At 47.8% G+C, this 117,201-nt stretch overlaps 11 protein-coding genes, 2 long non-coding RNA genes and 1 other non-coding gene across 19 annotated transcripts; 8 read left to right on the forward strand and 6 right to left on the reverse strand.

The window, feature by feature from the left end:
- The first annotated feature begins 4,104 nt into the window (after positions 1–4,104).
- LOC120642453 lies at positions 4,105–20,017 on the forward strand. 5 transcript variants are annotated; one of them, XM_039918977.1, is made up of 12 exons: positions 4,116–4,402; positions 4,998–5,116; positions 5,352–5,637; positions 5,751–5,822; positions 5,917–5,978; positions 6,064–6,199; positions 6,376–6,472; positions 6,570–6,636; positions 18,693–18,881; positions 19,059–19,213; positions 19,395–19,496; positions 19,572–20,017. In XM_039918977.1, exons 3-12 carry the CDS (start codon positions 5,379–5,381, stop codon positions 19,681–19,683), a joined length of 1,251 nt encoding a protein of 416 aa, XP_039774911.1. In that variant the 5' UTR covers positions 4,116–4,402; positions 4,998–5,116; positions 5,352–5,378; the 3' UTR covers positions 19,684–20,017. The 5 variants fall into 5 exon arrangements, with proteins under 5 accessions (XP_039774916.1, XP_039774915.1, XP_039774911.1 ...); XM_039918980.1 differs by having other exon boundaries at positions 4,116–4,547; positions 19,572–19,966; XM_039918981.1 differs by lacking the exon at positions 4,998–5,116 and having other exon boundaries at positions 4,114–4,402; positions 19,572–19,966.
- Positions 20,018–20,113: 96 nt separating this feature from the next.
- Positions 20,114–23,043, reverse strand: LOC120642469. Its single transcript, XM_039919011.1, has 6 exons — positions 22,802–23,043; positions 22,622–22,700; positions 21,957–22,052; positions 20,865–21,381; positions 20,613–20,748; positions 20,114–20,489 (listed from the first exon to the last, which is right to left on the reverse strand). The coding sequence occupies exons 1-6, from the start codon at positions 22,928–22,930 to the stop codon at positions 20,301–20,303; spliced, it is 1,146 nt and encodes a 381-aa protein (XP_039774945.1). The 5' UTR covers positions 22,931–23,043; the 3' UTR covers positions 20,114–20,300.
- Positions 23,044–23,212: 169 nt separating this feature from the next.
- On the forward strand, positions 23,213–25,908 carry LOC120642572 (mitochondrial intermembrane space import and assembly protein 40 homolog). Its single transcript, XM_039919156.1, has 4 exons — positions 23,213–23,468; positions 24,304–24,338; positions 24,439–24,564; positions 25,387–25,908. The coding sequence occupies exons 1-4, from the start codon at positions 23,351–23,353 to the stop codon at positions 25,555–25,557; spliced, it is 450 nt and encodes a 149-aa protein (XP_039775090.1). The 5' UTR covers positions 23,213–23,350; the 3' UTR covers positions 25,558–25,908.
- Positions 25,909–26,178: 270 nt separating this feature from the next.
- LOC120642496 lies at positions 26,179–35,089 on the forward strand. The gene is made up of 6 exons (XM_039919055.1): positions 26,179–26,704; positions 27,301–27,399; positions 27,725–27,902; positions 28,510–28,607; positions 34,439–34,500; positions 34,593–35,089. The coding sequence occupies exons 1-6, from the start codon at positions 26,255–26,257 to the stop codon at positions 34,705–34,707; spliced, it is 1,002 nt and encodes a 333-aa protein (XP_039774989.1). The 5' UTR covers positions 26,179–26,254; the 3' UTR covers positions 34,708–35,089.
- Positions 35,090–37,775: 2,686 nt separating this feature from the next.
- On the reverse strand, positions 37,776–40,043 carry LOC120642617. Its single transcript, XR_005662653.1, has 2 exons — positions 39,230–40,043; positions 37,776–39,133 (listed from the first exon to the last, which is right to left on the reverse strand). It is a non-coding gene; the product is annotated as an uncharacterized LOC120642617 (long non-coding RNA).
- Positions 40,044–40,820: 777 nt separating this feature from the next.
- Positions 40,821–42,429, forward strand: LOC120642535 (probable aquaporin TIP3-2). The gene is made up of 3 exons (XM_039919108.1): positions 40,821–40,998; positions 41,165–41,412; positions 41,940–42,429. Exons 1-3 carry the CDS (start codon positions 40,848–40,850, stop codon positions 42,360–42,362), a joined length of 822 nt encoding a protein of 273 aa, XP_039775042.1. The 5' UTR covers positions 40,821–40,847; the 3' UTR covers positions 42,363–42,429.
- Positions 42,430–48,936: 6,507 nt separating this feature from the next.
- Positions 48,937–52,306, forward strand: LOC120642627. Its single transcript, XR_005662663.1, has 4 exons — positions 48,937–49,109; positions 49,798–50,237; positions 50,353–50,472; positions 50,824–52,306. It is a non-coding gene; the product is annotated as an uncharacterized LOC120642627 (long non-coding RNA).
- Positions 52,307–53,249: 943 nt separating this feature from the next.
- On the forward strand, positions 53,250–57,315 carry LOC120642520 (UPF0426 protein At1g28150, chloroplastic-like). 2 transcript variants are annotated; one of them, XM_039919083.1, is made up of 4 exons: positions 53,250–53,409; positions 53,497–53,625; positions 54,295–54,478; positions 57,024–57,315. In XM_039919083.1, exons 1-3 carry the CDS (start codon positions 53,347–53,349, stop codon positions 54,475–54,477), a joined length of 375 nt encoding a protein of 124 aa, XP_039775017.1. In that variant the 5' UTR covers positions 53,250–53,346; the 3' UTR covers position 54,478; positions 57,024–57,315. The 2 variants fall into 2 exon arrangements, with proteins under 2 accessions (XP_039775017.1, XP_039775016.1); XM_039919082.1 differs by having other exon boundaries at positions 57,060–57,315.
- Positions 57,316–58,005: 690 nt separating this feature from the next.
- LOC120642573 lies at positions 58,006–59,107 on the forward strand. Its single transcript, XM_039919158.1, has one exon. The coding sequence runs from the start codon at positions 58,381–58,383 to the stop codon at positions 58,825–58,827; it is 447 nt and encodes a 148-aa protein (XP_039775092.1). The 5' UTR covers positions 58,006–58,380; the 3' UTR covers positions 58,828–59,107.
- A 5,553-nt stretch (positions 59,108–64,660) lies between these two features.
- LOC120642387 (ABC transporter G family member 11-like) lies at positions 64,661–69,891 on the forward strand. Its single transcript, XM_039918894.1, has 10 exons — positions 64,661–65,364; positions 66,468–66,757; positions 66,849–67,020; positions 67,155–67,277; positions 67,390–67,518; positions 67,629–67,823; positions 67,954–68,040; positions 68,126–68,398; positions 69,077–69,184; positions 69,271–69,891. Exons 1-10 carry the CDS (start codon positions 64,894–64,896, stop codon positions 69,601–69,603), a joined length of 2,181 nt encoding a protein of 726 aa, XP_039774828.1. The 5' UTR covers positions 64,661–64,893; the 3' UTR covers positions 69,604–69,891.
- Positions 69,892–89,669: 19,778 nt separating this feature from the next.
- LOC120642499 lies at positions 89,670–91,881 on the reverse strand. The gene is made up of 6 exons (XM_039919058.1): positions 91,830–91,881; positions 91,236–91,717; positions 90,470–90,647; positions 90,290–90,372; positions 90,128–90,197; positions 89,670–90,046 (listed from the first exon to the last, which is right to left on the reverse strand). Exons 1-6 carry the CDS (start codon positions 91,879–91,881, stop codon positions 89,922–89,924), a joined length of 990 nt encoding a protein of 329 aa, XP_039774992.1. The 3' UTR covers positions 89,670–89,921.
- A 491-nt stretch (positions 91,882–92,372) lies between these two features.
- On the reverse strand, positions 92,373–92,446 carry TRNAT-AGU. Its single transcript has one exon. It is a non-coding gene; the product is annotated as a tRNA-Thr (tRNA).
- Positions 92,447–92,596: 150 nt separating this feature from the next.
- Positions 92,597–95,122, reverse strand: LOC120642397 (uncharacterized protein At1g65710-like). Its single transcript, XM_039918905.1, has 2 exons — positions 93,740–95,122; positions 92,597–93,650 (listed from the first exon to the last, which is right to left on the reverse strand). The coding sequence occupies exons 1-2, from the start codon at positions 94,790–94,792 to the stop codon at positions 92,772–92,774; spliced, it is 1,932 nt and encodes a 643-aa protein (XP_039774839.1). The 5' UTR covers positions 94,793–95,122; the 3' UTR covers positions 92,597–92,771.
- A 4,789-nt stretch (positions 95,123–99,911) lies between these two features.
- On the reverse strand, positions 99,912–100,956 carry LOC120642563 (ferredoxin-thioredoxin reductase, variable chain-like). Its single transcript, XM_039919142.1, has one exon. It carries the CDS (start codon positions 100,878–100,880, stop codon positions 100,353–100,355), a length of 528 nt encoding a protein of 175 aa, XP_039775076.1. The 5' UTR covers positions 100,881–100,956; the 3' UTR covers positions 99,912–100,352.
- Between the last annotated feature and the right edge of the window lie 16,245 nt (positions 100,957–117,201).

The raw sequence follows: 117,201 nt of genomic DNA on the forward strand, positions 1-117,201 counted from the left end.
ATTTGGATTATCACGGCTACCTACCATATGGAGCTCCACAGTTGCAATATCGCCCACCTACGTACGTGTATTTGCCACCAACAGACGAGCCGTATGAGGGACCACCGGGAGAGAGATTTGAGGACTGAAGAATGCAGGTACTTATCCTATCAACAGAACTTATCTATACGTTTTGCTTCCTCTACTTATTCAATTTATTTCACATAAATATTTAAATGCAGAGAATATGCTACATGGATTATTCTGGACTATGTCTTTGCCTCTGTTGTATCTTTGGATTGTAATAATTCTAAGGGACTTTGGATGTATTGCGTTCTATGTGTGGACTTTGGACATGAGTTATGTGTAATAATTCTAATGGACTTTGGATGTATTACGTTGTATGTGTGGACTTTGGACATGAGTTATGTGTTAAATGGTGTATTTGTCATTGTTTTGTGGAGTTATATATATGTTATGCATTATGAACTGTCAATATACACATAATCAGGGGAAATTTTGCCAAAATTTTTAATTTTTCCATATATACACATCATTTTCTGTTAATTTGCATCATTTTACGGTGACAAAACCGAAATTTCGGTCGAAATCACCGAAATTTCGGTCGGAATTCACCGAAATTTTGTTTTTTGAATTTGAATTCACTTTCCGTTCGGAATTAGCGAATTTCGGCGAAATTTCGACCGAAATTTCGTTTCCAGCAAACGGCGGGATTCGGAAAAAAAACGAAAAAGTAAACCCTGGAGCTCGGTCTGGGGTTTTGACTGCAGGTGTAGTAGGGTGGTAGCCCCTGCTGACGCGGCGCGCTGCGGCTCCTCCGGCGGCGGCCCGCTTGGAAGTTTGACGTCGCGCCTTCTCACGGAAATTTCCAGAATCTTCGTGCATGATGCTCGTGCAGCTGTACGACAGTGAAATGAAACTCAAGGAGTAGTCCCTGGTGAAAGGAAACTCGTGGCTCTCCGCTCTCGTCGTCGTGGGTTTAGCTGGGAGAAGATGGCATTCTGATTTGCCTTGCCGAACAGCATGTCAACATGGCGAGGTCTTTCGATCGACGAGGCACTCCTGTTGGGTTTAGGAGTTCTCAAACTTGGTTACTGCTGAAAACGAGACCTGCTGGTCACGAAGCCGCACACGCGTGGAGACGGACGGACGCGGACCCCGGCAACAGCCCGACCTACTACTGTACCAACCAAAGACCGGATTCACGTTACGCATTGACTAGCATCCACCCCAGCCCCCTACCTGTCGCTGGCAGCTGGCGTGGCAGCCCTGGCATCCACACCCGCGCCGGAGATATTTCCCGGCCGGTGTGGTGTCCATATCAGGCCCCGCCACTTGGGCCCGGGCCACCGGTGTAGCTTGCAAGTCAGCATACGGCCCGGCCGCCGCCCGGAGAGGCGGAGACACTTGTCCGGCCAGAAACCCGCCCCGCCCCCGGCTCCGGCTCCGCCATTGTTTACGCGCCCATTCTCACCTGAAAGCGCGCGGCACTCGCCGGCTGGGATCGCGCCACCTGTCCATCGGCTCCCGTCCGTGGAGGCAACTCCGACCCACAATGCAATCATGCAAGCAACTGGTCATACCTGACGCACTGTTGGCTCCCAATTATTGGCCCAATGGAAATTCTAGGCCCGTGCTGTTGCTTTTCTTTTTCTTTCTGAAAGTGCTGGAGTAGAACAGAGAAAGAACAGCAGGAGTGGAAAAAGGCCCGGGCTGAAGCGACTAACCGCGAGAGGAAAGGATGCGATGTCATCCACAATCTTGGTTGCTTTTCGTATCGCGCGCATCTCCGGCGATCGAAAAAGCCATGGAAAAGAAAAACTATCGGAGCACGCGGAGATCACTGCTTTTTTTTTCTGCGCTTTAAGCGAGGGTTTTGGCAGCCGACGTGAGGTATCGCCGTATCAGGCGTACCTTATTTTATGTCTAAATAGCTCTGTTGGGCCTAATATGGTTACTTTTGTAATACTAAGTAGTAGTAGAGTAAGGTTTATGGTTTCACCGGCTGCCCGTGATAAGAAAACGGGAGGAACGGTGGTGATGGGCCTGCCATCTTTTAATGCTTTGTGAGCGGCCGCCAACAACAGCCTGGTGAATGGTGGGGGCAGCTGCAACATAGTGCACGTCGCCCGCTTGAGCATCTCGCAACTTGCTCCTTTTTTCTCTGTCTTCCACGTTGGATTTAGTGAGCTCTTCACCATTTATAATACTTGCTCGTAGTGTTGGCACTGTTCACTAGTCTGCCAATCTCACCAAAACTTCTGGCTTAATCCGCAGAACAGTTCAGGCTTTACTAGGCCTTAACCATTTCCGGCATGCTTAGCTAGAAAGACAGTTAAGGGTGACAAGTTCAGAAAAAGGGTCACTGGCTGAAGCAGCACACCAAAGATCAAATACCCTCGTGCGAAATGTGAAGACATCCTTTCCCTGTTTGTCCTTCATGCCATGTTACTCTAGAGATCATGAGGCAGGCCCAGACTTTGTTTTCAAGCGAAGGGTGGTGGTGGTGCAGGCGATGCTTATCCAGAAGAGAGAGGGGAAGGCCGCCTGAGCACTCAAGCGGCACCGGCTCCTTTCCCCTTTCGGCACGAAAATGACACACATGTTGATGTCTGCCGCAGACAAATAATGAGCGGTAGCAGTGTGGTGTGGGGTTGCCCATGTTCGATCAGATCCCTAATGCTTCTTCCACATTGCAACAAAAAAGCCTCCTGCCACACATCTTGCTTGGACACGGGCTAGAGTGTGAGCACAGCATCTGCCGCCGATACGCATGGGATCCGCAGCACATCAGCAGCGCATGCGTCCAGATTTTGCTGAATACCATACTGTTTATCCTGAAGAATCCGTGTAGAAAAGCTGGTCACCATGTTAGCTGTGGGGGAAAAAAAAGAACAAATCTGTTCAAAAAAAAAGGACAAGAAACAAAACGCCATTACCTCATCATCAGGACCAAAGAGAATTAGAGGCCACTAGCTGTGGTGATTAAGTTTAGCCCATGATTAAGAGAGGTTAAGCACAGCTCCATCAGGAGCCTTTGCTTCAACCTCTGATATTTAGTAAGACCACCAAAACACTCCAAATGCGTAGCGATCTGAACCTAGCTATACTATGATGAGCGGTGGCAGCTAGCCGCGCTTATTTAATCTGATCCGGTGTGCTTAAACAAGCGGTGTTTATGTCACGCTGTGATCCAGCGCTGGAGTTAGTTATGTCGTGACGTCGGGTAGGCCTGCAAGTGCAACGCAGAGACTTAAATATCAGGATTCTTATTCAGGAGCAGCGTATTATACACACACACCTAACACTGCATTTTTTTTAAAACATGGTACAAACGGAGATGCTAAATATGTATGCACGTCATCCATATGAATATAAATATGCACACGCCACCCTACAAGCACTTTCGAGAGGATGCGACAGTGGAGCTTAAGATTGACGAAGTCAACAGTATGTTGTTAACGAGTATGTCGCGTACAACGGAGAGAATATCGATGTCGTCGCTAGCTATTTATATAATTAATAATTTAGAAAAAATACAAACTTCTTGAATCCGAGGGTTAGGAGTTAAGTAACCAACTTAGCTTCCGCACAACAATCGTTATCTATTTATCTATGTTCATTCAAACTTGAAACCCACAAGTTATAACACGTCGCCACTCTTAGTTCCAGATGTGCATAACGAATCCTCCATTTCACAAAGAGAATCAGATTATGCTTTGAATTCAGTTTGAACCTGGTCTAGACGTCTGCTCAGCTGCTCCAAAATTCTCAGAGCGAAGGACCAAAAGGGGTTTAAGTTCAAAAGAAGGACCAAAAGGGAAAACGTGGACGGAATGCCCGCCTACCTTGACACTCGGGTCAAGTTTTTTCTGTCTGCTTGACACGAAAGTTCAGCACGTACAATCAGCTGATAAATCAGATACAGTAGTAGTATTCGCAGCTGCAGGACCGACATCTTTTCTTGTTATTCTATTCCGGACAGTCGAGGCAGCCATACAGGTGTCTCGATACACTATTATTTCATTTTCGATCCCCTGGTAGTTCACGTGATAATCCCCCTCGGCCGGCCGGGAGATCACAGGCCCGTCTGGCCGGCGCCGGTACCAGCAGGAGACTCCCGGCTCGCCGCAGCCGCCATGACTCGCCGCGAGATCTTTTCTCCGCGGGTTTCCGTGCAGGCTGACCAGCTGTGCGTTTCATAATTGAGAGGGCCAGATTGCGTTCGCATCTGCTCAAAACCTTGCCCTTTAAATTGACACAGGTCATCTCATTCCCAGCCCTGTAGGCTGCCTCTCTTTTCTCTTCTCTTGTCTGACTTCCTCCTCCGGGAGTCCAGCTCACCAGGAAGGAGAAGTTCCATAGCCTTCTTGGCTCATCCGCCCGCGTCCACGCTCGAACAGTTGAGTCGCTCTTCCTCTCCCAATTTCCCCCATTGTTCCATCGATCTCCCTCCTGGAGTTGTAGAAGTAGAACCGGATGTACCCGCGCTCGGCAGCAAGAAGCAGCAAGCGCGGGACGTTTCTCCCCCGGCGTCAGAGGATTAGGTGGCTCCTCGTTTTCCCCCTGGATTTCGCGGCTCGATTCACGATCTTGGAAAACAGCTTTGTTTTTTGTTTCAATGTACTTTTATCATTTCAATACTGTGGCAGAGGCATCCCCGGCTAGGAATCCGGTGGCGATGCTGATGCAATGCTCGATCGCCTAGCAGCACTAGCGCGACCAGCAGCTAGCGTTTTTTCTTTAGTTTTTTGTTTCGTTCCGACGGCACAACTTGCTGCTGATCCACCAGAAAAACAACGCCTTTTCGGTCTCGGGGGCGAAAAGTATGACAGTTTGGCCGTACATTACGCCAAGTTGCACTCCTGTTCCGATGTTGATTACTGGTCCCCGGTCCCCCATTTCTTCCCTTCCCCTGCCAACGTTTTTGAGAGGATAAGACCTGCTTCGTTTCGCTCACTTGTGTTCGTCGTGGTTTGCGTTGTGCGCGCGTGCAGAGGCGGCCGGGGAGCGTAGGTAGTGGTGGTGGTGGCCCTTGCTGGGTGGAGGCTTCGATTCGGGCGGTGGATTGTGGCCTGACGAATCCCGGAAAGGCCGCCGGAAAGGGAGAAGAAAGGTGAGAGGGCTTTTATTGGTTTCTTTCCGGTTCTTCTCCGATGGAGTTCTCTCTGATTGGTTTGTGTTCGCGTACAAGTTACAATCTTGCTTGCGCGGTATCCTTTTTGCCCGAGCATTTCTTTGATGCCTCGTTTCTGTTTCTGCCGTGGATTCTTCGTGCCGTAAATTTCTTTCGACCTTTTGAATTCGCGATGTGGTTTGTTGCTGAGTCTCTGATGTCGTGTTTGTTGCAGGTAAGCTAAGCAGGCCGCCGTAGAGCCATGGGGTGCGGGGCGTCGAGCCAGAAGGACGCCGTCGGCGGGCCCCGGAGACGGCCGGGGAGCGTCGGCGACGTGGTCGTGTTCCTCCCGGGGCTCCGGGTGCCGAGGAGCATCGACCTCGCCCAGGCGCTCGGCGGGCGCCTGGACAGCAGCATCGTGGAGCGGCTGTCGGCTCTGAGAGCGCGCGTCGTCGAGATGGCAAGGCAAGAGTCGGCGGCGGCGCTGAAGCCGAGGCGGAAGACGGCGGCGGCACGGCACGGTGTGTAGAGATGGGGGGTGGTGGTACAGCGCCTGAATTGGTAGCTAAATCTGTCTGCAAGCTGAGAGAACTTCCAGAGAGCTGACCTCGACTGCCGGTTTTCTTCTGTGCAGGGTCTAGTACAGCCAGTCTCCTACAGGCCCTCGAAGACTACTTGCCAGTTCTTCTAGGATTGGTAAAAGAAGGTGAGGAGCTGCTTCAGTAATCTGGTGGTCTGTTCTTGTTTTGGTAACTTTTGCTGTTCTGAATTCTGATTCATCCAGCATGCAAAATGTGCAGGTAGTACGTTGAGGCACACAGTGCAATTCACCTGGACTAACCAAGAGGATAATGCCGCCGAGGTATGTCCTCCAGCCCTGAATGTTCCGAGCTCATTGCTGTCTTGTTGCTCCTAAGCAATATGTAAAATCACCTTTCCAATCTCAGGAGACGACCATGGCAGATGCCTGGTACGAGGTGCTGTCCGTGCTGCATTTGATGGCCATGGTCTGCTTGCTTCAGGCCAACACCCTGCTTCTCCCCAGGTCATACGGCGATGGCTATGCACCAAGAGTTTCCGAAGGTGCTTCAGCTGTTAACTGTACATCCGAGTGTCCTTGTCTTACAGGCTGTTGCTCCAAGTTTGTGCATTTTAATTAGATTTATAGAAAAATACTAAAATGATCTGGTGTGCATTGAAGTATTTCTGTCTGTAGTGTTCATATGCTGATATGGTGACATATTTCCAATGTACAACAGAGAGCAGACGGGCCACTGTCGATGTTTTCTTGAAGGCAGCGGGATACTTAGACTGCGCAATTCGGCATGTAATTCCACAGATTCCACCCGAACTAAGGTTCTGTACACCTCGGGAAGCTTGCTAGTAGTGTTAGGCTTCAACTTAAATTTAAAAACATCTGCTGAAACATCCTCCTTCGACATGTGGATTACAGGAGGCAACTTCCAGTAGACCTGGTTGAAGGAAATCTCAAAGCTATAAGCCTGCAAGCTCTGGGTCAGGTAGTGTCTTCTCAACCTGGCAAATTGGATTATATTTCTTCGAGAACAGCTTATCAAGTGCTCCCACAATATAAATCCATCCACAGTCCATTTGATTTCTTCAACTTTTTCTGAATAGAATGAACATATGCTTCAAAAATAGACAGAAGAAAACACTGAAGATATTATGGCTGCATGTATTTTTGGACAATGCATTTTCTATTACTGCTGAAGCAGCATAGGTTGTGATATTGAATAGCACTATTTTATACTTCTGTAGTTGCAATTTTTTGCTGGGAACAGTGAAGCGCCCTGACCCGAAGATCAAGGCTAAACCATGTATTAAGTACCGAATAAGGTCTCCGGCATAATACATGTTACATCAAGTGGAGTCTAGAGTCATACAGAGCTTTATTTAACACGTACATGAGGAGTAAAGTGACAACACAAAGCTACACAGAACAACCATAGGATAACAACTAGCATAGCGACATGCAGGACTAGCTCTTCATTCATCACGGCTCCACTCGATCAGCTTGGGTGCGGACACGATCTACTCGTAGTCTTCTGGCACAAAGTCAGGATCCTCTGGGGAAAAATCAACAGGGGTGAGTACAAAAGTACTCAGCAAGCTCCACCTCACCCTACGGGAGGGGAAATGACATGCACGACGCATAATAAGCACATTCTACTAATAATGCAGCTAATGGTATGCAACTCTTTCCGACACAACACACAATAGGTAGCTCACTAGTTGTCAGGACCACACCGTAGCCTGTCCATACCGTGGACACGGACCATTCGAATGGATTATACACTCTGCAGAGGTCGTACACTGTACCCACACGCTCGGCTGCCCGAACGGACAACCGACATAGCCGACACCCAGCCGTGGCTCAACCCCGACTAGTCGCCCCCAAACCCTCGGGTCTGGACCAATCCAGGTCTTACCCCAAAACATATCCACCTCGGACGACTACTAGGTTAGCCAGTGGGATTAGGCTAGGGTTTGCCCATACAAACTCATGTGGTCGTACTGAAAGTAAGCTAGGTGAGATGTCAAAACAACTCGGTCCTTATGGTTCACCAGGGCAGCAATCATCCCTCAACATATCAACTCGAGCCTACCACCACGGTAGCACTCACCTGCCAGTCTACCACCACGGTAGCGCCGGCTCCAGCATACCCAGCTGCCCTGGTCTCAGCCAGATCCCTTCTTATCCTATTCTCAGCTCTGGATATGCATGACTACTCAGATGCATGCATGAGCACACTCAATCACTCAAGTACTAGTATATGTAATCGATCCTAGACCCAGGCTACAGCAAAACGTCCTCACATGGATGCAACCGCTCACGTAGGGATCGATGAAACTTGCCTTCGCTTGCGTACGCGTCGTCGGCGGCGGCTTCCTGCTCGTGGTACGGGTCTTCTGGCTCCTTGGCGGGCTCCTCCTCAGTCACTCCGTGATCTATGAGCGAAAATGGCACAACCGGCAAACAAACACAAGCAAGCAATAAGCTCAAATGGAGATGAAAATAGGAGGAATAGATAATATATGATTTGAGGAGAGTTTAGGAAAAAGAGCTACGTAAAAAGGAGTTGATATGAAGGAGATATTGAGTTTTTGGTTGGTAGAATGATTTGGATTAGGTGCTCACGGCTGGTGGGTGTTTTGGGCTTTTGTTGTGGAGTTAATGGTCGGGAGAGCTGCCTGCCATCTCACCTTGGCGCGGAACAGCTCGAGGAAGAGGATCAATTGTTGGAGCCTCGTCTCGTGAGTGAGCTGGGCTCGGAAGGAGTGGTTCAGCTGGTGGAGCGAAGCGGCTCGGTGTGCTTGGGCTGGTGACGGGGCTCGTCACGGCCTTGCTCCTTTTATAGGCGGGGAGAGCAGCAGCGGCGTCGCGCAAGGACGGGCGACGGCGTGGGCTGCGGCAGCTCGTCGTCAACGCGAACAGTGGCAGCGCTGAAGGCGCGAGCGCCGAGGCGGCAAAGCCGGCGAGGGCGCTGCAGCGGCGTGGGCGAGGTAGGGACGCGGGAGTGGGCGGCACGGCATGATGCCGGCGGCAGCGCACGGTCCCGTCGTGGGGCCGGCGTGTCGCACGTGCGCGAGCGAGAACGAACGGGTGAGGCGGTTCGGCGGAAAAAATCTCGGCCGGCACTGTGCGTGGCGACCCCGATTTTTAGCGAGGTGGGTGCTGCCATGACGGGTCTTTTCAAGGTCAATGGTGTGGGTACTCTGTGGCTTCCAAGGAATGATGAAGTTATGGCAAAGGAGGTAGGCGCTGTCATGATTGTCTGAGAATTATGGCATGGTACGGTGATTTGAGAGGCTTTTATGGAAAGAGACGAGATGATTTTTGTCGTAGGTGCAAGCATGCGTACGCTGGTTACTGGAGGGAACGAATGTACTAACGCAAGGCAAGAGTATAAAATAGTTTACCTAGTAGTTATGTAACACCTCACGTTAGTATTATTTTACGTTACTAGTTTAATTGCAACATAAGTTTTATTTTAGTGATTGCTGGAATTTGAGGTGGCCCTACTAAGTTAAGGGTCTACACCAACTCAATTCAGAGTCGGTCAGCTTCTAGTTACTTAGTGTACCGGGTCCTTTTTACGGCAGAGCCGCCTTTTGCTTCCGGGAGGCAGAGCCTACCAACAGATGAAGCTGGCTTCCGGGTGGCAGAGCCAACCTTCGATGAAGCCCAGACCCTTTTGTGATCCCGGGTGGCAGAGCCAACCTTCGATGGATCACAACTTATACACTAAGTACTTAAACTTAACCGGGAGACTAACACTTATAAAGACACTTACCTTATTGAAGCAACAAAGGAACACACCTAGCACACTCTACCCAAGCTCACTTCTACCATGCCTTTGAATGTGTGTGGGATGGAGTGGAGTTGTATGGCATGGCAAGGGGTGGCACCCTCCTTATATAGGCACCCATACCCTCTTGGATGAGTGACACTTGTCACAATCTAGGAAGCTCCCTACAAATATCTAAGTTCCCTACAAATATCTAATTCTAGAAAATTCTAAATTTTACCATGGCAAGAAAATATCCAAGCTTCTTGTCTTCTTATGATTCTTGTGGAACATTCTAGAACCTTGTCATGGTGAACAAAATTACGCCATGGTTTATTCATATTTTTATAGAACCTTATAGAAGTTTGCATTATAAATTTCAACACTCCCCCCTTAATCGTGATGAGTGGGATGTTACAAACCTACCCCACTTAGGTTGAATCTCGTCCCCGAGATTCAGCTTCACCACTAAAGAGACTGGAAAACTCGGCTCGGAGCGCATCTTCTCTCTCCCAAGTTGCTTCTGCTTCCGAATGCCTGCTCCACTGAACTCGGCAAATCCTGACTTCTGAGTTGCGGGTTCTTCGCGTCACAGTGTCCAGAATTTTTACTGGTACCTCTTGATATCTGAGATCATCCTGCAGGTCGATTGTCTCTGGGGCCACTTGTTCTTCTGGTACTCGCAGGCACTTTCTGAGTTGGGACACATGGAATACATCGTGTACATCTGACATCTCTGCTGGCAACTGTAGCTTATAGGCTACCGCTCCCACTTTCTTGATAATTGGGAAAGGTCCAATGTAACGTGGAGCCAACTTTCCTCATACCTGGAATCTGCGTGTGCCGCGAATTGGGGAAACTTTAAGGTACACATAGTCTCCAACTTCGAAGCTGAGAGTACGTCTTCTTTTATCGGCATAACTTTTCTGGCGAGATTGTGCTGCCTTTAGATTCTCTCTGATTTCTGCTATCTTGTCTTCTGCTTCTTTAATAAAATCTGGGCCCTCAATAATGCGGTCACCGACTTCGGTCCACATGAGAGGTGTGCGACACTTCCTCCCGTAGAGGGCTTCAAATGGCGACGTCTTTAAGCTTGACTGGTAGCTGTTGTTGTAAGAGAACTCTGCATATGGCAAACTATCTTCCCAATTTTTGCCATAAGTAAGAACACAGGCTCTTAGCATGTCTTCAAGGATCTGATTAACTCTTTCGGTCTGGCCATCAGTCTGAGGATGATAGGCTGAACTGAAGTCCAACTTTGTACCAAGTGCTTCATGTAACCTGCTCCAGAATCTCGAAGTGAACTGGGTGCCTCTATCTGACACAATCCTCTTAGGTACTCCATGCAACTTCACAATACGCTCAATATATAATTTGGCTAATCTATCACCTCCATAAGTGGTACGCACTGGGATGAAGTGTGCCACTTTAGTGAGTCGGTCAACAATCACCCAAACTGAGTCATGACCGCTCTGGGTTCTTGGTAGACCGGTGATAAAATCCATACTAACTTCATCCCACTTCCATACTGGGATCGGCAATGGCTGGAGTAATCCACTGGGCTTCTGATGCTCTGCCTTAACTCTTTTGCACACATCACAATGAGCGACGAATCGAGCGATATCCCCCTTCATTCCATTCCACCAATACTTCTCCTTAAGGTCCAGGTACATTTTCGTAGTGCCAGGGTGAATGGAATAGCCTGAGTTATGGGCTTCATCCAAGATGGTCCTGCGGAAATGGCCTTGCTTAGGCACACATAATCTCTTCTTGAACCACAAGACTCCGTCTTTATCTACTCTGAAATCTGGGGCTTTGCCTTCACTATTGCGACCTTTAATCCATACCAATCTTTTATCCTCCATCTGAGCCTCCTTTATCTGGTCATCCAGGACGGGATGGACACTAAGGTTATAGTTGCAAGAGCGGCGTACAACCCTTAGGTTCAACTTCCTCATTTCTTCACTCAGCTCTGGGCTTGTGTGACTAAGTGATGGCAATATGCTTTACGACTGAGCGCATCAGCCACCACATTAGCATTTCCAGGGTGGTAATGAATTTCCAAATCATAGTCTTTGATCAACTCCAACCATCTTCTCTGTCTAAGATTGAGGTCTGACTGGGTGAAAATGTACTTCAGGCTCTTGTGATCCGTGTAGATTTCACACTTGTTCCCGATCAGATAATGTCTCCAAATCTTGAGGGCATGCACAACTGCGGCTAATTACAAGTCATGGGTGGGGTAGTTCTGCTCATGTGTTCTCAACTATCTTGAGGCATAAGCTACAACTCTTCCTTCTTGCATAAGCACACAACCCAATCCTTGTCGGGATGCGTCGCAATAAACGACAAAGCTCTTTTGATTATCTGGCAAAACTAGCACTGGGGCAGAAGTTAGTCGCCTCTTCAACTCTTGAAAGCTTCTCTCGCAAGCTTCAGACCAAACAAACTTCGTGTCCTTCCGGAGTAACTCAGTCATAGGCCGGGCTATCTTAGAGAAACCTTCGATGAATCTCCGGTAATAGCCAGCTAATCCCAAGAAACTCCTAATCTCCGAGGCTGAGGTTGGTTGCTTCCATTCTGATACTGCCTTGACCTTTTCTGGGTCCACTTCAACACCTTCAGCTGTTAAGACATGACCCAGAAAACTGACTCTCTGCAGCCAGAATTCACACTTGCTAAACTTGGCATACAACTGGTGTTTTCTGAGCTTTCCCAGCACAATTCTAAGATGTTGTCCATGCTCCTCAGCACTCTTAGAGTAGACCAGTATGTCATCTATGAATACCACGACAAACCGATCTAACTCTTCCATAAACACCTTATTCATGAGGGTCATGAAAAAGGCAGGGGCATTAGTCAGACCAAAAGGCATCACTGTGAACTCATACTGGCCATAACGGGTCCTGAAGGCTGTCTTGGAGATGTCCTCTTGTCGCACTCTGAGCTGATGATAACCTGACCTTAGATCTATCTTGGAGAAGAACTTAGCTCCCTTCAGCTGATCAAACAGGTCATCAATCCGAGGCAAAGGGTACTTGTTCTTGATGGTGACTGCATTCAGATCACGATAGTCCACACAAAGTCTCAAGCTTCCATCTTTCTTCTTCACAAAGAGCACTGGGGCTCCCCAAGGAGAAGCAGCGGGTCTAATAAATCCCTTTTGTTGAAGCTCTTCAAGCTGTTTCTTCAACTCGGCAAGCTCTGGGGCTGCTAACCGATAGGCATTCTTTGCTATAGGCTTGGTTCCAGAGACTAAGTCAATAGTGAACTCTACATCTCTTTCTGGAGGCATACCGGGTAATTCATCTGGGAACACATCTGCGAACTCCCGAACTACTGGCACCTCTTCTGGGGATTCTGCTTGGATGTGGTTCACCATGGAGTCTGACAGGCTAGGCTGGATTTGGCATGTGACTGTTAACCCTTGGCGGTTGGTGACTGTCACTGCTCTCTCAGCACAGGCTATGTTTCCGCGGTGCTTGGTGAGCCAGTCCATACCGAGTATGACATCTATCCCTAAGGACTACTAAGTCGGCAAGGAATACTACCCCACTTAGGTTTATAGGGATATCTAAGACACCTAAGTGGCAAGGTATATGACCTCCAGGGGAACGGGTTATTAGTGGCCTCTTAAGGGCTATAGTAGGTATATCATGCTTTTCCACAAAGTGAGAGGAGATAAAGGAATGCGATGCTCCAGAATCAAAAAGCACTGAGGCTAGAGCTGATTGGACCAGAAACTCACCGAGAATCACTCCTGGTGCATCCTCTGCTTCTTCAGCATTCACATGATTCACTTTTGCCTTGCCGAAGGACTGTTGCTGGCTCTTAGCTGGTGTTGCATGGTTGGCTCCAGTCGGCTGCTTTGGTCCTTGAACAGAGTTGGAGAAAATAGAAGGGGCGGGCTGATTGAGATACGGACAGTTGGCCTTGTAGTGTCCGGCTTCGCGGCAGTGGAAACAGGTCTTCACATTGGTTACTTGACTTCCGCCAGTCTGTTGGGTGTGGAAGGTACTCTGGGTCTTCATAACAGGAGCTGACTGAGTGGGCTTCTGGAAAGAACCGGGCTGCGCTTTGAATGAAAAGGCACCCTGGCTCCTTGGGCCTGAGTGAGCCGGATACTGGGTCCTTTGGAACTTCTCCAACTGCTGGGGCTTCTTGCTTTCAAACCGACGTTTGCGCTCACTGAGTTCTGCCTTCCTGTTTCTCTCAGTGGTGATGGCCCTGTTGACCATAGCATTAAAGTCACTGTGGGTGGTGACTTCAACCAAGGTCCTGATTTCAGGGTTAAGCCCACCAAGAAAAGCTTCTTGCTTCTTCTCGTCATCATTGATATCCTCTGGTGCATAACGAGACAATTTTGTGAACTTATGAAGATACTCTGTCACAGTCATACCACCTTGACGAAGCTTTCTGAACTCATCCCTCTTGAGCTTCATAACACTGCTGGGAATGTGATGTTCTCTGAAGATCTTGACAAAGTCAGCCCATACCATCTCATTAGCGTTTTCATTTATTTCCCGGTAACTCTGCCACCAAGCAAGGGCTGGTCCCTTTAACTGCTGTACTGCGAGCAAAACCTTGTCTCTATCATCTGCATGTACCACTTCAAGCTTCATTTCAATTTCTCGCAGCCAATCATCTGCCTCAATAGGGTTATCAGATCCTCCAAACTTAGGTGGCTGCAGGCGGTTGAAATCTGCAATTCTACTGCCATTGCCATTATGTTGCATTGCAGGTCTATTGTTGCCAAGATTGCCTTGAGCTTGAGCTGTGAGAGTGGTCACAAGAACTTGAAGGAGTTGGTTCTGCTGCTGTAGTATGGCAGCCAAGTCAATGGGTGCTGGGGCACGGGGAGGTAGCGGCGGTAGTTGTCCATTTTCTGGTGCTTCTGGGGCTTCATTCAGAGGGGCTTGGTTTCTCGGGTTGACCTCGTCACCGTCTTCCTGAGCATGGAGTCCCTGGACTCGGCTCGAGCGACGAGACATCTATGGTCAAGGGGGACAAGATTAGGTGACTCCCCTAGTATAATGCTGGGGTTTATTTGTATATTTAAAATATTTTGTACCGCGCAATGCACACAAACAAATCACTCAAGCACCACACAAGCATTCATTCAAACAAGCAGGGATACATGACACGACGGATTACAATAACGCGGCTCGACTTTTAAGGGTCGGCCGGGACGACTCGACTACTGAACCCTACAACACGGTCTTCGGGGTCACTATTTTCGGGATCTCGGGGAGATGCGGGAGGCGTGGGCGGCACTGATTCACAAATCCTCCTGCGTGGTTGGGATGAGGAACATAGCGGAATTCCCTCTAGGATTGGCAGCTCCACGGCAGTCCTGGGATTGCGTTCCTTGCGCTTGGCACGGTCCACTAGGTAGACACCCCTAAGGAGCTGACTGTGGCGATCTGCCTGCTCCCTAAGGTTCTCTTCGGCCATGGCAAGGCGGCTTTCAGCTTCGGCTGCTCGGGCTTCTGCCTGGGCTACGGCCAGTTTAGTCCTACGCCAACGGGACTCCGCTTCCTCAGCACGCTGGATTAAATCTCTCACACGCTGATGCAGTTGGTCGCACAAATCGTCGAGGCTAAGCAAATAGCCAGACATAGCGACAACTGTGGGGTTCTTCTCTGTCCTTGCGGGGCTCTCCAGGTTGCGGATCCTCGTCGCCCAAGCAGGACGGCTACGGTCCAGCGGTGGAAAGTACTTCATGGGAGTGGAACCCAAGTGCCATTCAAACATCTGGCACAGGTACCGCAGCGCCTTGCGAGCTGCAAGTTGAATGGTGTCAGGCATACGGGCTCCAGTGGCGGTGACGCTCCAGGGTTGCATCTCCAAGTACTTATCACTGGCACCAATATGGATAGTGACCTCACAACTTTCGGTGCCATGCTCCACGAACTCGCGACCCACGTACTCCGGTCGTTCCGGAATACCAAGTCGCACCGTGGCAGCATAAAGCACCCTGGGGAATCCATCTTCGTTGATGCAGTAGGTGGTGGTCCAGTCATCCGCCATCTGATTTTCAAGGGTAGGGTTAGCATAACAAGGATAAAGTTTAAGGAGTAATATATTTTCAAGGATTGACCATCCTAGGGCTCCTACGGTCATCGTTTACTACCGGTTCGCGTCCTACAGCCAAGCATGGCTCTGATACCACCTGAAGCGCCCTGACCCGAAGATCAAGGCTAAACCATGTATTAAGTACCGAATAAGGTCTCCGGCATAATACATGTTACATCAAGTGGAGTCCAGAGTCATACAGAGCTTTATTTAACACGTACATGAGGAGTAAAGTGACAACACAAAGCTACACAGAACAACCATAGGATAACAACTAGCATAGCGACATGCAGGACTAGCTCTTCATTCATCACGGCTCCACTCGATCAGCTTGGGTGCGGACACGATCTACTCGTAGTCTTCTGGCACAAAGTCAGGATCCTCTGGGGAAAAATCAACAGGGGTGAGTACAAAAGTACTCAGCAAGCTCCACCTCACCCTACGGGAGGGGAAATGACATGCACGACGCATAATAAGCACATTCTACTAATAATGCAGCTAATGGTATGCAACTCTTTCCGACACAACACACAATAGGTAGCTCACTAGTTGTCAGGACCACACCGTAGCCTGTCCATACCGTGGACACGGACCATTCGAATGGATTATACACTCTGCAGAGGTCGTACACTGTACCCACACGCTCGGCTGCCCGAACGGACAACCGACATAGCCGACACCCAGCCGTGGCTCAACCCCGACTAGTCGCCCCCAAACCCACGGGTCTGGACCAATCCAGGTCTTACCCCAAAACATATCCACCTCGGACGACTACTAGGTTAGCCAGTGGGATTAGGCTAGGGTTTGCCCATACAAACTCATGTGGTCGTACTGAAAGTAAGCTAGGTGAGATGTCAAAACAACTCGGTCCTTATGGTTCACCAGGGCAGCAATCATCCCTCAACATATCAACTCGAGCCTACCACCACGGTAGCACTCACCTGCCAGTCTACCACCACGGTAGCGCCGGCTCCAGCATACCCAGCTGTCCCTGGTCTCAGCCAGATCCCTTCTTATCCTATTCTCAGCTCTGGATATGCATGACTACTCAGATGCATGCATGAGCACACTCAATCACTCAAGTACTAGTATATGTAATCGATCCTAGACCCAGGCTACAGCAAAACGTCCTCACATGGATGCAACCGCTCACGTAGGGATCGATGAAACTTGCCTTCGCTTGCGTACGCGTCGTCGGCGGCGGCTTCCTGCTCGTGGTACGGGTCTTCTGGCTCCTTGGCGGGCTCCTCCTCAGTCACTCCGTGATCTATGAGCGAAAATGGCACAACCGGCAAACAAACACAAGCAAGCAATAAGCTCAAATGGAGATGAAAATAGGAGGAATAGATAATATATGATTTGAGGAGAGTTTAGGAAAAAGAGCTACGTAAAAAGGAGTTGATATGAAGGAGATATTGAGTTTTTGGTTGGTAGAATGATTTGGATTAGGTGCTCACGGCTGGTGGGTGTTTTGGGCTTTTGTTGTGGAGTTAATGGTCGGGAGAGCTGCCTGCCATCTCACCTTGGCGCGGAACAGCTCGAGGAAGAGGATCAATTGTTGGAGCCTCGTCTCGTGAGTGAGCTGGGCTCGGAAGGAGTGGTTCAGCTGGTGGAGCGAAGCGGCTCGGTGTGCTTGGGCTGGTGACGGGGCTCGTCACGGCCTTGCTCCTTTTATAGGCGGGGAGAGCAGCAGCGGCGTCGCGCAAGGACGGGCGACGGCGTGGGCTGCGGCAGCTCGTCGTCAACGCGAACAGTGGCAGCGCTGAAGGCGCGAGCGCCGAGGCGGCAAAGCCGGCGAGGGCGCTGCAGCGGCGTGGGCGAGGTAGGGACGCGGGAGTGGGCGGCACAGCATGATGCCGGCGGCAGCGCACGGTCCCGTCGTGGGGCCGGCGTGTCGCGCGTGCGCGAGCGAGAATGAACGGGTGAGGCGGTTCGGCGGAAAAAATCTCGGCCGGCACTGTGCGTGGCGACCCCGATTTTTAGCGAGGTGGGTGCTGCCATGACGGGTCTTTTCAAGGTCAATGGTGTGGGTACTCTGTGGCTTCCAAGGAATGATGAAGTTATGGCAAAGGAGGTAGGCGCTGTCATGATTGTCTGGGAATTATGGCATGGTACGATGATTTGAGAGGCTTTTATGGAAAGAGACGAGATGATTTTTGTCGTAGGTGCAAGCATGCGTACACTGGTTACTGGAGGGAACGAATGTACTAACGCAAGGCAAGAGTATAAAATAGTTTACCTAGTAGTTATGTAACACCTCACGTTAGTATTATTTTACGTTACTAGTTTAATTGCAACATAAGTTTTATTTTAGTGATTGCTGGAATTTGAGGTGGCCCTACTAAGTTAAGGGTCTACACCAACTCAATTCAGAGTCGGTCAGCTTCTAGTTACTTAGTGTACCGGGTCCTTTTTACGGCAGAGCCGCCTTTTGCTTCCGGGAGGCAGAGCCTACCAACAGATGAAGCTGGCTTCCGGGTGGCAGAGCCAACCTTCGATGAAGCCCAGACCCTTTTGTGATCCCGGGTGGCAGAGCCAATCTTCGATGGATCACAACTTATACACTAAGTACTTAAACTTAACCGGGAGACTAACACTTATAAAGACACTTACCTTATTGAAGCAACAAAGGAACACACCTAGCACACTCTACCCAAGCTCACTTCTACCATGCCTTTGAATGTGTGTGGGATGGAGTGGAGTTGTATGGCATGGCAAGGGGTGGCACCCTCCTTATATAGGCACCCATACCCTCTTGGATGAGTGACACTTGTCACAATCTAGGAAGCTCCCTACAAATATCTAAGTTCCCTACAAATATCTAATTCTAGAAAATTCTAAATTTTACCATGGCAAGAAAATATCCAAGCTTCTTGTCTTCTTATGATTCTTGTGGAACATTCTAGAACCTTGTCATGGTGAACAAAATTACGCCATGGTTTATTCATATTTTTATAGAACCTTATAGAAGTTTGCATTATAAATTTCAACACTCCCCCCTTAATCGTGATGAGTGGGATGTTACAAACAGCATAAGAAACCTAGTACTAGCATTCTGTTTATCATGATTTGTCAAATCTACACTGTGTCATGTTTGATACATAAACTATTTTTACCTGAGCTTTTGCTGGCCAATACATTTGATATTAGATGTTTCAGTTTTGTTCTGAACATTGGTGTTCTTCCTACAGGGGGTTGACATGCAGCTTGGTTTGGCTATTGATAGTCCAAAGGCCACTTTAGCAGTAAAACGGCGCTTAGCCTGTGAAATGGTCAAGTATTGGCAACAAGTTCAGGAAAACATTCCAGATCTTCCTGGCTCTGATGGATGGGGGAAAAAGCACCGGCTGTTTGTCAAGTGGAAATATGTTGAAGCAAAGGTACATAATCTAGGCTGCTACCTTGTCTTCTTGTCACTGACTTTTTCCTCCTCTCAAATCGCAAATTCTCGTCTCAATCAAAGAGACTAAATTTCACCAGATTGCATAGCTTGCGTTCTAATGTATGATCTTTTAAGCATTTACACTGTCTGACATCTATGTACATGTTTATGTCAGGCTGCAGCATACTATTTTCATGGTTTGATTCTTGATGAGGGAAACACGGAGAAATCCCATGGAATGGCAATAGCTGCACTTCAAGCTTCAGAAGAATTTCTAAAAGAAAGCAAAAGGATTTCAGAAGCATTCCATGCAACTCCTCCAACATCGAGGTAAGGCATCGCCACACTTCACTACTCACCACATATTGGAGTTTTCATTTTAAATTTTAAATAATTCACATTCGCCAAGATAAGGGGTGCTCAATAATCTGTTTAAGGAACAGCTGCTGCTGCAATTTGTAACAACACATTCATAGTAAGGGAGACTGAACTCCATACCTGAATTTTGCAGGAGCCCTACTCCATTCGGAACAGCAAAATATATGTTTGACAAGATCCCAAAAGATGCTTCAAGCAAGGTCCGAATCAACCAGGACCTATATACTCAAGAAAAGTAAGAACCACCAGCACTGAAACATACTGAAATTGCGAACCTCATGAACTAATGTGTCATTTGCGGAATTTGCAGGGTGATAGGAACTCCGCCCCCCTTACCAGATTTTGCATTGGCACTAACGCCAGAAGACTATGATCTTCCTCCATTAGATCCACTTTGGAACAAAGAAGACAGGCGTCAGTAGGTGTATATGCAACTGAATGGTTTCTTCAGACGAAGAGCTTGGCTTTGGAGAGAAAGGAGAAGAAACAGATCTGCCATGCCAAAGCTGAACATGGTAACAAATGAAGTGTACAAAGTATGTTTGAACAAAATCACGAGTCAAAAAAAAGCAAGCAAAATTTAGGAATGCCTGAAGATAATCTGAAGAGCATTGTACAGGCATTTTTTCTTCTGACAAGGGAAATGCTTTGTAAAAGGTTTGATTGACCATTATCGATCCTGATTCCTGATGTTCGGATGTTCCAGATGCTTGCATTTTCTCGGCAAGGGCATAGTTTTGTGCCTGTTCTGATTCATGTGCGGTCTCATAATTTGATGATCACCGGAAAGCAATGTTTTGTGCTTGTTCGTCATAAACATTTGCATTGGCATCTTAAAACGTGCCTTAGACAAATCAGTTCTAGTCAAGTAAATTTATATGAATGAGCGACATTGTCAAATAATCAGGGTGCCCAAAAAAGTTACACCGTTCCTACCATTTAAGGAATGCATGAGTCATGAAAATGTATTTCTGAATGTCATCAAATCATCATTTTTCATATGAAAAAAGATATCCCCATAGATATCTCTTCATGTCATCTATGAGATGTAATCTACAACTAGATAGTATGACCCGGCTAATACAAATGATGCAATTCCGCTATGGGCCATTCGTAGTCCAATGCCACGGAACAGAACATTCCTATCAGCAGGAGATATTCCTGTCTTTCTCTCTATCCACGTTCCCGGTGCTTTCCACTTAAGAAGCTTTCTCTCCAATGCAATATACTGCAAAGAGGAGATAACATAAACAAGGTGTATCGCAAATATGAAAGAATGCAATGTCAAATTCGGAGGCAATTACACAAGAAAAATGAGGGCAGACTACAAAAAGCACGGACAAAGCTATACCTTAGGCACAACAGTACATTCTGAACGACTTTTTGCGGTATCAAATGTATGTGAAGCAGCAGCTGCAACTGCTCCTGCAAAGCCTGCAGCAACACTGGAGGCAAACGGGTGTACAGGACCTGCTTCTTCTATATTCCTGATAAGAAGCAGAATGTTACACGAGATTAAAATGACAGGATAAATGATAAATATTGTTACCATGCAATCCCCATCTTTACTTCCAAATCAAATATGCTAACATGATTGCATTACCTAGGTTCAGGGTTCATATTAACTGCCTTCCAAGTGAGCATCGCCGTGTGTATGAATTGCCAAGTTGAAAAGAACATACCACCAAAGACACAGTCTCGAGCTATCCCTGGTCTAAGCCCTCTCCACAGAGCACACCAACCTTCAAGTGATATCACTCTAGAAGGTAGCTGCACATCAGACGGTAATGGGGGCTTTCCAGAGCCGGTAAGCATCCATGGGTGCTGCTTTAGGGCACCCAACATGTCGGGATGCTTTGGAGAAAGATCAGATAAAAGGTTCACGGTGTTGCTCCACACCCTCATATCAGGAACATATCCAGGCAACAGTTTGGAAAGTAGTGGAAACGATTCTTGTGCAACATTTGCAGGGCTCACTGGTCTTGAAGGTACCACAGAACTAACTTGGTTTCGGAGTTTGAAAAGTTCAAATGGTGTGCATAAAAAAGCCTCTACAGCACCAGCAGCTATGCCAGCCAACATAGCCTCAGAATAATAGACATAATTGTCCTCCCTTCCATCTGCCAAGACATATACAAGATGGTAATCGTTTACTAGATTTCACCACGAGGCACGAGGTGGACATAGAAAAATCGAACAGGTTAGTAGTGCGAGTAATCACTAGCGGAGTCTCATGGAGGCCAAACTTGGTACTGGCCCTCCTCCAACCAAAATATTACTAGTAGTTATCTATCTCCAACACATGATAAGATCAGTTACTTGTATACATGCTTGTGCATGTGCCATAGTTCTTAAAATTCCTTATAATCTGCTCATATTTCTTACTCAAATGTCATATTTCCTTTGCTTTTATTTTACGTATAACAGTTGCTGATTGGACCCCATATGTTCATGCTCCGCATATCTATATTTGCATAAGGTATTTCATTGTATACATGCTTGTGCATGTGCCATAGTGGAAACGAGTGCAATTCAAAACAAACTGATGGTGGTAATAACAAAACGAAAAAACAAACAATGTACTGTGACACAATGCTTGAGAGGTAAAAACTAGACCTGTAATTTAAATACTGATAACTAAGTGACATAGAGCAAATTGTCCTAAACCATGAATCGTGGGAAATCATGTATTTACCTTTATAGAAAGCTGTTAAAAGTTCATAGGTCCCAAAACGTGCTCCCAATCCAGGAAGTTTTCCCATTATAGACCATCCGATTCCACTGTAAAACCCTAAAAAGAATACAACATTACAACTTATAAGATAGTGAGTGCATTAAATTTGATACATGTTAAGTCACACATAACTAGATATGAAGCCATCAAACATGAACTGTAAAAGCATATTAAAAAATTCAGGATTTATAAGGATTTGTTCTACCACACTCAAGAAAGTTTAATGGAACAGGCACCCAAAGAAACTTGGGGAAAGTATTGGTTGTGCATACAGTGCTGACTGAATAAACTCAGGACAGGACTCTAGATTTTCCAACAATTGGATTCATAGTCTCACACAGAACCCAGCATATCTATATTTGCATAAGGTATTTCATTCTCTCTTTGGAATTGGTAGATCTATCAGGTAGGCTCAACAATCAATTAGTAAAATCAATCATCAGACGATTCTGGCCTAGCATAACATGGCAGCTCAACATAATCAGCATACTAGCTTGCTAACTTCAACAGTTCACACACCTCGGTAGCAATGCAAATCAGAATTCAGTACAATTACTCCAATAGCAACACACAGTCCCACTACCAAAAGACATCAAGCAATTAATCAACCAACCAATGAACCAAACCTGCAGGGCCGGAGGCGGCCATGAGTCGGTCCACCACCTGCCGAAGCCCCATCTTCTGCTTCTGCCCGGCCGCTCCCAGCTGCAGAGGAAGGAAAACGCCGCCGAGATGCCAAATCAGACCTTCAGAAAGCACCGGTACAGCAAGCAACAATACGTGGAGATGCGGGTGGGCGCGCTCGCCTGGACGAGGGTCTTCACCGTGTCGAGGGGGTGCACGGCGACGGCGGAGGCGCTGATCGCCGCCGCGCCGGCGGCCGCGTGGCCCGCGAACACGCTGTCGCCCAGCGGCTTCCCGCCGCCTCCCACCATCGCGGCGGCGGCCTGGAAGGCTGGAGCGCACCCTCCCGGAAATGGCGAGATGCGGCGACGCGGAGGTTTAGGGGAAGGGGAAGGGAGGAGGGATGGCCCGCGGTCACTGAATGAGGGATGGCCCAGTCACAGAAAGCAGCCCATTTCACTCATGGGCGGAACGGCAGTCGAGCCGGGCCACCGAGTTAGGCCCTGTCCCTCGCATCACGCGGATCATCGAACGATCGGACGGCCAGGACACGCCGACGCGAGTCCAACTCGGGTCCAACTTCTCCGCCGTTGGTGGTGCCGCCGGACTCGACTTGGCCAACGTTCCAACCGACCCCGCCGCCCGGTCGCTCTCGCTGCCATTGCCGGGTCGAGACCTCCGAGACGAGGTTGGCCGCCGCCTGCTCCCGGCCGCTCCCTCTGCGTATCTCCATGGGCCAAGGACAGAGTCAGCCCGCCCCTCCGGCTGAGGAGCCTACTCCGCCCGCCGCGGAGCCGTCCTCGCCGTCTCCTGCCCCGGCGTCCTCCTCCCTCGAGGCGCTCGCCGCAGGTATGATATAGCTCCGAAGCCCCGAATCTCATGTGCCAATGATGTTTACCTCCTCCATACACCATGCTAGTTGAGTTGCAGTTGCGCTGGGTTTTCGCGTTGCTTGGATTTTGTGGAGCATCGGTTGAAGTGGGGAGCTCTTGGCTGGTAGCATTCGAATTGGGAGAAAAAAAGTTGAGTAGCCAGTAACGGGTAGGATTCTGGTACGGAAGTAGAAGGACGGGATCGCTCCTGTGATATTCTAATATGCGACAATGCGGACCTTTTACTGATCACAATACCTTAGGCTCTTACCAAATAATATTAGGATTCATTCATGCTAGAATTCTGCTAGTATTCACTGTTAAGTTACTGTCAATGATGTGGCAACTTAACTAAGCAAGGGCCTGAAGCCTGATCCTTACCCCTAAGGAGAGCGAGCAAGTCTTAGGCTTGGCTGCTAGTCAACCAATGTGGCAATGTCCATCCAGAATGACTAGCCTGATCGATTGATAATTTGATATTGTAGCTCTCTGAGAAGTTACAATATATACTTCACTGTGGAAAAGTTACGATATACACTTTGAGGGCATACAATTACATGCCCAGAGCCTAGGCTTCTCGAAGGTAACCGGAAGTATATGAAACAAAAGCACAGTTCAGAATGTTGGCCCTAGGGTCCTAGTTCAGGGGAACATAACATAATTTAACTCAAAAGGTTACTACAAATTCTAGTTCAACTTGCAGCTAGCAAACTTCCTTTTTTAGATGTGTATAACATAATTTTCTTCATTCGGACCCCTTCTTAACCAAGTGCGGCATTGTTCTAATTAAGCATTTTTAAAAAAATGTGCAGAGGCTATGTCGTTTGATGAGGGTGATACTGAGGAGGTATGGCCCTTCCTATTACTTCTAGATAGATGCTTATACATCAGTCTCCTATTTGCTTCACTATACCAGTGGTCAGTGCAATAGTATTTTGCTTGTGCAGTCAATTGATGAGAAGGTACAAAAAGCTCTGGAGTGTCCATGTGTTGCTGATTTGAAAAATGGTCCTTGTGGAGGCCCATTTGTCGATGCATTTTCCTGCTTCCTTAGGAGCAAAGAAGAAGAGAAGGTTGTATATCATTTTAGTTTTCTACAAGTTACTAAGTTGGTTCAACTTAAACAACTTAAATCCTCAAGCTATATTAAGTGCGTATGCATCAGGATGATAGCACTATAATAAATGGCCTATGGTTAAGAAGCTTATTAAATGGTGTAATTTTGTATATGATTTTATTTATCTATTTATTCTGTTGGTTCATGGTTGACATGTTTGTTTCTAAATTTCCAATATTTGTGCGTTGTCTTGGTTTTCTTTCGAAAGTAATCCAACATGATTCTCTGTCTGCTATAGTGTGCCGTATGAAATTTGTTGGCTTACTTGAAAGGCCCCCATGTTGTCAGTTAACTTAATTGAGTAAGGGTATGGGAAGATGTGTTGCCTAGGGCTGATTTCTGTGATTCATTAGATATAAACTGGAAGTCTGGAACCACTGTCGATTTAGTTAGACTACAATGCTAATGTAAGACATTATAAGGTGATTCTGTTTAATCAAAAGCACTCATTGTGGTCTTGTGGATATCTGTTTACTTTTACATCAATAAAAAAAGAAATTATGTGTGTCCTTGTTCTTTGCATCTGAAAGACTTCAAAAACATTCAAGTGCTAACTTGATTGAACTTGATTTCCTTCGATTGTTTCCTTTTCAAATTATGTCTGCTTACATGTTTCTGTACTCTCACAAAACTTGGATCCTTCATTTGAAAACTTTAAATATCATGTATAAGAAAATAATATCTGACCATGTGGCACTGCACCATTAACTGTTTGATTCATGTCATTTTCTTCCTGTAAATTAACTTGCTCCAAAATTTGCTATCTCTGCCTTTACAGGGATCAGATTGTGTGAACCCCTTTATCGCACTACAGGACTGCATCAAAGCAAATCCAGAGGCATTTTCTAAGGAGATTTTGGAGGAAGAGGAGAATGATGAGGAAGCAGAGAATTCCAGCCTGAAAGTTAGAGCCCCAGCATGGTCTAGAGAACCCAAACCCAAGGCTTGAGATTCCATGGCATTAACTGATGATACGAAGATTCATCCAGTTCACAGACTTCACATTATTTCTCTGATATGTTCTTCAGTAGACAGCAGTAGATTGATTTCAGAGCTCAAAGAGCCAAAGAGGCATCCGAAATCCATCCCTTGAAATACGCATACTTTGTGTGGTAAAAATGCCCTGCAGTATCTTTTTTTTTATAGAATATACACGTTATTTCGACTGGGACCAACAAACTTGTAATCTAAATAACTGGGAGTTGGGCTTTGAAGTGCCATGGGAGGAGCCATACTAGTACTAGCAAGTAAAATTTCGTGACGAACCAGTTTCCATGATAGCTTATGGTGCTTTTGTGTATTGCTATGGTTTTGCTGCAAGTTCTGAAGGTCGGTTTCCATCCACATTCGTACTAATTGCTACCTGATCTGTCGATGTATTTCTGTGCTTTACCGCGATGCTTCTGCTCTTGATTTTTGGCATACAGACATTGCAAACTTGCGGGTTTTCTTTTGCTTCTTTCAAGCACACCGTGGCAGCGGATGGCCCAAAGCAGCTGTTTCTTACTGGGCCGCCCGGCCCATATTCCTTGCTCGTCGTCTTCCTCCAACTCCAAACCTTTCCCAAACTCCGGACTCGGAGTCGCAACTTCTTCCACCTGAACCGCGTACCCCGATAAGCCCGCCAGTTCACCACCACCGCCTCCATGGCGACCACCGCCTTCTTCCATCCGCTCGCCACTCCGATGGCCGGCGGCGGCGCTCGCATCCGTCGCCGCCCGCTCTCCCTACCCGTCCCCGCCCGCACCGCGCCCCGGCGGCCGGCGCCGCTCCTCGTCGTCTGCGCGAGGCGCGCCGACAGCCGGGCCCGCGCCGCCGCTTCGCGGCAGCCCGCGAATCCCAGCGATGTCCCGAAGCGGGACGCGGAGGAAGTGGAGGAGGTCGAGGAGGAGATGCCGTGGATCCAGGACAAGGCGCTGGACCTCGTGGAGTTCACCGGCACCGTCACGCAGGCCATCCCGGGGCCCCGCGTCGGCTCCAGCCCCGTGCCGTGGCTCCTCGCCGTACCGCTCGCCTACGTCGGCGTCTCCTTCGTGCTTGCGGTCGTCCGCACCGTCCGCAGGTTCACCTCCCCGCGTACTAAGAAGAAGCGAAGGGTAAGTGTTCGCATCATAATTTTTTCCGTTGTTCCTTGAGCGTATTTGATCGCGTGCTGGGGTATTTAAATACGGAGTACAGTTTCCTTCGCCGCCGCACTAGAACTGTGAATCATGTACATTTTAGAACATAGGTTTGTCGGGATCAATGTAGCCCCACAATATGTGGCTTTGGAGAGGTTTGCTTTGTCAAGGCAATGGGAAATGATAAATTTCGCTCCTTCAGCATCTAATTCTGTGTTTGCAAATTTATCTACCTGCGTATACTGCATCACTGCATAGCATCTTGGAATATACTAAATAAACTATTTTACAACATTTCTTAAAATCAAATTAAAATGGGCCAGGAATTTCTGTTTTACACCCTTTATATCTGAATCAACTAGACAATGTTTTAAATACGAGGAGATGCTAAAACAAATTCGATCTTTCTTTCTTTGTTGATTGCAAGCTCGAATGGACTACAAACTTGATGTTAGACAGTTTGTTATTTTTTTTCTTCTTCGCATGTCTTTAGATACTGTAACTTCTGTGATTTAGAACTATTTGGTATCTATGTTTTGGTTGCACTTAATAGTAAACTATTGTATCTGCAGGTTGGTAAGAATATATTCTTGTTGAAGTCACTAGATGAGCTGTTCCAGAAGGGCAGGGAAGCAGTAGATTATCCTACTCTCCAAGACCTCATGCAGAAGGTGTGTGTACCCTAACCAACCATCTACAATTCTTGAGAAACTGAATTAGTGAAGTGATATGGAAATGATGGCAGGCAGAATGTACTTGCTTGTTTTATTTTGTTGCTGATTCTACTCCAAAATACTTTACTTCATCAGCTATCTTATTCTGGCAGTGGAGTTAGTGAATTGATGCTATGCTAGCTGGTGCTGAAACCTAGATTGGAAGTTCTGCTGCATGCTATTTGGGGAATAATTTACTGAGTGCATTGCTGCTGAAAAATATTTCTTCCCATAGCAAAGAACATGCTCATGTAATTATAAATATGCTTTTATGTGTACCCAGACAGGATTTGACATGGATGATGTAGTAAGAAAGTACATCCGGTACACACTGAACGAAAAACCCTTCAATCCTGATGTGGTCGTGGATCTCATACATCTTAGAAAGGCTTCAATGCTAGAAGACGCAGAAGTTGCTGAAATTTTGAATGAGATCTCAAGACGAATTGTTCGAGAAAAAGGTATCTATTACTGCTTATTCTAGTTTTATGAAAGAGCTCAAAATATTTCCACAATCCCAAGCTCGGCGGATTACCTTTGTCAATCTAGATGTATTTCCTTTTCCTGCTCCCCTGGCTGAAGTTTCTTTGCGAAGCTACTAATATCCATTTTTCATATGCCATGCCATGTAAGATTGGTTAAGCACGCATGCAGAGCTGTTTCCTTGGTTATCATCAAACTCAAATCTTTTGTACAACTCCACAATTACGCATTGATGGAAAATTGATCCTTTGAAAATTTATGTTCGGTCTTTGCTGCATGCAAATGTGACTTTCAAGTCCTGCAAAGCATATTCAAAGAATCAAATGTAATTGTTGGGGGCAATCAGAAGGCAACACGGATGCATCCTTGTACAGATTCATAGTTATTTTCCTATTTTCTATTAACTCACCCCATGATATGGGATGCACGTGCACCATACAGTAATTATAATTTGAGAAGAGCGTAGCATCTACATTGTAATTTTTTTATTTCCTATCTTTAGTATTCACTATATACTCTATTAAATTAAAAAAAATTGGTGATTTCGTGCTTACGCAACATATTTTTATATTTACAATCTTGCAGGGCCAGTAGTTATGGACTTATCTGGGTTTACAGAACAAGGTTTTAAGCGGAAGCTTGCTGTACAAGCTTTGTTTGGAAAAATCCTATACTTATCGGAGGTAACCTGTTGATCCTCCATTTTTCTTACTGTTTTTATAATTCCATATCTATTTTAAGGCAATCTTGATTTGAGCTGTAATGAAAAATGATAAGGTTTGATGGCTCACTACTTGCTGTGGAAGTTTATAATGGATGTTTAGTTTGACGAACTAGTTTATTCTTGATGGGTTTAGATCATCATGGGACCATTCATGATATTGATGTGATGGCATCATTCCCCGTTTTTATGATGAAAATGTGCAAGTTGATTTTGAAGCAATCCATTCTATTTTTCAGAAAGAATCAGTTGTTTATGCTCAGAACTAGGATCACAGAGCCCATTTACCATCTCATTTCTTATGTCGAACACCCCATAAATGCATCTGCCTCTTCTTGTTGACCTGTGCTCACTGCTGCCTCTGCTGTGTTAATGTGTCTAATCTCTGAAAATGCAGATGATTGATTAGGTTACTGGTTTGTGCTTTGTAGGAACATTGTCTTTCCATTCAGTTTAAAATGTTAGTTTCCATAAGATATCCGTGCAACCATATTATTACTTGCATTCAGATTGATTTATTCCTTTCATCTGGTGCAATTTTCGAGTTTATTTTTATCATGATTTGTTACTTATTAGCTGCACACAAGTTATCATTGTAGGAGGAAAATGATGGCTTGTATTCCTCCAACCCTAGAAGGGTGAGTATATATAATACCTATACATGGGCCTCTAGATGGGCCTCTATACACATGGGCTCAATATACTCCAACACCACCCCGCAGTCTGAACTACCGGCGCAGCGGTGTTCAAGACTGGACAACAAGAAAGCTAACACCCCCCGCAGTCTGAACAACCGACGCAGCGGTGTTCAAGACTGGACAAAAAGAGAGAGTACAAAGGGCAAATACCCCCCCCCCCCCCCCGCAGCCACAACTAGCCACCGGCTACGTTGAGGCTGGAGCGAAACTCCGAGAAGGTCGACAAGGGCAGTCCCTTGGCGAAGATGTCAGCAAACTGGGAGGTAGTCGGGACATGGAGTACCCGAACATCGCCGATTGCGACTCTGTCGCGCACGAAGTGTAGGTCGATATCCACGTGCTTCGTCCGCTGATGCTGGACGGGGTTGGTGGAGAGATACACGGCGCTGACGTTGTCGCAGTAGACGAGCGTGCTTTTGGCGAGCGGGCTGTGGAGCTCCGCCAAGAGCTGTCGTAGCCAGGACGCCACCGCCACGCCGTTAGCGACAGCACGGTACTCCGCCTTGGCACTGGAGCGGGAGACAACCGGCTGCCCCTTGGACGACCAGGAGACCAGGTTGCCGCCCAGGAAGACGGCGTAGCCGGAGGTGGAGCGACGAGTGTCCGGGCATCCGGCCCAGTCAGCGTCAGTGTAGACCACCAGCTCAGCAGAGGAGGAGCGGTGAAGTACCAGGCCGAGGTCCACAGTGCCACGGACGTACCGGAGGAGACGCTTCAGCGCAGCAAGGTGTGACTCCCGGGGATCATGCATATGGAGACAGACCTGCTGAACAGCGTAGGTGAGATCCGGCCTGGTGAAGGTGAGGTACTGCAAAGCGCCGGCCAGACTCCGGTAGACAGTAGGATCATCCACCGGAGCACCCAGATCAGCAGACAGCTTCGCCTGAGTGTCGACTGGAGTGGAGCAGGGCTTGCAATCAGTCATCCCAGCCCGCTCCAGAATATCGATGGCGTACTGCCGCTGGTGAAGGAGAAGACCAGACGGGCGAGGCTCAACAGTGACGCCCAAGAAGTGGTGGAGCTGACCAAGATCCTTCATAGCGAACTCCCGCTGCAGAGAGGAGATGACACTCTGAAGCAACTGCTGACTGGAAGCTGTGAGCACAATGTCGTCGACATATAGCAGCAGATAGGCAGTCTCATCCCCACGGCGGTAGATGAAGAGAGACGTGTCAGACTTGGCCTCGGTGAATCCCAGTGTCATTAAGAACGTGGCGAACCGAGAGTACCAAGTCCGAGGAGCCTGCTTCAGTCCATAGAGAGACTTGTTGAGCCGGCAGACCATATCCGGACGACTCGAGTCCACAAATCCTGCTGGCTGAGAGCAGTAGACAGTCTCTGACAAGGTGCCGTGAAGAAACGCATTCTTCACGTCCAACTGGTGCACAGGCCAAGTGCGCGAGAGCGCAAGTGAGAGGATCGTGCGCACCGTAGCGGGCTTCACGACCGGGCTGAAGGTCTCATCATAGTCCACACCAGGCCGCTGAGTGAACCCCCGGAGAACCCAGCGAGCCTTGTAGCGCTCCAGTGTGCCGTCAGCCCGACGCTTGTGCGTCCAGATCCACTTGCCAGTCACCACATTGCAACCAGACGGACGCGGCACGAGGTCCCACGTCTGGTTGGCAAGAAGAGCCGCGTACTCCTCTTCCATCGCGCGACGCCAGTGAGGATCCGCCAAGGCGTCGCGGACAGAGGAGGGTACCGGAGAGACCCGCGGCTCTCCCTCGGTGGTGGAGAGAGTCGCGGCCTGGGACGCCATCCGCCGAGTCACCATGGGATGGATATGCCGAGGATCCCGATGGATGACCGGTGGGTGGTACACCTCCGGCTCGGCTCGAGAGGGAGCCGGAGGCGGCGGCGGCGGCGACGGCTCCGGTGTCGGCGTCGCAGGAGACTCCGGAGCAGGAGGCGGCGCCGGTACACCTGCACCGGCTCAGCGTACCGCTGCGGTGTCGGGTTCGGCGCCGAGCGGCGCCGGTATACCTGCACCGGCTGAGCGTACCGCGCAGGTGCAGGGGAAGGCACCGGGGCCGCGCGTGGCGCAGCGGGTGACACCGGGTCCGCGCGCGGCACGACCGAAGGTCCGAGGACCGCGCGTGGCGCGACTGCGGGCACCGGGTCCGCGCTCGGCGCAGCAGGGATCACCGGAAACGGTGCCGGCGTGCCGGGAAAACCTGCAGGAAAAGGACAGACAGGTAACGGTGGCTGAACCACCGGGTCAGTTGGAAACAGAGACTCCAGCTCGGGGTCAGGAGAAGGTGTAGAGGAGGTGGAGTAGGGGAAATCTGACTCGTCGAAGACGACGTGTCGGGAGATCAGGACGCGGCGAGTGGTGAGGTCAAAGCATCGGTACCCCTTGTGGTCAGGGGAGTAACCGAGGAACACACAACGAGTCGAGTGGGGCGCCAGCTTGTGAGGAGCGGTGGCGGAGGTGTTAGGGTAACACGCACACCCGAAGACCCGAAGGTGGTCGTAGCGAGGAGGGGTACCGAAAAGAGCGTGGTGTGGAGTGGGAGCAGAAGAAGCAGTGGACGGAAGACGGTTGAGTAAGTAGGTGGCGGTGTGGAGGCTCTCAGCCCAGAAGCGCGGGGGGAGAGAAGCCTGGATCAGAAGGGTGCGCACGACATCGTTCGTCGTGCGAATCATCCGCTCAGCCTTGCCGTTCTGAGGAGAGGTATACGGACAAGACATACGCAGCTGAACACCCCGAGACAGGAAGAAAGACCGGGAGGTGGAGTTATCAAACTCCCGCCCGTTGTCGCACTGGACGGCCTTAACGGTGAGGCCGAACTGAGTGAACACCCAAGCGAAGAAGTGGAGGAGGGTGGGGAAGGTCTCAGACTTGGCACGCAAAGGAAACGTCCAAGAGTAGTGCGAGAAGTCATCGATAACCACCAGATAGTACTTATAGCCAGAAAGACTAAGTACATGGGAGGTCCACAGGTCACAGTGAACAAGATCGAATGCATGCGTCGCATGTGAGGAAGAAGAGGAAAAAGGGAACTGAACATGACGACTGAGCTGGCACGCATGGCAGAGGGGCTTAGCAGGGGCCCTAGTACCAAGAACATCGGTACTACGACTGAGCTGAGCCAGAACGTCGCGGTCAGGGTGACCAAGACGGCGGTGCCAAGTGGTGGAAGACGGCGTCGCGGCAAAAGCAGCAGACCAAGACGGCTAGGTCGAAGAAAAAGGCGAGAGTGGTGCAGCGGAAGAAGGAAGGTGAAGGGTGTAAAGGGGCCCTGTGCTGTCACACCGGAGTAGCGGACGCCGGGAGGCCGAATCCTTTACAGTGAGGCCAGAAGAATCAAACTCGATGGAACAAGAATTGTCAGCTGTAAACTGACGAATGGAAAGAAGGTTATGAACCATCTGAGGAGCAACAAGGACATTGGGAAGACGAAAGGAGCCAGGAGCAGAACCCACGGCGGTGACAGGAAGGCAAGATCCGTCACCAACCATGATGGAAGAAGGACAAGAGGGGTGTGGGGGTCGGACAGAAGAGAGGATACCGGCATGTGGGGTGGTGTGGAAGGATGCACCCGAGTCGGCGATCCACTCGGTGCTGACCGGCGGCGTCCGCCCCATGGCGCTGAAGGACGGCGCCAGTGCGGCCTGGTTCCATCCCCAGGCCAGGTCGGCTGCTGGTTGGGTGGAGCGGGTGGGGTCCAGAACGGCTCGGACAGGGGGGCAGCAGCGGCGAGCATGGCCGCCGACTGGGGCTGAGGACGAGAGGCCCCCCCCGGACCCTGAACCGGCCACATCGGGATGCACCCTGGCCATGGGGTGCTGAAGGATGGCCAGGGCGTACCTCCAGGGCGAGGAGCAGGAGTGGTAGCCGCAGTTGGGTCCGGAGTGCCCCGAGCACCACCACCAGGAGCCGGAGTAGGGTGGATACTTGGGGCCCCGGGGAAAGTGGATCCGGCGGCCGGGGTGGCGGCGGCGCCCTGGGGCAGCCACGCGCCGAGGGCGGCGGCGGGCGCGGCGGGCGCGACGGCCTGCGCGGCGTGCGCCCGCACGGCGGGCACGACGGCGGCGTGCGCGGCATCCGTAAACTCTGGACTCGGGCAGCGAACCGCAGCGGCCTGCTCTATGGCAGCAAGCGCGTCGAGCTCGCGTCGCATGGCACGCCAGGCCGCAGCGGCAGGGGCCGCGGCAGTCGCAGGAGCAGGGGCGGCGTCCAGGGGCCACGGCCGCGTCAGGTGCGGTGCCGGCGGCGGCACCTGCAGCACCGGCTGCTGGGGGCAGCGGGCGGCGGCGCCAGAGGCCCCAGTGCGGGGTGCAGGGCCGGGAGCGGCAGCAGCCAGCACGACCGCACCACCCGCGCCCCCACCTCCGGGGGCAGAGGAGGCCGGGGCGTACAGCAGGGTGCGGGGTGCAGGGCCGGGAGCGGCAGCAGCCAGCACGACCGCACCACCCGCGCCCCCACCTCCGGTGGTAGAGGAGGCCGAGGCGTACAGCAGGGTCCCAGCCCGCGCCCCTGGAGCCGCGCCGTGCAGGGCCAATTTGGCCGGAAGGGCGGCGGAGGGGGCCGCGCCTTGGTCCCCCTGGATCGCGGCGCTAGGAGCAGGGGAATAGAGGGGGAAGGTGGCGCCGGCCGCGACAGCAGGGCCCACGGAGGAGCCTGCGCCTGCCGCGCCCGCGGCGGGGGCGGCGGCGGCGGCCCCGCTCGCGACCCCAGGAGCAGGGGCGACGAGGGCCGCGGTGTAGGGAGGCCGCGCCGAGCCGGCGGCGCCCTGGACACCCTGGATCCAGGCGCCAGGGGTAGGGGAACCGGGAGCAGAGGAAAGGGGGAGGAAGGAGGAGAGGGATGGGGGCGGCGGCGCCGGTTGCCGGCCGGCCATGTCGCCGGCGGCGGCGGCGGCTGCGCCGGCTGGGATGGGAGGAAGGGAGGAGAGAGGAAAAAAACCTTAGGCAAATGATACCATGTAGGAGGAAAATGATGGCTTGTATTCCTCCAACCCTAGAAGGGTGGGTATATATTAATACATATACATGGGCCTCTAGATGGGCCTCTATACACATGGGCTTAATATACTCCAACAATCATGATGGCTCAGGTCTTAATGGAAATTGTTTTTGAATCTCTATCCAGCTTCCAGAGTTCTGTTCAAGGGACAGCTCACTTGTTGTCAAAGAAATCTTCGGAGTTACAGAGTATGGCTAAATTTACTGTATGGAGACTTCTTGCTTTCTTTTTACCTCCGCAGCTTTTTGGTAATTATTGTTTTCAATTTTCTTGTGTGCAGTGAGAATGCAGACAGTCTTCGAATTCACACCCTCTCTGCAACTGGTGATATTGAATCCATACAGAAGATGGTCGATGATTTAGACATAGAGCAGGGCCCCTCATCATCATCTTGAATTATAGTGATGGAATAATGCTAAACACTTTCGTTGATAGTGTTGCAACCTTAGCCTGATGCGAGTTTCTCCCAGCCTTTTCATCTAGATTGTTTTTTCAGCCGTTGAAGTAGTTGAACCGAGCACAGGGTTACTTGGCTGGAAATTTTGTAAATTGCCTTGCGATTGCCGAGTAGGCCAGTAACTTCTTGCAGTGTCCCAGACCTGCCCATGACTTGAGGAAACAAGAAAGTTGTCAAGAGAATGGTAGCATTGAGTTTACAGAAAGCGGGAATGTTATTGAAATTTACTCCATTTTGTTATTTTGATTATATTGTGCCATTAAACGTATATCTGCATTTATGTGAAATTATCTACTGCTTAAAGGATGGCAGAGTTAACATTTGTGTGCGTGGCATTCCAAAATATGTTTGGCCATGGTGCTGTCCTGTTTTCATGTGTAATGATGTATTACTGTATTAGAACTAGGATGGCAGGCGCGCTGCTGCCGCGCCAGTAGAGCGGGTGCACTTATCTTGTTATATGTCTGCAAGTATAAACCTGTAGGTAACCAACAACACCATTTTTGTGGACTACAAAGTACAGAAATAAACTTAAAGTTTCCACCGACAATACGGGGTTGGAAGGATGGAGGATCAACATTATGCAAGTGTAACACATATACTTTTGTCTGTCTTAACAAAGAATACGAATTGATTACAATAACCTTATCTACCTGAATGTCCGAAGCAAGGATAGTTAAAGACTAGAACTCTGGGCGCGGCGTTGCCGCGCCGTTCTTAGTCTGGCCAGTGTTTTCTTCTTGTACAACATATTCGCGAATGATCCACATGAGATTTTCACATGCTTTATTTGTAATAGGACAAGAGATTTTGATTAGTGCCTTGGTGCTCCCTGTTTTGTTTCGCTTCTCCTCTGAGTAAATTAGCTTAGCCAAGACATAGTATGGATATGCATCCCCGTCGTGTACTACCTGTCTCTGCTGTTTTGACTACTGATCGAGATAGCTACGTCTACCTCAAAAACATGTTAACAGTATCCCAAAACTTTTGAAGGAAGAAACATTACTACAAAACCAGCATGCATATCAAATTTTGACTTTAGACAAGAGATATTACAATCTTCTAAAAGGGCACCAAATGCTAATGCAACATTTACATACGGAGCTGTCATAGGGATGAACCATCCACAAAATCATGGGTATTCCTGTTTCTGTGAAAGTACTCCAATTCCCACTTTAGAATTTCAATCGAGAAACTTTGTTGCCGTTCAACCTCTATTTCCTATGTCAAAACCAAGACTTGAGAATGAATAGCCTGTACGTATAAATACCAGATGCAAGTTGAGAAGGCTACTTGTAACTGAAAAGACTGACTTCTCAAGTTCAACTTTGGAAATGCCATATGAGAGCAAGAACAATACTGCCAACGAGGAGGCAAGAACTGAAGCTTGACCTTGGTGGGTTTGGCAATATTTGGCAGCTTGTAAATACTCAACATGTGCCAATCAAATCCTAAGAAAGCAGTGCGCTAATCAATTTGGCAATCTCTATTGTGTACAAATGTTTGATAAGAATCCTAATAATTCTGCATTGTAACAAGTGGTCTGATACTTGGATAGGGAATGTTACATTTGGAAATCAGGTGTTTAGTAGGAAGTAATAAGCAAGACCTTCGTTTCATTAGGTGATTGCTATTGTTGGGAGATTTCCTACATGAATAGTAGTATATAAGTACTGCCTAGAACTGGAGTAAAATGTTACGATGCCCCAATTAGCTTTAACTGAATATGTACATATTAAATGAAATTCACATTGTCAGTAGCTACCCAAGGGACCAAGGCAAAGCTGGCAGCTATGATGTTTATAAATTTCGAATTCATACCTATGAAAGTAAAGAGTGCAATTGGTAACTGAAGTATTGAACATAAGAACATACCTTTCATGGCGTCAGGAATGTCTTGGATGTTGCAATCAGGCTATATCTGATCCCCGTTGATTTCTGTAACTTGTTGATGATTTAGCAGATAAAAAATGAATCTCATTCTCATAGCAATAATCAATGGCATTGTATATCCAAAATAATTTCATACCAGGTGGGCTTGCAAACAACTATATCTGGAGAAACTATGCACTGAAGCATTAGGACAACGAAAATTATATCTGTACTTTCACGAAGAAATGTTGTCGCAAAGGAAATCTTAATACTGTGAGAAAACTTGCATCATACTCCCTTGAATCAGAGTCACATTTCCATGTTTCATGCTAAATGGGCTCTGCAAGTTCTAGTCGTGAAAACACAAGCTACTTAATGAGCACTTATCTTGGAGGCATTTCCTCGAGCAGTTGCTGTGCATAGTGTGTGTCGATGCCCCCTATGGCCCTACGTCTTTATGAGCTCTACCCGGCGTGCTCTGGAGGTTCCACGGGGGGGTGCCGGGGAGCTGCACAGCACTGGTGCCACTTGCCTTCTTTGTCGCCGGATCTTGCACGGTGCCGGCGTAGACACCGCGGCTCGCAAGCTGTGTGAGGAGTGTGGACATCAAACAACAATCGCGGAAGAGGCTGACGGCGCTTGAGGATGGAGGCATAGCAAAGTTGATCGGTGACTGCTGGAGGGATGGAGGACGGGTGCGGAGGAGGGTTAGCCAGTTTGGTGAAAGCAGTGCCACCACGAGCGACAAGGTGGGAAGCTCGATGGTGCTGGTTGAAGTGGATCGGGGAGAGCTTCCTCTTGCACCTTGACAGCCGCGGAAGGCGAGGGGAAGGCGGCTATGGTCGGAAGAAGGCAGCGGCGACGAGTCCAGTCCAGCTCAGCAGCTCGGGATGAAGTATCTAGACACCCCGTTCAGTTGCCGTGCGGCTGCTGCTAGTGACGTGGACCGTTCGATCAAGATCCAATGGATGAGAATTGCTAGTGACGTGGTCGAATGAGAAGCCTGAGCGTATGGTGCAGATTTTGTTCGTTAGAGATTATACATGTAGTATACTGTTGATCCTAACATCCCTATTTCAGAGCCTACTTTGGATGGCAAACAGCTCCAACTCATGACCAAAGTTCATCAGCACAAAAGCACCTCAAAAACGATTCGACCATACTGATGACCTTCCATGTGCTTCCATTTGTCTTGTACACAATCACATACATTTTAAACAAATGAAAATATGCTATGAACATATTAGTTTTGACAAAGAGGTGCACATTCTAAACGCATAAATTTGGCAGCTAAAAAGCAGATGGAAATGGATATCTGAACTTATGTCTGTTGTCCACTTGTCCTTGATGTGGCCACAGAATTCGAAGAGGCGGGTGTCTTGCTCCAAGTTCCTACAATTGCATCACTCCACCCATCAGGAATCATATTGTGCTTTCAAGCACAATATAAGTTCCCCACAAATAAAAATCTTTTTAAGATGAACAAAACTGATACTGTGCTTTCAAGATTCGGTAATTTATACAGAAAATATAACCGATTCTTCTATTAAAAAAATCCCACTCAAGGCCAAGGCTTCTGTACCTTTTACAACCTACAATCCAAATTCGACCAAAAAAAGTCTTACCAAAGGAGGTAGTATGTTAAAAGAGAGAAATTCTAAGTTTTGGTACCGGATACTTTCCTCTCCCCCATTCTGGTAGCAAAGGTCAAACTTATTTTGTGTTGAGTCCCACCTAACCATGTTCATGGACAGAAGCCTTAGATGAAACGAAAAAAAATATAGCTTCAGATTGTCAGGGAGTAAACTTGCAAGTGATCTTGTTTACATATGACACTAAAGGTATCACATAGTCCATATGCAATTTGAATTTTGAATAGGCGTTCACATTTAGTATCGATGTTTGGTGAAGAAATCCAAAGAGTGAGCGCAAGAATATATATCATGTACCTCTACCTCTGTTTGCCAAGTTATGCACAAATCTAGAAGAAAAACTCTACCTCAGTTTGACAACCTTTGAGCTAATCAAGAAAACATAACACAAAGACTGAAAAAATTGAAGACAACCAAGAAGACTATTTGAACAGTAGCTTTATCAAAATGGCTTCCTCTATAACTGAACAGAGCTGAAGGACTAAGCTAATTATTGATATTGAATAATCTAAAAGGTTGCATAAATTCCAAGCTACCTTTTTATAACATGGAGTTTTTTTTTGCAATGGATCTTTGTTTATTGAATGGTGAGAAACAATATTTCGAAATAGAAAACAAAGCAACTCAGGGCTGAGGCTTCCCTACCTTCTAACAAACTACAATCCCAAATCGGCAAACAATCTTACCAAGAGAATAGATCCAAGCATAGGTGACTGTTCGGTGAAACCAAAGATGAAATATTGCATCAGGCCTTCAATGTCAAGGTGGGGAACGGTCAATTTGACAATATATGAAGGCAACAGGTAAGCAATCCTGGGAAGTTCAGACTCAAAGGTATAACTGTTGAGGTGGAAAAAAAAACTCCAAATGAGTGACCATGGTATTGTAAAGAAGAAGCGCAGAGGAGGCAGAGCGCACACAAATTTGCAGCATTACTATTGTTTCATGTTCGTGATTTGCCCCACGAACACGTGGAATGGCTCGCCCCCGCTGATGGCGGCGGCAGCAGCAAGGACGGCGACAGTGCCGATATGGCGAGGCTTCTTGGTCGTGTTCCTGATCCTGGTGTGCAGTCATGCTGGGGATCCACCTGCGGACTGCGGCTTCGATGAACTCGAGCAGGGACGCAGGGAGCGTGGCAGTACTGTCGGGCATGGCGCCATGGCTGCGGATGCGATGGGGCGAGGCGTCACTGTCAGGCAATGGAGTAGGGACGACAGGATTGACGCCGTGAACTGGAGGGAGCAGAAGAGTCGATTCCTTTGAGAGAGACAGTCAAGTTACTGGGCCAAGCATTAGGAATGGCGGAGGAAGACCGGGCATAGAGGATGAGGAATCACGGCGAGAGGAAAGAGGAGGACAACACAGCGGCGCAGAAGGGAGAGACGGGACGTTGAGATGGTAACCGCGAGTTCGTGACGAACCACCGAAGGAGCGGTGCGGCCGCGGGGATCGATTTGGAGGAATAATGGGCAGGATTCACTGGAAGAACATGGGTTGTGAAAAATATTCGCAGGGCAAGAACGACGCTTGAGCCGGTTGAGGAAAACGCGACCAACCACCTACGACAGTCAAGGGCAGCTCTACCTGGAGGTGCCTCCTGCTTCCGCGTGGGTTGACGTTGCGTTGAGCCGACGCAATAGTGACCGCGCAAATAAGAGCCGGATGCTCAGCCACGACAGCGTGTAAGACACGCGGCGAGCGAGGAAGGAGTTAAACGCAGAGGCGCTGCATGTTCTCCCTTTCTTCCAGCGATATGGATTTACATATGATTTGTAGTTCACCATGCGCTTAGCTCTGATAGTCATAGCATGGTCAGAACTGAGTGCTGATACCCCACCGGCCTTTAACGCAACCGGATGAAGCGTTGAAGACCAGTTTGTACTTTGTACACGGTATGACAGCAACAGATAGCAGGTTATGGACACAATACTACTCAAATTACCCAGGAACACAAAACAAACAAGACGATTTACTATTTGTGATGGTCCGTACGCACACTTGAAGCACTTCAGGAAGATGAATTGGAATGTCATGTGGTGAGTGGTGATGATCCAGACCAGTTAATATCGAATCAGGATTCAGGTCGAGAATATCCTATCAGGAAGACAGGACCTGGCTAACTACACGAGGTCAAAGCATACGAATTTGCAGGTTTTGCCAGAGGATCCTCAGCACATCATCGAGAGTTTTCAGAAGGTTTCTCCAAAGATGTTCCTGTTGAAGTGTGTTCAGTGTTCATCTAATCATTTTTTTTGAGAGGAATCTAATCATCTGAAGTGCTTGTTGGGCCCCCAGGCTGAAGGAAGAAAGTCTCTCGCTTTGGTCCAGTACACAAAACTGTGTCTTGGAGCTTCTCAGGGCCGTCGATCCCCCAAACGTCGTCCCTCCAACACGTGCCCGTTTGCCCATGACCACCTGTCACGCCCGGAGCTGCGGTCTCGCACTGCAAAGAGCTCATCAGCTAACACTTCCGGCGCCGGAAAGCAGAGTGACCATCAAAACCTGCAGAAGCCAGATTCAGAACCTACGCAAAAAGGCAGCACCGTTCACCATGCTGCCAGTGCCCGCTCTCCACCCCGCGCGCCGCGCCGACGCCGCCGGCGCGGGACCGCTCCTGCCGGTCGCCACCCGCGCGGCGGTGGCGGAGTTCGTCGCCACGGCCATCTTCGTGTTCGCCGCCGAAGGCTCCGTCTACGGCCTCTGTACGCCATCCTGATGAACGCGCATCACGAGCAACTCTGCATGCATCCACCCTTGCCTTTTTTTTTCACATTCTTGCCTGCCACGTGCACGAGGCTCCGGTTCGCGTTGGTTTGGACTTTGGAGTGCGTGCGAGGGTTGGTGATCTCGCGTCGCCGGATTTTGCAGGGAAGCTGTACGAGGACACGGGGACGCCGGGCGGCCTGGTCGCGGTGGCGATCGCGCACGCGCTGGCGCTGGCCGCCGCGGTGGCCGTGGCGAGCGACGCGTCGGGCGGGCACGTCAACCCGGCCGTCACGTTCGGCGTGCTCGTGGGCCGCCGCATCTCCTTCGGCCGCGCCGCCATCTACTGGGCCGCGCAGCTGCTCGGAGCTGTGGCCGCCGCGTTGCTTCTAACGCTCGTCTCCGGAGGCACGGTAATTCGTTTCGCCATGTTCAAGTTATTTTACGCTTACCCCTAAAAAAAAGTTATTTTACGCTTTGATCAAACGTCCTGGCTCTGAAAATCAACCGTAGTCAAAAGTTCAATACCGTGGGACAGCACCAGGTTGTTGTGCCGTGCCAACGTTGTAAGTTCAGAAGCATCAGGTATTCAGGTTTGCAGAACAGAACAGAGCAGAACCCTTTTTTTCCCCCTTTCCCTGCTGGATGTCTTTCGTGTGCCTATAAAAAAGTAGGAAAAACCTTTAAAGAACGTAACAAATATTAAAGCGGTGGGCAGCTTACTAAAACCACCAGGCCAGGCCAGACCAGAACTGCACGTCAGTATTCAGGTCACAGTTTTTGTTTCCTTTCGTGCTTCCAACAAACAAAGTCAGAAATGGTTGCGCGCGTGATGCATTTGCTTTTAATTTGGCGCACGCGATGTGTGCAAACACGACGCGTACGCAACATGCCCACCACGTCTGACTCCCGGGACGCATGCCTTGTCCTTGTCGTGCAGCGCCCCGTGGGCTTGGGGCTCGGCCGGGGCGTCCACGAGCGGCACGCGCTGCTGCTCGAGGCCGTCATGACGTTCGGCCTCATGTACGCCGTGTACGCCACCGCGGTGGACCACCGGAGCCGCGGAGGCGGCGGCGGCGGCGTGGGAGCGATCGCGCCGCTCGCCATCGGCTTCGTCCTGGGCGCGAACATCCTCGCCGGCGGCCCGTTCGACGGCGCGGCGATGAACCCGGCGCGGGCGTTCGGGCCGGCGCTCGTCGGCTGGAGCTGGCGCCACCACTGGGTCTACTGGGTCGGGCCGCTGATCGGCGCCGGGCTGGCTGGCGCGCTGTACGAGTCCGTCATGGTTGAGCAGCCGTCGGAGGCGCCGCCGGCAGCGGCTGCAGGTCCTCGGATGCTCGCAGCCGCCGCTGAGGATTACTGAGCTGTTTGCAACGTTTGTATATTTGCTGTGCGTGACTTCCTTGTAAATCTAGAACCGAGGTTGGTAATCTGCTTCAGAGGCTCAGAGCACGAACGCGACCAGCAAAAGTTTTACATGGAATTGAGCCAAGCACAGCTTCAGGGATACTTTCCAGGCTGACCCTTTTTCAGGGAGACATGGACATACTGCTCTGATTCTGAAAGCCTTGTTGCTAGACATTGTTAATGTGCACATCAATATGGGCGTTTTTAGTTTTTACTAAAAAGAAAACTCTTTTTTTTCTCTTGAAAGGAAATTCGTGATGCTTTTCTTGAAAGCAATAAAATGTCACAGTACAAAGCTGGGGGTTGCCCAGGTGGGAGATGAAAGCACTGCAGAAGTACAAAAGGCTAATAAGTCTGTTGCAACCAAGAACTAGATCTCGACAATGTCAGAAACTAGAACGGTGTTGCAGAGAAGTTGCTCAACCGGGCCTTCATCCTCTCCAGCAGCTCTGACATCTCCGGGAACCATTTTTAGCAGCTTTTTAGATGATGTCTTCAGATTCTTGTATCAGTTTTTTTTGTTTCCCATATTTAATGGAGGTATTTATTATTATGCCAGGAAGAGAAGGAAAGATAAACTTACACTACACCAGTCAAAGGGGGAAGTTTCACATTATTTCTTTTAGACATTTTTAGATGGTTTTAAGTGATTCTTATTGGCACTATCTTTGGGGCAAAAAAGGCTACTCTGTCCATCCAAAAGGGCGCATTCATATCTTTCTATGTTAATAAAAAATAATTTTTATTGATGGTTGGCGATATATCTATGAAGTTTCTATTAATTATGCCATAACTATAGATATGTATCTAACTCCTTAAAATTATGTTGCTTGGTATTGAAAAAAATGTAAGCTCAACTACACATAGCATGAAGTAGTGGGTATTAGACATTTCATAATGTAAAGAGTAATGTCGGTACCCTGCAACTGGGGTACCCACTCCTACTGTGTCAAGACTCGCGTAGTTATCCGTAACTATGCCCTAAGGAGCTGAGCAGCCGGACCCCTGGGGTCCGACTCCATCTCACCGGACCAACGGTCCCGGACCCGCTTCCCGCTCGAGGACGGATCCGGTGTCACCACGTGTCCCAGAGGTGGAAATGCTCAGCACCTGTGGCCGCGGACCCGGACCCCCGCAGGTGGGTCCGGGACCTCCACGTGCCATCCGGACTCCCGCAGATGGGTCCGGGACCTCCACGTGCCTATCCGGACCCCCGTGAGCTCTTGGCTCAGCTACTGCTCGGGAGGGGTCCGGAGCCGCCACGTGTCACGCAGACGTGGGCGCGGGCGCAAGCCTTCCGCTGGAAGCTCCCTTACCCACCCGCATTAAGTGCGAGTGGTTGAGGCGGGCTCTGCTGACACTGGGCACGAGGCAGCTTTTGCCAGTCCACACTGTGGATCGCCAGTTACCGAGGCGGCTCGTCAGTTACCAAGGCAAGCATTAAAGACTCAGCGCCGCGCGCATGGACGACGAGTCATGATGACCAGCTACTGACTGGAGTAACAGTGCACGTTGCTACAGTGACTGAGTCAGTAGTTCGGCACTTCATCATTACCTCGACGCGCGGCTGCAGAGGCTAGACTCTACTATGACATGACAGCTCAAGACCATCACTGGTCAGAAGCTACGCACGGAAGCCGACGATAAGATCTTCATATCTGAGGCATTGAAGGCCAAAGTGTAGTTTATAATACATCGCCGGGTCCACATGTCGGGGCCCCGCTCAGTGTACGTGCTCCCCTTGGACATATAAAAGGGAGAGCCCGCCTGCTAGAACACATATACACACAGGCAAGCGAAGACTCTCGAAGGCCAGGCAAAAGGAAGGCAGACACAACACAAGCTCGGATTCACTCTGAACAATCCCGTTCTCAACCTCTTGAGAACGCAAGCAATACAACACACAGTGGACGTAGGGTATTACGCTCCGGCGGCCCGAACCACTCTAAACCTGTAGTGTTCATCGTGTTCTTCCTCCGAGATTGGGCTAATCCTAGCTAACCCCCGAGTACTCACCCTCTGGGTTTATGCGGGTGCACTACGCCACTCGGCTGTGGGTTTGCACACCACGACATTTGGCGCGCCAGGTAGGGGAAGCTTTAGCTGGTCTTAGTTCATATCTTGCTCATCTCCATGGTTCGGATGGTTGAGCACTCCCACCACGACGACGGCGTGGAGATGACGGAGGGTGTGGCGTCATCCGCGCCACGCGCCTCTCGCCTTCCTGCTCTAGGGGTAACCGTGCTCGTGGAGCAGCCACCGTCGGCGGCGGCGCGCGCTGCACGTCGGCGAGAGTCAGGGCGCCCGTCAAGGGACCCCTCACAAGCTGCGAGCGGCGGAGCGACAAATCACAGCTCGCAGCATACCTCACTCATGTGAGGAAGCCCGCTCCGGCGGAAAGCCGACTCCGGTCGCACCAAGCCCGCTCCGGCGGAAAGCCGACTCCGATCGCACCAAGCCCGCTCCGGCGGAAAGCCCACTCCGGTCGCACTAAGCTGACTCTGGTGGCTCTCTCCGACGTTAAGCCGACTCCGGTCGCACCCCCGACTCTACATCTCTGTAAGTCCTACCCTTAGAGGCCCAGCAGGGAATAAAACATTTTCCTTTGTAACTAGGTAGTACTTCCGTGTGGTCCAGTCCGGTGAGCCTCCCCCGTGGAGGGGTCCGGACCTCTGCGAACCAGGTTCAGGGAAGCGTACTCACCCTCCGGGGAGGTCCGGAGCCATGTAGCCGCTTAGCCTAGTTCCGTACCCTAAGTCTGCATGCTCTACCTCCCTAGGGCAAGTACTGTAGTACCTAAGACTGGGGACCCGGAGGTCCGGACAGCTCCGGCCTCATGAACCCGTGTTCTGGCTTACATCGCACATCTCATGTACATCTAGTTATAAAGGAAAAATTTATTCTCAGTTCGCCTCTAAGGATGTTACATTCCAATTTCAATCTACGAATTCTGTTTGCGCTAACCCCCACGTGGCTACTTACTCTTGTGCGGTGATTGTGGTCCGAATTGAGTTGGCTAGCTAGTGACTTAACTCGAGACCCCTCATGGAAGAGAGGGGTTCGGACCCCTGGGAACCTGCAGGTTCAGGGAAGCGCACTCATTCTCCGGGGAGGTCCGGAGCCGTGTAGCCGCTTAGCCTGGTTCCGTACCCTAAGCCTGCACGCACCACCTCCTGTGAATGAGTGCCGTAGTACCTAGGACGGGGAACCTGGAGGTCCGGACTTTCTCTTAACCTAAAGGCCGGCCCCTTGAGCTCCGTTCACTGAACCTAGCTGTCTATCTCAAAGGATTATAGCCAACAGGATTTGGGACCCGTGGGCACGCTACTAAGCATCTACCTTGAGTCATGTGCAGGTCCAAACATGATGATGCAGCAGGTGACCCAAAGGATGGACGACGCAGGACAAGACCCTTGCGGCGCGCACCGCTGGGCGCCAGAAGCAGCCAAGTTGCTCACAGTAGTGGCCCCACCTGCGGGTTCGTTGCCTCTCCCGAGGAGGGCCCGGGGGCCTCTCTGTCAGTACCCTGCAACTGGGGTACCCACTCTTACTGTGCCAAAACTCGCGTGGTTATCTGTAACTACGCCCTAAGGAGCTGAGCAGTCGGACCCCTGGGGTCCGACTCCATCTCACCGGACCAACGGTCCCGGACCTGCTTCCCGCTCGACGACGGGTCCGGTGTCACCACGTGTCCCAGAGGTGGAAATACTCAGCACCTGTGGCCGCGGACCCGGACCCCCGCAGGTGAGTCCGGGACCTCCACGTGCCATCCGGACTCCCGCAGATGGGTCCGGGACCTCCACGTGCCTATCCGGACCCCGTGAGCTCTCGGCTCAGCTAGCCGCTCGGGAGGGGTCCGGAGCTGCCACGTGTCACACAGACGCGGGCGCGGGTGCAAGCCTTCCGCTGGAAGCTCCCTCACCCACCCGCGCATTAAGTGCGAGTGGTTGAGACGGGCTCTACTGCCGCTGGGCACGGGGCAGCTTTTGTCAGTCAACACTGTGGATCGCCAGTTACCGAGGCGGCTCGTCAGTTACCAAGGCAAGCATTAAAGACTCAGCGCCGCGCGCATGGGCGACGAGTCATGATGACCAGCTACTGACTGGAGCAACAGTGCATGTTGCTACAGTGGACTGAGTCAGTAGTTCGGCGCTTCGTCATGACCTCGACGCGCGGCTGCAGAGGCTAGACTCTACTCTGACAGGATAGCTCAAGACCATCCCTGGTCAGAAGCTACGCACGGAAGCCGACGACAAGATCTCCAGATCTGAGGCATTGAAGGCCAAAGTGTAGTTTATAATATATCGCCGGGTCCACATGTCGGGCCCCTGCTCAGTGTACATGCTCCCCTTGGACATATAAAAGGGAGAGCCCGCCTGCTAGAATACATATACACACAGGCAAGCGAAGACTCTCGAAGGCCAGGAAAAAGGAAGGCAGACACAACACAAGCTCGGATTCACTCCGAACAATCCCGTTCTCAACCTCTTGAGAGCGCAAGCAATACAACACACAGTGGACGTAGGGTATTACGCTCCGGCGGCCCGAACCACTCTAAACCTGCAGTGTTCATCCTGTTCTTCCACCGAGATTGGGCTAATCCTAGCTAACCCCCGAGTACTCACCCTCTGGGTTTAGGCGGGTGCACTACGCCACCCGGCTGTGGGTTTGCACACCACGACATTTGGCGCGCCAGGTAGGGGAAGCTTTAGCTGGTCTTAGTTCATCTCTTGCTCATCTCCATGGTTCGGATGGTTGAGCACTCCCACCACGACGACGACGTGAAGATGACGGAGGGTGTGGCGTCATCCTCGCCACGCGCCTCTCGCCTTCTTGCGCCAGGGGCAACCGTGCTCGTGGAGCAGCCACCGTCGGCGACGGCGCGCACTGCACGTCGGCGAGAGTCAGGGCGCCCGTCTATGGCCCCCTCACAAGCTGCGAGCGGCAGAGCGACAAATCCCAGCTCGCAGCATACCTCACTCATGTGAGGAAGCCCGCTCCGGCAGAAAGTCGACTCCGGTCGCACAAAGCCCGCTCCGGCGGAAAACCGACTCCGGTCGCACCAAGCCCGCTCCGGCGGAAAGCCCACTCTGGCGGAAATACAAACTAAACTGAACATAATATATAGACACACATCAAATTGAAAGTAAACATTGTAATGTGTAGCCTCCAAATGCATAAACATATTCAATTAGTACCAGTAAACACATAAAGTTTGAAGAGTTACATAAGGCTACAACTATCATAAGTAATAAAAAACAAGAAAAAAGGAGATAAATGGTGACAAGTATCTACTACAATGCAACCCTTTCACTGCACGCGGAGATGCGCTAAAAACAACACGCGACACGCTCGAGTGATCAATGGCTGAGAACTTCTTGATTTGCCATTTTCATGATATTCATTCATGTGGAGGGGCATACATAGGAGAAGTGGTTGAAGTCATTGTGGTGGACGCCGAGCTTCTTGAGCCATGACCGTGCTGCATTGTAGAGAGAAGCAATATGCTTTTGGTCATCGGAGTTTGGATTAACCCACACTTTGGGGTCTAGCCTGTATGTTGCAAGGCCGAATGGGGCAAGCGCCACATGATTGGAGTCGTGCACACTGCCTAAAGACACATTGCCTGCAAGAATCACCATATTATATTTTGTCAAAAAATTAAATTATTACTGTTTGTTGTGTTGCTAAAATAGAAAGAAGTAATGTTCTTTAATATTTTCCCTTCCACGCATAAGCATTCCAAAACAAGTTTTTACTACTATATAGGAGATATTAGTGACAAAATGTGCATTTAGAGATAAAGGATATAATATGTGCTGTTTTGGAGACATAAAAAGGGATTCAGAAAACATACAAGAGGAATGGCTTAGTACATCAGCGAAGACAAAAAAAAAACATGCACTGAGCTATAGACACACAAACATGCCACCACATTTTATCATTGTTGCATACCTTCAGATGTTGAGAGGTTATGGTACGTCAAAAAGCAAGTAGCCAGATCTTTTCGGTTTTTCGCAGGGACATGACTTATTGGATACCTAGAGAACAAGAAAAGCAAGTAAAATAATCAGAACTGTTTACTTTAGGTGAATAACATATATGTACTGATATATTTACAGTTGAAGCTACAATAGTAAGTGATTATGAAAAGTTACCAATAAACTGACATCCAACTTGATGGTGAGAGCTCTAAACTGTTCAAAGATGTTATGACAGGCCATTTAGTGTACAGCTCGTACACCTAAATACATGATAAATAAAGGAAATCAGGGAGATCATATAGAAAATAGGCATGTCAATAGACCCTAGACAGATTTACACTTATTAGGTTAAACCCGCTAATTATTTACAGGACTTTTTTGTGATTATGCAAAAAGTACAACAACTCCTGACCTTTTCTCTTAAAAATAGATATATCTAGTGATCGTAGGATCCAGATCGAACGGATCCTTCCTCACATCATTTCCTATATATACTCCCCTCCTCTTCCGCCATCTCTATCCCTAACCCTACCCACTATAGCGCCGCCTCCACCGCCCCATTACTCCACCCACATGTTGTGTGCCCGAATTCATCCTAGTGGAGGCAAGATCCATCAACAGGACTAACCCTGGTTACAACTATTGCCATCCAAGAGATAGATGATGGTGTCAGTCCTCATCACTCCCCGTGAAGACTATCACCTTCTTCTCTTTCTCCGGTGAGTTCCATATCCCAAACCAACATCTCCAACGACTTCATGGAATCATAAAGTCCACCTAGATCCAATCTCTTATTCCTCCAACCTTTAATTTCTATGTGCTCCTGTGCTCCGCCAAACTAAAGCGTGCAACATCATTTTCGGTGGTGCTAATAAGCCTTGACGGCTTGACCAGTACCTAAATTCTAGTTACCCCCACTACTCTCTTGACGCTCGCTTAGATCCAAGCCAGCGACAACGTTGATCCAAAATTTTCCATTTCCTCATACCCTTTGTTGTCTTTATGCCCACGGTCCGCCAGATCCAAGCTACCAACATCGCCGCTAGAGATGCACCACTACCAACATCGCCGCTAGAGATGCACCACCTTGATTCAATCCCGTTTACACCACCACTCTACCTTTTTTTTGTTCTAACCAAGACCTGATTCAGCATATCTTTGTTTCTAACCAAGACCTGATTCAGCATATCCAAGCTACTCTTGTTTTGAAGCTAGCAACACCATTGATCCTCACAGAAGCACAAACCAACACCCTCATGGGAGATCTAATCCCAAATTCTTCGATCTATTTTTTCTGAAAAATAAATCTTGTGGTAGATAGATAGAATCCTTTTAAGTTTGTGAAATTATATATTGATTTGTCAAATTGTGCAAAGTTAATTTATTATTTCCATCCAACATATGCAGGGGGGTTGTGTATGTGACAAGAGAGGCAGCTACATCTGAAAGCTGTTAGCACTTAGCACTACATGCTCTGCAAGGTGGTATATCCTTCAAGTATTTAGAACCTGACTCAACTTATGAATGGAAACCTGACAAGGCTTAGGTGAGGTTCAAATGATTAAGTGCAGAAATTTGAAAAAAAAAGGTGAATGATAGAGAGACAGATTTGAGCTATTGGGACCACATACCTTGTCTACGAAAGGTACCCTTTCGTAAGGGGAGTCAGGTTCAAAATACTTGAAGACCAACTCCCCCTTGCTTTCAACTCCGACCTTGGACATGTTTGGTGGTGTCTGATATCCATGACTCCAATCTATTGCACCATGCTGGTTGTACGCATTGAACCTTGTATCATATACCATGCTGCAATCATCATGCCAATCGTGAATTTCAGAAACAATCATGTAAGCAACACCTTTCCTTTCTTTTAATTTCCAACTATATACAAAAACATTGTTGTATACATATACCAGCTGCATACCTATTTGAAGAAGGAACATTTGTTTCGTTGGTGTACAGTTCCATGGCTGAAAGATACGGCACAAAGTATTGCTCTATTGTATCACCCGGAGCAATACGCACTGAAGTACCAACACCACAGGCGCTCCATTTATAGAACGAATTCCAAAGATCTCCAAGGTAGAAATATTTGACTCCATATCCAATGTTTCCATTATAGTGGTTTGGCTGCACTCACAAATAAAAGATAAAATTGTTTCGCTACCATTTCTTAAGATATATAAAAAAAGTATCCAAGTAATATGCAGTGTGTCTCTCTAAAACAAATAATCATAGGATTCTCATAGCTTTAGTGAATCGGTGTCCATGCGAACACAATTAAGCTATCTGTCCATGTTAATGTTACTTTGTCCATGACCGTTTCAGATTTTTTTTTTGGTGAACCCATTTTAGATGATCTCTTTTGGAAGGTTCCTATTAATTATGCCAGCAATAATGGGAATGCAAATGCATTTTTTTTTGGGGTTACAGGGAAGGCAGTGCGGGTTCAAACATATATGGAGCTGCATAATCAAATCGAGAAGAGGGACAAAATGATGATTACTTGCTGTCACCTAGGTTCGTATTGAACAAATGCATATCTTGTGAATCAATTAGCACATATCTTGTATCAAGGGGATGCACCATATATAAAGTGAAGATGCAACAGTAAGAACGAAATGGACAGTGATGTGCATGTCACGTGAGGTCCTTCTGTTTGGATCTATTGATAGTGCAGTCTAACCAAATTTTACTGTTGATATGGGGACAAAGGGGGTTAATTCTAGATGAAAAAATTCAATTCTTTAAATGCGTAAAAAGAATTTTCGCAGATTGACTTTAAGGTAAAACCAAAAAACTCGACCGAATGAGTATGACAGCCCCACCATAAGATAAAACCTTCATCATAACCCTCCTGATTCAAATGATTGCGCAAGTAACGGTCGGATGACGTCCTCATAAAGGTGCAATGGATACTACCCGGAACTTATGTTTCGCGCCTAAAGCATTTTGAATCTGAACTTTATATACAGATCGGAGGCACCAACAAACCCACAAGTTAATATACATAAAAGCAAGATGGAGTGTGAACAGAGCATGATCTTGAAGTGGGAAGCATGCACCCCTTGCAAATCGATAAGCTCACATATTTAGTTTTATCCTCATAGCCCTTGCAAATCAGATGCAAGATCAAACAAAAGAGGCAATATATCCAGATCAAAGATAGTAGAGAGAAAGGGAGTAGAAAATTTGACAAAAAAAATCATGAGTTCCTGACAGAAGGAGGGGAATCCAACAACAAAAATAAAAGTTAGCTCAAGATATGCTTACCTGTGGAAGATAGTAGGGTGCCATAAGAACTCTATGTGCCTTAACAATTGGAGTCACACTGTCAAGAAAGCACCTCAGATTGGAATGTGTCCCCACTATATCATCGAAAGTAGCACTAGCTTCCTCTTGAATGCTACCACTAGAACTCGCCATCTCTCCACTCAACCCCAAAATCCTCTGCGCTAAAGTACACCTTGGTCCTACTTATGTATCTCAGGCCTTGAGAGAGCACTCAGACAAATCAGCCAAAGCCTATGTCGGGAGCGCTTAGCTACGTGGAATGGAGGTGTGTGCTCAGGTTTTTGCAGTGGAGGAGGAGCCTAGGCCTAGGCATATTTGCATATCTGCCATCAATGCTTTCTAAACAATTATTCTATCTCCAGCCTCCACCCCTCCAAGGATATGCTAGCTCTTAATTACCTGCCAACTTGATAGCCTTTGCCTATTAATTTTTCTTGGTTTGTCCATGTTAGTTTGGGATACTGCTGAAGTGGCCTTTTTAGACTTTTCTTCCAAAATTAGTTTTGGCTTTTCGTCATTATGCTGCGAGGAAGCGTGATGACCAATGTGACCTTACAGACATGATGACCTCCATTTTGGAAGAAGAATAAATATATCCACTTGGAGAGAGAGAGAGAGAGAGAGAGAGTTGCTATGGGTAAGGACTATGACATTGGATCAGTACGTGTACGGCTCGGTTTTGTTTGCGTGGCTTGTGTATTTTTTGTGTTCACCTCATATGTCCTACGTGGACCATGGTATGTTTCTTGGCTTGTATAGAACCGAAAGTAAAATGTGTGTGTTTATATACTCGTCCAAGGCAACATATGAAGCTGTCTGATCGCCGCTTATAGCTTTTCCTTTTTTTGGTTCAAAAAGGGCAATGGCTTGCTTTTCTCTTCTTCCTTTTTGAAACTTTTTGCCTTTCTGAGATTTTGTAGATTATTCGTCATTAACTTGAGATCTATATAAATTGTGCTCTGAACTATATATAGTACAAATGAAAACATGTACTCTTCTCTATGACTCAAGTACGCCACGTGAAAAGAAATGCATGATGGAATTATGCCATGGGATCGCCGAGTATATTTGGGGCAAGTGGTCAACTTTACACATCATCATGCAGCCCTAAAGCTCCAGGGGATTGAGAAACGCGCCGAAGCTCCTACCTAGGATTGCAAAATGCATCACACTCATGCTCGATGTGTGAGCAAAGTGTGCCCGGAAAACCGGCTGAAGCAAAAGCTTTTCCGTTTTCCTTTTTTTCCCTTTGAGAGTGCAAAAACTGTGGGTCTCTGGAGGTTCCGTTCCTCCCGCATCCGCAGGCGGCTGACGCGCAAGAAACCGAAAAACGGCAGCCGGTCAGTCAGCCGGGTCTTATTATATTCGACAGAATGGGCCGCCGATGCTTTCTTCCTCTCAGCGAACAGCCCACCAACCGACCTTGACTGGCCCAACAAATACGGTCGAGCCAGGAGCCGAGCCCAATACTGCGGGGTGTTGCCGGACGGGCCGACGGGCCGCTTCAGGCAACGAGTGGCCCTCCAGGCCCGCCTCGCGCGTCTCCATCCATTGCCCCGTGTTCCACGGCTGCAAGAAAAATATCCTCCGTCGCCGGCCTCCGGCTCCGAGGCGAGGAAGGCTCCCGAACGGTCGAACACTGGAGGCGTCTGCTCGCTACCCATGGCGACTTCTACTGTTGTTGCTGCTGCTCAGCTCTGCCCCAGCCCGCGGTTTCCTGCCGAGGTAAAGCCGCCCCACTCTTGGAACAGGAACATTTGCGTACTTTCGCACGAGTTTAAATGGGTATCGCTTTGCTCTGTTCCGTTGTAGTTGTCGAAGAGGGGGTCTCCCAGTGCGGTTGCTGGGCGGACGAGGAGGAGGAGAAAGGGAGCGGCGGGGGTCGTGCGAGCATGCTTCAATCCTCTAGGGGACGAGCGTATCCTCCGAGAAGCCATTAAGGTAAATTTTGTCTTGACTCATTTTCAGATTTCCCTCCCTTATCCAGGATTGGAGATTGTTCCAGCTTTCGTTGATTCTATTGATGATGACATGAGGCTTTAGATAGCTTCTCTTGGTGCTGGAATGTGAAATTAACCATTCAATCCGACTCGTACACCTAGATAGTTGGTAGCTAGCTGTAGTCTCAGTTTCAGGCTTTCAGCATTACTTCTTGTCTTTTGTACGCTTGTAAAGTTATCCTGGAAAATGGGGAATTTTATGCAACCGTCGAAATCCAGATTTGTTTCGATGTTCATGATGATGGAGAAACTTCATAGTGATCTATGGAGTTGGCTCTTTCTTAATTAAACATTCCTGTGGTCTCTTAACCTTTGCGGTGCACATGCTATGACAACTCTCATCGATGTAGGCAAAACTAACAAAATTGACCCTCAACTTGATATTTAGACATATTATTTATTTATTTATTGTCATCTATGTTCCAATCTCGTCAATTTAGGGAATTAGGATGCTTTGTGGAAATGGAAAATTGCAGATATTTCATGAAAGAGTAGCTACAACGTTAGCAGCATTCATCAAACAATACTAATACTCTCTCTAGTCTGGAATTTACTTTTCTTGCTTTTTTAAGCCAGAACAGATGATGATATTTAACTACCATGTTTGTAGGAGCCAGTAGCATTCCTGGGTGGTGTGTTTGCTGGCCTCTTGAGGCTTGACCTGAATGAGGATCCTCTCAAGGAATGGATCACTCGGACAGTGGAGGCTTCTGGAATAGCTGAGGAAAACAGCTCTGAAGAATCAAGTGAGGCAGATCAAAATGATGCACCTCAGCAAATTGAGATTGAGTGAGGTGCACTGGCTACCTTTTGTCTGCTTTTTTTTTTATGGAATACCTTTTGTCTGCTTAACATCTTTTCCTTGTAACTTATCCTGAACATCTGTAATACCTGAGTCATTACATGCTTGCTCAAAATTTTATGTGCTTATATTGTTTTTGAGTCAAACATTGGATTAACATTGATAATACAAACATTTGGGCCTTGGTTTTGTTCTACCACTCCTATTTCATAATATTAGGCACCAGTCCTCAATATGGTATCAGGGCCAGAGGTCTCTAGTTCGAATCCTGGCGGGCGCGATTAAATAAAATAATTGCAGCTGACTTAATTTCGATGTTTGAGGCCTGAGGGAGCCTGCACGTGGGGGAGAGTGTTGAAGTATAAGTGAATTGCCCACCTCTTCCCATCAACTTAAGCTTTTAGGTTGAATTGGTTGGTGCATGCAACTCAATAAAACTAAACTTTTGCCATTAGTGTAAATGTATAACTGCAGACTGTATTACTAGTACATGAAAAGTTACAAAAGTGAACCGAAAGCAAATATGGTGTGTTTGTGTTTTCCAACTAACTCTATAGATGATTGCATCAATTCATTTCTCAAATGTTGCAAACTTTGACTCTCATTATGTGTTGGAGCCCATATTGTTAAATGGAAGCAGTTGTTGCCCAACAATAAAATGAATTTCACTTATACATGTATTAGGAAGTAGTTGAGTAATCAAACATCTTTCCATTTCTAAACTGGCTGGTAAGCACATGCGTTCAAGTTTTGCCTGCGCTTCAGCTTCGAATATTTTTGTCCTACTTGTTGAGTTCCTGATATCAGAACAGTGTAGTGATGACCTCGCGTATTCATTGGCTTCTAGAGTTTTATGTGGGCATCCGCTGGATACTAGAATCAGTGAATGTACAAGTGACCAATCATCACTCTACATGGAGAAAGGATCTTCCATGGTTTTTTTGGTGAATAGGATTTGAGTGTACAACACATCTGAATTTTGAGTTTGGGGTGTGAATGTCTTCTGAAAGTGCAATCTCTTGATTCATGAACTTGCATGTTTTGAACAAACTTCAAATGTGTATTCAAATGGACCAGTTTGCTAAACTAACTACCCTCAGTAAAAGAAATCAGCTTTTCTTGTAGCATATAAATTACTCTGGAGACCTGCTGCTCTTACATGGTTTTAGTTTGCATACTACATGGAAATAAGATATAAATAATTTGCATTGCAAATATCAAACTTAAGTAAAATATAGCAAAAAAATTTCAACTCTTAGACAGATTGTTGTGGGGGAGAAAAAGGCATGCATTTTTACTAACAAAAAGAACTAGATTTCTTTATAATAAAATAAATGGTAAAAAAACTTTCATGTCACTGATGTATTGCATATTTGTGAGGCATACTTGGTGATAATTTTTCTTTTAAATGCTATTAACTGTTTAGTTTGCTATATCCTACTCTCTTGGTTTCGTCTAGAATGATTCTATGCATTTAAGCTACTTCTGTGCTTCAACAGTGACAATGTTCTTATCATGGTAGAAAGTTGAAGGTAGGTGTCATTCTCATTGTCCAATTGAAGGAAAGGTCACTATTTAGAACATTACCAAAATTTTAGAATATTTTAGGTTATAAGGGGTGATAAGATTATTGAGCAAATTGAACGTATATGTCAAACAGTCATCTTTTCTCTTGCTTTCTTGAGCAAGAAAGTTACCATTCTGTATGAACTTGGTGGATCTTCTCTTGCCTCCTGCTGTTTGTGGGACACTCTTTTCATCTGGATTTCTCACACTGATAAGTATCCCCATATTATTCTCTTCCATACATTCTTTTGTGTACATCTAGACAGGAAGTTAAGTCGTCATATTTCCCAGCTGTTTGGCTTCTCTCATCACTGATCCTTTTAGAAATGCATCAATGGTTTTGGTGAATTTATTATAATATCTGGTACTATATGTTACTACTTACAGCTTTTGTATGGTTACCAAAACGCACCTCTGGCTAGACTTGGTTATGGTATAAAATGGAGCGTGCTTTTTGGACAAATTTGCATGCATCATTCTCGTCTGTCCTGTCTACTAAATGCTTGATAATACGTCGATAGTCATGTTTATAAAATTCGACTCATTACATCATCACTCTGTTGTGTTCGGAAGGGTAGGTACAAACACCATATGCAATGACTAAGACTAATTAGGTATGACACAGTGGAGTTTGTTGTGTGTTTGTTGGGAGATTGGTCGTTTGTGGTTCCAAATTAAAATGGGCGGACTATGTTCTGTTCTGTAGTTCTGTGTATGTCGGAAGATTATTGTGCCATGCCTAGTGAGCAATGACCGGTGATATATGAAAGTTGGGCAGATTCCTTTTAATGCATGGTGCCCCACTTGAAACTGACTGATAAAAACTCATTTTATCTAGTCGGTGGGTTTTATTTTTATTTGATTTTTTCATTTGAAGGTCTCTGTACAAGTCCACATTTGTGTTTGAACTTTTTGACGAACTCTGAGCTGGGTATTTTTCTTCTGCCTGGAAAATTTATCAATCATTGCAGTTTGGTCTCTCTTTCCGTCCTCTCTCAACCGTGCAGGGCAAATCAGACTGTTGGGCGGTGCTTTCCAACTAATCCAATGATGGGCGTGGATCAAGCAGGAATGGCTATCGGAATATCCTTCGCCTGCAAGTCTCCAGCTCCAACTTGCGAGGCGTGCTGTTATGGCACAAGTCTGCACGGTTGGCACTCTAGAAACCAGAAGCTGTAACTTGTTGATTTGATCCAAAGCTACTGACGTGAACCTGAGTGATACTATCAATGCAACCACTAACTACTTGATGATGACTGGAACGTATTCCCGCTACCGACTTTCTATGCTTCTCACAATCTCACTTGATGATTACTGGAACGTATTTCCGCTAGACCTTTTATGCTTCTCACTGGAAAGGGATCGCCCTTTCACTCTGACAAAGAAACGGCATGAATAATTTTAACGCTTCAGAACATTTCCTGTAACATGGGAAAAGTTATCGGCTAATAATTTGGAATATGATGCTAGTAGGTACCAAGTGACGAGATTAAGAATAAACGAACGTCAGGATAATGTGCGCAGCACATGTTTTCATTTGCTACTTGACAGGCATTTACAGAGCATCCTTGAAGTGAGGCAACTATTTTTTTTTTGAAATACAAGTGAGGCAACTATTATTTGTAAAGACGAGTACCAGAACATGTACAGTAGCAGTCTTTCGCAGCACCAGCGTATGAGATTTCAACTTAAGAACGGCATGATTGTAAGCGCTGCGGCACACATGAATACATGATACATCATTGTTTTGTGCTGATTCACATTATTCAGCTGGTCATAGAACAGACACCTGGCAGATAATAGGTGCCCTGTCACCTGACTTGTCCCTTTCTTTCTTCATTTCTTTTTTTTTTCGCAAGTCCATTTCGTACACCTATATTCCTGGTGTGGCGTGTGAAGAAGAATGGCACAATCGTGCATGAAAGTGACTTGCCCCTACAACCAGCTCAAATGACCTCATCAAGCTTGCCAGGAATTTTACAAGGCAAAAGCAGCTGGGTTCCATTCCATGCCATCTTGTGCTCTACTTGTCAGGTCACCAGCCGGCTTATCTACTTCGATCCAACCCAGAGCCGAGACTTGGAGAGTGCTCTCCGTCGCCGTTGCAACCATGGCGGCTCAGTGCTCACGCTTCATGCCCCGCCCTGTTCGTCGTCACCACGCATTCGACGTTCGCTGCAGTTAGGTTGCTCATGCAGATGTCCCCATGCCATCCTGACGACTTTACTTTCTCCTATATAAGAGGAGTGTGTTTAACAGTACATCGATTACCGTGAGTTGATCTGCACTAAGCGTACTGAACCTGCGGCGTCACGGTCAACAGCAAGCATGAAGAGCTCCGGCGTCGTGCTAGTGCTCCTGCTGGCCATCGCCACGGCGAGCTGCAGGCACTCGCTCGCCGCCGCCGCCGCCGCCGCAGACGCTCACGAGAGCGGCGCCAGCATTCCGGCGATCCTGGGCCGCGAGCTGCGGGGGTTCATCGCCAGGGCCGGCAACATCTTCCGGTCGGCGGGGGGTGGCGCCTGGCGCGCCGCGAACGCCACCGCGTCCGCGTCCGCCGCCGAGGCGAAGAACCTGCGCGCCGTGGCGGCGGCCCGGCGGAGGCGCCCCGCCGCCCGGAAGTCCGCGGCCGGCTGCGTGAGCGCCGCGGCGTGCCGGAAGAGGCGCGTGATCTGCGCCAAGCGGTGCTACCGCGCCTCGCGCGCCGCCGCCGGCCTCACCCACGTCCCCTCCCGGTGCGTCGTCAAGTGCAGGAAGTGCGTGCCCACCTGCTAGCAAGCTCTGCTAGGTCGCCGCCGGCCGCCGATCCGATGTGATCCGCAAAACATGTTCTTAATTTTGTCTACTATTATTCCCCGCCGTACGCCGTAGGTTATTAGCCATAGCTAGCATCTTGCTGCTGCTTCTTGTCGATCGTCGTAGGCTCAGTACGCGGAATAAAGATGCGAAACCTGTTCCATGATGCAGTAGGTGTGTAGTAGCGCCAGTGAATAGTGTGGTTTCTACACTGTACCCCCCGTCAGCAACGTTTTGGAGTTTGGATTCAATTTTCTCCACTTGAATGCTGTTACGCCTATCTACTTCCAAGAGTCCATGACCCGTATGGTGGTGCACTAGTGCTCCAGTGCTGTAGTACACTGGCAACTTGTGTAGCTGCTAGCACAACTTGTGTAGACAGTAGAGACATGCATCCATGGCTTGCAGCTGTAGCTGTGGGATATGGGCGCGCATGGCCGGCCCCTCTCCGACCCGAGCTTGCTGACGGCCGGGAAGGCCGAACGAACTGCTAACCGTCTGCACTTTCAATCAAGTAGACACGTGCCGAGGACGGTGTCGTCAGATGGGCACGATCATTGCTCGGCAATGGCAAGCGCCACCACCTAACGCTGCCTGCCTTTGGGTCAGAAACGAAAGAGACCTCGCCATTACTGTGTGTGGTTTGCGGTTGAGAGTCCGATCGATCCGGAGCCGTGGCTGCTGCCACAATTATTCCTCCCCCACCCCATCTTCCCGACCTGCGCGCGAGCCGTACGGGGGGAGAAACCCCTGCCCGCTTTAGCTCGAGACGTGGCCACTACGCCCCCCCAAGCTCCCCGGCACGGGTCACGCGTGGCCTGCCGCGCGCCTGCCCGGCGCTGGCCAGGAGGGAAGCTTCCTTGCCATCACGCTCGCACGCATTGATTCAACAGTGATCTATGCAAGCCTTCAAAAAAAAAACAGTGGTCTGTGCGGCAGTGCGCGGTCACGTCGATCGGTTACTGCTGTTGGTGCGGATTTTTCTACGACCGTAGGGGGATGCTAGCTAGCTATACGAGATCGCTTTCTGAAGGGGAAGGAGAGGTCTGGGCAGCACTGTAGATGGATTTAGACGAGTCCTGTATTATCATTAGCATGCTAGTACGACAAACATTATCCCCAATTAAAAAAAACTTAATGGTGGGCGCTAGTGTACTGTACAATACATTATACGTTTTCAGTCTCAGACCATCATGGCATCATAATGGTGGAGACGGGCCGTCAGGGCCCAGGGATCCAAGCGGAGAACAGCTGCCGCCCCGCAAGCCGCCAGGGAAATCCCGGCCGCGGGCTGTGCCCCTGACTCCTGGAATCGGAACCGGTCGATCGGCTGGCGATCGCCATCGCGCGCGGTTGCGCATCTCCATTCCGTCGTAAACCCGGCGGGAGGGAGGGAGGGGAAGAGGATAGACAGATGCGCGCAGCCGCTGCGGATCGACGACCCGACGTGACGCGTGCGGGCGGTTGGGTTGGAGGAGGAGGCGCAGCGCGGCCGGAGCGGTCGGCGGGCGCGGGGCTCATTACTTGCCCGGCGCCGCGCGAGGCCGACGTGCAACCACACGGCACGGCACGCCCACCTCCTGGCACGACGGGCAACGCCACCCGCGTGAGCGCGACGACCGCGGCGTGGTGGTTTCCTCCGGGTACGGGTCGGCCGCCCCATTCCCATTGGTCGCTGCCCGCGGCACGGGGGTTTCGTTCTCTCGCCCGCGCGCGCCTCGGCCAACGGCGTCGCCATTAATATTAATTCGTCTCCACGGCGGCCGGCCCGGTGGCCAGTAGCAGTAGCCCTGGTGCTCTGTACTAGTACTCGGTAGCTAGCAGGATCAGAGGAGTAGCTAGCGCGCGCGGCGTGGTCAAACCCCTGGCGGACTCGTCACCACTCGTCTTGTTGGGAGGGTGGCAGTTGGGGCCATGCATCTGATTTTCAGTCTCAGCTATACCAGCTCTACGGCTTACCAGAGCAACAGTCAACCGTGTCCGTCCGATCCGGGCCGTACATGCGAGAGTTTTGAACGGAGTTTTGGAGGCATCATGCGCGATCAACAAAGCGAGAGAGAGAGAGAGAGAGTCGACACAGCAGGCAGCGGTCACGCATGACTTGCCGGCGTGGCGACGCGAAACTTGTTGCGGCAACTAACCGCCCATGGTAAGGTGAGTACGGGAACCGACCGGTCGAACACAGCTCGCGCTGCGGGCGCCGCCGCGGGCGGTTAACCTAGCAAGGGGCAAGGACGCGTGGGGTCTTGGAAATTGGAGACGATTTGCTCTCGTCAACTTTGTCACCAGCTGCTCTGTTGCCGGGCACTCCGTCGCGGCGCCATTTCTGCGCCCGTCCGTCCTCTCGCGATCCATCAACGCGAACGTCGAGTACTACCACTGTGTCGCACCGTACCAATAATTATCTTTAATCAATATACTACAAAACATGAGCTTTAGGCACTGTTTAGTTCCCACCCCGTAAACACAAAAAAATCATAAACACAAAAAAGTGAAAATAAATCTTACTAATTTGAAGTACTAAATGAAGTCTATTTACAAACTTTTTGCATGGTTGGGTTGTAAATCGCGAAACGAATCTAATGAGCCTACTAATCCATGATTTGCAACAGTAATGCTACAGTAACCATCCGCTAATTATTGATTAATCGTGGATTAATTAGCAACATTAGATTCGTCTCACGATTTACAAGCCATCTGTGCAAAAAGTTTTGTAAATAGACATCATTTAGTACTTCAAATTGACAAGATTTCCACGCAAAATTTTTTTGTGTTTATATGTAAAACGATCTAAACACACCCTTAGTTTCCATTGTTCATCACGAACTAGCTAGGGAACCATCATGCATGTGATGTGAGTACGAGTCTAGATTAATTAACACTGTGGTATCCTCATAAACATGCTCTCTGAATGAACACAAGTATATCAGATTTGTCATGCCAAATTGCATTGACATGCGCCCCTTTCATGAGCAACTCATGTCAGGCCTGTCATGCCATATGCTCCATCAGGCCATAGTACTCCCAAGTCCCCAAGTGCACGCCATCGCTGGATGTTGTTTCCGGCCGGTGAATCAGAAAAAAAAAAAGGAGGAGACGGGCCGCCGGCGGGGCGCGAGGATTGAATGCTCGCACAGGAACCGAGAATTATGGGGATAACAAAAGGGGCCGGGGGCCGGCGACGAGTCGGAGGGAAAGGAAGGGCATGGCGATGAAGGGAAAAAAGTACAACGCCAACGCCAACCAGTACCGCTATAAATGCGCGCGCCTGCCGCCCTGCACCTGGCTGGCTGCATCTCTCGTCTCATCTCCAGAGTTTACGTTTTCGTTTTTGAAAAAAAATTCGGTGACCACCGGAAACGGTATACCGGCCGAAATTTCGTGGTTTTTCGGTAATTTCGATCGGGAAGAGTTTTCAAATTCAAAATTCCGAAATTTCGGTATACCGGCCGGTTTTTTCGGTGCATCTCGCCGGTTTTTTCGGTGCTTTTCACCGAAAAATGATGGAAACAGTTGGAAAATGATGGGGAAATTATGTATTTGTGAAAAGAAATTGAAAATTTTGAGGAGTTTGCCCTAATTATGTCTATATTTATAGATTATAATACACAACATATAAAAAACTCCAGCACACAATGAGAAATACGAAAACGAAACACATAATTCATGTCCAAAGTGCACACGTACTTAGTCCAAAGTACAAAGTCTATTAAAATTATTACAATTAAGTCCGTAGTCCAATTAATACAACACATTGCTTCCACAGTAATCGAAAGTATTGTCCATCCATAATCCATGTAGCAAATGCATAGTCTCTGCATATGAAGATTTTGTATGAAATGAATGGAATAACTAGAAAAAATGAAATATAGATATAAAAACTTTTCGGTTGCTTAAGTACCTGCGTTCTTTACTCCTCATAGATGGTGAGACTTAAGCAAATTTTGACCTACCAAATCAACTTAGATTTTGACTCCTCATAGCAAATTCATCATTTTGACCTACCAAATTTTCACTCCTCATAGAAAATTCATCATTTTGACCTACCAAATCAACTTAGATTTGAATGATTTCAAGTGCTATAAGCTAATAAAAATCCCTAGTTTTTTATCATAATTTTTGCCGATTTTTTGACGGTTATTTATAATTTTTTTGAAATTTTAAAATTCGAAATGAAAAATACCGAAAACACCGGTATACCACTTTCCGGTACCTACCGAAAACGGTAAATTCACCGGTTTTTCGCCGGTTTACCGCCGAAAAGTTAAACCCTGCTCATCTCTCATCCGTCTCCGTCTCCGGCCGGCAGCTCCGCCTCTCCCTCTCCTCTCGCCTTCATCATGTGGCGTGCGGCGCGGCCATGCGTGTCTGGACGGCGTCGGCGTCGGCGCCGCGCCGACACGTGTGGCGTTGCGTGCCATCGCGGTTTGACTTGCGTTCCCTCGCTGGTGGGCGGTGGTCGGGCTGATCTGGCGTGAGAGGAAAATACTGTTGACTGGCTGACTGACTGGTGGCCAAGCTGATTTGACGTGAGAGAAAAATATTGTTGCTGGTTGGATGAAGCTGCCAGCCGAACAAGGGCCCGAATCCAGTTCGACGGTCAACGTACGTCGTTTTTAGCTGTAACCATGCGATGCTGCGGCTGCCGGTGCACGGGTCTGCCCAATTGACCGCGAACGACGACGATACAGCTCGAGAAATAGGGCAGTGCGCCTCCAGGGCCATCAGGTCTTTAGGAAAACATCAATTTCCCATCTACCACTAGCGTGAGCAGTTGAGCCAGATGGTGCTGATGAACCTCGCTACTACTAGGTTAATTTCATTAGGTTTCCATGCTGTTATACTAACTAACTAGGATGATACCAAAAAAAGCACAACTGCACAACACACATTAGTAAGAACTGTATGCGGGGCGGGGGGTACCAATCTCAGCGAGAGTTTCATAGCTTGAGCATTACATTTTATATCACGTCAGCAAATTTGTTGGTACGAGAAGAGAGGAGGTGTTTTATGAGATGATGGAGAAGTTTTATCATCGATTAGCAGTGTTCCATCCAAATTAGTGTACGATGATACTCCAACTGCCACTCGATGGTGCTGACACGAGGCGATGGGAGGAAGAAGACCCAAGGAACGGAGACAATTTGGTTGGAAGTTTGTTAAGTGGTGGCCTCACAGTCAAGATGGAAATGGGCCGACCCGGCCCTGGCCTTGGACCCGGCCCCATGGCCTCAAGGCCAATTCCAGGGGTCATGGGTCGACCCATTTTTCCTAGATGTTATGGTTTTAATGGCCCATTGGTTATTATGGGCCGACTCAAATATTTTTCTATAATCATAAACAATGAATACTATGAACATTTTTAGAAAAGATAAGATTCAAGATTAATATATATCACAATAATATGTTAAGATTGTTAGCAATGCATCAAATTAAATATATTTACTAGCGGTCCATGATTTCAATTTTATCCATTTTCACTTCCAACGTATAATATTCCTCATTATATTTTGAAGTATATAAAATCTAACATATTTTGAAGTATATAGAATCTAACATATTTTGAAGTATATAGAATCTAACAAATTATGACTAGTTGTATTTATTCAAAAGAATGAAGAAAATCAATAAATTAAATGAAAAAATATTAATATGACAAGTGAGTCGACCCATAATACCCATCGGGTCAATAGATACCGGCCCTATTGACCCATTTTGGAATTTAGAATCGGCCCTATAACCCATTATCCCTATTTTTTTTTGGATCGGATCAACTACGGTCGACCCGACAAATTTCCATCCATACCTCACAGTGGCTCGCCCTCTCTTGCCTCCATTGCTAGCTGCTCTCTGATTGATCCATCCATCCATTAACTCCCCCCCTCTTTATTGTGCATGCATGCTTTTATAACTCCTGCCGCGCTAGCTGCCCCTCCACCGCATCGACCGGGACGGTCTCTCCAGACGCTGCCTAGCATCCTCTCTTCCTGACCTCCCAGCCCTCCCTCCAAGCAGTCTCTCCGATCCTTGAGCCCGCAGCCAGCCATGAGGCCGGGCGGAGGAGGAGGAGACCCGCAGGGCGGCGACGGCGGCGCGACGCGGCGGACCGCGGCGGCCGGGCAGGCCATGGTGGAGCTGCAGGCCAACGCGTCGGCGGCGGCGGGCGGCGCCGCCATGGTGGTGGGGCTCAGCCCGCTCAGCGAGACGCTGTGGCGGGACAGCAAGGCGCTCCCGCCGGGCGCCGGCCCCGCCGCGCTCATCGCGGACGTGTCGGCCAGGCTCACCTGGAAGGACCTCTGCGTCACCGTGGCGCTGGGCCCCGGCAAGACGCAGACGGTGCTGGACTCGCTCACCGGCTACGCCGAGCCCGGCTCGCTCACCGCGCTCATGGGGCCCTCGGGCTCCGGCAAGTCTACGCTCCTCGACGCCCTCGCCGGCCGCCTCGCCACCAACGCCTTCCTCTCCGGCAACGTGCTCCTCAACGGCCGCAAGACCAAGCTCTCCTTCGGCGCCGCGGTACGCTCCGAACTGACGTGCCGCCCATTTTATCTGCATCCCCCTTCTGCTTCCCTTCCTTTCCGGTTCATTTTTGAGTCGGCTAAGCTCGATGCGGTAGTACTCCCATCCAAAAATGAAGCAGAAAAATCACCCTTCTATTTTTGAGCAACCAGATATTCCCTACTACCACTTCAGTTCAGAACTTGAGATCGTCCATATATAGCAGCTAGTAATACCGTTAAGGTTTTCCTAGATAGGATCATCTTTGGACCGTGGAAGTTCGAATCTTTCACACCCATATAAACTGGCATCTCGCAACATGCAAATCGTTTCTGAACTATCTGAAGGGGACCAGGATCTGGTAATACGCATGGTGTGCATGCATAATACTGGTAAATTAAAAACCATAAATAGGTTTCCCCAAAAAATCAAGAAGATAATCCTACGTGGCTAGCTGTTCACATATTCACTAGGAGTAGTGCTTTCTGTGTTGAACTACACTTGACTAGCTACTACTAGTGCAGGAGTGGTGCCACTCTAGCAGGTAGGGGCAAACAGCTCATTTCATGTCGGCCAAGGCCGGGAGAGATCGGCTAGCCGGCAAGGTATTATGAGCGACTTATAAACGTCCAATCCGGCCGATTCGGGCCGTTTATTTTCGCATCCGTCCCCGATGGCGAAAGGGCGCGGCTACGCCTACGCGTACCAGACCGTCCGATCTGGCCTGTAATGCAGTTAGGTGCCGTGGATTCAATTCGCCCCGGCCCAGCGGCTCCATGGCGCCACCACTGCCAACTCATTCAAACTCAGACCGTACTCGCCGTTTCTGAAATTTTTGCACTGCCATCTTCTCGTGGATTAATTCTGAGAGGGAAAAAAATTGGGAGTGAGACTGAAGTCACCTACACGGCATAAATTCAGACAGCTGGGCTTGCTCTCCGATCCTGCTCCGAATTTATGGTGATACGGGGCCGTTCGGTTGCGGCGGTGGGGAAAGAAGCTGGTTAATTTATCTGATGCCATGTGGCGGTTAATCACCGCTGATTTCTTAGTTAGAAGCTGGATTAATTTTTGTGTTTTAGTAGTTTGGTGCGGGGCTGATGATGGGAGATGGTGTGCAGGCGTACGTGACGCAGGACGACAACCTGATCGGGACGCTGACGGTGCGGGAGACGATCGGCTACTCGGCGCTGCTGCGGCTGCCGGACAAGATGCCGCGGGAGGACAAGCGCGCGCTGGTGGAGGGCACCATCATCGAGATGGGGCTCCAGGACTGCGCCGACACCGTCATCGGCAACTGGCACCTCCGCGGGGTCAGCGGCGGCGAGAAGCGCCGCGTCAGCATCGCGCTCGAGCTCCTCATGCGACCGCGCCTCCTCTTCCTCGACGAGCCCACCAGCGGCCTCGACAGGTACCTTCTTTGCCTGCCAGATCACTACTCCTGAATGTTACCGGGGAAGAAGAATTCAAATTAACCGCGCTCCGATTGTGTGCATGTGCAGCTCGTCGGCGTTCTTCGTGACGCAGACGCTGCGGGGCCTGGCCAGGGACGGCCGGACGGTGATTGCATCCATCCACCAGCCCAGCAGCGAGGTGTTCGAGCTCTTCGACATGCTCTTCCTGCTGTCAAGTGGCAAAACCGTCTACTTCGGCCAAGCATCGCAAGCATGTGAGGTAGTTATGACTTTTTTTCTCCCCACTCTCCATCACTGCTAGCAGTTGGCACCAGGATGCCATGCCTCCACACTGCTGTAATTAGACACGGCACAACAGCGTGATCGGACGACTGACTCCTTGCTCGGCTGCAGTTCTTCGCTTCAGCCGGTTTCCCTTGCCCGCCTCTGAGGAATCCGTCGGACCATTTCCTGAGGTGCGTCAACTCCGACTTTGACAAGGTGAAGGCCACCCTCAAAGGATCAATGAAAGCAAGGGTAAGAAGCTAACTGATCTATAGACAAATCCAATAATAAAACGTTCAAATCAACCTTGATGCCTTGTTCGCTGCTGTAAATAAATGATCTAACTTTTGGCGTTCATGAAAAGATTGAGAGGTCCGACGACCCACTGGATAGGATGACCACATCAGAGGCCATCAGGAAGTTGATTGCATCATACAGCAGGTCCCAGTACTACTACGCCGCAAGGGAGAGAGTCAATGATATCTCACGAATAGTACGTGCTCTGAGTCATCAAGAGCAAACATTGATATGCTGTACCTGTTTCTCTTGTCCATAATCAATATCGCATCTGGGGGCAGGAAATAACCATCTTGTTCGTTGCAGAAAGGAACCGTGCTGGATTCAGGTGGCAGCCAGGCCAGCTTCCTGATGCAGGCTTGCACCCTGACCAAGCGCTCGTTCATCAACATGTCACGGGACTTTGGGTATTACTGGCTCAGGCTTCTCATCTATCTCCTCGTGACCGTCTGCATCGGCACAATATACCTGGACGTCGGCACCAAATACACATCCATCCTGGTAAGAATAAAGAAAAGAAATCAGTTATGAACTTCTGGGCTGGGCTGATATGAATGTACAATATGTAGTCACATGAGCAGTCATGAAGGATATGAATGATTTTAATGCATTCACTACCTTGTCTCTGCAGGCCCGGGCTGCTTGTTCTGCATTCGTCTTTGGGTTCGTTACATTTATGTCCATCGGAGGATTCCCTTCATTTGTCGAAGAAATGAAGGTGAAATTCAGACGCTACTATTTTATCTGCAAGTTAGAAAATGCTGTATGAATTGTCCTCACCTTCCCTTGCTTTATTTATATAGGTTTTCCAGCGGGAACGGCTGAATGGGCACTATGGTGTTGCGGCATTTGTCATCAGCAACACCATCTCAGCAACACCGTTCCTGATTCTGATATGCTTTTTGTCGGGAACCATATGCTACTTTATGGTTCGCCTCCATCCCGGTTTCGAACACTATATCTTCTTCGTCTTGAACTTATACGCCAGTGTCACCGTGGTCGAGAGCTTAATGATGGTCATTGCCAGTGTAATTCCCAATTTTCTCATGGGTATCATCATAGGAGCTGGAATTCAGGTATGACATTTTTACCTGTTTCTCATGTCATTTTCTGTGCCCTTATAACCTATTTTTGCTTGGGTTATGTATTAGGATATGTTGTTATGGATGTGATTATAAAGAAAAAACTTGTGACTGCAACCAATTTTATTCGAATATCCATAGAGTGGACAGGATCAAATCACCTTGAACAAATGCAAAAGGAAAAACACAGAAGCTGATAGCTTGTTCAGTTCAGCTGTTAGGTCTGCACTTTAATTATGGCATAAGTTGACATATACAACCATGTGACATTTAAGATGAATTCATGAATTAGAGAACCTCTAAAGTTGGTACAGTTTTCTAGGGCCATTATACATCAAAGGACTTTAACATGTGCTGATCCAAAGTCATCAAGCTTGTCGTATAACCAGTGCTGACCAGTATTATTTGGAGCTTCACTACATATGGACCAATACAAGTTCAGAAATTTCAGGACAGCATGAGAAATATTACATGCGAACTTTTAGTTACCATCAATGGCAAAAAATTTAAGTTACTTTAGCTATTACTGCAGAAGATATATTATTGGTAATGTAATGTTTCAGTTATGTTGAAAGTTTGATACCACCACACACAAACATCAATTTACTTCCTATAGACAGTTCCATCTTCGGGGCTTATCAAGAATTTTTTCTCACAATTTTCCTTGGACAGGGAATATTTATGCTGGTGTCTGGATACTTCAGACTTCCGTACGACATCCCAAAGCCATTTTGGAGATACCCCATGCAGTACCTCAGCTTCCATTACTGGGCACTGCAGGTAAATTTGGTTCCACACAGAAGCTGAGAAAATACAATACACGCTAGACTCATGAAACTTAACACTAAACTCTATACATTTAACAGGGCCAATGCCAAAACGACATGAAAGGCCTCATATTTGACAACCAGTACCCAGATCAACCCAAGATCCCTGGGGACTTTATCCTGAAGTACATCTTCGAGATCAACGTGGACAGGTCCAAGTGGATTGACCTGTCGGTTATCTTCAGCATGATCTTCATCTACCGCAGCCTGTTCTTCCTCATGATCAAGGTAAACGAGGACGTGCTGCCATGGATCCGTGGCAACATCGCCAGGAAAAGGATGCAGAACAAAGCCCCGAGCTCCACCTTCGGCAAGACGCCCTCCCTACGAGGCTATGTTGTGGATCCAGAGCTTGGGTCCAACGAGGGCTAGAGGACAAAGCTGGTTGTTTTGGGTGGTAGCAGGAATAGGCATTTCTCTCCCAGCTCTTGGTGTTATATTGTACGTATTTAAAAGATGAGAGGAACTGGTATCCTACGTTTTGGAGCCGAAGCTAATTTGGGTACAGGTATACATACATGTAATGTGAGCAAAGCGGCATGGGAAAGATGCCGAGTGAAACATAACTGATTGTTCAGGATTTATTTGGCTGCTTTTGAAAACAGGCGAAGAAATGGTTGGAACACTAAAGGCACCGAGAGTACGGCGCACATTGCTGCACTGTATCGTCACAATGATTTTGCTGGCTTCAGCATTACACAAAGTAGTACTGCATATTGAAGCAATTGTAAATGCTCCCTAACAAGATCAAAATGGTACTCTGTGATTAGTTAGGTTGTCAAGTTTCAAAACATTTCACATGGATTCATTCAAGTCGTGTTTGTAATGACTGACAATTTCTATATGACCAAGTTTCCAATCGACTTTAATCAGTGCAGCGAGTAGCAGGCACGAGCTAGTATATGTTTCAAGCCAGATCAAGAACCCTAGTAAGGTTATGTAAAAAAAGGATGATAGTACAGAATAATTTAGTCTGGTACCCTTTATGCCAGGCCAAAGGACATGGGTTCAACTTCAAAGCCTATCCCGCTTTCCATGTTCCAAGCGCTAACGAGTATCCATTTTACCTGTGTTCTACAATGCAACTTATACTCCAATTTTTTAATGAAGAAAATAGTCAATGTTGAATCTAATACAATGTTTCTATGTCTTGGACTCTTGGTGCCGTTAAAATAGAGTAAGGTTTACTAAAAACACGAGTATAGAGAACCTGGGATTCTCTTTGGAATAGAGGTGTCGGTCAGATAAACATGTGCTCTGGCATTCTTAAATGTCATGGTGGTAGATACAGAAGGCAACTGTAAGTAGAGCCAGATAAAGAGGCACAGTACAGATATCATGTGGTCTGCAGGCAGACGCTTGTTCAGATCAAGAAACGAGTAGGATGGGAGGACACAGTCGAGCGCATGGGCTCTACAGAAATCTTCCGAGAAAGATTCGGAGCATCAACCCTCGGATCCATTTTTGGGTAAAGGTTTTCTGTTTTAGATTTGTCTGCACTGTTTTTTCCACAACGTTCTCAGCTTAAAGTTGAAATTAAATTGAGGACCTGTTTAGTTTGCGAAAATGTTTGGATTTTGACACTGTAGCACTTTCGTTGTTATTTGACAAATAATATTCAATCATAGACTAATTAGGCTTAAAAGATTCATCTCGTACTAATTAGTTAGAATGTATAATTGATTATTTTTTTCAACTACATTTAATGTTCCATGCATGTGTCTGAATATTCGATGTGACGGATACTGTAGAAATTTTTTTGGGAACTAAACAGGGCTGAGCATCGGAGTAATCATAAGTTTTTCCTAAAGCAGGACTTGATTCACTGTGGCAATTTGTGGATAGCAGATCCTAAACAATCTATGAAAACAAATCTTCAGGAGAAATTGATTATCCAGATGTCCTCCCAAAACCTTGTTTTTTTTGCCCATTACTAATAATCACCAAAGCAATCATTGGTTATTATACTTAATTCTATACAGAATGCAACCTTTCCAGAATTGGGACCCATCTACATCGACACTACTGATCCATGTATTTACTTCTTGCAGGCTATCACATCTATTAAGTTTGAACAGACAAATCCATTTTGTCAACAGACGAAAACTCATAACTCTAGCGTTAGTATTCTGACAGGCACAAGCAAAAGAGGTCTATTTATGCCCTCGCACTTCCTTATGATTAACTAGCAAGGTGCCCCGCGCAATTTGCGCGGGTATCTAGTTTTTTCTTTAAACTTTTAGATTTTCTTACATTAGAAAAGTTGAATGCAAATAGTTTTGTTTAGTTGTATCCTTGTGATTGTCTTGTTCTAATGATCATGGTCCAGACACACAGGTATATCTTTATTTTTTTATTATATTTTGTGGTGTGTTTTTGGATTATAATTTAGAAAAAATAAATGCTTTATATAGAAATACATCTTTTGGGTATTTACTGAAGTAACTAAATATTTATATATTTTATTTTGACATCAATATTACTTTTAAAAAATACTTGTGATGTACGATTTTTCTTGAATGTTCTAGTTATGGTGCATGATAAATAAATTACTCCAAAATTTGTAGAAGAAGATTTAGGTAAGTGGTTTAATCTAGATACCAATAAAAATATAATATACTTTCTTTTCATTATCCTCCAATCACCCGTTGATATAGCCTCGTAATGCATGCTCTCATATTATCTTAGGTATGGTTATCTCCATAATGATTCCAAGAACCTTTGCCCGCTATACTATGGTAACCGAAGATGCATCACTGATGGTGCACGCTATTACTTTTGAACACTACATTTGGCTTGCTATCAACGGGCGTGCATCTCAAACATCAATTTTCAAGTTGCTTTGTTCTACATCTCGCATCATCGCTCCATAATGGTTGTATCATCTATCATGCCTTCTTCTCTTATAAATATTTTTAGCTCTCGGTCATCATCAAATGACAATATTACGTAGCAAAACATCACCATCTCAGTTTTTTTTGGTGTCGCTAGTGATGATCGTCATGCTTTGGTAATAGAGACAATGCAATCCATGTTAGAGCAATCATCAACTTGGTGATAGAGCTAATATTATGTCGTGGCTATGATATGGATGCACCACCATGCAGTCATCGTTATGCTTCTAATTTTGTTAGGCTAGTTATCTATGTGTTTTTCATGTTTAGAGACTCTTATCCGCTCATCATTCTCCATATCAAAATCACTTCTTATTAGCAACTTTTCTATCTTCCAATTATGTAGAATATGCTACTATTCGGCTAAGGTTCTTCGTGGCTAACTCATCAATTATTTCTTTTTTTAGTTAATATCAAAATTTTTAAATCATCTTGGCGAATGTGATGGCTTCTTTTAACACTTTGTTTAAAATTCATATACAAATTAACTACTAAGTTTATTAATTGAAATTCTAAATTTAGCTATTTATTAATTAATTGAACATGAAATGTTTGAGAACTTGTAGTCCCGTTTATAATTCAAATTTAGGATTTATTATTTGCATTTGACCTAAACTATTTATTTAGTGATTCTTAATCATTACACAAACTAACTACTAATTGTTTTCTATATTTTAATTCTTGCACTTATATATTTATTAGTTATATTCGATAAGGACCCTTTGGTGGACTGCTAATTTTCTTATTGAAAACATCTAGGCCCTCAAGGTATGTTTCGGTGATTAATGACAACCATTATTATGACTAATGAGTTTGTGCAGCTTAATGAAATCTTATCGGTCATTGGATCATATGTTAAAGAGGCCCCTAAATTTCATTATTCAAAAAGTCGATCTCGGTATTCAACTCAAGTATATAACAAGACTAATGATCTTTCTAGTCCTAAGTGTCGCAAGGTTGAGAAGGACACTTAGGTTAGTATAAATTTTATAGTTTTATAGTTTTATAGAGGTCGCACTATTAAGAGGGGTTAAGGCGAAGTAACTTGAGCATGGACATGGTCAATCAAAAAATGGATGCACACATTGGTCACTCAGGTTCTTGGGAGCTCAAACAAGTGCTACTCAACTCATATCTCAAGCAAAGATGGATTTCATTCAAGACTCAAATCAAAACAGACAAAATCAGGAAAAAGTCTTATCACCGGTTTAACCGACGTCTTCAAGTTTCTATACGTCGGTTAAACGATGTCACTGAAGCATGGACACTGAGTACACCGGTTAAACCGACGATATTTGAAATTAACGTCGGTGCAGTTGTCCAGAACATTGGTTTTCCAGGTGTTTCTGAGCTTATACTCACCGGTTAAACCGACGATGGATTTGAGCTAACATCGGTGTAGTTGTCCAGAGAGTTGGTTTTTCATTTAATCATGGGACAGCTACATTCACCGGTTAAACCGATGATACGTCGGTTAAATTGCCAGAGCAGTAACGGCTAGTTTTTCAAAAGGGCAGTTTACATTCATCGGTTAAACCGACGATGACTTTTGGAGGGCCGTCAGATTAACCGGCGTTGCGTACTTTTCTGGCAGCTTTTCTCCAACGGCTCTATCCACGTGAGCTGCCTATATATACCCCTCCAATGGGTCATTTTACTAAACTCTTGACACCAGGCAACACTCATACACTCATTCTTTTGTTGAGAGCCACCTTGAGCTTCACATTCCACTCATTTGATCATTCAATCATCCAAGAAGCAAGGCTAAGGACTTGAGTAGGGAGAAGCTTGTGTGCATCCATTCTTGGTGATCGGTTCTTGCTCAAGTGAAGGCCCTAACTTGTTACTCTTGGTGATTGGCATCACCTAGGCGATCTTGGTGATTGAGGTGCTTCTTGCGGAGCTTGCCAAGTTGATTGTGGGAGCCCGAAGAAGATTGTACGTGGCTTGAGTTCCACCACGCCGGGATGATGAACGGAGACTCTTAGTGAGCACCCTCGTCTTGGTGACTTGGGAGGTGACAAGACTCTTAGTGAGTGTCACAACGTGGATTAGGGGTGTGTGCCAACACATCGACACCACAGGAAAAAATCCGGTCGTCTCTTGCCAACTCTTTACATTCAAACACTTACTTTCATGCAATTTATTCATGTGCTTGACCCTAGAGATCATAACTTAGCTCTACCTTGCTTAGCTTTATATTTTGTTGTATCCTTTATAGTTTGTGTAGGTTGCTTAGTTAGCTGGTTGGTGAATTGAGCCTTACTAGTATTGCATATGTTAAGGTTGCTTTATTTTGTTTTAGAAATTTGAAAAAGGCCCACTTCACCCCCTCTTGGTCCATCGATCCTTACAATTGGTATCAGAGCCTCGTTGCTCATTTGGATCATTAGGCTTTGCCGCCTAGAGCTATGGCTAAGATGGGTGGTTCGCCTCCTCACTTCGAGGGCAAGAACTTTGCTTATTGGAAAGTTCGCATGGCCGCATACCTTGATGTGATTGCCCCCGAAGTGTGGTTAGCAACAAAGACCGGGTTCACCGGAACTCCCACCTCGGAACAACTCAAGTGGAATGCCAAGGCTATAAATGCAATTTTCGAGGCCATTAGTGAGAAAGTCTTTGTTAGAGTTAATGGCATGGACTTGGCAAGTGATATTTGGAAGGAGCTCATTGAAATTCATGAAGGCTCCACCAAAGTTTGTGAGCAAAAATATCACTTGTTTAGAGCTAAGTTTGATTCTTTTAAAATGCTAGCTCGTGAAAATTGCAATGATATGTATTCTCGCTTGAATGTCATTGTCAAGGACATTAATGCGCTTGAAATATCTAAAATTGACAGTGGCTCCATCAACCGCAAGATACTCATGCTCCTTCCGAAGCCCAAGTACAACATCATCAATGCTATGCTTCAAAAGGAGAATCTTGATACGATGGAAGTGGGAGAGCTTGTGGGCAAAATTCGCGCTCATGAAATGGGTATTCTTGATCAAGGTCAACAAGCACCGCAAGTCCAAGATGATCAAGCAAGAATCAAGCCCAAGCGATGAAGAAGATCATCATCAAGAAAGCACATCCGATGATGAAGATGATGATGGAGAACTTGCCCTCATGATGAGAAAGTTCACACGTTTGACCGACAAGATCAACAAGATGGGTTACAATTTTGACCCTAAAAGAAAGATGTTCCGGCCAAGGGGAGATTCCAAGAGCAAAACTTGATACAATTGTGGAGAAAAGGGTCACATCTCTCTAAATTGCCCCAAGCCGGACAAAAGAAAGAAAGAAAGCAAGAACAAGCATCGCCATGATTCAAGCGATGATGAAGAAGATGAGATGAAGATCAAGAACAAGAAATATGGGAAGAAGAAGAGCCATGAGAAGAAGACCAAGCTCTTCCCAAAGAAGAAAGGCAACACCAAGAGAAGCTTCTTGGTGGAAAAACAAGAATGGGTGACCGATGTCTTATCAAGTGAAGAATCAAGTGATGCCGAAGACATCGTCACCATTGCTCTCACAAATGGAGAACCATTGCTACCTCCACTTCTTATGTGCCTCAAGGCAAAAGGTAACATAAAGGTATGTGAGGAGGATAGTGATAGTGATAGTGATGATGAGCGTGATCCAAATAAATTTGCTAACCTCATCAATGAGTATACATCCGTCATCAAGAGGGAAAAGGGCAAGGTCAACCACCTTGAGAGCACTCATGCCAAGCTAGAGTTAGATCACTCCGATTTGCTTGGCAAGTACAATGACTTGCTTAAAGAGCACAATGAGTCACTTGCACTTGCTAAGCAAGTTGAAGAGAGCCACAAGAAACTCAAGCAAGAGCATAGGGAGTTGGCTCACAAATATCAAGAGCTTGAATTTGCCTATGAAGCAATTGATCCGAGTCTTGAGAACTCTATCAATGAAAATGTTGAAAAGGTCAATGCTTCTACTTCATGTGATGACCTTCTCATTGATGCAAATGCTACTAATGTTTTGCCCAAGCTTTCTCCCTCTAGGGAAAAAGAATTGATGGATCAAGTGGCAAGCCTCAAGAGTAGTGTGGAGAAGCTCTCACGAGGAGAATACATCCACAAAGAAATTCTCTTCAACAATGCTCGTGACTATGGCAAGAAAGGTCTTGGTTCATTTCCGGAGCCAAACAAAGGCAATCCTCCTTCTCCGGAGATCAAGACTAGCTTCATTAAAAAAGTTGGATCATATTGTCAACATTACCAAGTCACCGGGCACCACACTAGGGAGTGTCCCTTGCCATCACGTCCTCTCCCAACTTAACCTAAAAATTACTCATCTATGCATCAAAATAACCATTTTCTTTTGAGTAAGGTAAAGGGCAAGGTGAATGCCAAATTCATTGGTAAGGTCACAAAGGAAGTAAAGAAGAATCTTCCCAAGCAATTTTGGGTCCCCAAAGCTCTTGTCACACATGTGCAAGGCCCAAAGCTCGTTTGAGTTCCAAAAACTCAAAAATGATTCTCATTTGTGTAGGTGAACTATAAAGCCGGTGGAAAACATTGGGTACTTGATAGCGGTTGCTCTCAACACATGACCGGCAATTATAGCATTTTCACCTCTCTTGAAGACCCCGGCGATCATGAACATGTCACCTATGGTGATAACTCAAGGGGAAAGTTTTAGGTTTGGGTAGAATAGCAATATTTAAAGATTTATCCATTTCTAATGTCTTATTTGTAGAATCACTTAGTTTTAATCTTATTTCAATTGCTCAATTATGTGATCTTGGACTAACGTGTACCTTTGACAAGAATGGTGTTGTAGTAATCTTTGAAGAAGATAAGTCTTTGGTATTCACGGGGTTTAGGCATGTCAACATTTACTTGGTGGATTTCTCTTCAAAGCAAACAAGCCCCATGACATGCCTCTTCACCAAGTCGTCTCTTGGGTGGCTTTGGCATAGAAGAATTGCTCATATTGGCATGAGCAACCTCATGAAAACCCACAAGAGAGGGATGATCACCGGCTTGAAGGATGTCACCTTTGACAAGAACAAACTATGTAGTGCATGTCAAGCCGGAAAGCAAGTTGCAACACATCATCCCATCAAGACGATGTTGTCTACCTCCAAGCCGCTCATGCTCTTCACATGGATCTCTTTGGTCCAACCACATACAAGAGCGTTGGTGGTAACCTCTATTGCCTAGTAATCGTTAATGATTTTTCACATTACACTTGGGTCATGTTTCTAGGCGATAAGAGTGAAACTCCGGAAGTCTTTAAGAATTTTGCAAGAAGAGCTCAAAGGGAGTCCAACTCTCCAATTGTGAAGATCCGGAGTGACAACGGCACCGAGTTCAAGAATATGAAGATTGAAGAATGGTGCGATGAAGAGGGTATCAAGCATGAGTTTTCCGCCACCTACACGCCTCAACAAAATGGAGTGGTGGAAAGAAATAACAAAACACTGATCACTCTAGCAAGAGCAATGTTGGATGATTATGGTACGTCTGAGAGGTTTTGGGTGGAAGCAATCAATACGGCTTGCCATGCATCCAACCAGGTGTATGTCCACCGACTCCTCAAGAAAACGCCATATGAACTCATCACCGGGAAGAAACCAAATATCTCCTACTTTCGATTATTTGGTTGCAAATGCTTCATTTATAAGAAGAAAAGGCTCGGTAAGTTTGAGAGTAGATGTGATGAAGGATTCTTTCTTCGTTATGCATCAAACTCCAAAGCATATAGAGTATTCAATCAAACTTCCGGGTTAGTTGAAGAAACATGTAATGTGGAGTTTGATGAATCTAATGGCTCCCAAGAGGAGGTTATTGGCTATGACAATGTAGGTGATGAGGAGATTGAAGAAGCTTTGAAGAAGATGTTCATTGGGGATATCAAGCCGGAAGAGGTACATGAAGGCAATGATCAAGGGGGAGGACCTTCCTCGTCTACACCAAGCACCTCCATGGCACCCCAAGTGGATGAAGATAAAGAAAAAGATGATCTACAATATCAAGAAAGTGTTCCAACGCCAACACCCCAAGTGCAAGAACAAGAAGAGCAAAATATTCCACCACAAGCACAAGTCATCCATGATCCACCTCAACAAACATCCACACATGTAACGCTAGTGAAGCATGGTCGTATCTCTAAGGATCATCCAATTAATCAAATCATTAGTAGTCCTTACAAGGGAGTAAGAACTCGTTCTAAGCATGCTTCATTTTGCGAACATTACTCGTTTGTTTCTTGTATTGAACCCACTAGCATAGAGGAAGCGCTTGGGGACTCGGATTGGGTGATGGCCATGCAAGAAGAATTGAACAACTTCACCCGCAATGAAGTTTGGGTCCTCGAAGCTCCTCCGAAAAACAAGAACATCATCGGCACTAAGTGGGTCTTCCGAAACAAGCAAGATGAACATGGGGTGGTGGTACGCAATAAAGCAAAACTTGTGGCAAAAGGGTTTTCTCAAGTCGAAGGTTCGGTTTTTGGTGAAACTTTTGCTCCGGTTGCAAGACTTGAAGCTATCCGCATCCTTCTTGCTTACTCTTCTCATCATAATATCAAATTATATCAAATGGATGTGAAAAGTGCATTCTTAAATGGCTTTATTAACGAACTTGTTTATGTTGAGCAACCTCCCGGGTTTGAAGATCCGAGGAATCCTAAGCATGTTTATAGGTTGCACAAAGCACTCTATGGGCTCAAACAAGTTCCAAGGGCTTGGTATGAGAGGTTTCGTGACTTCCTAATCATGCAAGGCTTCAAGATCGGGAGGGTGGACACCACATTGTTCACAAAAGACTTCAACGGGGATCTTTTCATTTGTCAAATTTATGTTGACGATATTATCTTTGGCTCAACTAATGATTTACTAAGCCATGAGTTTGCTACCATGATGTCTAGGGAATTCGAGATGTCCATGATCGGCGAATTGACCTTCTTCCTTGGTTTTCAAGTCAAACAATTGAAGGAAGGGATATTCATCTATCAAAAAAATATACTAAAGATATCTTGAAGAAGTTCAAGATGGATGAATGCAAGCCGATCAAGACACCCATGGCAACCAATGGGCATCTCGACTTGGATGTGGACGGTAAACCGGTTGATCAATCCCTCTATCGTTCAATGATAGGGTCTTTGCTTTACCTTACCGCATCTAGGCCCGATATAATGTTTAGTGTGTGCGTGTGTGCCCGCTTTCAAGCAAACCCAAAGGAATCACACCTCTCGGCTGTGAATAGGATCCATCAGTATCTCAAGCACACCCAAAGCATAGGGTTGTGGTACCCCAAGGGCGCTAACTTAGATCTCTTGGGATATTCGGACTCGGATTTTGCCGGAAGCCGTGTGGATCGCAAGAGTACCTCCGGGGGTTGCCACTTACTTGGGCGTTCTCTAGTTTCTTGGTCAAGTAAGAAGCAAAATTCCGTGGCTTTGTCCACCGCGGAAGCGGAATATATAGCGGCCGGTGCATGTTGTGCCCAAATCCTATATATGAAGCAAACCCTTTTGGACTTTGGTGTGAAACTAAATAGGATTCCACTCCTTTGTGACAATGAAAGTGCCGTAAAAATTGCCAAAAATCCGGTTCAACACTCTCGCACAAAGCACATTGATATTCACCATCACTTCTTGCGTGATCACGAAGCTAAAGGAGACATATCTCTTCAAGGTGTGAGATCCGAGGAGGAATTGGCGGATATTTTCACAAAACCTTTAGACGAGAGTACCTTTGTTAGACTAAGAAATGAGCTAAATGTTTTAGATGCGGCAAACATCATATAAAGTTGCTATGCCATATAAAATGCATACATATTTATAGGACACTTGTCTAACCATGGTAAGATAGTGATGAGCATGAGTTTAGCCAGAGGTGGTGGTTCACTTGTTTTCCTCTAGGCTTGTAGAAAGGCTCATCATGAAGAAGCTTCCCATGGGTTCAAACTTGACAAGTAGAACTTAAATTCTTTTTATGCATTTCTTGTCATATAGATGTGCACTTCATGTTTACCCTTCTCTCGCATGAGGTTATAGCTTGCACCATCATTGCATGCGTAAGGGTCACAAAGGAGATCACTTGATGAAAATGATACTTGTTTCATATGCAAGATCTCAATTCATGAGAAGTGAATAGAACAAAGTGTTAGGTGCATTATTGCCTAGTGAGTCATGTCGTGATGAGTTTGAAGCTCTCTATCTTCAATATTCCTATGACTTGGCTCATACATTTTATTTGGCGTTTTGTCTCGCTTCGCGGCTTTTCCTTGTGTTTGAAAAGAAAAACTATTAGACTTGTATGCTATCCTAAATATTTTGAGGGGTAAAGTCGCCTATGCAAGTTCATTAACTTGAGTTTAATTGAATTTTATAAGTTTATTGGACTCGGCATAGAAGAGTGAGCTGAGTGAAGGTTTTTCGGGTTCACCGGTTAAACCGACGTTTAATGGATCTTCACCATCGGTTTAACCGGCGTTACTAAGTTCTGTCTCGGCTCAGTCAAATCTAGGCGTTCAACCGGCGTATGCAAATGTCACAGCATCGGAACAACCGGTGAACATAACATAGTTCTGACCTAGCAATCAACCGATGATTTCAGTGTTCAACCAGCAAGTTCAAACTTCACATCATCGGTTCAACAGGTGTTCAGATGCAGATTTGCTGGAGTCTCAGGTAAACTGAACCGACGCAATCAACCGGCGTTCAAAACCTAAGAATCCAATCGACCGGGGTTAAAGAAAATCGCGGGGGCCCACATGTCATATGTTTCTTGCCCGCGGACACCGGCCTCTCTTCCTCATTGTTTTAGCCCGACTCCTCATCCATGCGCCACCGTTGCCCGCGCCGCCGACTCTCTGCCATTCCACGCCGCCGCCACCGCTAGTCCGCGCCGCCACCGTGCGCTCACGCCACCGCCGCACACCGCGCCACCTCCGTGCGACTCCGCCCGCACGCCGCTCCGCGCCGCCCGCGCTTGCGGCTCGCCACCGCCGTCGCCCACCGCCGCAAAACCGCGCCGCCACCACAAGCTCAAGCCGCTCCACGTCGCACCACGCAGTGCCCACACGCCGCACGCCAATCTCCACTGCTTTCCACACCGCGCACGCCAACTGCTTGACGAATTGTCTGAGCCGTTTTTGCGTCGCCTCACGCTTGCCTTAGCACACCTGTACCGTGTTCTCACCACGACTCACTGAGATGGGCCGCGAGAAGAGGAAGGGCAAGGAGATCGTGGTCGAGAAGCCGGTCCACAAGCGGACCCGTGCAGAGAGGGAGGCCGAGAGGGCAGAGTTGGTGGCCAAGGCCGCCGAGGAGCAGGCTTCAGGGCGTGCTCGTTCGTTCCGGATCAGGGAGCAGCCCAGCAGTGGCAGAGGCAGAGGCAGAGTAGGAAGGGCCACCAGGGCCACGGCACAGCAGACAAAGAGAGATTCGTCTGAGGGGGAGCCGTCAGCTGAGTCAGAGGGGCAGAGTTCTCCTACTCCACGAAGGTCTGGCCGCTCTCGGCAGTCATCTGAGGGAGGTTCTCCGCCAGCGACCGAGCGTCGCACTAGACCGAGGATGCGAGGAGGTCACCAGCCACAGGAACCTCGCAGGTCCACAGCTGCTGCAGCAGCAGCTCGCAGAGCCGAGGCCCTAGAGGCCGAGCGTGCTGTGTTTAGGATGGACACAGTCGTCCGTCTGGAGCCTGGTGTGCTGCTTCAGAACTTGACCAAGGCTAATGCAGCGAAGGTCAAGAGGCTCAGATGGAGTGTAGCAGAGGAGGATTGGTTCCCAGTTGGCCGTGACAGCCGTGTTAACAGGAGGTTCTGGACCTTGTTGCAGGCCAGTTTTTACGAGACCTATCAGAGGAGGGGCCACCAGATCTTCCCTCACCGTGTGCTTGACTGGGTCTCTCTGAGGACAGCAGCAGGAGGGGCAGATGTCAGAGAGAACTTTTCTCACTTCAGAGGGCTGCCTAGACTGCTTGAGATGGGGCATAACAGGTACATTGAGGATTGGGTCCGAGTGTTCTATGCCACAGCCTGGATTGCTCCCGAGCGCAGAGCCGTGCATTTCATATTTGGAGGCTAGGTCTTTGGTTTGACGAGGGCGACGATTGCAGGAATCCTTGGAGTTGACTTGGTTGATGTCTCCCTGCATAAGAGAGTCTACGGGGACGCAGATCCACCTCGCAGGGCGTTGATTGGTGGGATAGCACCTTCTCACGAGGCGATCTCTCGGTGTTTTCGTCAGCCGTTCCCTACTTCCTATGCTAGGGTCCCCTACCTGCTGACAGCCGAGGCTTACACAGTACACATGGCCCTCCGGAGGACCTTGTTACCGAGGAGTGGCTACCCAGAGGGGTTCACAGGACTGCAGTAGCTACTACTACTCCACATCCTCACTCATGAGCCTTTTGACATTGTGGACTTTATTTTGGCTGAGATCGAGGATGTGATCACTGACGGGATGGGGGTCGTGCGGCAGTTTCCTTATGCACACTGGATCAGTTATATTTGTTCTATGATCGTGCTCGCTGACTTGCCGATCAGTGCTGTCTACCGCCAGGATGAGGCTCCCCGGTTCCCAGTCTACCGTCCCACTGCTCCACAGGACCGGAGGAGGGGCAGATAGGCAGACAGAGTTGCAATGGCACAGCTACCAGCTGAGGTGCAGGCCCGAGTGGCAGAGGAGGAGGAGGAGGCACTACTAGCAGCAGAGGCACAGCTTCCCGGAGGAGATGATGGGATTCACTGGTCTGACATTGAGACAGACTCCTCCGAGGACGACGAGTACTTCCCTCCTGCACCAGCTACTCATGATCACGAGGCAGGAGGATCCAGAGAGCCAGTTGAGCCAGCAGTCACTACTGTCTCCGAGTCTCAGGTGACTCAGCCGTCCGAGCTCACCTCTCTACTCCAGCAGCTAGTCAGTCAGCAGAGAGAGGATCGGCTCGCGACAGAGGCCCGGCTTACTGCCATCCAGAGGGAGGCTGCTCTAGAGCGCGCTGCATCTGAGGAGCGGTTTGTCGGCCTACTTGATAGAGTTAATCAGAGGACAGACGCTCAGTTTCAGCAGATGCAGCAGGGCATGATGGCTATGTTCGGCATGATCACACAGCTATACTCTCACTCCGGACTAGCCCCGCAGCAGCCAGGTCTTCAAGGTATGGGAGCACCTACACTTACAGTTACTCTAGCTCCAGCCTCTACTGCAGCTCCAGCTTCTTCGACGACACCGGAGACCACATTCTCGATGTCCGCACTTCTTGGGTCTGCCGGTCGTCAGATCTTCTCGCCACTGCCAGCGACTATGCTTTTTCGGGACTCACCGTCAGCAGTTCAGTCAGTCGCCCTCCCCATCGTACCACAGGCACTACCTTCAGGGGGAGGAGGAGGAGAGGAGTCCCTACTTCCACAGTTGACGCAGCCAACAGCCTCAGCAGTCACGTCTTCAGATGCTGACACCTCTTCTGCTGACCCAATTACGACTTCTATGGATCCTCTCCCAAGCAGTGCCAGCACGAGAGCCTCCACGACAGATACACCTCCAGTCAGCTCGGACCCGCAGCTCCCGTCCGTCACCGAGGGTTCTCCGTCCGACGACGACGACGACCTGGACCGCTTCCTCGCTGTGCCGCGACAGCAGGACCCGTAGCTCGCCTTTTTGGTGCTTTGATGCCAAAGGGGGAGAGAGTTAGGGGGAGTCACAGAGCAGTTGGAGTTAGGGGAGGGTAGAGCTAGCAGAGTGCTCGTAGATGCCAGGACTTGTTTGGTGTATCTTCATTGGTTTTTGGTTCATGGACATGTATATTAGACTCTTGTGCGTGTTGCTCTTTATGACATGTCTATGGATTCTGTTCGAGCCTTCGTGTTCTTTTTGCTTTTCTTTTCGCGCATTAACCTTTCTTGCTTTACTCGTTTAAGTTATTATTTGTGTTGTCATCAATCACCAAAAAGGGGGAGATTGAAAGCATCTAGGCCCTCAAGGTATGTTTCGGTGATTAATGACAACCATTATTGTGACTAATGAGTTTGTGCAGCTTAATGAAATCTTATCGCTCATTGGATCATATGTTAAAGAGGCCCCTAAATTTCATTATTCAAAAAGGCAATCTCGGTATTCAACTCAAGTATATAACAAGACTAAGGATCTTTCTAGTCCTAAGTGTCGCAAAGTTGCGAAGGACACTTAGGTTAGTATAGGTTTTATAGTTTTGTAGAGGTCGCACTATTAAGAGGGGTTAAGGCCAAGTAACTTGAGCATGGACATGGTCAATCAAAAAATGGATGCACACATTGGTCACTCAGGTTCTTGGGAGCTCAAACAAGTGCTACTCAACTCATATCTCAAGCAAAGATGGATTTCATTCAAAACTCAAATCAAAACAGACAAAATCAGGAAAAAGTCTTATCACCGGTTTAACCGACGCCTTCAAGTTTCTATACGTCGGTTAAACGCTGTCACTGAAGCATGGACACTGAGTACACTGGTTAAACCGACGATATTTGAAATTAATGTCGGTGCAGTTGTCCAGAACATTGGTTTTCCAGGGGTTTATGAGCTTATACTCACCGGTTAAACCGACGATGGATTTGAGCTACCGTCGGTGTAGTTGTCCAGAGAGTTGGTTTTTCTGTTAATCATGGGACAACTACATTCACCGGTTAAACCGATGATACGTCGGTTAAATTGCCAGAGCAGTAACAGCTAGTTTTTCAAAAGGGCAGTTTACATTCATCGGTTAAACCGACGATGACTTTTGGAGGGCCGTCGGATTAACCAGCGTTGCGTACTTTTCTGGCAACTTTTCTCCAACGGCTCTATCCATATGAGCTGCCTATATATACCCCTCCAATGGGTCATTTTACTAAATTCTTGACACCAGGCAACACTCATACACTCATTCTTTTGTTGAGAGCCACCTTGAGCTTCACATTCCACTCATTTGATCATTCAATCATCCAAGAAGCAAGGCTAAGGACTTGAGTAGGGAGAAGCTTGTGTGCATACATTCTTGGTGATCGGTTCTTGCTCAAGTGAAGGCCCTAGCTTGTTACTCTTGGTGATTGGCATCACCTAGGCGATCTTGGTGACTGAGGTGCTTCTTGCGGAGCTTGCCAAGTTGATTGTGGGAGCCTGAAGAAGATTGTACGTGGCTTGAGCTCCACCACGCCGGGATGGTGAACGGAGACTCTTAGTAAGCACCCTCGTCTTGGTGACTTGGGAGGTGACAAGACTCTTAGTGAGTGTCACAACGTGGATTAGGGGTGTGTGCCAACACATCGACACCACGGGAAAAAATCTGGTCGTCTCTTGCCAACTCTTTACATTCAATCACTTACTTTCATGCTATTTATTCATGTACTTGACCCTAGAGATCATAACTTAGCTCTACCTTGCTTAGCTTTATATCCTGTTGTATCCTTTATAGCTTGTGTTGGTTGCTTAGTTAGCCGGTTGGTGAATTGAGCCTTACTAGTATTGCATAGGTTAAGGTTGCTTTATTTTGTTTTAGAAATTTGAAAAAGGCCCAATTCACCCCCCCTCTTGTTCCATCGATCCTTACACTTATATATTTAATTTTAAATTTAGCGATTTTGCTAATAGTAACTCTTTTATATCAAGTGCTAATGCTAATAATTCTAATTTTATTATTTTTATAATTATGAATTTATATATTTAATAATTGTATCCAACATGAACTCTTTGGTTAATTCCTAATTTCCTTATATTCTTCTAATTCCGAATTTATAGCCGCGGGTAGCTTGTTTTTTATTGAATTATTTTTTGTATTTTTACCTTAACAGAAAAGATGTATTTGCTATTTTATTTACCTATCTTTCGCCCTCGTTTAATATTACATGTACCTTTCTATGTATAGAAGTTTATATCAATCATTTATTTCTATACCAGGTTTGCATATTTTAATACTTTAATATGCAAAATATCAATTTGAGAATCGTATTTAATATTGGGTCATGTTGAATAGATGTTTGACCTCGATTTGTACCTTTCAATATTTTATTATTCTTTAGCGAAAAGATCTCAAACCTAGTTGTTAGAATACCTAAGTAGCTTCTAGTAGACTTAGGTCTAGCTTATTGTGGAAGCAAATTAAAAATAATCATGGATAAAATATTTTAAAAAAGGTTGGGCCTCTTTGCTGGCTTCGGTCAAAATATATTATTTTTTTATTCATTTTCACTTGTCCGTACAAAACTTATATACATGCTATATTACTATATATCTATATATTAATTTTTATTCAGTGAAACCTATTGGTATTTTCCCCATTTATGTAGATTTTTTATTTATTTTTAGCCTATCTGACTGATTGCATAATTGGTCAACTTCATACTTTTGTCATCTCGGCGATGTATAGTTCCAGACATGTCTTCGCTGGTGTTTCTAACTCTTTTCTTTTGATTTCCATTTCCTTGAGCTATTTCGATTGATTTCTCCATCTTCTGCTTTTTTCTCCACACATTTGAAATCAATTAGTGTATTTCTGCACCTAACTGAGTCGTTCTCTGTTTAGTTCGACTCACTTGCTGTTTTTTCCTAAGAGAAGAGGAAAAACAACACCAACTGTATTGAATTATTTTGTTGTAGGCTATCAACTTAGGGCTAGTTTGGCAGGACTTCGGCTATGGCTGAAATGACTCCGGTTGTAGCTCCGTTGATGGAGCAACTTCTCTAATGGAGATGGAGCTTGGAAAACGTTTGGTAAAACTACTTCTATTTTTCATGAGTACATGGAAGATGTTAAATATGCAAAGTGATCCTAGCTTATGATTCCTTACAGATAAATTTTATTATTCTCCTACAATTTATAATATGATTTTATAATAATATAATTTTATATGAAGTAACATAGTAGTAATATAATAATAGAATAAGCCAAAAATTTATCTTTTCTTCTTTTTTCCCTCACTTTTGTCATTTTTCCTACCTTTCTTTTCTCTTTTATCTTTTTCTAGTTTTTTATCCGATCTACTTTGCTCCTTCTTTATCCTTTCCCCACACAAGTTATGTATAGATTATGGAATATGTAATATTTTAAAACACGGTATAAGTCAAGACACTAATGGAAATATGGATTCTTATGCGAACTTTGTATTTTCTACGGACTCTGTTTTGGTAATACGGACTTTGGATAATTTAGAATATTGCATCTTCATTGAATTCAACATGAACTCTTCTAGTTAGTTTAGACCACGTTGTGTCTCCTTTAACACTATTATATTTGATAATAGATAAATAATTAATTATTATACTTAGAAAGGTTAATTTTTTCTTCATGTTAATGGAAATTAACGCTTTGCCTACGCATCAAGAATATCACACGTGTGTATGGTTCAGCGTGGCGCATGGAGGGTAACGTGCTTTCGTCTTATTATAGATACGGGCTCAACCACATTGGTGCCTTGCTATTCGTAATGCGCGCTGCTAGCTTCTTGCTATTTGAATAGCTCAACATATAGTTTTGCGCACTCCACAAGTCCACAGCATCAGAGGACAAACCCGTTGAATGCCTAAGTTGAAACAATTTAATATGGTGCAGATCGATATATGTAGGGCGAATATTTGAACCACAATTCCATAGCCCCCAGTACTGGCATATGCAAGTCCTGCCTCTTATTTTTGTCGAATTGCTAGTCAGGCTAATCAGTTTCTGCACGCATAGCAAATAAAACAAATTAGGTTGTGTTTAGATGCTGAAAAAATTTAGACAAAATTCACTGTAGCAATTTTCAACCGAAAGTAGAAGGACTAAACATGATCTAATTATAAAATTAATTACACAGATGGACGGGAAATCGCGAAACAAATCTATTAAACCTAATTAATCCGTCATTAGAGGTTGTTTACTGTAGCACAATATTATCTAATCATAGTCCAACTAGACTTAAAAGATTCATCTCACAATTACACTCGGGGTTAGGGAATGAGTTTTATTAGTTATCCATATTTAATACTTCTAATTAGTGGTCAAACATTTGAAATTACTGCATGTCCTAATTTTTTTTTGGAATCTAAACATAGCCTTAGGATGGAAGCTGCAGCACTCAAATCGAGCTCCTCATCCGCGGGATCGAGTTGTTTCCTGTCTAAACGAAGTTCTCATGACTCAATTTAATTACTTCTTGTCCAAATTGATTTTTCTCATCTGCGGATTGCGGCCTAGCCAACCGTCCAACCCTATCGAGATCTTGTTCTTTATTGGATTGAACTTCTTTTCATCAATAATTATGTTGCTAATTCTTGGATTTATTAGCTTGCATCTATCTAGACCGGGTGTCTCATTATATAAAATTGAGCTTGCATCTATTTAATAATGTGAGCGACATAGAGGACAGGATGCATGGGGGTGCTGTACGTGTGTGATTAGGGAAAGGAAACATAGAATCCATGTCCATGTTATCGTATTCGGCATGAACTCTTTGGTCATGTCCTAATTTTTTTAAATTCGAAAATAGCTATTTTCTAATTGTATTTGATATGGACTCTTGAGTTGATCTAGACCGTTAGATCTTCATAAAATCCAACGGTGCAAATCTTCTCTTTTTTAGATTAACGTGAGAATTTCTAGACTCTCTCGGCAAATATGGTGGCTTCTTTCGACTTCTTTTAACCTTCTCTTATTAATATAATAGAGTATTATATTCTTCAGAATGCTGGAGGATGACACATAGGTTAGAGAAGTTAACAGTAGCAAGAAAGGGAGATTTAAAGCAGGAAGAAATTGTCAGACAGAATCCCATAGCATTGAGCAATTCAAACTTGTACGCCTATACGTATAAGCTGTCATTATAGTAATGGCAGTCATGGCTCTAATACACTGTTGTAATGCTATCGGTAAAATCTAATGCCATAACAAGTTGCCAACAAAGGCAGCTGCAAATGTCTGGTATCCGTCGGCATTAAAAATTGTCCATGTCAGCTTGTACATGACACATAAGCATTTTGCTTACAAGGAAGAGAGAGACGGGAGACAAAGTACACTTGTATAGTAAGGAAGATGCAGCACTTCATACTGGACCAAGAAGATACGTACATGTAAATTGTTGAAGGGGTAGAGAAGAGGAAAGCTACCATGATATAAACCTCTGAAATGGTTCTCTCTGGTACCTTAAGACTTTAGTGATGTGGAAGATTGCAATACAAGTTTATATATGACCACTTAGTGATGTGGAAGATTGCAATACAAGTTTATATATGACCACTGTGAGTGTCATAAGGACAAGTTTGTAATAGCATTAATGGAAAATTGATCCAGGCATAGAAGGTGTCATAAATAGATCCTATTAAAACGAAAAGCCATTTTTGTGCAATACTGCAGAAAAAAATTCTGCATCAAGCAAGGATTTCCTAACTGCAGGTGCAGCTTTTTTTTTTTGGGGGGGGGACCAAAATCCAGGTGATGCCCTAAGTTACTGCCAAAATCTAATTAATGTTCCCTGTTTTGCTAAGCACTAGCTTCATAGTTCATCAACAGGGCACAGCAAAACAAATTATGAAGAATCAATTTTGATACACAAATAGGTAATACCAGCTTTAGTGCAGTAGGTTGCCGGAAAGTGAAACTAACAAAACCAAGCATATGTTTACGTGTCAGGATTAAAGTGCCAACAGATTGCCAAAATGGCAATACGGCTGTTACAATGCACTTTCAATATTTTTCACATAAAGCAGCAGATCACTAGCTGTGATGTCAATATATTGCAGTCACAAACAAGTCATAAGGTAGACGACAAGAAAAATATGCAACAGCTAATCTACAAGTCTTACCTAATATTCTTTGCTGGAATATAGAGCTAGTTATGTACAGTAAATTATTTAACTGGACCCAGGGTCAAGGACTGGAAGCCTGCAGTAGAAGCTGATTGACTTGTCTGGCAATCTAGTTCCCGGGATCAAGTACTGGAATACAACTGTTAAGCAAGCACCACCAGGAACGATGCCTATACAAATAGTGAGAAAAATGTTATGGAAAAAAGTCTGTTGAACACAAAATGTCACTGATATTACAGCTGAAAACACACCATAGAAGGTATAGTCTGGCTTGGCCAAGTGACAGTGTAGACTCTTAACAAGGTGCTTCATATTCACTTGCTGCCAGAACATAGAACAAAAAGAAATCAGTGAAATAGATAGCACGAAAAGAAGAGTTGGGGAGTAAAATAAATGGAGCTCAGGAACAATACCACTGAGAGTGCTTCCCCTCTCTCAACCGCCATATCCATACGAGTCGAAGCAGTCAAATTTTGATCGCCGACGGGTGCATTTGCTGAAATGCAGAGCAATATGATGCCAGATGAGTTAAACAAGAGGCTGGAACACAAGGAAATTAATGCTTATTGAAACTACCAAGTGCCATATCTTACCACGATCACCAACAACCCGAAGCTTCCTGAATTCAGAGCCAACAGTAACAAGAGAAGTGGAAACTTGAAGGTGGAGATCGCCGTATTGCGTAACAGCTACTGTTAGAATATCACCAACATTTTTTAGGCGATCCACTAAGCTTTGCAATTGTGGCAGATCAGGAACCTGGACTAGAGTCTGCACAAAGAACACCCACCATGTACCACCATCCATTAGTGCTACTGTCAGCTAAGAAAAAAATGTCACTTTAGGCTTTTTTTTCTAATTAACATGAGTGCACGGGCTTTTGGTCTTAATAACATAAAAATGAATAAATACAGACCCCTCCAAACTGCAAGCACATTTCCCCTGAAGAAATTGTAGTTGGATTGTTAAAGTAGTTTTTCAAACAAGTAATAGAGAATATAACTCAATTTCAGCACAAAATGAGCATTCAACCTGCGGTTGTAAACATAAAATATTCGAAATACATATCTGGTAATTCAACATTGGTATTCTGCTACTACAGGTTGCTCTTGTGCAGTACTGCAGGCAAGTGCATTTTTACAAATCTGCTAAGCATGAATTCCTGGATCAAACCCCATTCTTTAAGAAGCAAAATATCTTAACAATTATGCAGTTCACCGTTGTAAATTTGAATGTGTAGCTAAATTTGGGTCCGAATTAATCAGGTGAACTGGAACCATAGTTCATAGGACCATTTTTTTGGTTTGGTAGATGATTAGGAACCATAAGACTATAAGAGACTACATGAACGCTACGCACCTGAGGGAGATCCTTGGCGGCGTCAAGGGCGGCCTGCAAACGCTCGACGTCGGAGCGAGAAAGAGGGCGCGAGATGGGCACATCCTGCACGACGGCCGCGCGGGCGCCCTTGGTCTCGAAAGTGAGGAACGGCGTGGCGGATCGTGACCCTGCGGGCAGCTTGTTGACGAGCCTCACCTGTATCGCGGGGGCACCGGGGCCGTCCCCGGCGGCCGGCGGCTGCGCGTGGACGGCAAGCACGCTGCGGAGCGCGCGTTGGAGCAGCGCCACCTCGACGGAGAAGGCGATCTGGTTCCCGTTCCGCGAGGACAGGTTGTACTCTCGGAAGAGGAGGTCCTTGGCGAACTGCGCGACGCACTGCGGGCCGCCGCCGTCGGGCCCCGCGGCCGTGGCGCCGAGGAGGTTGTGGAGGAGCATGGCGTGCGTGGGCGTGAGGAAGACGTGGCAGACACGGCCCACCTTGTCCATGGCAGGTAGGAAGCCTGTGCGGCAGAAATCGCGGGGGACGCATGAGACGTACTCGACGAATTGCGGGAGAGACGGAGGAAGAGGGGGAGAAGGGGAGCTTGAGCTTGTGTAATATGCAGCGCATACGCTTGTCGAGGAGGGAGATGCCATCATCTGTGAAGAAGGCCTTGAACTTCATGGCTTACGCTCCGCGGCGGCGGCGGCCTCTGCTTTCGTCTTCCCGTCGTGCGGCGCGGGAGTCGCGGTGCTGAGGCTGCCGCTGGGGGATTTGGCGCGGATTTGGAAAGGTTTCGCGCCGAAGAGTGTGGTGAGTGGTGACTGGGTGGTTTGGGTTCCTTCTTCGCCACACTTGGGCTTTTTTTGGTTTTGCGCCGTGGGCTTTATCAAATTTATGAATTGTGATTATGGGCTGGATCAAATTTATTATTTGTGATGTTGTGAGTAACATTTCCAATTCGAAGCCATATAAATAAGTGAAAAATGGAGCTCTGAGTGTGGTAAACAATTCGAAGCCATATAAATAAGTGAAAAATGGAGCTCTGAGTGTGGTAAACAAAAAATTAAAAAAAAATGGAGCTCTGAGTGTGGTAAACAATTCGAAGCCATATAAATAAGTGAAAAATGGAGCTCTGAGTGTGGTAAACAAAAAAATTAAAAAAAAAGGAACTATGCTTTCATTGAGAGTCGAACTCAAGACCTCCCGCTTACTAAACGGGTGCTCTAACCAACTGAGCTACGAAAGCAGCTTCGATTTGATTACAGGTCCTGTAAATTTTCCTTTTAATCGCCGCGTATTGATTTGTAACTTGATCAGGAAACACGGCGTGAAGTGACAAACGAATTCGGTTGCAGAAATCGTTGGGAGCAACTTACTTCCAATCAAGGTCCAACACTAAGCAATGACAGTGAACGAATACATTGCCAATGTCACCGCCTGATTACATCTGAACAATGTATCACCAAACTAGCAAAGAATCCAAACGCTGAAAGACTAATCTGAAGCAGCAACCTATCTTGCCATTAAAACTTCAAACCAGAAACTACCATGACCTACTGCCAGTAACGTCCCTAAACAATCGAAGAGCTCGCTGAGACCCCGCGAGCATCGGACCGGCCACTGAAGGCGCTGCCGCTGCCGCGGTGAGCGCCTCGCACGCGCTGAACCTGAACATTGCTAGCAGCAGAACCACGGCGGCTGGGCTCCTGCGTGCTCTGCCATGACTGCTCCGTGACCTGCTCCACCTCGTCGCCGTTGTACGACTGCGAGGCCGTCCTGGTCCGGTCGGTGGAGTCGACGGAATTGGGCTCCCACGATGAGCACGTCCACGCGTTGCCGGCGAAGCTGTTGCTCCCGGCGGACTCCTGCAGCTCCGCCGCCTCCCCGGTGACCCCGCCGCGGATGTCACGCACCGAGACGTACTTGTGGATGCTCGGCTCCATGAGGTCGTCCTTCCCGACGAACTCCGATTCGATCACGTACCTCCCGTTGACGGACTCCCTGTCGTTGGCCGACCTCTCCAGCTCGAGGCTCTTGTTCTCGGCGGACGACGACGAGTTGAGGTCGGCGACGGCGTCGAGGATCGAGCAGGCCTTGGACACGCACGCCGGGAGCGCGAAGGTCGGCGCCGCAGCGGCGCTGGTGCTCTGCTGGTGGTAGTTCTGGATGTCCTCCAGGAGCAGGGACGCGTACGAGTTGCCATTGTGGTCGAGGTCGCGCGAGGAACGCCGCGACGACCGGCTCCCCGGCCTCGGATTGGTGACGTTCTCGGCCACGATGCTCACTGACACTGAGTGGGTCGCGTTCATCCTTGCGGACGATGCTCTGGTGTCCGACGCCACGGCCTCCTCCACAATCTCCTTCTCCTTCGCAGCTCGGGTACTGGGGATCTGATCCTTTGCCCGCTCCGCTGTCTTCTGTGGCAATGTGACGGCAGCGTCAACGGATTTCTGCAAACCATTTCGAGGATTTAGCCAAGTTGGTGGGGAACATTGAGCGCTAAAATGAAGAAAAGTTTGAAGCTTTCGCCGATCCGTACCTTTTGGAGTTTGCCGTTGTTGCCATTGTTGTGGTGGTGATTGTTGCCGAGACCGAGAGCGTTCTCGTCGAGCTCTGCCATGGGGTTGCGCCGGTAGGGCGACTGCTCGGCCTTCCTGGAGGAGCTCCGGCTCAGCGACGGCCCGTGCGTCGGCGGCACCCCGGCGTTCTCATTCCCCGCGGCGGCCGCCCTCGCAGGCGAGTTCGACCTCGGCGACGGGTACCTCTTCCCAGATGACGCAGCCTTCACCGGCGACGGCGCGCGCCCCTTGTCCCTCGCCGGGATGGACACCATCTTCCCCGGCTGCTGCCGCGCCCCCCGCTCAGCGGTCCCCGAGCTCCCCGCGGCGGGCGCGACGTCCGCCCGGCGCCCCGGCGACCGGCTCACCCTCCGGCTCCGGCTCCCGCTCCCGCCGCCAGTGCGGCCATCGTGGCTCGCGGACCGCTTCCGCTCCGGCGTCCGGCGGCGCGGGGAGGGCCTCGACGCCGCTGCCCCCTCCCTGCCCCAATCGCACTCGTCGGCGTCGCCGCCGCCCCTCCTCTCGTGGTCGAAGTCGTAGCTCCGCTTGGACCCGGCGTACCTCCGGTGCCCGCCGCCGTGCTCGCCCGACGGCGCCTTCCCGGACGCCGACGAGCTCCGGCTGAGGCGGCCGCACTGGATCAGGATCGCGTCCACCTCCTCCTTGGTGCAGCTCGACGTTCGCACCGGCGCCCGCCCCACCGCGACGGGCCTCGCCGCCTCCTCCTCCGGCGGCGCCGCCCGCTTCGCCTCCGCCTCCGCCTCCCCAGACCCGCCCTTCGAAGCCGCCGCGACCTCCGCGGCCGCCGCCGCCGCGGCGGCCTTGACGACGAACACCGTCCTCTTGTCGGCCGCCGGCTCCTCCGGCCTGGCTACAGACTTCTTGGTCGGCGCCGGCCCCGGCGCCTTTGCCTGGGGCGCCTTCTTGGCACCGGCGCCGCTGCCGGATTTCCGGCCGCCGCTCTTCTTGGCGTCATTGGACGGCTGCCCGTCTCGGCGCTTCGCTTGCTGCTTCTTGCTGAAACAGAGCCCCATGGGATTCAGACGTAGGTGGTGACGGACTCTGGCCGCGGCGAGCCGATGCGGTGGTGGTGTTTGAGGAGGGAGCAGACGGCACAGCTTTTGGAGGCGTGGATTGCAGTTTTGCGTCTGTGGTGTGCGTCGGCAGGAGAACAGTTCCAGCAGACGCAGGCGGGACGGATTTGCGGGGCGGCGGCGAGGGAGGAGGAGCGAGAGGGATTTCAAATTTCCTGCTGCTTTCCTCGGGGTCTGCGCCCACAGCGGCCGCCGCACGATGCGCGCACACCACAGGAGGAAGCCGTCGTTGAGCTGTGCGGAGGGCGGACGGGAGAGTGAGCACTGAGCATAGTGAAGACGTGCGCTAGTGCCACACCTGGCACGCTTCAGTCTAAATCTCAAATTCTTTTTCAAAAAAAAAAAGATACAATTTTTGTTACTGTACTTATTACGCCTCCTAATTCTTTCTAGCAGATGTTACCACTTCCCTGTCACTACTACCACTGGTAGTTGTAGATCTAGCTCGACATCCGCTGTAATCACTGGCTGGCATGAGCCGGGCCCTGGTGCCAGGCTCGTGTTTGTGGTAACGCCATCTATGGATATATTCAAATTGGAGCAGCATTGCAGGCGAGGGACTATTGAGCTTTTGGCATTGTTTATATTTTTTTGAACGCAAAAAAATCGACCGTTGCAGGGCGTGAGCAGAGCTTAGAATTTGGACTGGCCTCTGCCAACATCCTCACAAGTCACAACGCATCATCCTATTCCATTGGCTGGCATCCCGGGGGCTTCTCCTCCGAGTTTCATCTTTGACGAATTCTAGCGTATAAGATTTGCCAGGTCTGGGCAAAGGCGAAGCCGTCACCCATGATTCGTTTGAGTCAACGCACAAGGAAGGAAGCTAGGACCATTTCCATGGCTGACGGACCTTGCATAGGACCGAAAGTCGAAGGAGGATGCCACGTAGTTGAGATTATGGAGCATTTCACTTGAGGTTTAAATGGTTGAAATCACATGCACATAGGAATCTCATAAATATACCAGATGTTTTACATGCATTTTTTTTTGAAAAAGAATGTTTACATGCATATTGAATGCGAATAGTGTGTGTGGGAAAACCCTGCTCGAGATGCAAAATGCAAATGGTCCCAAAGGATGAAAGGATTGAAAAGGCTGATAGAGGAATCATATGTATCTTTCAATCTAATGGAATCCCAGGTTCGCAAAAGCATCAACTGAATCCTGCTGTGTAAAACTGAGGTAAACTATTATTAAAAAAAAAACTGAGGTAAACGAAAAGGAGAGGTGCTACCCAAAAAAAACGAACTGCTTTTTTTCTCAAAGCAAAAGCTGATTGCATGACTCACGCATCACGGTTCTGCTCGGGTAGGCCGGTAGTGCCTCATCCGCTTGGTGCTTCTCTCACTCTGATGAAAGAAACAAAGCAAAGCTGTTTTGAGGCCCTCGCCATCTCACTAATATGTTCTCACTCCAAGGACTGGATAGTTGATGGCTCCATGTCAACGACATTAAGAATTTACTCTCAGAAAATATATCTGCAAAAGATTGAAACCGTGGCCCAAAGAAGAAGAAAAAAGACAGCATATTTTCATAACTGATCCTTAGGAAATAAAATGGAACAAATGGTACCATACAGACGTTGCAGTATGCTGTAAACTTAAAGGAGTAAAAGCCTTGGATCAGATACTCTGGAAAAGCCACAATTCCATGAATTCAACAAATGAGCAAGCTCCATGGCTTCCATGCCAACAGGCCAAGTATTGGCAAGTTGGGCTCGTTAACTAAATTTATCCCAAACAAAGAAATATAATAACCACTGTGAGTATGCACTTTGAACTAACTCATGACGAGCACCGTAAATCTCTGATTGCACGTTGAAAAAATATAGAGTTAAATACACCCACGGCCCTCGAATTTGTCCTGAGGTGTCACTTAGGTCCATGAACTCGCAAAATCGAAATCTGCCACCCTAAACTTGTTAAGTTGTGCCACTTAAGTCCATACCCCTTGATATGGCGCCATGTGGCATGAATATATGCAAAAACACCCTCCGAAGTTGCTATCTTCTACCTTCACCCCCTCCCTTCCATTCTATTTCTTTCTCTCTCCCCACGCCTCCTCTGCTTCCTCCACAGTGCGTGGAGCTCGCCGCCGCACCCTGCCTCCTCGCCTTCCACTGGAGCTCTGGCCGTGGCGTGCAGCGGCGGCCCGTGGTCGGCGGAAGCGGCCCAGCGGCGGGCGGTGCAGCCAGCGTGTGCTCTGGAGGGAGACGGTGGCTGCGGGGCCGGCCCGCGCGGCGGCCGGCGAGGCTGGGGCGCAAGCGGCTGCCGGCGAACGGGACCGCGGCTGCGGCCCTGCAGGACGGCGGCGAGGGCGTGGCGCGGCGGTGGCTCTGCGGGAGACGGTGGCCGCGGGGCCGGCCTGCGCGGCGGCCGGCGAGGCAGGGGCGCAAGCGGCGGCCGGCGAACGGGACCGCGGCTGCGGCCCTGCAGGACGGCGGCGAGGGCGTGGCGCGGCGGCGGCTGTGCGGGAGGACGGTGAGTGTGTGGCGCAGCGGCCTGCGAGCGGGACCGCGGGGAACGTGCGGCGGGGCCCTGCGGGACGGCGGCGAGCGGGGCCGCGGCGGCCCTGCAGGATGGCGGCGAGGGAGCGGCGCAGCGGCGGCCCTACAGGACGGCGGCTAGGGAGCGGTGCGGCGGTGGCCCCGCAGGACGTCGGCGTGCTCGCCTAGCCCGCCTCGCCCGACACCGCGCTCCTTTCGCCTCCAGCCGGCCCGCCTCGCCTGACGCCGTGCGCCGCTCGCTTCCGGCCGCGCGCCGCCCGCCTTACCTAACGCCATTTGCACCCTTACTCCTCCGGGCTGCCTCGCGGGGCGCTCTGGCCGCACGCCACCCGCTCCGCTCACATGCGCGCCGCTGGCTCCGCCCGCCCGCGCTTCGTCGGCTCTGCCCGCCAGCTAGCCACCACGGCCGCCTGCTCCGCCCACTCGCGTGCCGCCGGCTCCGCCCACCGCAGCCTCGCTCGCCGGAGTTGGGACGGAGGGGGGGCGCCAGCTGCTCGCCGGTGGTGTGGCGGAAGGGGCGGGGAGGGCGTGTGGCCGATGGGGGAGGGGGCGTGGTGAGAGGAAGGGAAAAAAAGAAGAGCTTTTTTGCATATATTCATGCTCCTTGAAGGGTTATGGACTTAAGTGGCACAACTTAACAAGTTCAGGGTGGCAGATTTCGATTTTGCGAGTTCATGGACCTAAGTGACACTTCAGGACAAGTTCGAGGGCCGCTGGTGTATTTAACTCAAAAATATATATAAAAAAGTTACTAACGTGGAGCCGCTGGTTGGCCTTCCACTCCGTCCAGTTTATTGATATCTAATTGAGTGAGTTATCAAGAAGAAACATAATTCATGAACAAGTATAACATGCTGGCAGACATACACAGTTGAAGGGCTGAAAACGATTAGATAATTATGTTAATTCTCACACAAACCAAATAGAATTCTTAGGTAATTCTTTAGTTCTCTATTTTTCTTGTCTGTCGCTCACAATAATTCATGTTAAGTTGCCTATGCAGAACAACAAAAAAGTAAATAAAAAATAATAACATCACCAACACAACTTTACACTAGAGACGAATTCAGCATCTACATAAGCGGCACCAACAAACCTATGGCATTCCTAAGGGAATCCAGTATACAATACCAAATGAATCTGATCATCATGCTAAGATTCAAAAATCACATTCATACGGTACCAAGTTCCTAATGTTTTGAAATGATAGAAACAAGTGAATTTTGGCATTTCTAACACAAGAAGGAATTCCCTTTTCCAAAGCTGAAGGGTTCTGAAATGTATTGTTATGGGCAGAAAGTACTGTTCACGCCGTGAACAGTAATGAGTCTAGGACATTAGGAAAGATTAGATTAGTTTGTTATTTCCTTAAATTTAGAGATTGGTTTCTTAAGGGTCAAGTCAGCCCATCTATATAAGGATGGGATTGTATCTCTTTTAATTAAGCAATGAAACAATGAACAAGAACCAATTCCCAAGTCCCCCAAAAGTCTAGTCTCCTCCCAAGCCGACTCCACCCGGCTATCTTCCCGGTGGTGTTTATCTTAAGCCATGAGAGCAGTAGGGCTATACCCTGCCCTCCTACGAGTCTCCAAGCCGCAAGAACAGTAGGGTTCAATCCTGCCTTCTCGCGTGTCCTATCTTCCCCCATCACATGTATTCATTTCCCAGATCTATCAACCAAAGCATATCTGGATTCTGATCAGGCAGAATTGTTTGGTGGAAGTTTTAAGACCAGGGATCCTCTGACCAATAAAACATATTTAAGACTAAGAGCTAGAAAATACTAAGGGAATTGAATGGTATTATCAAGTACATAGGAACTTATAGATAAATCTAAAGAAATGTCTTACAGGAACAGATTTCAGTATTCAGATTGAAACATATTCAAATAAGATTGAGAGACACTACGTAGTGTAAGATATTAATCTGGGATTGGATCCAAAATATAGAAAAATTCTTGCCTCCCATGACAAAGCCACCATCTATAAGACGAAATTGCTATAGTCCTAAACAATATCATATTTGATATCAAGCATAGCAACCATGCCAACTGGAACAGCTATTCCATCAAGCATTCAAGCTAATGTACCTAGCACACTCATGCTCAGTAGTCAGTATAGCATGAGCAAGTAGAAGCACAAGAAAATCCAAGAGGAACTAGCAACATCGAAATAAAAAAGTGTTGAATGATGTGGTTGAACGATTTGTCAGTTCGTTAGAAGCTCCATAGCACAGGCAAATGTAGAATCATAAAAGCATTGTATGTCAACTCTACTCTGGGTTGAATAGATACTTCTAGAAGGCAATTATATACATGGCTCATATCCAATTAACAGAAACGCTGTGTCAATACCAATTGGGGTAAACTACATCCAAAATATAACAGCTTAAGAGTAGACTACTAAGCATTCATGTTCTTTTTTTTTTGCGAGGATACTAAACATACATATTGATGCAGCAAAATACAGAACAAAATTTTTACACTGATAATTTCGGACTATCCTCATTCAATTTGCACAGCTATCAGAAGGTATGTTGGCTTCTTTATTTTACTTGGAACACATAGGCCACGTTGGGCCAAGATCAAGTTCATTCCATCATCAAACAGATTTAACTACTAGCCTACTAGCCTCTAGGAGTACTTTCAATCATATATCACAGTATCGCTCACTCCTAGTAGGCTAGTAGTAACATTTTGTCCTAACAATCAATAGAACAAAATGCTCGATACAGTCGGTAACAGATTCATCAGTTTAATTACTTTTGATCATATAGAGTACAAGCATTCGAATAATTGTCACATCTGAAAAATTCGATGCTGTAGGGAGGAGAGGGAGAAGCACACCGCAAACAAGTAAACAAACGGCAACTTACTTGCAAAGCTGCAATCTCCTCACACCCTCGACATCCTCCTCCTCTCGCACAGAAACGATAGTATACAGATGCCACGGCCGCCGCAGAGAGCGCGTTATTCTGTAACCAAGAGCTCTACTCGTCTCCGACGATCTCGAACTCTTGCTCGCGGAGGTGGGCGATGAACCGGACCGGCTTGTCCTGACCGTCAGGCTTGAGCTCGAACTCCACCTTGAAGGGGAGATTGGCCGTGACGCGCTTGCCCTTCCACACGCCGACGTACTGCTTGACGACGCCCTCCATGCCGCGCAGGTCTAGCCCCGGCGCCCTGGCGACGTGGTGGACGCGGACGGGCGCCGTGACGCGCACGCGCTTCCCGACCTTGCGCGCGGCGGCGGCCTCCTCGGCGGCCACGTCAGGGTACGAGGACACGTCGCTGCCGACGGCCACCCGGCGCGCGAGGTCGAGGCGCGCGCGCCACCGCGGCGGCGGCGTGGGGAGGAGGCGGCAGCGGGCGGGCGTGGAGGCGGGAGGGAGGGGGCCGCGGCGGGGGAGGAGGGGAGTTGACGATGTGGAGGTGGAGGGGGACGCCACGGCGGTGGCGGTGGCCGCCGTGGTGGACATCGGGCACGGGGAGGTTGGTGGGCGAGTGGGGAATTGCATCGAGCAGGCGGTGGGCACGTGAGATGCGGGGGGAGGAAGCGAGTGGCGTGAAATCCCAGCGACGATTGGTTGTTTCCTCCCGGGAAAGAAGGGGCTGCTGGACCCACAGGCCACAGCCACAGCAGCATCCCATGGCCCATGGGCCGTCCAAAGTCCAGATCAACCGACTTTGGGGATACTTTCCCTATGTTTCCCCTTCAATAATTCAAGGGGAAGTCACATATTTTGAAAATTAGAACACATGTTTTGTTGAAAGACTTTAATATATAAATTTAACTTACTGGAAGTCTGGACCATAGAAAATTTTAATTCAGCAGAAAACCAATCCATGCCCGAAATGTTGAGTCGGCGGCCGGGAGAATGGCAGCGAGACATCCACAGCTGACTACCTGACCGCGCCCGATTGTCACCTCCTATCTCATACAAAAGGGTCCCATGATTCCGAGGCGGTCTTAACTTGGCTCGCAAATCTTAAATTTGTTTATGAAAGGACAGTCTAATTGTATTAGTTTCATGGAATACTAGTGGATAGGGCCTTGGCGGCATGTCATCTTTGCATTACACTAACAGGTGGGCCATTTGAGAGTAACGGCCCTCACATGCCAGGTCCCACGTCCTGGTCGGTCGCTTGTTTGTAGGCCCAAGCAAGCTGTGCGGCCCATGTCTAGGGGAGGATTTGTTGGCCCAAAAATTTACAATTTGCTGCTCTAGTAGCGAAGCGATGGCAAACGCTCTGTTGGCCCTCACACCAATGTTCTTCTTCTTCAGGTCTGATGGAATATTCCCTTTTTCTTCCAGTATCTGAATCAACGATGCCTTCGATTTCTTCCAGTCAGGGACACATGACATCTCGTGTAACCAGTACAGTGAAGGCATGGCGATGGTACACCTGTAGCGATGTTCTATCACTTGGGATTCAGTCAGGATCTGAAACGCGGGGTGTTGGAATGGAGTTTGGGGGGGGAGGGGTCCCAGCAACATGTAGCATCCGGTGGCCATCAAAGTTTTTGCTGTTGGCTGCATGGCATGCTTGGTAGCCTCAAATCACTGTTATGTTCGTCGCATTGTTTAGCTTTATGAGCACGTAATTCAACTTCAGTTAGATGGTAGAGATACTGTAAAAACTCGTACTGACGGAGCTGAAGCAAGCGCAGCGGGTTCAGAAAGAACGAGGTGGGACTGAATATCGCGGCAAGGAGCAAGTACGGCAACTTCTGACGCCCAGTTTCCCGCGTCGCCTTGCCATTACGGCCTGCTCGACCCGCATCCGCCGTCGTGTCCCGCAGACCACCGAGCCACAGCGAACGGCCACGGCTATGCCGGCGCATGTCGCCTTCCCGTTCACAACTCACAAGCACGCCAGCCTCTGCACGCACGAGCTCGCCTGCCTGTATCCAGACGCCATGCCAGAATGCCTCACGCGACCACGCACGCCCGCGGTCTGCGATGGCAGCCAGCCGTCCTCGGCACTCGGGCGCTAGGTCTCGGTCACCTCCTCGCGCACAATGTTTCCCATCTTTTGGTGGCGATGTCGGCGCGACGGGTGTAATACGCGCTCGCCGGAGCTGGAATGCTGCACCAGGGGTGGATGGTATTTCAAATACCGTCCACCCCGTGGAAATTTCTCATTTTTGTTCTTCCTCCACAGAATTTATTTGGACGAAAAATTTCGTGGACACATGCGGAACTAAATTCTACATCTCTGTAAATTTTTTCAGAATTTTTGGTATAGATTTAGATCGTCAATTTTTAAATTTCAACATGGAACGGGGGTGGACGGTATTTGAAATACCGTCCACCCCACGAAAATTTCTCCTTTTTAGTTCTTCCTCTACAGAATTTTTTTGGGTTTGAAATTTTGTGGAGACATGTGCACCTACATTATCCATCTCTGAACTTTTTTGTAGAATTTTCGGTGAACATCTAGATCGCCGATTTGAAGGCCATTATAGAACCAGGGGTGGTCTGTAACTCAGTGTTTCAGACAACGACCACCCCGTGACCATCCAATCTCTTCAAGTTCTTTATGTTGTGATCAGTCCAAAGTCCAAACCATGCCTAGCTCTTCTGTCATCATCGTCAACGAAGCTGGATGCTGCTGTGGTTGAGTTCGTTCCCAGAGCACCTGGACGCACACAGGCACACGAATTGCTCAGCAGCAAATGCTTGATCGGTTTGCAGTGCCAGCAAAACAGAACATCGATCTTGTTGTAGATAATTGTCTTGGATCTTTGACGGGAAGGAAAAGGATTCCTGAATTGGTCATTAGCTACTGAGCTCGGCAATTCGGCTGTTTAGCGCATGTGTTCCCGGAGAGAAGAGATTCGATGCTCGCAAGCTGAAGATGCATGGGAGTTTTATGTCTGGAAATTCAGGTTGGCATGGTGTCGAGTCCCCTTGCTGCCTGCCAGGTAGTGGCAGTAGACTGGACATGCAATGCTTGCGCTGCGTCGCGTACAAGACCGACGCGCTCGTCTCCGGCAGCAGGCCGCGCGCTTGAGCGCACGGGCGGGGCGCGGCGGCGGCGGCGGCGGCGTCCTCTCGAACGCGGCAGCCTACGTGGCCGTTGTCTATATTCATTGGATCCTGTGCAGCAATCGCGCACCCGATCGGTGCAACTTCATGGAAGGTTAAACAGAGCTTTCCCAATCGCGCACGCGGTCTGCGACGGCAGCCAGCCGTCCCCGCCGCTGAGGCGCTAGGTCTCGGTCACGGCGCCGCGACATCCCTGTCGAGAGCCAGCAGCTTCACTGGCGACCTCGTGCACAATGTTTCACATCTTCGAGTGGAGATGTCGATGCGACTGGTGTGATTTGAGCCAGCCGGCGCCGGAACGCTGACACCAGGGGTGGACGGTATTTGAGCCGACCGGCGCCGGAACGCTGACACCAGGCAAATACCGTCCACCACCGTGGAAATTTCTTCTTTTTGTTCTTCCTCTACAGATTTTAGTTGGCAGCAAAATTTTGTGGACACATGCGGAACTACGTTGCCCGTCTCTATAAATTTTTTTTAGAATTTTTAATAGACATTTGGATCGTCAATTTTTCAATTCCGATGTAGAACGGGGTGGACGGTATTTCAAATACCGTCCACCCCACGAACATTTGTCTTTTTTAGTTCTTCCTATACAGAACTTATTTGGGTTTGAAATTTCGTGGAGACATGCGCCCCTACATTTTCCGTCTCTGCACATTTTTGTAGAATTTTCGGTGAACATCTGGATCGCCGATTTGAAGGCCAGCGTAGAACCAGGGGTGGTCTTTAACTCGGTGTTTCAGACAACGACCACCCCGTGACCATCCAATCTCTTCAAGTTCTTTCTATACAGATGTTGTGATCAGTCCAAACCATGCCTAGCTCTCCTGCCATCATCGTCAATGAAGCTGGATGCTGCTGTGGCTGTGTTCGTTGCCAGAGCATCTGGACGTACACAGGCAAACGCTTTGTTGGCTTGGCCCTCACACCAATGTTATTTTTCTTCATGTCTGATGGAATGTTCCCTTTTTCTTCAGGTCTCTGAATCAACGATGCCTTCTATTTCTTCCAGTCAGGGACACATGCTTGCATTGCCTCAGCGGCTGCCGATCGACATCTCGTGTCCTCAAAGCTGGGTCAGAAATTACGGTAAATTGGTGCTATATTTTTTGAGATTCTGGTGATAGGCTATTGTACAGTGAAGGCATGGCAATGGTAAACATGTAACGATGTTCTATCACTTGTGATTCAGTCAGGATCTGAAACGCCGGGAGTTGGAATGGAGTTGGGGTGCAGAAAAGGTCTCTGAACCCAGCAACATGTAGCATCCGGTGGCCATCAAAGTTTTTGCTGTTGGCTGCATTGCAAGCTTGGTAGCATCAAATCCTTGTTATGTTCGTCGCATTTTTTAGCTTTATGAATTATGAGCACGTAATTCAATTTCAGCTCGATGGTAGAGCTATTGTAAAACACTCCTGAAAACATCGAACTAATGGAGCTGAAGCAAGCGCAGCGGGTTCTGAAAGAAGAACGGGATGGGACTGAGATCGCGGCAAGAAGCAACTACGACAACTTCTGACGCCCGGTTCCCGCGTCGCCTCGCCATCACGGCCTGCTCGACCCCGCACCCTGACCCAACGTCGCGTCCCGCCGACCACCGAGCCGCAGCGGACAGCCACGGCTATGCCGGCGCATGTCGCCTTCCCGTCCCCAACTCCCAAGCATGCCAGCCTGCCTCTGCGCGCACGAGCTCGCCTGTATCGAGAGGCCATACCTGAACGCCTCACGCGGCCACGCGCGCCCGCGGTCTGCGACGGCAGCCAGCCGTCCTCGCCGTTGGGACGCTAGGTCTCGGTCATGGCGCCGCGACATCCATGCCGAGAGCCAGCAGCTTCACTGGCGCCTGCTCTTTTAGTGGAGATGTCGATGCGACTGGTGCGATTTGAGCCGGTCGGCGCCAGGACGCCGACACCAGGGATGGACGGAATTTGAGCCGGCCAGTGCCAGAACGCTGAGACCAGGGGGTGGACGGTACCGTCCACCCCCGTGGAAATTTCTTCTTTTTGTTCTTCCTCTACAGATTTTAGTTGGCAGCGAAATTTTGTGGACACATGCGGAAATACATTTTCCATATCTGTAAAAAGTTTTAGAATTTTTGGTAGACGTTTGGATCGTCAATTTTTCAATTCCGATATAGAACGGGGGTGGACGGTATTTCAAATACCGTCCACCCCACGAACATTTGTCTTTTTTAGTTCTTCCTATACAGAATTTATTTGGGTTTGAAATTTTGTGGAGACATGTTCCCCTACATTATCCGTCTGTGGCAATTTTTGTAGAATTTTTTGGTGAACATCTGGATCGCCGATTTGAAGGCCAGTGTAGAACCAGGGGTGGTCCTAAGTAACTCGGTGTTTCAGACAACGACCACCCCGTGAGCATCCAATCTCTTCAAGTTCTCTCTGTACAGATGTTGTGATCAGTCCAAACCATGCCTAGCTCTCCTGCCATCATCGTCAACGAAGCTGGATGTGATGTGGTTGAGTTCGTTCCTGTTGTAGATAATTGTCTTGGAGCACCTGGACGCTGTAGGGACACGAATTACTTAGTGAGTTTGATCGGTTTGCAGTGCCAGCAAAACTGAACATCGATCCTGTTGTAGATAATTGTCTTGGATCTTTGACGGGACGGAAAAGGATTCTTGAATTGCTCGTTAGCTCATGTGATTCTGCTGTTCAGCGCATGTGTTTCCGGAGCAGAGATTCGATTGCTCGCAAGCTGAAGATGCATGGGAGTTTTATGCCTGGAAATTCAGGTCGGCATGGTGTCTGAGTCCCCTTGCTGCCTGCCAGGTAGTGGTAATAGACTGGACATGTAATGCATGCGCTGCGTCGCGTACAAGACCGGCGCGCTCGTCTCCGGCCGGCAGCAGGCCGCGTGCTTGAGCGCACGGGCGGGCGCAGCGGCAGCGGCGTCCACTCGAACGCGGCCCTTCCCGCGTCGCGCCTCGCCATCACCGCATCGCGCGGCCTGCTTGACCCGCACCCGCCGTCGCGTCCCGCCGACCACCAAGCCACAGCGCACAGCCACGGCTATGCCGGCGCACGTCGCCTTCCCCTTCCCAACTCCCAAGAATGCTAGCCTCTGCGCGCACCAGCTCGCCTGTATGCAGACGGCAGACGCCATACCAGAACGCCTCACGCGGCCACGCACGACGCCCGCTGTCTGCGATGGCAGCCGGCCGTCCTCGCCGTTGAGGCGCTAGGTCTCGGTCACAGACTCATGGCGCCGCGATATCCCTGCCGAGCCAGCAGCTTCACCGGCGCTTGCTCCTTGCCACCACCTCGCGCGCGCCAGGGCCGTACCGGCAAATTCAAAGGCCCTGTGCGAAATTATGAACTGGACCCTAGTACCATCGTTGCGCCTGCGAGTGCCTGCGAGTGCCCAGTGAAATCCGGAAGGTGGAAGTGCAGACGTGACTTGTGTCGTGCCTGGCGAGCGGTTATAGTGGAAGCGAAAAAGATTGCACTGCGATTTGCAGATTTGATTGAAAGACAATGGTCAAGCGGCATATTTCCTCTTCTATGACATATTTGGGCTACAGTTTGCTTCGTATTAGATCAAAATATAACTAAAACAAAATCTACTATATAACTATACTTAGTATACTCATTATATTTTGGGGCCCCTAAAATTTGGGGGCCCTGTGCGGTCGCACGGCCCGCACGGGCCTAGATACGGCCCTGCGCGCGCACATGTGATTTGAGCCGGCCGGCGCCGGAATGCTGGCACCAGGGGTGGACGGTATTTCAAATACTGTCCACCCCGTGGAAATTTCTTCTTTTTTATCTTCCTCTACAGATTTTAGTTGGACGCAAAATTTTGTGGACACATGCGGAACTACATTTTACATCTCTGTAAATTATTTCAGAATTTTGGTGAAGATTTGGATCGTCAATTTTTAATCCCAATATAGAATGGGGTGGACGGTATTTCAAATACCGTCCACCCCACTAATATTTTTCTTTTTTAGTTCTTCCTGTACAGAATTTATTTGAGTTTGAAATTTCGTGGAGACATGCGCCCTTGAATTCGTCGTCTCTGATCATTTTTGTAGAATTTTCGGTGAACTTCTGGATCACCGATTTGAAGGCCAATGTAGAAGTAGAACCAGGGTTGGTCTGTTGTTGGAATCTTAGCTTCTTAGATGCCCAAACATGGAGCATGGACAGTATAAAAACGGCAATGGAAGTATGCACTTAATTTTCCAATAATAACCGGAAAATTCAACCTTTTACACTGTGGAGCGAGGGGGCTATTTATACCCCTGGCCCTCGGCCAGATATCTCCAAAATGCCCCCTTCCAACTCATGTCCAGCTCATTTATAACTGGTTTTTGGGTAATATTACAAGGTCCGAAGTGTACAAATCCGACCTTCTCTCGTGTTCACATTTTACACGCATGCCAGATCTTGACGAAGGTCCTAGCAACCTTCGTCTGGCTTGTATTCCGTGCTTGATACCCTTCGGGCTTCAGGATCCTTCACAGGCCTTTCTCCCCCGGACGTTATTCACTCTTGGCGAACAGCCATCACCTTCGCAGACGAAGGTGAGCCCACTGTCCCTTCGCAAGTCCTGGCCTTCGAGCTTAGGCTTCTGGGCGGTCGACCATCTCCTTCGGCCTCCCGAAGGTGGGCTCCCTGGCTCTGGGCACCCTTGCAGACGGCGATCACCCTTCGGGTACGTTTGTCTCCCGGCGCCGGAGCCCTGCAGACATGCAAAGAGATGTTTTCGAGGGCGGGATTAACCTCCGGGGGCTCTCCCGAGGATCCAATCCCCAACAGTAGCCCCTCGAGGGCGAGGTCCGAAGCCGGCGGTCCGAACCCACTCGCTTCCTTCGGGGAGCTTCCGAGGAAAAACGTCTCCCGAACCGTCGGCTGCAACAGTCGATTTTGGGTTTGAATGTGGGCTCTGATTGCACCGCTGAAGCGGCCGACTCCTCGATTTTACCGTTGGTACTGTAGCTTTCCCCTGCCTATATAAGCGAAGGAGGGGAGGTGAAACCTGTGCCCTCTTGAGCTTTGCTTACCTTCGACGCCTTTTGTCATAAAGCGCTTCTTCCGAAGGTTCCGTTTTCGTGCGGGATCGACCTTTTTATTTTTCCCTCGGTGTGAGTGGTTTTGGGGTTCATGGCTCGCACTAGACAAACGGCAAGGTTAATCGAAGGTTATGGTTGGTTCTTTTATCTGACTTGTCTTTCTCTGCTTTTCTGTAGATATGGCATTCATTAAGAGGGCTCCGTGCAGACTCTGATTCAGCTCCCAAAGGAGAGACGGGTGCTTCACGGCCGCCTCAGCAGCAGCAGTCCGGCGAGAGCCTTTCGGCGGTGTCTGCGGACGTGTCGGAACTGATGGCTCCGGAGAAACGTAAGACTTTGTATTTCGAGCCATTTGTCGTTTCTCAGAGCACGATAGACTTCTACGTTTCGAAAGGCTATTTCGCCGAAGGTGTTTGTCGCCCTCCAGGGGCGGAAGTGATTCCTGTACCGGAGACCGGAGTGGTTGTGGTTTTTAAGGATTTTTTTACTGCGGGGCTTAGACTTCCGATGGATCCACCTGTGCCGAAGCTTTTGGAGCCATTCAACGTGAAGCTGCACCACTTTACCCCGAACGGGATTGTTGCTTTGGCCAAGTTTTTGTGGGTGGTACGGACCTTCGGAGGAGAAGGGTCCGTGGATGCCTTTTGTAGGCTTTTTCAGCTGCACTGCCAGCCTCGCAAGGTCTATGTGGACGAGGACACCGAGTTTAGCGAGGTTCAGAACGGCTGTTGCACCTTCGTTCCTCGCAAGCCGAACAAGAAGACTGGCCTAGAGAAGGTTATGCTTTTGACGTCTTACAAGAACAAGTGGGAGGGGAACTGGTTGGGATACTAGTTTTATGCCAAGATTGGCTTTTCTGATCCCGAAGGTTCTGCGCGAGGAGAAGTATCTGCTGGCTTCGGAAATCGAGATGTTCGAACACGTCTATCAGCCCGCCTTCAGCAAGCGTGGGCCAGGTTTCAAACTATGCCTGGAGGCTTTCATGACGGCTTGCCAGATTTGTGGTGGTAGGGATGTGGTGGAGGAGTTTTTGGCTGCGAAGGTTTGGCCTTTGTCTGCTGGCTGGTCTCCGTTGAGGTTCGAGCGTAAGCGTTTTGCTGGTTTGAAGTATGATGCGACGTCTCGGTTTTTGGGCTTTGGAAACCCGATGGTGCCAGCGACGAAGTTATTGTTGCTGAGCTGGAGCGTCAGGCTGCGGAGATATTATGTCCTTGAAACAAGAAGGAGTATGGTTCTTTGGTGGAGGTGTGTGGAGCGAACCTTCGGTTGAACCGGTGTTTGGCTGAGATGGGTGTGGCTTACGAGCCTCGGCCGGTGCCAACGAACGCCATTCCAAGAATGACGCCGCCTGGGAACGTTGGTTCGGAGGTTCCCGGGTCGAAGTCTAAAGGTAAAGCTAAGGTGGAGGAGGTGGGGAGCTCCGGGGCTACTGGCACGCGGGGGCACGGGCATGGCCGGAAACCTTCGAGCACGAAGGTTTCTATTACAAGGGATGTGAGTGCCAAGAGGAAGGCGCGAGATGAGGAGGTTTCTTCAGGCGACAGCGGTACGCCCTCATTCATGGAAGAGCTCATGGGGACGGTGGGTGGGGGATCGTAGTTCCCGAAGAGAGGCTTTTTAGATCGCGTTATGATCTCAACGACGAGTACGGGACCATGCTTTTTGGTTCCGGCCGTCGGGTTGAGGTGGCGAAAGCATTGATTAACCTTCATTGTTCCTCCGAAGGTACGACGAAACGGAAGAGGAATCAAAGCCTCGTTAAGACTGGGGTCAAGCCTTCGGACCTTCCGAAGTTGCCCGGGCCGAGGCTGACTGCCCTGACGGCTGATGCCCTGAAGGCTGACGCCCCGACGGATCCGCTCTGACGACAATGGCTGCGCAGTCTGTTCTTGCTGTGGGCGTCGAAGAGGGGGAAATCTTGGTTGGCGAAACGCTGATGTCGCTCAGGGGTGGAGAGGTTCCTGGTGGTTCTTCTGCTCCACCTTCGGACAAAGATGTGGAAACATTGGAGAGAATGGACTTCGACGAGACCGGTAAGCTTCGCCTACTTGGCTTTTTGTGAGTTCCTGGCTTGTTCGTGGCTCTTGAGGGAGTTTTGATTTTTGTTGCTTTTTGCAGCTGTGTCTGCGTCAATGCAGCGGCTCTTGGCCGTGATGCGTGGGCCTGGGACCCCCGGGATCCTTCCCCCGGCGAAAGGTAATGTGGTGGAAGGTTTTTAATCCTTCGCCCTCTTTTTGGGTGCCCGAAGGTAATAATATTTTTTATATTAATGCAGAGTTTAATGCCGCAGTAACGGAGACGTCCACCACCGACACCGCCTACATTGTGGCTGAGTTGAGTGAGAGGCTCGCCTTTGCCAGCCGGGTTTTGAAGCAAAAGGCTAAAGCTGACGCGGACCTTCGGGTCAAACAGGCCAGCGAGAGGCTGAGCCTAGCCGATAGGCTAAAACGGGCTGAGGCGGAGGTTCAGTCCCTGCAGGATGAGAACCGGCGATTAAGGGGGAAATGTTCGAAGCTAGAGTCAACTGCTTCGGATAATGAAAAAGTTCTAGAGAGCCTTCGGAGAACTGTGGAGAGTGACACGAACGAGAAGACTGCTCTGAAGAATAGGATCGCTGAGTTGGAGGTGGCCCAATCTAAGGTGGATGAGCTCAAACAAGTGTTCACGGGGGTCGCTGCTCGGGCCGAAGGCGTGTACCAAGAATACAAAAAGGCTCTTGCTGCACTCGGAGCGGAGCCTTTGCCCTTGCCTGAGCCGGCCGAAGGTTCTCAGGTCATCTTTCAGCTCTTGGATTGGATGATGTCTGAGTTTGAGGGTCTCGGGGAGGTGATGAGCGTTGCAAATGACAACGCGACCTCTGTTTCCTTTGAGGGGCTTGTTGGAAACCTCCTTCACGCCGGTGCAGTTGACCTTTTCTGACTGCAGGAGGGTTTTCAGTATGTCCCCTACGAAGGTTTGGCTGAGGAGGTTGCAAAGATTCAGGAGGTGAAGGTTGCGTTTTTTGAACAATTCTGGGAACCTTCGGGCAAGGTCGCCGTTCGGACTCTGGCAGCTGCTGCTACTGAGGTAGGGTTGGTTCCACCAGCCGTTTGTTTTTCTTCTGCTTGTTTTTTATTAAGTTTGTCTATTCTGTGCAGGGGCCGACTCCTGATCAACCTTCGGAGGACAATCGAATGTCCGAGGATCGCAGGTCTCCTTCGGGGCATGACGCCGGTGGTTCGTCGGGGGCTCGGGTCTAGAGATTAGTTTGTAGGAGTTTGCTTTGGAAATTTTTGGCACTTGGTCTGTAAATATTCCCATGATGCAGGATATGAACAGCGCTATGCTGTTGATGAGCTGGGAGGCTTTTAGCCTTGCTCGTCCCGGGTGCAGCGTGGCAGAATACTTGTGCTGGTCCGGTCGTGATTCATTGTAATCTCATTTGCTTTTTTGACTGAATGTGACCTTCGCGACGCTTCTCGAAGTGTATGTTATTCTCGCAATTGCCTTTCACGGGGCTTCTTATTGCACATCCTTCGGGTTTCCTCTCTGTGTGCATCCTTCGAGAATGACTCTTGTGAATGGCGAACGGGTTTCACGGGGTTTTAAGTAATTTGATGATGAGAATGGTGAATCCATGTACTCACGATTGAACACTCTTGTGAATGAGATTAATTCCCTAGGTGTGAAGCAAAATAAAGATTTGGAACTCATTCGCAATATCTTTCACTCACTCCGAAGGCCGGACTATGATTTGGTGACCACAATTCTATATGAGAAAGATCTCAACACTTTGACACCAAATCAAGTCCTCAACAAGGTGATAGCCCTTGAGCTATGAAATGACATCAAGGCAAAGGCGCCATCTCTTCACCAACGCATAGCACACTTACATGCAAACAACTCAAGAAGTTGAAGAAGATGGACATCAAAGGTAGCTCAAGTGATGAGGAAGAAGAGGATGCAAGAAGCTCCTCAAATGATGAAAAAAAACAATGAACCCCAACCTCTACAAGCAAGTGAAGAAGATGAACAAATACTTGAAGGAAATCAATTCAATGGGGTATGTGGTCTTCCTCAAAGATGGGCCTCACCATCAACTCATGAAGGTTGAGAAGAAGTTCAAGAAGAATAAGGAAAAGAAGGAGAAGAAGCCCAAGCATGAATCATATGCCATATTTGGTGAATGGGTAAGCGGTGGTGAAGAATCAAGTGCAAGTTCAAGTGATGAATCAAGCAAGAAATTCACCACCCGCATGGGATCATCATCCAACACTTGTTTTATGGCAAAAGGTATGGATAGCGATATAAGTGATGATGACTCCGACTCTCCTTCAATTGATGAACTTCTTGACTTAGTTCATTTGCACCAAAAAATCATTAAGAAACAATCAAAGGAAATCAAAAATCTTAATGATCTCAATGATCTAAATGCTTCTCTTGCTACAAATTATGAAAATTTGTTGTGCAAATTTAAATTGCTTAGCAAGGAGCATGAAGAGCTCAAATTAAAATTTGAGAGCACTAATAATACTAATGACTCTTTGGAAATGAAGAAAACTATCATGTGCTATTCCTATCTCTAGGGTAGATGCTTCAACTTCATGCATTGATTTAATTGATGAATCTTGCTCTAACCCTTGCAATGAGAAATGCTATGAGAATGTTGTTGTAGAATTATGTGATGATCTCATTGCCAAGGAAAATGATGAGCTCAAGCAAGAAGTAGAAAGGCTCATGAAGGACTTGTATAGATTGAAGGGTAAAGACATAGAGAGCAATGTCCAATCTTCTCAAGATAACCGTAAAGACATGGTAAAGAAGCTTGAGAAGGGGTCCACCGTGACTTGCTCAAAGTGCCACAAAGAAGGCCACAAGTCCAACAAGTGGCCTCAACCAAAGATGAAGCTTCCGGATGAGAAGAACAAGAAGAAGCTCACAATCAAGAGTTCTCTCATCTACACCAAGCCCGACCGGAGAAACAAAAGCAATAGCACCTCCTATGTTATCAAAAAGAAGACCAATGGCAAGGTGGTTGCTCACAAGATTGGGAAGAAGGAAAGGAGTTGCAACCACTCCATTTTGGTACCCAAGGACATCATCACCAACTTGAAAGGGCCTCAAATGGTGTGGGTTTCAAAGGAGACTTAAAGCCAATAATGGCTTCGGCGGATTTGGAGGCTTATCTTACAAGTTGAAGTGAAGATTCAAGTCAAAACAAGCTAAGCTCACAACTTGGACATTTGTTGCCCAAGTCTCCCATAAAGTAATGGTAGTTAGATTTCAATTCAAGTATCATGTAGCTCCATTGCTCTTCCTAGGATATTTGCATATATTGCATCTCCTAGTGTTATATATGGTGGGTTGCTTGTGTCATGATTCTAACTCATGAGCAACCTACATGGTTTGAAAAGTGTGTAGAAAGCTACACAAGGTTACCCTTCGTGCTACATGGACTTCATGAGGTATGTATTTCATATGTGTACCATGAACACAAGCTATAGGATAAACTTTCCAATTGTGTTAAAATCAATGTGCATACATTTGCTTGGTGATTCAAACACTAAATGCACACATTTAGGGGCGAGTTCACTCTATGGCTTGTGATTTTAAGACTAACATGTTTGCAAGTTTATCTTTTGTAGTCTCATGTGGAGTTAACACTCTACGAGAATGTTATTCACGATCAATGTGAACAAACAACTCTATAAAAGTGATTAGATAAATTGTGCTTTCATGCATATTGAGCCATGCTCTATTGAACTTAAATTCTCAAATCTAAGCTCATATGCTATGTGCTCATATATTTGCTAAATCTTGATGTACCAAGTGCTCATCTTCCAAAGACTTAAATTGTGGCAAGTCACTTTTAATTGGTACATGAAAGATAAACAAAGATCCTCCAGAAGTATGCAAGGTTCTAAATTCATTCAATTGGTATCATTGTCAATTTCTTATCATTTTTAGAGCTAGCTCCGTGCATGATATGATCTAAGCTTTCTAGTTATAACATCTAGTTGTGCACTTGATTTTCACATTATCATTTTGTGCAAATACTTATAGAAAGCTTAGCTCATGTCATGCTAGTTTCGTGATTTTTTGATCCACCGTAGTGAAATTTTCAATTGGTATCTTCATTGATATCATACAATTGGATCATGAGTCATGAAACAAACTCCCTAGGTTACTAATCTTCTCTTGAGATATATTATTTTGCAAGACCTTTTAGGTGCAAGACTTTTTAGGTGATTTGATTCCAAAGGGAGAGAAATGTGGATCGAAGTAAGGCATGTTCCCAACAAAGAGGGAGAGATGTTCCTAAGAAGGAAAAATATTCCAAAGAGGGAGACATGCCGAGTGGATCAAGTCAACATATGAAAGAGGAGTAGCAAATAGGGGGAGGAACAAAGGGGGAAATCATGGTTATAGGGGGAGGTCAAGCCATCATTGGATGGTGGTAAACATCCAAGCGAGTGTAAGTAGTTCAATTTGTCAATTTTTGCAAATTTTATGCTTGCTTTGATTGTGTTGTCATCAATCACCAAAAAGGGAGAGATTGTAACGAACATGGCACCTTTTATGCCATTTCGAGTGATTTTGGTAATCGTATGACAACGCAATCAATGGAACCAATGGTTTTGTTAAGTGAACATTTCTAGATCCCAGAGATGGAGTAAAAAAACCATACAAAGCAAAACACGAAGAAAGAACTTAAAGAAACGTTGAATTGGACGAGTTCTGCAGAAATCAGTAGCACCGGAAGAACCAATGCCTTAGCATCGGTGCATCCGATAGTTGTCGGAAGATCCGATGCCCTGGCTTTGCCACAAGTCTGTGCGCCTCTAGAGATCAAGTGAAGAAAAAAGTGAACCACCGGATGAACCGATGGTGTCAAGAGATGCATCGGTGTATTCAATGTACTATGTTCCAGAGACGATGTCAAGCGCAAAGGAGCCACGCCTTCAGCATCGGTTGAACCGGTGGTGCATCGGAGCATAGCACCGGTGTAATAACGTCAGCAGGAGAGAAAGAGGTCCAACGGCTAGTTGAGTGCTGTGACTGACCGGTTTAACCGACACCCAGTCATCGGTTAAACCGATGGTGCTGCAGACAGTGCGTCAGAAGTTCAACGGCTACTTCAGGTCTGAGAGTGACCGGATGAACCGACGCCACCCATGCAGAGGCATCGGTTCATCCGATGGTATGCTGATTTCTGCTGACCGTTGGAGCAACGGCTACAAGACTTGGTGGCCTATATATACGCCTCACCCCGGCCATTTTGAGTTTGCTGGAGTTGCTGGACATCCCACACACACACACCCAAGAACACCTCCAAGCCATCCAAGAGCATAAAGATCAAATCATTAGTCCTTAGCACAAGCTTTGTGAGTGTTAGTGCTAGGTTAGCTCTTGAGTGAGTGATCAAGCAAGATTTAGATCCTTGTGCTGTGGTTCTAGAGTGAACCAAACTTGTATCTCAGTGCGCCGGCCTCCTTGGAGCATTGGTGGCTCGCCGGCACGTCAACCACCCTCCGGCTTGGTGTGGAGCGGCGTCGACAACATTGTGCGGGGGACGGAGACCCCTCCTTCGTGGGCAATCTCCCTTAGTGAAGATCGGGATCAAGATGATCGTGATTGTGTTCACGGAAGAGACTTGATTGCCGGAAGCGACGTGAGTGCTTCAACAACGTGGACGTAGGGGCGCCTTTGTGGCAATTCGAACCACGGGATAAATCTTCGTGTCGAGAGTTCGCTTCCTCTCATCCCTCCCTTTAAGCTTCCGCATTTCATATTGCAACTTGTGTGCCTTTACTTTCTTAGTGCAATATCTTGTTAGGATTAGCTATAGATTGCAAAACTCTTTTGGGATGATGGTTTCACACTAAGGTGAACCGTAGTTGCACATCTAGATAGTTTGTTTTATTTTAAGTTTTGTGCAAACTAGTTGGAGCCATAGGTTAAGGTTTTAAGAGTGCCTAATTCACCCCCTCTTCCTCTTAGGCTAGAGCACCCGATCGCTTTCAAAAGTCAAAGTAACCCCTAAATCTAAATCTAAATTATATAGTTATGATAAATTATTAAAGTGTGCCGTTATAAAATTCTAAATTACTATTTCTAACACTATTAATATATTATTTATGATATTATTTATATAAAATACTGCCCATGATATGTGTCACCATATATTCATGTATGATGGAAGAGATAAAAATACTAATGTAGTTCAATTAAATATATATCAAACATACATAGAGATGTGATGCAAAATAAAATCTATTGCAACTAGATAATGATAAATATGTACTTTAAAGTATGTGTTAGAATATTAATAGATGAAAGAGGGTGTGAGATAGAATTATAATTATTAGCTATAAACCTTAAGTTTTAATTAGTTCTAATTAGTCCGTGCGGGAGCCTGAGTTTATAGTCTAGTTTATCTTACCAGCAAAACGTAGCAGTAAAAGAAAGGCATGGTCTTTAGTTTTTTTGCGAGTGGCATGGTCCAGGGGCGGATCAAGAGGGTGCGTCAGGTGGCCCCGGCCCATCCTAAGATTTGGCATCATCCTTTATTTTTTTCATATATGTTCTTAGTTTCTTACTGAGTGATAGAAAAAATAGCCAGTAATTATTTTTTTTATGTACAACAATTGGTAGTTGAATGGAGAAGGTGAAAATTGAGAAATTACACTAAAATTGATTTATTCACTACAATAGTTTTAAAAAAATTCTATTGGACCACACCCTAACAATAAACTCTAGATTCGC

Source organism: Panicum virgatum, chromosome 7K, assembly GCF_016808335.1.
Source record: "Panicum virgatum strain AP13 chromosome 7K, P.virgatum_v5, whole genome shotgun sequence".
In the NCBI taxonomy this organism is placed as follows: domain Eukaryota; kingdom Viridiplantae; phylum Streptophyta; class Magnoliopsida; order Poales; family Poaceae; genus Panicum; species Panicum virgatum.

What these genes read in the sequence shown, in the direction of transcription:
- LOC120642453 (XM_039918981.1), top strand. Translation starts at nt 5,379, where the DNA reads ATGGGGTGCGGGGCGTCGAGCCAGAAGGACGCCGTCGGCGGGCCCCGG. An exon ending in GACGGCGGCGGCACGGCACG is followed by an intron (nt 5,638 to 5,750) that starts GTGTGTAGAGAT and finishes TCTTCTGTGCAG; the next exon opens with GGTCTAGTACAGCCAGTCTC. An exon ending in TGCACCAAGAGTTTCCGAAG is followed by an intron (nt 6,200 to 6,375) that starts GTGCTTCAGCTG and finishes AATGTACAACAG; the next exon opens with AGAGCAGACGGGCCACTGTC.
- LOC120642469 (XM_039919011.1), bottom strand. Translation starts at nt 22,930, where the DNA reads ATGGTGGGAGGCGGCGGGAAGCCGCTGGGCGACAGCGTGTTCGCGGGC. An exon ending in GGCCGCCTCCGGCCCTGCAG is followed by an intron (nt 22,053 to 22,621) that starts GTTTGGTTCATT and finishes TATTCTTTTTAG; the next exon opens with GGTTTTACAGTGGAATCGGA. An exon ending in TTTAACAGCTTTCTATAAAG is followed by an intron (nt 21,382 to 21,956) that starts GTAAATACATGA and finishes ATGTCTTGGCAG; the next exon opens with ATGGAAGGGAGGACAATTAT.
- LOC120642572 (XM_039919156.1), top strand. Translation starts at nt 23,351, where the DNA reads ATGGGCCAAGGACAGAGTCAGCCCGCCCCTCCGGCTGAGGAGCCTACT. An exon ending in CCTCGAGGCGCTCGCCGCAG is followed by an intron (nt 23,469 to 24,303) that starts GTATGATATAGC and finishes AAAAATGTGCAG; the next exon opens with AGGCTATGTCGTTTGATGAG. An exon ending in GGAGCAAAGAAGAAGAGAAG is followed by an intron (nt 24,565 to 25,386) that starts GTTGTATATCAT and finishes CTGCCTTTACAG; the next exon opens with GGATCAGATTGTGTGAACCC.
- LOC120642496 (XM_039919055.1), top strand. Translation starts at nt 26,255, where the DNA reads ATGGCGACCACCGCCTTCTTCCATCCGCTCGCCACTCCGATGGCCGGC. An exon ending in ACGAATTGTTCGAGAAAAAG is followed by an intron (nt 27,903 to 28,509) that starts GTATCTATTACT and finishes ACAATCTTGCAG; the next exon opens with GGCCAGTAGTTATGGACTTA. An exon ending in GAAATCTTCGGAGTTACAGA is followed by an intron (nt 34,501 to 34,592) that starts GTATGGCTAAAT and finishes TCTTGTGTGCAG; the next exon opens with TGAGAATGCAGACAGTCTTC.
- LOC120642535 (XM_039919108.1), top strand. Translation starts at nt 40,848, where the DNA reads ATGCTGCCAGTGCCCGCTCTCCACCCCGCGCGCCGCGCCGACGCCGCC. An exon ending in AGGCTCCGTCTACGGCCTCT is followed by an intron (nt 40,999 to 41,164) that starts GTACGCCATCCT and finishes CGGATTTTGCAG; the next exon opens with GGAAGCTGTACGAGGACACG. An exon ending in CGCTCGTCTCCGGAGGCACG is followed by an intron (nt 41,413 to 41,939) that starts GTAATTCGTTTC and finishes CTTGTCGTGCAG; the next exon opens with CGCCCCGTGGGCTTGGGGCT.
- LOC120642520 (XM_039919083.1), top strand. Translation starts at nt 53,347, where the DNA reads ATGGCGACTTCTACTGTTGTTGCTGCTGCTCAGCTCTGCCCCAGCCCG. An exon ending in GCCCGCGGTTTCCTGCCGAG is followed by an intron (nt 53,410 to 53,496) that starts GTAAAGCCGCCC and finishes GTTCCGTTGTAG; the next exon opens with TTGTCGAAGAGGGGGTCTCC. An exon ending in TCCTCCGAGAAGCCATTAAG is followed by an intron (nt 53,626 to 54,294) that starts GTAAATTTTGTC and finishes CCATGTTTGTAG; the next exon opens with GAGCCAGTAGCATTCCTGGG.
- LOC120642573 (XM_039919158.1), top strand. Translation starts at nt 58,381, where the DNA reads ATGAAGAGCTCCGGCGTCGTGCTAGTGCTCCTGCTGGCCATCGCCACG.
- LOC120642387 (XM_039918894.1), top strand. Translation starts at nt 64,894, where the DNA reads ATGAGGCCGGGCGGAGGAGGAGGAGACCCGCAGGGCGGCGACGGCGGC. An exon ending in AGCTCTCCTTCGGCGCCGCG is followed by an intron (nt 65,365 to 66,467) that starts GTACGCTCCGAA and finishes GATGGTGTGCAG; the next exon opens with GCGTACGTGACGCAGGACGA. An exon ending in CCCACCAGCGGCCTCGACAG is followed by an intron (nt 66,758 to 66,848) that starts GTACCTTCTTTG and finishes GTGCATGTGCAG; the next exon opens with CTCGTCGGCGTTCTTCGTGA.
- LOC120642499 (XM_039919058.1), bottom strand. Translation starts at nt 91,881, where the DNA reads ATGAAGTTCAAGGCCTTCTTCACAGATGATGGCATCTCCCTCCTCGAC. An exon ending in TCGGGTTGTTGGTGATCGTG is followed by an intron (nt 90,373 to 90,469) that starts GTAAGATATGGC and finishes TCTGCATTTCAG; the next exon opens with CAAATGCACCCGTCGGCGAT. An exon ending in GCCAGACTATACCTTCTATG is followed by an intron (nt 90,047 to 90,127) that starts GTGTGTTTTCAG and finishes CTATTTGTATAG; the next exon opens with GCATCGTTCCTGGTGGTGCT.
- LOC120642397 (XM_039918905.1), bottom strand. Translation starts at nt 94,792, where the DNA reads ATGGGGCTCTGTTTCAGCAAGAAGCAGCAAGCGAAGCGCCGAGACGGG. An exon ending in ACAACGGCAAACTCCAAAAG is followed by an intron (nt 93,651 to 93,739) that starts GTACGGATCGGC and finishes AATGGTTTGCAG; the next exon opens with AAATCCGTTGACGCTGCCGT.
- LOC120642563 (XM_039919142.1), bottom strand. Translation starts at nt 100,880, where the DNA reads ATGCAATTCCCCACTCGCCCACCAACCTCCCCGTGCCCGATGTCCACC.